This window comes from Lucilia sericata, unplaced genomic scaffold (assembly GCF_015586225.1).
Source record: "Lucilia sericata isolate MDLA Ls3-8-SP2 unplaced genomic scaffold, ASM1558622v1 Contig000002F_arrow, whole genome shotgun sequence".
In the NCBI taxonomy this organism is placed as follows: Eukaryota; Metazoa; Arthropoda; class Insecta; order Diptera; family Calliphoridae; genus Lucilia; species Lucilia sericata.
In genome coordinates, this window is record NW_023994043.1 from 1,849,609 (window position 1) to 1,988,521 (window position 138,913).

Here is a 138,913-nt window from a genome sequence, read left to right on the forward strand (position 1 = left end):
ATTTAATATGTATAATTATTTATTACTAAATATGTAGTATAATGGTTGAATTATACTTTATCCACAATGTATAATAATCATTATAATAATTATTTAAATTTTTATTTGAATTTATTGTAAATCATATCTATTTATAGGTATGTAGGTATATATTTATAATATATATAAATAATTACTTTTATCAACATAATAAAAATCTAGTTTTCCTTTTTATTGTTTATTTTTTATCAACTATTACAAATATTTTATTATCTTAAAACGAACGAAATATTAATATTTTCATTCAAATAAATAGAAAAAGAAAAACAAAAGAAACAAAAAGCTTTAAGCTTGAGAGTATGAAAAACAAAAATAATTAATAAATAAAAAATAAATTGCAAAGTTTAAAAAAAAAAATAATTTTAAATAGGAATAAGCACAGATAAAAACAACAAAAAATTAGGATATGTTAAACAAAATATCGTCGTTGTACCAGAAAACGAGAAAGTAAAATGCATCAAAAAACTTGGAAAAAGCTTAACACCATAAAGATAATATAATTCTATAAATGACTAATAGATCAAAAACTAAAAATAATTATTTTTGAAAAATAATTGTATAAATTATTATGAAGTATTAATAATTTTTGGAAATTAAAGAAATTTGTTTAAATGATTATTTTTAATTTGTTAAAAAAATAAGCAGCCAATGTTTAAATTTTGGAATACTTAAGTTTTTGAAATAAAAAAATATTTAACAAATTTAAATATTTGTAAATATAAAACGAATATACTTCATAACAATTTGTAAACAAAAACACTACAAAATTGTGAAAATAATTGGGACGCTGAATTTCTTTATTTAAAAAAAAACACAGAATCGTTCATTACAACTATTGTAATGAGGCTTTTGAGTTGCATATTTAGAACTTACATATATTAATAATAAAAATAAAATTTAGAATTCTTTTACTACCTGACAATGCAAAAAAACGAACAAACACATATACTTTTACATTCGTTAGTTTTAGATAAAGTATACTGCACATACGGATTTCAGTTTCAGTTAATGGTTTCAATTATTTTTTAAATATGTATTTTAATAACACATGCGTGCATGTTTTATTTAATTCAAACATGTTTTATTTATATACTTTTTAATTATTAAAAATTCCTATCACGTTTTAATGTTTCGTTTTTATATTTATAAAATATTATTAAGAGATAATACCTAAATATAAATATGAGTGTGTTTAATTTTATTAACCAAAACAAAAACGAATTGCACAAACACATTCTTTTCATTTTTTTTTCCATTTCCACTTCATTCATATTAATAAATTACGATTAAATTAAAGACAAAACACACTTATGTATGAAGTTTTTTTGTTAATGTAAACAAAAACATTTTGAAAATCAATACCAAAAATGACTAAAGCAATTGGTATCGTTTCGTTAACTTATTTTAGATAAAATTTTGTGGTTTATGTTTTCATTTTCATTTTTTTCACGGGACTTTAAATCGTGTCCACTTTTATATTGTATATAAATCATTATAACATCAAAATTATACATTATTTTGTATCTTTTTTCTTTTAAGATTTTCCCTTTTTTTTAATTTCTACATATACTAAATATAGTTTTTATTATTATTAGCATTTATTTAATTTCAACTTATTTTCCATTTACTAAACTACTATTTAACCTGAGACCGTATGTGTTGCAAAAATTCATAATATGATAAACTAGATTCGCTGCGATCATCAACTAATTTCTCAATTAGTTGAGGTTTGGCTGTACTTGTATCCCTGCAAGAAATAATAAAAGAGATGTTATTCTATCAAGTCGTAAAACATTTATCATTTTAATGTAAATTATTACCTTATTATCTGTACAATGGGTGGATAAGGTTTTTCATCATTTAATTTCATTATAAATCGTTTCAGTGTATCATTTTCCGAACTATTAACATTTGGTAAACCGTAGTAATAGTCTGGCAATTCAGCAGTTGATTTAATGCCTGTTTTTAAAAATAATTTAATTTAATAATTGTATATAACATTTTTTATATATTTTGCTACAATCTTGCAATTTAAACAAATGTAACGTTATTGATATCTTTAATATAAACATACCGAAGACATTTTCTAGAATATTAACTGGTACATTGAGTCCAACGTATACCATAATTAACGTGCCGCAATCCATCAAGAATATTGAACGAGAATCCAAGCTAAAAAGTACAAAATAATTTAATATCAATATGAAACCTACTAAAAAGTATATTTAGAGAGAACCACATTTTTGGTTGACTCTCGTTCTATGAAATAGTTCTTTAAAACTTATTAACAAAGTTATATAAATATATGTATATTCAAACTTACTATTCAGCTGATAATTGCAAACGTTGAACAACTGGTAATTCGTCCTCATCATCAGCATCATCATTTGTAGGATTGGCATTTGAATTCTGATTATTGTTATAAAACAATACATCAATATTGTAAAACTCAGGATAGATAAACTTCATCAATTGATCTAAAGGTAGAGTTTTCATACAATCCATAGCAAACACTCGATCGTCGAGGCGTGTACTGGTGCCCACACGGAAAGCAGGCTAAAATATAACAAATTAATTTTAATTTAAATAATAATTTGTATTTTTCATAAGAAACAACGTAAGTTCAATCCATTTACTTACATGTTTCAACAAAGCCAAAATGTATAGTGGCATAAGAGACAAACTACGTGGTGCAATAAGTTGTCCAGTCTGGCCTGATGGTAAGTTTTGTGCAATTTTAAATGCATTCATTATATCGACTGTAGCATTAATGAACGCCTCACGGGCATCAACTATATTTGATGTTATTGACCGATCAACAGCCATCTTGGTAAGTAAACCGATTATAGCTTCCGTATCGGCTGAATGCATTACTTCAGGCAAAGATGCAGTCACTGGCAAACATACTGTATGTACACGTATGCGACGTTCGCCTTCACTGTTGGTATAAAGCAAGGCTGCTTGGAAGCATATTGTTTTTACATCCCTTAATGATTCCTCATAGGAAATCTAAGATTGTTAAAGTTGAAATAAAATTTTGTAAAATTTATTAATAAAAAAAATATTAATATCAAACTCACCTGCATGCCATAACCGGCATCTGGATTGACATTCGGTAAAGATAATAAATCTGTCGAACGAACAAAGAAATTGCCATGGAATGTATGTACTTGAAGGCCACGTGTACAACGTATACGCATTACTGCTTCAAAACCAATCTTACGCACCAAATATCGTTTAAAGCAATGTTTCAACGAATCCACCAATTGAGGTTTAGTCTTCTGATACAAGGGGAAATGGTGGACACAACCTCCGCTGTGCTTGCTAATGCCAGCTAATGATAAAAATAGTAATTTAATAAGAATTGAGAGTTTTCTTCTCGGTTATCAAGAAAAACTTACATATTGTTGCCAAATCGCTATATTGCTGATTTAATAGGAAAAGATCGACAGCTATTTGATAACCAGAGCATTCAAGAGCATAACGTTTATAAAAGTCTGTTGCTGGATTTAGATGAGCAACATCTTTGGCAGATCGATTGTTAGGATCTTCTCGAGGCTCTAAACCACCAGGACCCTTATTGGGAAGGCACGTTTGGAATACGGTAATACGACCACCAGACGCTTGCTGATATAGAAATAGTTAAATAATATAATTAATAGTTGCAACAATGTAATGGGTTCAATGAACATTACCATTAATTTAAAGGCTACTTGTAGGGCAGCACCTAAAGCTGAACCTGGATCATGGGTTTCAGCAAAACGTTTTGGCAATTGATTTAGTAAATCTTTTACTAATTCTTTGCATTCCTTAAGATTTACCAACAAATTATCGGGTCTTGGTAAAAATGGATCTAAAATTTGAAAAACGCAGGTGTTATTAAGGTGTTATTAAGAAAACTTATGCATGTAAAAACTATTTACCATCTATGTCCAATAAAGTCATCTCATGAGGTTGATTATAACCCTCAGCCATACTGTAGAAATGTACGTTGCTATTGAAAGCAATAAAACCAACTTGAGTGCGAGCATCGCCCGGCATATCATCCAAATGTTTCGAAAGCATCGAACAGACATTCTCCAAGTAACCACATTGTTGGGCAATTATTGAAACATCAAATAGGAATAAATATATTGCTGGCTGCGGTGGACGCAACTGTAATAAGAAATGAAAATATTAAAGTTATAAATCTACAAAATAATATTGTTGTTGCCGTTATTTACCATATATTCAGATGGTGCTATGAATTCAATTGTACTAGAACGTACTTCAGGACGACGAGTAACATCACCATATGTTTTAGTAGCTGGATCAAATTGAAAATCATCCGGCACTGAAAGAGTGTATTAAATAAATGACAGAAATAATTTTTGATTATAGAGTAAATATATCCCGGGAATAACATTAAAATTAATAAAATATTAAAATATAGGGTAAAAATTTCAACTTACATTCATTGACCCGATAGCATAAATTACACTTCCACATTTTACTATCGACAAAGTACACAAAAGGATTAATGTATGTACGACATAAACGACAGCGAACTATATTCGGACATTGAATAACTGGGAGGCTCTAAAAACACATTTTTAATAAATAATAAAAATACAAAAGTTTATGGTAAAAAAGAAGTTGATAAAAATAAAATCATACTTACATTAATATCACGGAATGGATGGATAAGAATACCCAAAGGGAGACGAGACTTTTGCAATAGTGCATTACTCTCGGGTATTTTAGCTAATGTACAACGCATTATACTAAGATAAGAATATAAAATATATATCAAAGTTATTTATATTTATTGCAAAATTCAAAATGTTCAACAATTTGTTTTACTTACTTGGGATTACAGTTAATAGATTCGTGAAATTGATTGTGTAAAACAATCTTAGGTGGTGCTACAGTAGCTGGTGAGAGTATATGACGATTCTGCATAAGATCTATAGTATCTTGACCCCATAGACGATTGAAACCCTGTTGAAGAACACTGCCACCTTGAGGAAATTGACCAGGCTGCTGCTGTTGCTGTTGATAGGGTTGATTTTGATATTGCAAAGGACCAGTATTTGGTTGTCCATTAAACATGCCTGGTTGTTGAGAAGTGCCAACAGGTTGTTGCTGTTTCTGTTGTGGATAATTATAAGCTGCAGAATATGGCTGTTGAAGAGGCGGCGGAGGTTGATGCTGCGGCTGTTGTTGCATCATTGGAGGCAGTTGTTGATTAGTTGGATACATTGGTTTACGTTGTTGGCCCATTTGAGTTTGGTTGTTGTTTAATTGATTTTGTTGCATTGTATTGTTGCTTGCTGTCGACGTTGGTGGAAGTGGTCCAGATGTATTTGTTGTTGTTGCTGGAAAATTGGCATTTTGTGATGGACTTTGTGGATACGACATAAGAGGAGATGTAGACGTACCATATGTTCCACTGGTAGGGGGTCGTAGGGTATTAGGCTGTGCTACTGACTGCAAGGGCCGACTGCCTGGTGGTGCTCCCGCAACATTGGGAGGAAAATTAGGTGCAGCAGTGGATGTTGGTGGTGGTGGTTGTACATTCAAAGCTGATGTTTTAAAATTATTCTGAAACGTGAAAATAAACATAAAATGAAGATAAAAATCGAACTTTTTTAACATTTTTAAGAAAGTTTTTCCATTTCAAGTCGCAAATTAATTGAGAAAATGATTAAATATAAATTTCTTTAATGCTCACCTGAAAATTGTTCACCTGTTGCTGTTGTTGTTGTTGCGAAGGCATTGGTACACTTTTTGGTGGCATTTGCATAGACTGGGACGATGGCAAAGATGTGGGTGGAATAGTCGGACCATTCATTCGATTAATATTTAAGTTTTGCATGCTGCCCGTTAGATTATTAACATTTGATGGTGCCGTAGTGTTGGTTAATGATGATGATGATGTTGGTGGTTGGTTGCCAATGCCAGAAGGTATAACCGGTTTAAATTGTTGCTGTTGGAGCTGAGCTGTGGGATGATATTGTTGCTGCTGTTGATTTAATTGAATAGAAGGCGAAGCAGTTCTTGAAGAATTTGCACTCGCTGTGGCATTAGTGCTTGCACCATTCGACATTAGATTATTTCCGGATCCAGGACCATTAGCAATGGGAGGCCTCATATGAGGTGGTAGATTACTAGTTACAGGACCTTGTGTTTGCTGCTGACTTGTTGGCGGCATTGGTTGTGGTCCATTCACATTCTGTGGAGCAGTATAATTTCCAATTGCTGCTGTTGGATTTGTTACAGACGTTGAGGTCATTGATGGTGGCATGTATTTGCTCATGTTGGCATTTATTGTAGGAGGCATTGCTGACATACCAGTATATTGTTGCTTTTGTTGCATTTGTTGTTGCTGCTGTTGGTGTTGTTGTTGTTGTTGTAGTGGTGGCAATTGCTGCTGCTGCATTTGTGGTACAGGTGGCATACCATTTACCATATTCATTTGTCCCATTGCTGGTGGTGGACCATAATTTGTATTAGCATATGACGACATTGTTTTGACCCTTTATTTTATTCTTTATTAACGAAACATAGAAATTGTGAAAGCGGCAAAAAGTCTTTAAAAAAGATGTTATTTTAATTAAAAGTTTGATGAAAATATTTCCTAAATTCTTATCTTAGTTTTGATTAAATAAAATAACATCGACCTTGTTATTTTTACACCTATTATAACAAAAATTCTATACGAATTTTATACTAAAATGCTCATACACTTTGAAATGAAAATCATTTTAGAAACATACATATATTAGTAAATTTTACGAAAATCGTTCATAATCTTATCTTTTTTGTTAAAGAAAATGTTAAAAAACATGTTCCCATAATTTATGAAGGTTATCAATGAAACCAATTATGTATAACTCTTATAAAATGTCAATGACTGACATTGTCTATTATAATATGATGTACAAACAAAGGACACTTTACACATTTTTTATATAGTTAAAAGAAAATTAAATTTATCTTATTAAAATATATTTGAATATAGATAATGTTATCTTGAATGTTACACTGGACCAAATTAGTTTTTAGCCAAAAATATATATTTGTATATTAAAAATACAATGTGAAACATCTAAATTTTAAGGACATTATGCATTCTCAAAATATTTTCCAGTTTACTGAAATCTTTAATAATATTAAAAGTTATTTTGTTTCACTGTAACACAATCCTTTAATTTTTTTACTATCTGAGCCTGGTCCGCTTATTGTCTCAATGACTACATATTTTTTTAGAACTCCACATAAGGCATATTGATCCTACACCCACCGTTAAAGTATAAAAGTTCATCGGTTTAAGTTTAAGTTTAATTGTCGGACACATTTAAAACTTTAGAGAAACACTTCATACTTCTTGTATTTAAAATATTTTAAGTTCAATACCATAAGGTGCAGTCGTGGAATGTATCTTTAAAATGTGTATGGTAAAACGATGTTTCACCATGAGCCTAAAGAATTCTTTGCTTTTCTAAACAAAACTATTATTATTTAATAAAGCAAAACTAATAAAAACGTATATTTCTTCGCCCTAAAATAGGTACGAAATAAACGGAAAAAAGAAAACCTACAATATCGAAAAACGTGCTTTAATTTGTTTGCCAAATTCCTTTATACGAAACTTATTTTGCGTAGTAATTATTTGTACGTTTCAGAAATAACGAAAATACTTGCATATTTGACCATTAATTGATTAAGGAAGAAAAAACTATAAAAAAAATATTTTTATAAAAATTTAAACGAATTTAAAGGAAAGTAAATAGTATTCATGAAATCCGTAAAGTGTGTAGGTACATATGTGGAACGCAAATGAAATGGCAATCAAATTTACACATTTAATGGCAATGATTTAATTTAAAAAGTCTGAGCAAGATCATTCAACTTTGTATATAACAAAGATATACAAAATATAAAATTAAATTTAAATACGAAATGATAAAAAACGGAAGTATGTCAGTATTGATATTGACCTAGATATTCTATCCACGACACTACTATTTAACACTCTCAATACTCACATTAACGCAGTCACACAAAGGTTGTTGAATAGTAAGAGAATAATTTTTTAATACTTTGAAATCGAGTCGATAGAGTATCAAAAATAAACATACGGGTCTATAGGAAAGAAAATAAAAAGCAAATTTATAATTGCAGAAACAATAAGAAAAAATTCATTCATTCACACTTAATAAAGAACACAAAAAATAAACAACTAGAAAAAATTAAATGATAACAAATGAACACTATAACGATGGTGTCCATATAAATAGAATGTCGTAACTACACTTATAGATTGGATGGCCCTACGTTTTTTCATGATCTTTTTTTAATTTGTACCTACATGTTAATGAAAGGGGGAGATTGGGTACATCTATTCCACTGTACCGGCTAGACATACCCGTGACGTAGAACAACATAAGATGACGTCGTCAGTTGATTTTATTTTCTTTCTTTCTTTTTTGACATTTGCCTTTGACACACAATTTGTATGAAGTGGGAAAAACAAGAAAACGCAAATTCACGGGGTGGGCAAAACGTACATATACGAACGAACATACACTCACTCACTAAATCATACAACACAATGAACTAAACTGAGAAAAAACGATAATTGGAATGTGCATCCATCACGGGCACACGATATTTAGTCTGCCTAATACGAACGAGCAGAAATATATACTTTGTATGTATATTTGTTCAGTGATTTTATTTTCAATAAGAATATTTTTAACAAAATATTATTCAACACAAAATATTCATCGCAATTACCTCGAATAATTTTTCTTTCTTTACAGTTTATCTGTATTTTTTATTGAAAAAGATCCTTGTAATTTAACAAATTAGGGGTTTCAAAGTTCGAGAATAAACACTGCTATTGCTTTATTAGTATCTCCTCCCTTTTGCTTGAGAAAATATTATTTTATTTAAATTCAACACAAATTCTGTTTAAACTATTGCAAGTTTTATATTTTAATTATTATTTTTGCACTTTTTCAACTCTTTATTAAATATTTTCTGCAGTTTTCTTGAAAAATTATAATTTTTCGTTTGGCAAAAAAACAGACAACTCAGCTCTCAGTTGACAGCTCAGCACACACCAGATCCCTGCGCTGACAATCATTAACGGCGGCGGCCGCTGACACATAAAAAATCGTCTTTAGCCGGCAAAGTTTATAAAAACGGAATCCGAGTAATTAAAAAGTGGGATTTTAGAAGCAAATATTTTAAAAATCGGGATTTTTAGATTTTTTCATATATGTAAATTCAGGACTTAATACAACACAATATAAAAAATCAATATTTTCTGCGTCGAATGGAATAAATTTTTTTATTCAATAAAATAATTTTTTATATTTTTTGATCTATTTTTAGATAAATCTTAAACACTTACATAGTTCTCCGAAATCTTTCTTTTGCAGAACGCGCAGTCTGAAATATATTCTCTTGTTGTTAAATAAGCAGTTCAGATAGATTTAATCGATATTTGGTAGATATTTGGAACTTTCGAACAAGAAGAGTTGTAAAGTATTTCGAATTACATATTTATAAAAATATAAAAAGATGCGAAAAGACTTTCAAAATTTTTTTTCAAAAAATAATATTGAAAACCTTAATATAAATTAAAGAATAAAAATTTTAAAAGACATTTTTGACATCTTTTTATCCTGACAGTATAAAATAAAAATAATACAAAATATTTCACAAATCTTCTTGTTCGCATGATATAAAATTTGGCATTGTTTGATCAGCAGAAAGAAGTATTTTAAAATATTTTTTGCAAAATGAAAAATAACTGAAAAAGGGACACAGGATCACGAAATTAAAAACAAAAAATGCAGTTTTTCTTCATTAAATTTATAACTTAGTCTCTTTTTGTCGGACGGTGTTATAATTAAATCAAATTTTTAATTACTTCGTCAATAATTCCACAAATATTTGTTTACTTTCAGAGATACTACACGTTTTTCAATTAAAAATTTTAAATTTTTATTATGAATTTTAAAAATATTACTTTAAATTGAGATTTTCTATTTGAATTTTTTTCTTCAAATTCCGAAAAGCCCAATAGGAAATTAAATTTTTCGTTTGAATTTCAGAAAATTCATTATATTCAGATCTGTATTTGTAAAAAACTGATGTTTATAACAATTAACTTTTAGGCCGTTAATTAATTTCATTAAGTTATCTAAAATTTTCAGGGCTAAATATATTTCAATTAAAGAAATCATGTTATATTTCTTAATATGTTATCAATTTGAATTTAACGTTTTAAGCCGGATTCACAATGCTGCTCATCATCTAAGATATGTATCCAGTTAAATGGTAAAAAAAATTTCCTCCCGATTTCGTTTCGATATCTATTACCAATATACGTTTGATATTTTGAAGAGATCCATGTGAAAAAAATAATACTGCATTATTAGAGTCATTCTTTAAAAGTTGGTTGGATGAATTTTTCGTTCTTCCTAGTAAGGAAAATTCGGACGTCAAAAAAAGTTCGGACGACTTTCCAAAAATATTGGTGCAATACCTATGTACCTTAAAGTATTCCAATCGGCCCATAATCTCTAATATGTCAGTTTGTTCGTCCGTCTGTTTATCCATATAAACCTTGTGCGCACGCTACAGATCGCAATTTTCAAAATAATTTGATGAAATTTGGAACAAACATACTCTTCTATTGACCCAAGGACAAAATCGGTTCATTATTTCACCCAGCATTCATATAACCGTTCCCCTCCGAATAAAGCTTTTGAGCTTATAATCATGTTAAACATTATAATATGTATCTCTACAAAAATCACTTTTTTTGTGTTTGCAGTGAAAATACGCAGGCCTTGTGTCAGTTAGTTTTCTATGAAAAGTGAGCTGGAACCACGCTTAGCAGACTGGAAATATATCAGTTCTGCGGTGTTCCACTACTTGCAATAAAGAAACAGATTAGTGAAAATTGCTACTCTATTGCTCGTGACCGATGGTCGCGTGAGCAAACTTGCTCGATAGCTAGTGCGCTGTGACCCCATATGGATCCATGCAGGTATAAATATCTCCTTGGTCTTCATAGACTACAACTAGGTAAGCTGTAGTCTATGAAAGTAAAAACTCGGGCTGAACACAAACTGTTGATGTTTCTTCAGAAAAAGTAAAATTAAAATTTTCGGAATGAAACTACTTTCAGTATAATTGAAATTTTTTTTGTAATTAGTACCTATTAGTTTTACAAAATAATTTAATTATGTGTTATAATAACCCAGCAAAAAAATTCTAAAATTAAATTAAAACCATTTCATTTTTGTGTAATTTTAAACTTTTATTAATTTAATAAATAGCATTTCTCATTAAATTTATTTGTGCCTCTTAACTACATTTCTGTTTAATATTTATGGGTACAATATTTTTTCTTCTTTAAATAAAAAATGAACCACTTTGCTTGTCCAGAAATACTTATAAGAAGACATTTTGAATATTTTTGCAAATGACTGTGATTTTACATACCAAAATATTTTCTTAGACGATTTTTGGATTAACAAAGTAATTGCGTTAAAAAATTACAACCCAAATTATATACTTGTACATATTAAAATGTATATATAGAGAAAATAAAGTTGTATGTTCAAATTTTATTTGAATTATTAAAGTAGTAGATTGGTGTGTATAAATTTTATTTGAAAATTTTCAATTTACTTACATGTAATTATGTATATATTTATTTATTTATTTGTTTTCTTTTATGTATGTGTGTTATTTTGTATGCATATAAATATGTATGTATATATAAATAATTATTTATTATTTTTTATTGTATAAATGCAAAACTATTCATATTTATAATAATATTAAAAAAAAATCTGCACAATTTTAAAATAAATTTTAATATATTTTCTTTTTTTTTGGTTATTGATTGTTATTTTTATTTTTTATTTATTTATTTTTAAACTTTATCATGCAAGTTTGCTAACAATAATAATTAATAATTTTCTTTTTTTAATATTGTGCTGGAATTTGTGCTTAATTAATATAATAAAAAGGAAAATGTTATATATAATTTATAATTTAATTGAAATTAAATTATATGTAAATGTATATTTATAATACTTTAATTAAAAATCTTACTTTGCATTGTTAAATTGCCTTTTGAAATATATATTTGTATTGTGTGTATGTAATTTCTTTTTAGTAGGATTCAAATGTTGGTTTTTTTATCTTAATCATCATTTTTAGTTTAAAGGCCATTATATTGAAATTGTCAATGTACCATTATGTGTTTTTTTAATAATCTATTTTGCATGATATTACAATTAATAAATTATATTTAAAATTATCCAACCTTTAGAGATATCTTTTAGATTTAAATAAATAAGCAGAATTTTTATAATTTTCCAAAGTTTTGATCATTTACGAGAGTTAGATATTCCATTTGACATTGGCACGAAATTTAGGGAGTTTATTTAGCGTTCTTTCTATAGGTTTTTCATATGAATTTGCTTCACAATCAGAAATCAATTTTATTACAATATTTACTTATTGACGGAAACTGTTCGATTTCCTCTAACAGAAATCTTAGAATATTTTAATCACGGTAAGTATTAGGTTCTTTCGTTCCTAATGTAGGACATTTTATTCTCATCTGAAGTGAAAGGATTAACTTGAAATATATGCATGCCTCTTAAGTAATTTGAGTTTTGAAAACTTTAGAAAATATTAAGTGCTCTTTTTCTTGGTAACTGATAATTTAAATACATTTTGAAATTGTTTATCATATTTGTTATGATTCGAGGGATATCGTGTTTTTGTGTAATTTTTTCATTATTTAATGTATCTCTATATATTTATGCTTAAAAACTACAAGTCTAATGTTTGAATCGTTGTCCTAAGATTGTTACTACCACTGTTTCTTTATTTTATTTTTGCAAAAAATTTTCAAATAAGTTGTTCACATACTTAAACATATAAATGGGGGTTTTAATTTCTATAACTCATAAATAACATTCAGATAAAGAATAAAGTTTTTTAAATGGAAGTACTTTAAGTAAATTTTCAGTTTAATGGAAAAATGTCAATTCTATACATTAATTACAATAAAATAAAAAAAATTCTACAATTAACTTTAACCAAAGGTCTTAATTATCAAAGCTGTATGTGTGTTCAATATTAAAAGGCGCTTTTCAGGAAAAGTTGTGTTAATTTTACATAAAATTGTTTTTTTATTGCAAACACAATAAGTTTTTGTGTTTGCATACACTACAAAATGTTTCCAAACTTTTTAATATTTAGTCAATCCTATATATTATAATTTTATGAAAATAAACTATTTTGCTTTCATCATTAAGACCATGAGTTAACGTCAGTGAAAGAAAATTAAAAACATTTACATAAATTTTGTCATATGAAGTATATATTATATTAAACAACATTAAATGCAGTTAAAGAATATTATCAACAACATAATTCCATTTAAAAAAATATATATTTTGGAAGATCAAAATATAGTAAGTAAATTTTGTAAAAAAGTATTTGTATAAAAAGTAGAAGAGTAAGGAAAATAATAATCAGCGATTAAATCTCATAAACGTAAAAATTAGTGTATATTAAATTTGCATCCATTCTAATCACTTTCTAATCCACCACTGCTGTCTCAACAAAAAGAAAAAATATCTAATAATTTAAGTATAAAAATTAACAAATCTTCATAGAAATGAAATTGCAATTTTAGTGTCAACTCTCATATATGTTTCTCTAATATTAATTGATTTCACTCAAAATTCAGCAACACTCGATCGATTGTTTGATTATCTTGTAGTGGTTTTTGCATAATTTATATTGTACAATATTCTGTTAGTATTGGTATCGACTTGAGTAGTTCGCTTATATTATGCTGTTCCAAGTGTGCAACTAGTTTGTCAGAGGTACGCAGCAGATTTGTAAAGTTCTCGAGATTTTCGACAATTTCTTTTGTCATTGTGTCTGATGATTTATTTATCAGTTCTGCTAATTTCTTACCTACTTCATATTTGATGAAGGCATCTTGCAGCAGCTGGGCATGTTCATCTGATGGCGGGGACGTGGACGAACTTAGATAGACAACACATAGTATACACAAGGCAATGAGCGCTTCGTTTTGCATCACCAAATGCTGAGATGTTAACATATTGACCATAGCTTCAATGGTGGAATCATTGCTGATGAACTCATTTAAACTGGTGCGATCGTATTCCATGGGTGGTATTTTATCGGCCAGCTGTTCTGCAGGAGCATCTCCTTTGCGTGGCAACGCATAGGCTATTTTACTAAGATAGGCGTGTTTAATAAGCCAGGCCATTAGGCGTAATGACTCTCCCGTCACACCAGCATAATCAGAAGACTTGCTCCAATGCACCAATTGTTCAATTAAATTTTTATTTTTCAATAGTTCCAAAGCAAGTTTTTCTATAAAATATGTAGATTTTATGTAAATTAAGTCTAGAAATTTTTATAAAATCTAATTACTTACCCTGACCATCTACTGTCATTCGGAGTGTACCTAGTAGCTTGAAAACGACAGGTGGTTGATGAATTTCCAACATTGGCAGTATAGTCTCCACAAGACCGGCTTGTATGACAGCACCTTTATTTGGTTTCGGTATCACAAGATTGCGTAAAGTACTCAGCAGTGCATGCTGTAGACGCACATCGTCCTTGACGCCATTGTTTTTCGCCAAGACTTCCAGCAGCTTATTCATGGTTTTATTTTCCACCATATGAATACAATGACTATCTGTGCGTGCAAAATTTCCCAAAGCCAAAACGCCAGTAGTTAAGAGATCAACATCATCTGAATCCAGCCAATCTTCCATATTCTTAAGCAATGATGTGGAATACAAATAGTGCATAGATTCATCTGTTAGAGAAATCATATAAATATTAGAAATGCTCTTAAAAAATTCGCAGGAATGTCTTACCACCAGTGAGAATTAAGACAATTAGCTCACAGGCCAATTTCATTAAGGCTCTGGCTTCACTTGTACTCGCCAAAGTTTTATATTTTTCCAGCAACTGATAAATGGTTTCGCAAAGGCCATCTTTTGCTAGCAATAATTTAACATCATCATTCTCTGCCTGATAATGTAAAAGTTCAAGGCACATTTCCGCTAAATCGGGATTTGTTGATGCAGCCAGTATACGTGATAGTTGTATGTTTAGACTGGCATCAAAATTCAAATCGGGCACATTTTCCGTGAGTATGCTCATTAGGGGCAGAGTATTCAACAACAAATCCTCATTTTCTTCAACATTCTCTACACCAATGGCAATAATGTTTTGAATTTTCTGCATGATTTCTAATTCCATGGCACGTTTTGCTAAACCCTCGCCACCAAGTAAATAATTAGACAAAAGGCCACCACGTACTTTGATAAACTGCAAAGCATTCGTTTTATCCTTAACATCTGTGATGTCCAACAGTTTGATAAGAACGACATCACCCTTTAGATCGAGTATTATATCTCGTGCTTCATCGTTCAAATAGCAAATATTACCTAGAGCTCTACAGATTTGTATGGGCAATTCCATTGTTTCTGTTTCGTTATTCACATTACGCAGACAATCGATGAAGACTTTAATAATTTCAAGTTTTGTAAATTTCTTACGTTGTACTTCGGATTTGGTTATTTCCGCTATACACTTGGCTGCTTCTTTGCGTACATTCACATTGTTCGATTGTGTCAAATTCAAAAAGAATTCAGCCAAATCATGTTTATCAAATAGTTTTGGATCTTTTGTGGCTGATATTTCGGTTAGAATTGTTGTTGTGTTGTCTGAAGTGTTGGTGGGGCTAACATTTGTAGCTCTTAGCTTTTCAATTAGTTCATCCATTTCGCCTAAAAATAAATTTAAGTTAAGTTATTCCATTGTTAATGTTCAATTCTTATTCTTAGACCTTACATATTAAACCAAAAAATATAAAAATAACTAATTAAAAACCAATCTATATCCAATGGCATACGAGGTTAATATGTTATTATCAAGGAGCTCAAAACTTACAAATGGTGAATTTATTTACATAATTTATTTTGTATTTAAGTGCAAAATGTTGTAAATATTTAATTTAAAACTTTTTTAAAGTTTTCAGTATGTACAAATTTTAGAAGTTTGTACTTATTTCTTCATGATCTAATTTCATTACATTATGTTGCATGACTTAAATGTTGAACTGGTACGGAATGGTAAACTAATAACTAGAAAAAGACATTATTATATGTAATATTCTTTGTTGCTTTCAACCTAAAATAAGTACATTAACCGGAAATAGCACAAAACTAAGGATATAAATATATATATGAACTACAGTGGGGGTCAAAAGAACGTTTACATAAGTTTTACTTCTCTTAAATCCTTTTTTGCAGTACAGTTATTGATTATATTTAAAATTTTTTAATGACCGAATGTAGTAACTATACGTTTTTTTGCACTTTTTCTATTTTTTGTACTTATGCACTAACCGCTGATATTACGATCAAGCAACTTGGCCTAGACTCGGCAGTTAGAGTCTGGAGATCTAACGAGTCTGGCGTCTGGTAATGCGACCTACATTTACGGCAACATTAACTTCTGCTCTCCCAACCTCCTTCCTGACATGAGCTTTACAGTGTCGATAAAGTCTGACTCATTTCATTCAGTAAATTGATCGATTGATATCTACACTGATGGATCCAAGTCTTCGAAGAGAGTGAGAGGTGGATTCTATATCGCATTGCTTAATAAAAGGGCGAGTTTCAAGTTGCACGACCTAAACAGCCTAAAATCTTATCAATTTATACACTTTCTTTTGACGCTCACAATATGTTGTTGTATACATATACAATTGCACACATATACATTCATTCCCATAAAAGTACGAATATCTTCTATGATTATATCAAAAAGAACTAAATATTTAGTATAGTTGTACATAAAAGTTTTTATTTATTTTTTCTCTTTTAAAATTGTGTTAATGTAAACAAACTCACTGACAAAAAAGCATTTCATCCATTCAAATACATAGACATGCATACGTATTTAGTAAAAGAAATGCTAAAGCAAATGTCCTTAACAGGGTTTGATGATATAGAAATATATGTACATAAAGCTTATTTACTTTAAAACTGTCATAAATCAAAAAATATTCATTTCGAAAATAAGGTTTACAATATTTTAAAGCATTTTACTATTTTTAAATTATGTACTTACATATATTTTAAAAAATAAATAATAACAGTTTCAATAGCTTAATTATTCCTAATACTCGCAATAATTCACAATCTCCAATGACCTGCTAAATTTAAAATCATGCATATTTCACATAAATAAATTTTAAAAGTTATAAAAAAATCTATGTAGAAAGTTATGACAGTCTTGAAATAAATGTACATTCATATAATATATGTGCAGTATGAATAGTTTTACTATTTACATGATTGTGACATATGATTCAGTTAACTAATGGGTTCCTTCTAGGCATAATAGTAATTTGTAAATTTTTTTAATTCAACATTTGAGTAATCATTCAAGTCTATAATGATAAATTCACCTATAAAATTAATATTAAATTATAACACAACATTAACAAAAACATTTTATAAAAAAAAGTTTGCCTGGATAATCTACACAATTTCTTTTTCCAGTTATAGCTAGATTTTGTAACTTTTAGCCGATTAATTAAATTTATAAAAAAAAAAATAAAAACAATTTTAATAAATAATTTTTGCAATAATTGGGTTATTTTGAAAGGAGTGTCTGAGAACTCTTCTGAGATTGTAAACAAAAAGAGATGGTTCACATCCATAGAATTTCGAACCGGAAAAGAAATCGTCAACTTTTAACTGATTGTAGATAGGAACTGTTTTAATCGTCATACTTTTCATCACTACATGACAAATAATTAGCTACATATATACTATATACCTAATCAACATCAAGCCCATATCAAGTAATCTGTGAATAGCTCCACAACTGTGGAAACATTAGAAATAAAATCCCAACAAATCATAATTGTATTCATAGTAATTTTTATTTATTAATTCATTTCTAAAACATAATACTGTAACATGATACTGTAACATGTATCAAGTAGTTAGTTCTTTTTTGAGATATTTTAATAATTTTATAAGATTTATTTATTTAAATAAACATTTAAAATATAAGAATATTGCGTCGATTTAAATCGCTTATATGGTTTAATATGTATACATAACATATTGAATAGATAATTACTACATTGTATTTTAATACAAAGAATAACGTGTAATGCCAATTTTCGATAGATTATCACAGGATGGCATTTTTAAACCTTGAGCCTGAGCAAACTGTGCGCGACTACCAAAACTGCGAGCACGTGCCATCATTGCTTCACCTGTAATTGAAAAAGAAATGTGTTATATATTAAATAACATGACAAGTGTTTATTCAAAATTAATTTACTATAGAGTTATATAACTTACGATAACTGCGTTCACGAAAACAATGTTGTTTCATAGTGTAGACATAATCCTCTTCAACTGAATTTTCCAATCGCGCCAATGAACCTTGATAATCACTATCAAAATTCTCTTTCACATAATAAGGAACAGATAAATGTTGTGTTTGACGACGCACATTATATTTGCTAAAAAATAAGATAAAAAGTGATTTATATTATGGGAAGAAAAGAACCTGCAATTTTATGCATTAGATATATTCATGTACGTACGCAGTTTAGAAACTATCTCTATACATTATTAAGTACTGAAATATTGTATATCGAATCAATAAACATGAAAATATCTAGCATATAAACGATTTATGAGTATATTTTTCGTGAGATCTTACCTAGAATGTGATAAACTATATAATGGATCCGTTGAGAATAGAGACATAAACATTGACATCAGTATCATTACAAGTAGTAAACCGAATGCCAAACTTGGCTGTTGACCCTGCTCTTGGGGTTGTCGTTGATTAGCCGACTGATATGGCCGACGACGATAGTGGGTCTGAGATGAAGGATAGTTGCCGAAAAACATATGAAACAACTCCTCTGCTGTAAACTCTTCACCGCCACTAAACGAACCTTCCGAAGAGCTGTGATGATGATGATGTTGATGACTGTGACTGTAATACTGTTGATAAGATGAAGTGCTCTTATAGAAATTTGATGAGTTGCCATTTGGTGTTATGTAATCGCCACCAGATAAATCATATTCTTTGCGTTTTTTGGCATCTGTCAATACAGCCATAGCATTACCCAGGGTTTTGAAAGCTTCAACGGCACCGGGAGCATGATTTTTATCGGGATGTAGGTGTAATGCCAACTTCTTGTAAGCTTTTTTAATTTCGCTATCTGTAGCCTCACGAGATACCGACAAAACTTGATAATAATTTTTGCACTGATTTATTTTCTTTACCAAATTTAATTGTTCACTGGTAAAGTCCGATTGTGATTTGTATTCTTCTGATGGATTTTTTGCATCTGTATTAGAATGTTTACGTTGACGTACCGATGATGTTGGTTTTGTGCTGTTTGTTGCCTTTGTTTCGCTACCTTGGAATGCATTTGTTTGCAATTTTATTATTAATTCCTGTAACTCCTCTGCTCTCGAACTAGCGTACAGCTGTTTAGCCTTATCCAGAAGTGAGATGGCTTTATCATAATTACCATTATTCATTTCTATCAACGCCATATCAATAATCTGTTGTTCTTCCTTTTCATCGTCATCGTGGTTGTATGCTTTTTGGTTGTGATTTGTATCATTCTCTCCTGTATGCATTCCGTTAAAAGCAGCTTGTTTCATTGAAGAATAACACAAATATTTTTGTTTTATCTATTTTTCTATTTTGCAAAAATGTTTTATATACAAGATGATTATGAACGAATACTAATTTTTAATATTTTCAATAATCACAACAAACACAAAGCTAAAATTAACAATTATCTGTGATAATAAATCGTTTTGGCGTACAAGTAAACACAATTTAACTGCTTTTATTTTAATTTTTTGATTTCTTATAAATTTTGTTAATATTTTTTTGATATTGATTTATTTTATACGCACATATGTCAATTACTAATAAAAAATAAAGCAAAATTGTATCTAAAAAATTTTAAATAAATGATACACGTTGCTACAAAAAAATTGTTCTCTAATTTAATACTAAATTTAAATTAGTGTGAATTTTAATCACCTCTTTACTATAAGCATAATACGACATAATAAGCCTTATATCCAACACTCGTGTTGACACTAGTATGATTTATAATGAAACTAAGAAGTTATCTTTTTAAAGCAATTGCTTCATTATTTCTTTATTTAGTTAATAGCCAATCAAATAAATATGCCTAATTTGTAAAAATGTTTTTATTTATTTTTTTAAAGCTCTACTTCTTGTTTTCGGTTTTAAATACACGAATTTTTATTTCTAATTCTTGGGGAAAGCTATTTATTGTATTCACAGCTAATTCAACACTAAAATTGCAAACGTTTTAAAAAGGAAATTCACAAATTTTTTTTATTGGGAATTAGTAGTTTTTAATTAGTAGTTTAATGAAAATTATTTTTTGGAACTGTTTATAGATATATTTTTGTTGTATATATTACTGCTTTTAGTTAACATATTTATGTTAAAACTTTGTATAAAAAAACATTTGTCTATTTCTTTATTTGTAGTTTTTATTTGTGTAAATATAAAATTAAACTATATGAATAGTAATGGTCAAATGAGAACTGCTTAAATTCAAAGATAAAATTCAGTTTGCTGCAACCGTATGATACCCTACAACTGCTATAAAAGTGTGATAAATTATAGACTGATTTTCAACGTAATTAATAACTATTTTAAACTGTTCAAGACATTTTTAAGTTTCCTAACGCCTACATTATGGATTATCGTAGATGCTTATAGAAATCAAGAGAATTGGTGTCGCTACAGTCGCTTATGACGACGATGTAGTGTTAAATGTGAAGGGAAAATTTCCAAATATGTATACGGGCTGAGATAATGGAACGTGTTCTTAAGTTTCTAAATCAATGGATAAATAGGATACCTAATATAAATGAAATGTACTCTTGCTAGAAGCTTATCTGGAAGGCATGGAGGCTTTGACAACGTCTCATTAACTGGATATACAAAACCATAGTCAGACCAACTCTAGCCAACTCAAACAGAGTGCACAACTAAGAATCAACGATATGGGACATTATTTACTTATAAAAGAAAAGTAACTCACATCTGCAAGGACTTACACTGAAAAGTAAGGTTAAAATGCTTACTTACACAATATCATTTTAACACGGTGAGTAAGTACTTAATACTCTCGCTTACTAAAATCCCATGCAAATAGGAAGTTAAGTAAGAAAACAGCATGCGAGGTAGTCTATCCTGGTCTTGAATTCATATACAGGAAGATAAGAGAAGCGCTTATAATAGAATCCGATACACCCTGGGACAATTCATTACGATGTAAGCAGACTAAGGCTCTATGGAATTGTAGAATGTATGTACATTGGTATCATCCCTGCACATAATAATCTTAAGTATTTCGTTAAGAAAATAAGGTTATGTAATAACTATATTGTAGGCAATAGCACCGGACATTGTATTTCTCTGAGGATTTACTCTGGATCAGCTGTTGGTATTGTGTTTACACACATTTACTTGCGTAGTCATATTTTTAATCTAAACCTTCATGAGTGATTAATAAATTAGCATAAAACGTTCACCACCAAAACAAAATGGGGATTCTCATTCGATTTTAAGACGATCTAGCCATATCCAACCCAAACTACATGATACTCTTTTGAAAGCCACATATTTTTTATTATTCAGTTCAAAAACCCCGAATTTTATAGTAAATGAGAAGAAACCAATATAAAAATGAAAATATTGTATATTAAAAATATGTTTCAAACAAATGACAATATAACTAACAGTCATTGTGAATTGATATTTTTACTAGACGTAAAAATGCAATTCTTAGCTTGGCGATAGGTACTTCTGAAATAGTTTTCTAAACACCCTTTCCATAGAAAATTTTTGTTACTTTATTGATCATTTACGAATACGGGTGTTAATATTTAAATTTATAATAAACTATAAAAATTTTGTAAAATTGTTATCTATTATTAAATGCTACCTGTTTATCACTAGCATAATTTGTTTAACAATAGTTTTACGTCAACAAAAATTGTATACACAGATTTATTCTATCAAAATCCTGTTGATAATTGAACTTGAGATATCAACATATTTCATAAACGAATGCAATTGTTGACATCTGCTACATGTTCCAACACAGAATAAAAATGTAGTCATTCACTCAAAGAAACATAAAAATTATCAAGTGTATGTTACCAAGTGACATTATTTTATTCCAAGTTGTTACAATATCCATATTCCTATTTTCTTTCTCCGTTTATTATTTTGCCTGCTGCTATTTTATATACATACGGCTACTGTCGTAGTTCTAGACATTATTATACACTTTTGCTACTTTAACGTTTCAACAACTCATGGCGTTGTTGTCATAAGTTCTTCTTTTTTTTACCACCACCACCTTCCTCATCATCACCGGCATAAAGCAATACCATCATTGAATATACAATACACTTGCCAACTTCCACTTTTGTGTGTTGTTTATGTTTATGAGTAAATAAAACGCAATGGAAAATGTGGTCGGATGAATGGTTGAATGGATAGATGGATGAGGGGAGAATAAGAAATAATTTAGAACAGAAAAATTCCAACAAACGTTTTCAGAAATAAAAAGCAAGAACTTATAAATGGATATTCCCTACAATAGAGATTTATGAAAGGTCTAGTATTAAAAGTAGGGTTCAATAATATATCTTTACAGAATTTGATATATAATGAAATAAAATTTATATCAAATTTTGGGGTCTAGAGTCAAAAATTCGGCCATTAATCCTCATAATATTTGGTGAAGGGCAGATTGGATATTTTTATGGGTTAGAAACATCAGCATAAACACACTATACTTAGTTATGTAGTGTAATGAAAACACGTAGTAGTAAAAATTACCGGCATGGGCAATTTCCCATTTTGAAATACTCATAGCAAAATAGTGACTTAAACTGATGTTATTGTAATCTTCCCCTTCCAACAACCATTTTTTTACAGCATATAAATGAAAAAAAAAAATAGAATGAATAAGGGTATATGGATATAAGGACATAACATCAGACAAACAGAGATTGTGATTCAATGTTTTACTGTATCACGATGGTGTAAGTATGTAGAATGTTTGCCACATTTAGAATATCTTGTCATAATACATACGCGTGTTTGACGCATTTCAAGGGTCGTAATGTTTCGTTCTTTTCCTATTTCGTGTTCACTGTGCTTTTTTCCTATAAGTATATATTTTTCCTGTGTTGTTATCTAACCAAATGACTGAGACTGTTATTGCTGTTGTTTGTTGTTGTTGTTTTTATGAGATGTAATATCTTCAACACCTTACCATAGCTCCACAGCACAACACAACACTACCATCACACCATACCACCCCTTTATCGAAATCGCCGCCATCTCCACCCTCCTATTGAAACAATTTTATGTTTGTTGCTTTACTTTAATTGGTCCTTTGTGTATGATTCCTTTACAGTTTGTGTATGTCTGGGTGTCGAGGGTGGCGGTATAATAAGAGCTACACATGCCTTTATAGCCACTATGTGCTGTTGGCAACAATTTCTATTAAAGCTTTTAAGTATTTTTCCTTCTCGATTAAACGGTGGTCGTAAATATTGGCTGAGAAAAAATATAATTTCAAATTGGCGCCATTATATAACAGAATTCAAAACTTATAGGCTTTAATTCTCAGGCCTTAATAGGGTCATTGAAACTTTCGGGCTTTTGGGATTAGTTATAGTGGAAAGGCACAATACTTGGTGTAGGCACATATATAAGACAAAATAAAAAAACTTTTGGAAAGAACGGTATAACTCTGTAAATGGATGTGTTGGCTCTCTGACGTTGAGTTCACAGTCGGACTGATGAGCCTACAGAAATCATGATTTTCCACCTGCAGGTTCAGTGTCCATAGCTTTGATTTATTTAATGAATAAAAAAGATTTCTCTATAATTCACTTTCACCATATTTAATCTCACCTCCATTCCTTGCCAAAGAAAATAACATGATCTATTACTTGTAGGTATTAAAAGCCAGATTGTTACTTCTCTTCACAAAATAAATTCAGCGGCTACATCCACCTGTTGATCAGAAGAGAAGATGGAGGGTTGTTGCTCCAATGTTCAGAGCTTTCAATTGTTCAGAAGAAGTGATAAAAAGGGCATTACTTAAAAAAGGGCGACAAGTCCGTGGCATTAGGGGTTTTAATAAAGAATGGTAACTTTATATGCGGATCTCTTATTATTTCTAACAAAGACACATATTAGGTAATAAACTCTCTATAGCGGTGACGCCAAAAACTTAGGATAGGTAAATAAATCGATGAGCCCGGAAAGTCATCATTAAGCAGATGAAATGTATGGTAATGATTTAGAATGAAAGATCAGTACCTATTTATATCAGTTCATTGAGGGTAAGTATATCAATGAAATTGCAGTTGCCAGTGGCAACTCGTTGGATGAATCCGTCAATGTTTGTGTTCATATTACGTTCATGCACATGAATCATCGCAATAAGAATCTCAAAATTCTCTATCTCTCGTTTCGAGATATCATAAAATGAAGTTAGAAAACAGAATTTTTGTCATACTCTAGCATAGCTATTGGCTTTAAAATAAAGGTTTAACCTCTATCATGCCTTGTTTCTTCTTTAAAATTTAAAATATCAGATTTTTGTCTATAATCGTGTTCATATTTACGAGAGTTGTAATCCTCTTGTTAAACAAATAAACGTTCAATCTACATACATATGTACATTTTAATAATTAAATGATTCATACATATATGCTTTTATTTAAAATATTATTTATAATCTCTCTACTTGTGGTTAAATAATAAATATTTAAAATGATTTTCCATTAAAAATAAAAGACGGATTAGTGTTTTCTTAAATCTAAGGAACATACAATTTCATTTACCTAATATTTATTTTTCTTTTATACCGATAAGATTTGTCGTACACATTAAAAATATACAACCACCCATTGTATTATAAAAAAAATTTTATGAGCTTCCCTTGTTTTTTTGTGTAAAAAGGCAAAGATTTTTTACACATTCAGTGTGTGTGTCTACTTTTTTATTTAACTTTTGTAAATTTGGTTTCTATTCATTTCACGCAGATTACAAAGAATAAGCTTATATTTACATTGAATAAATTTATGACCCACATGCAATTGAGCCACATTTGTTGTACTATGATCTTTGGATATTAAAGTTTGTCCTTTTTAAAAGATGTCCAATTTAAACGTTAATTTATATATAAAATCACTTGTTTAAATTTAACAATAACGGTTTTCATTTACGAGGGTGGTTTAACAACTTTGTGATTTTTGGCATAATCGATATTTTTCAGACAACAAAGAAATGGTAAGTAGAAAGTAGTTCAAAGGAGCAATACTTTAATCATACTACTATAGAAATTTATCTAAAGACATAGAGGTTTATTTCTAACTTTAATTTAATTTATAATTTTATAAATTTATAACTTTATAAATGTTTATAAAATTAACCAAATGGGCCAAAATTTCTTATAGATACATTAAGTGGTTTTAATTAACATATTTGTATATACGTATCTATGCATTCCATGTCTATTAAGTTCAATCCTTATTTAAGAATCGAAATTTGCAATGCATTTGTTAAATGATTCATAAAATAAAAACTTATCCAACACGAGTAACATAACCAAAAAAGTAGAGAAAAGTTGGTAAAACTGATTATAGCAAATGGTTTTGGAAAGAGTAAGAGCTTGAAAAAGGTATGTATTATAAAAAGAGTTCTTTATTTTTGTTTGTGTATTTCATTGCGGTAATGTTTTGTATAGTTGTGTGCAAAAAAGTAGCAATCGCATACTTTTTATACCCTCCACCACCATCAGTGGTGATAGAGGGTATATATAAGTTTGTCATTCCGTGTGTAATACCAAGAAATATTCATCTGAGACCCAACAAACTATATATATTCTGGGACCTTATGAAATTCTTAGTGGATTTAGCTATGTCCGTCTCTCCGTCCGTCTGTGTAAAACACAAAAAAAAATATTCATTATTATCTGGTACAGTTTGGTATTGAAAATGAGTAAAATCGGTTCACATCGGGAAAAGTTATGAATCAAAATGTAAAACAACTCGGAAAAAAATAAGAATCTGATGTAATTTTCTCGAAAATTATGCAAGATAATTTCATGAAAGTCATCATACATTCGTTTCTACACAAGATCTTGGTTCCTGCTGAAACTTGCCAGAATCGGTCCATAATTTCATATACCTCCCATACAAAAGTTCATATTCCCGGAAAATGAGTTTTTTGTTAATAACTTCCGTCAGAATGTTGATAGAATTCATTGACAGAAAAAATTTTCTGGATCGGTTCATAATTGGACATAGCTCACATACAAAGTGTCCTCCCGAAAATCACTTAAACGCACTTAACTCCTTACATGTATTGCTCACATATACAGAAATATTACTATGAAATTTTTTTCCGATCGGTCCATAATTGGTCATAGCTCCCATACAAGGTCCCTTCCGAAAATCACTTAAACGCACATAACTCATTAATAATTTAGGATATCCATATAAAATTTGGTACAAGTATTGCTCACATATACAGAAATATTACTATGAAAGTTTTTTCGGAACGGTTTATAATTGGTCATACCTCCCATACAAGGTCCCCTCCCGAAAATCACTTAAACGCACTTAACTCATTACTAAATTAAGATATCCATATAAAATTTGGTACAAGTATTGCTCACATATACAGAAATATTACTATGAAAATTTTTTCGGAACGGTCCATAATTGGTCATACCTCCCATACAAGGTCCGCTCCCGAAAATCACTTAAACGCGCATAACTCATTGCTAAATTAAAATATCCTTATAAAGTTTGACACAAGTATTGCTTATGTACACAGAAGTATTACTGTGAAATTGTTTTCCTATCTGTCCATAATTGCATGGTCTCTTTCAGAAAAACACTTAAAGGCACATAACTCATTACCAAATAGTGATACCCATAAAAAATTTGGCATACATACTATTTTTGTACACAGAAATGTTATTTCAAAATTTTTTCACGATCGGTTCATCTTTGGTCATAGCTCCCATACAAGGTTCCCTTCCGAAAATCACTTAAACGCACATAACTCATTACAAAATATTGATATCCATACATTTAGCAAAAATATTGCTTTTATATACATAAATTACACTATAAAATTGTTTTACGATCGGTCCATATTTGGTCATAGCTCTCATACTAGGTCCCCTCCAGAAAATCACTTAAATGCACAATATTCATTACCAAATAATGTCATATACACTCAAACCTCGTTTTATGCGAATTTGAAATAGTGCGGTTTCAAAATTCTAAAATTTTTCTTTGCAAAAATAATTTTGAGGAAAATTTTGGTCCACATCCAAAAAAAGCGATCAACAAACTACAACTACTGATACCAATTCCGGTTCGGATATATAAAGTATTGCTCAAATCCTTTGTACATGAAGAGATATTAAGTTTTATTTTTAAGAAATGTTGTATATTTTCTCCATTATTTGAAATTGATATTATTTTGTTGTTTGTTTCCCTTATTTTTTATGGTTTCAGTAAAGAATTAAATTTTTGTTGATTTTTTATATGCGATTTTGTTTGACTTCTAAGGGAATAATTTGAAAATGTGCGCTTTTTAATTTAAAACCCAACTAGTGGATTTTGTATGGAGCTAGTGTATCGTTTTGTGCGAATTTGAATTACGCGCTTTTTTGCGAAACGAATTAATCGCATAAATCGAGGTTTGAGTGTATACAGAATTTTGAAATTTTGTCTTTGGTCATAGCTTCCATACAAGGTCCTTTTACGAAAATCTCTTAAACGCACATTACTCATTACCAAATAAAGCTTTTGATACATAATTTGCCACAAATAATAGTCTGGTATATAAAAATACCATTTCAAGATTTTTTCACGATCGGTCCACAACATGGGTCGAAACACATATGAACATATTGTCGAAATCAGATTGAGCGATCGTGAGTTATATTATGATATATATGGTAGGATTAATCTAAATAAGGAATTTCATTTTACCCTCTTTGAACAATTAGGATCTAACTGCACTTTCAAAAAAAGTTTATTGAAATGTACTGGAGTGCAATTAATGGCAAGAAAACGTCGCATCTTATATATTTATTATTTGTTATATTTAGCACTTAAGCTTTGGATGAATTTGAATTAATTTCTATGGAAATCCGTTTTAAATGATTGTATTTTGTTCCAATTAAAAAAGGCCACTATTTTAGAGAAACCAAGTTTGCATGAAGCTAACGAAGTGCTTACTTCGGTAATATTTCTTATAAAAAATTTCATTTAACGAACAGAAATATATCGATAACATGTAGAAAATGTTTTGTCAAACCCAATACATATTGATAATATGTAATTGAATTCGATGACAACCATATATTTTATTTTTAATTTAACGACCAAAATATAATAAACAACTAAAGAGAAATCAAAATATTAAAAACGTCTCGAATATAAGGTTTTAGTCAAAATCACCTATATATATACATATGTATCAATATAGCCGACATTTCAAAAATAGTTCAGCCAATTTCAAATATTTTCAAGGTACATATCCCAATTTTGAATATACGGGAAATTCTTTTTTGTTTTCGATTTTAAGAAATCAACTTTATGCATTAAATATTTGTTTCGTTTAATATTTTGAAAATTAAGTGATGACGAATTTTTATTCACAAGACATGAAAGAATACGTCCATAAAATTTTGTGATCGAGAGTAGTTCCATGTTGGAGAAATAAACACTCAAAGTTAAAATTTCTCAAAAATGTGATTGAAACCAAATAGTTTTTTTTTACAACTTTTTGATATTATGATATTACAACTTAGAAAGTTAATTTTGCTAATGTAAGCTGTATACAATTGTTGAATACTATAGTCCATATTTAATCGTTGTGCCATTTATAAGTAAAGAATTACGTGGCCGCAATGTTTTGAAACCAAATTTATACAATTTTACAAAATTTGCAGTTTTTTGGATAGAATATTTTCTGCTCTTCGGTTATGCAAAATGTATAAATGAGAAAAAGCAGACATTGTAATTACGCATCGTTTGATGTATATCTCCAAAATGTGCTCTAAAAGGTATCACTGCGGTAGAAGCTTAAATATTGGAAAAACAAACGTGAAAGTTTCGAAAAAAAGGCTTTTTCGAGAAGCACACTAACAGCGTAACTTCAATATACCCAAAATATCGCGAGATCGAAATACTTTTAAATTTTACGTGTTAAAATCATAAAGCCGCGATAAAATATTAGCTTGCAAAGATGTTAGAGGGAATACAAAAAAATTAGCGAATTTTTCATTTCTTACTTTAGTGAATTTTCGCATTATAAAAAAATTTTAAATTCTGAATTTTATCAGTAATCAATCTTTATATAGAAAGAATTGGTTTGCATCAAAAATTTTTTTCAAGGCCTTTCATGGACTGAATACGCGGTGTTTCTTTCACAACATAAATCAATAATTTAAATTGGGGACATTATACATCAACCGGTAGCTGACAATGATGCTTATACGAAAATCGATAAGCCGTTTAAAAAAATGACGTTTTTGCATTAAAAAAGTTCATTCATGTAAATAAATTTAAATCAACCGGACTGGTTTTCATTTTATCGGTTTTTTGGATTAATAATTCATTTAAATTTAGAAATGAAAAAAGCAGTTAATTGTAGATAATAAGGGATATGCTAACTACAGTAGAAATTTCATCAAAATTTCTCTTTAGCCGAAAACGCGGACGAAGCACACCTAAAACGCTAATTAAAATTTGTAATACTTAACATTAATCGGTAGCTGACAATGATGCTTATACCAAAATCGATAAGCCGTTAGAAAAAAGTACGATTTTGTATTAAATGCATCGAAAAAATTTAGGTCATGTGTTTGAAATTTATTTCCAAACTTTATATAGATTTTCATTTTAACGGTTTTTATATTATTTACTCCTTTAAATTTAGAAATAGAAGCAGAAGATAATTTAAACAAGCAGTAATTGGCTAACCACAAAAATATTTGCATCAAAGTTTTCTTTTAAGAAAAACTTGTGAAGCACACCTTTCCGCTAATTATAATTAATAAGATTATATTTTTTTAGGTTGCTATTAATGAGGTCTATAGCAAAATCTATAAGCCGTTTGAAAAAATACAACCATTTTCGATTTAATGCAATTTTAATTTAAAAATGCTTTTGAATATATGCATAAATAAGTTAAAACCTTATAATTTTTAATCTACCACACATAATATCTACCACACATAAAAGCATAATTTTTTTTGTTATTGATTGTAAATTAACCTATTAATTCATCATGTCAAATAGTCTATAAAAAACTGTGACTTAGTTTTATAAAAAAAAAATATTTCTTACAGATGTTTAAAAAACTCTTAAAAAAGCGAATTTATCCACGAATATTTAAAATATTTGGGTTAAATTAATTTGTATTTAAAAATTGTTAAAATAGTTAAAATCGAAATAATTGTCCTAGCCGGTGTCCGACAGTGAGTAAAGTTCATAAATGCCTGAAACCTATAGGTATATAAGTTTTCGATTCGATAGATATTTCTATTTAACTAAACACGACTGTATGTAAACAAGAAAATGTTTTATGAATGTAAATTATACAATATAATATAAATAAAATAAAACAAGAGAGAATCCTGTAAATCGTTGGATAAACATGGGATCATTATAAAATGAAACGAGTTTTGAGGAGGGGTTAGACGATGAGCGGCGTTGATGCGAGAAAAGGTTTAGAAAGACATTGGGTGGGGGATATATACACACATACATACATACGAACTATGTAAATACATTTGTATAAATGTTGGAGATTTTAGGAAGGAGGTATGGTGTTTTTGTATTTGTTTATTTGTTGCCAGATGATGACAGAGTTGGACGTCTGGTTGACTTACAACGATGATGGAGAATGAAGCAAGAACAATATAATAAATATTGATTTTTCCACTGTAATATTAAGTCTACTTGTATTCAAGTCACTTTTAAACAATTTCTATGAATAGGGAATGTAATGTTAATGAATAAACAATCCAATTGGAAAATTTACTTTCTATCATATAAAAATATCGGACAATATTAATTCCAATAATGAGACCAAAAAATTTTATTAACAGAAAATGCGCAGATAAAAGCATCCAAACAAACCAATAGAATTTGAAACTAATTTTTAACTACAATAAATTCGTTCTTAAATCTTTTTGTAGTTGTTGTTTATATTAAGTAAAATAAACACAAAGTTAAATGTGTAAATTACAATTAAACAAAAACTAAATAAAAGAGATGAAAAACTATAAAAATGTAGCGAGTGTGTGCATCGGTGTGTATGTTTATCATTCATCACCTTTTTGGAGTTAATTGAAAAAAATAACAAATAGTAAAAATAAAATTAAATATGTATGTAATAAAATATAAATAAAGAATAACTTTTCTTTTTGAGTTTTATTTTTATTTTAGTGAAATAAGAATGTCTGGAATTGTACTTACTCGCCATTGTTCAGGTTCTTTGGTTCACTTGCTGGCTGGTCGAGTTCTTTTCTTTTTTTTATTATTTTTGTATTAATTTGGTATGTTGCCTGTCTGGTCTTTATTCCTCTTTTTGTTGGATGATGGTGAAGTGAAAACTGTATGTATTTGCTGCTGCTGCACTAAAGTGAAGAAACGCTTCGTTGCACTCGTGCTTGCTGCTGTTGGCTGTTAGTATGTATTATATTTATGTTTATTTGTTTGTTTTAGCCCTATTTTTTATTTTTGAAATTTCTGTATTTCGTTTTTTTGCGTTATCTTTTTTCAACTACTTATATGTTTATTTAGGCATTACATTATTTTTCCGGTATAATATAAAAATATCTTTTTATCCGAACACTTTTGTCACTTGAAAAAGAAATAAAAAAACACAACACACCCCTTTTTGCACACTAGAAGAATTATTAATGAATTTGTTTTTTTGTAATTATTTTAGCAAAGTTTAATAATCGATAGTAAATAAATTTCCATTCAAATAGTTATGCACAACTACACAAAAGATTTTGAAAAGATGAAGAAAAAACAAATCCGACGATTTCAAGCGAGCAAAAACCTCTTACAGGATCGAGAACAAAAAACGTAATGTCAATTTTTCCCAATTCTGTTTTGTTATCTACCTTACTCTTCCTCTTCGCTTTCTCAGGGTTGCATGATTTTGTATCAAATCGGCAGTGTTGGAAAGTTTTTGGCCACTGACTGTTAGGGGTATGTTCAGTGATATATTGGTCCAACTCGACTATATAATTCGAATTTATATTGGATTATAGAATAATTAGAAAAAATCTAATAATAATTTCTGCATTTGTATATAAAATTTATTTGTTTTGAATTTTATGTTAATATTTACTAATTTTTAATAGGTTTATTAAAGTAAAAATAATTTTCGTATGCGGGACTTATGTGGAAAATATGATATCCAGAACGTAGAACGATTTAATTCTTTTCAGAATTCACCTTATTTTTAGTTCGGATTTATGTGTTTCAATATGTTTAAGTACAAATCGATTATTTGAGATATTATTATCTAAGTATAAGTCCCAGTGTATTAATTATTTTGTAAGGCGCAATTTACATGAAGACTTTTCAGACGTCTGTTTTTTCCAATTCTCTTTTGAGAATCTTCCAAAAAATCATGAACATTTATACGGTGATTTTTTACATGCAACTATGCATGTCTTTTTTTGATGTTTAATTGTATAATCCTTTTTAATTACTTATTCGTAATAAAAACAAAATGAAATTTTTAACATAAAAACCATTTAATTTGATTTAAAAAAATGTAATAACACGCTATAGTATTTTTTAATGCAAATTTTAATGTTTTCATCTAAAAAAAGACATAATTATTTTTTTACATGAGCATAATATCAACAGTACGAATGAGTTTAAAGAGGAATGTCAAAAACAATCATGAAAATCCCAAATCATGTTTGTTTTCTTACCCCCCATTCTTCTCTACCCCGCTCACCACCAATCATCGACAAACATGAAAACAGACGTCTGGGCAAACATGAAAAAAAATCATCGTGTAAATTGGGTGTAAGTAAATTTGCTAAATATCTTACACTGAAAATAATAGACATACATATTTGAAATTTGATAATTCTAAAATATAGAATCTATATGAAAGACTTTAGTATGATGCATGTTTTGTAGCCCTCAGTTTAAAAAACCGAATTTTGTATTATGCTCTAATCGACTTATACATTCGTATGGGAAGGCGGGACCTTGAACAATTCTGCTAATTGAGTTCTTTTGGTACTCTTACAATACAATATCGGAAATATTAATTAATAATGTCGACAGTAGAGCATAAATACACATATACATAAATAATAATAAATACTTGGGTTAAAAAACAAATAGTGTTCTTTAATTAAAATAAGTATTTTAATTTCGTCACCAGTTAAACATAACCTCAATTCAATATAAACGCATGCATGAATAGTTGAAAGAAGTAACGCATCGCACCAGTGCGAGAGAAACGCAAAACCGTAGAAAGTTAGTAACAACAGTCGGATTTATCGTCTACCAAGACACGAATTGCGAATGGAAAAATTATTTGTGAGCCAGAAAACATATATGTATAAACATTGAAAAATAGCTCAATGTCGAAAAAAAGTCTAAATGACGAATTCCAAAACTACAAAATTTATCCCTGTTTTTAATTCCTAAAAGTGGATTATTTTTTTCGATTTTTAATTCCCAAAGTAGACGCCATTGAGAAAGCATTAAAAACAGGCTTTTGTGAGCCGCCATCAAAATTTATTGTTTCTGCCGCCGCCGCTGGTATTGTTTATCGGCGTAGGTCTCTGGGAACAGCTGCTGCGTTTACAGAAATTTTACAATTTTTGCAAGTTATTTAAAAAAGTAGATTTATTTTATATTTATTTTGTTCAATTTGGTTGAAAAAATCGTCAAAATTACGGAAAAAAAGTTTAACTCCAAAATGCCGCCCGCTTCGGGGTCAAATAGCACCACGAATGCGGCGGTACAAGCTGCTGCGAAAGCGGAGCGCGAAGAGAAACTTCGTGGAGCCCTCAAGTCATTTATACACAAGGAACGGCAAAGGAAAAAGGAGGGTAATCTATAGACTACAAATCAAACAAAAATGTACCTATAAATCAAAATATTTTATAATTCTAGAATTTGAAGCTAAATTAGAAGAAGACCGCTTGCGCAAAGAACGTGAGGCTCGAGAACGTCAAAATGATATGACATTGGAGGAGACTCGTGGCCAGATTTCAAAGTTGGAGAAAAAATTGAATGACTTGCACAAGCAGAAGCAACAATTATTCCTACAATTGAAAAAAGTGCTAAATGAAGATGAGAATCGCAAGAAACAACAAAAGGACAATGAAATGTATGCCATACAGGCCTTACAAGCTCAACAGGCAAGTGCACCACAACCACAGGTATTTCTACCACCAGTTAGAGTGCAACATCATCAAATGCCCATACTGACAAAGGTAAATTGATCAATAAAGTTCTGCTAACTGTTACAAAAAATGAATATTTTCAGCCCCCAAGTAATGCTCCTGTAAAAAGAGGTCGTAGTCCTTCGCCCACACAACAGGGATATTACAAAACTACAAATTATTCCCAGCCAAGTAAGTCACAAAAACAATTTGCAGTTAGACTAAATAAATATCTTTGTAAATTTGTTATACTTTTTTAAGAGCATGAAGAAGTCCGTCGTGGTGCTGATTCTGCTAGAGTCTTATGGAATAGTGAGTTTATCTCCTCTTATTACTATATATTTTTTAAACCATTATGCCTATTTTTTATTACTTTCAGAACCCCATACACAATATCAAACTCCGGGAACATTATTTTATCAAACGACAAGTAATGCGCCTCCTCCACAACCACCGTCAGACGCGAGAGGGCCAACCATTATTTATGGCCATTATAACTTACCATTACGTCAAGGTTATCATTTGGAGTTACCGCCCACATCTGTACCAGTTTCTAAATCAGATGTACCAGGTCAAAAGCCTACGCAAGTATATCATATAAATTTGGATCTACCACCGATTGCTCAGCCTGGTGGTAGCGGAGTAGGTGGAGTGTCAAGTGTACAATCGCAGAAACCACAAATTACAATGGAGAAAATATCGGATCGCTATCACGTTGAGGTCAAACACGACGGACCTCCAACACATGGTGGACCACCACCGCATCAACTGCCCGAGGGTGTTGTCTACACTCCTCTAATACCCAATATGCCTTTACATCCCAATGTTATGCAAATAAGTGGTGGCCCCCAACAGGTATATGTAACGTGATTCCCATTTTTAATTTTCGAATGTATTTTAATTCAGTATTATTTTTTATTAGAATACCAAGCCCGGAACGAGCATTACACAGGGTTATGTCCCAGGTCGAAGTTCGACGGGTCATGATCCCCAACAGCTTTCACGACAACAAAATACCGTCATGTCGGGACAACCTGGACAACAGCCTCAGCAACCATTACATTATCCTCGTCGTATGTTTTAAATGAACCTGAAAATGTCACCTTACCTTGTAGGACGTAGAGAATTAAGTTAATATTTAAGTTGACAATGCATTGTAATGTTATTAAAAATTATTTTATTTAAATATTTTTCATTAAAACAAAAACATTCAAATAAAATAGTTATTTAAAAGTAATGGTAGTAATTGGTAAAACTACTGTATCATTTTAATATTTTCTAATTAGTTGTTGTAGAGAAAAAATAGTTTCATAAAAATTATTAAAATCCAGTTCATAGATCATATCGCTCATTTGCTACAAGACTAGTATAATCCGAAAAAAAAAAATTATTTCGAGAAAAATGTCTGAATATTTAATGGATTTTTACTATTTTTTAAATAATTTTTAAACAAATAAAGTGTTTTCAAAAATTAAATCAGATTTAAATATGTAGTATAATATATTTCTCATCTAAATTGAAATTTAATTTTTATATGTTTATTTAATAAACGTGAAAACATGAGTTTATACCTTTACAACAAAAAATGGATCACAGACCGATCGATAGTCTTGTCTTGGCCACCAAGACTAGTAGTACAAGACTGACTTTTGTCAGTTTATACAATGTGAAAATTTGGTTCAGGTCTATCGATACGTTCAAAAGTTATAAGACAAAATGTACATAGCATATAGGTAAGTAGTTATGAAAATATTTTAAACTTTGAGTGCTTAAAACTCTAAACTCACTTTTTCAACTTTGAATGTTTTAGTTTGGAGGCGTCGATATGATAAAGTATTTCATATGGAGTATTTGAAAAACTCATTTAAAAAAACACCAAATATGTAATGAGTTATGTCAGTCTTTTAGTAAATGAGCGATAGTAATCAGCAGGGAAACCAAAATATGAAAATGTTTTTTATGGTGCATCTTATGAATTCGTGGAGACGTGGAGTGTTTATTTCAGCACATAATCAATTCTTTTTGAGCTTTTCAATGTAAAAAGTTAATAAAACTTTTTTAAAAGTATAGTTTTAGTTTTTTATTGCATATTTAATGTGCATAAAACACATTTTTAGATCATATTTTTGCGGTTCCTGGTAATGAGTCATAATCGGTATTGAAGTCTAAGTTTTAATTTATTTTAAGCAAAATTTTGTAATCGATTATGGCTAGTAGGCTACGTTTAATATTGAAATAAATCAAATTAAAATTATTTCAGATACTAAATCTGTTCAGATTATTCTTTGTTATCTCAATATATCATATGAAATAAGAGTCAAATACCTTTTATTTGAGGTACTAATCATATAATTCTAACGGGTAGTTTTTGAGAAAATTTAGTTTTTATCCCAAAATAAAGTCGTTTCTATTATTTTTCCACCTCTGTATATCAACAAAGTGCGTATCATGGTATAAAAAATATTAGAAACACTAAATAGTTTGCCGTTCCTGTTGTTAGTACAAAAAATTTGTTATTATTAATAAACTACGCATTTTTGTTTAAAAACTCCTCAAATCATTTTCTATGTAGATGTGGCAAAGCTCCCTTTGAATATTTACAAATAAAACAAATCAAACAAATAAAATTTAAACAACCTTTTTTAAATCATGGTGCGTATTCTTAATTTGAAATCTAAATAATTCGAAATTACTCATACGCCATGTAATCGAAGGATTTGTTTTTACACCCTATACCACTTTAGTGGGGAGGGTATATTGGGTTTGTGCTGATGTTTGTAACATACAAAAATATTAAAGCTTAGAATCGTTTTCTGAGTCGATTAAGCTATGTCCGTCTGTCCGTCCGTCTGGCTCGCTGGCTGTCCATGTAAATCTTGTGCGCAAGGTACAGGTCGCAATTTTCAAGATAATTGGATGAAATTTGGCACACACATTTTTTTTGGCTCAAGGACGAAGCCTATTGAAAATGGTTAAAATCGTTCCATTATTTCACCTAGCCCCCATACAACAGAACCTCCCGAAAAGGGCTTCTGAGCTCATAATTATATTAAAAATACCTGTATATTGATAAAAATCGGCACAACTAAGTTTTATACGAGCCTTGATGACCTTGCCAAATTTCATAGAGATCGGGACTCATTTGACCCTAGCTCCCATACAAAGTCCCCTTCAGAAAATTACTTGAATGTCCAAAATTAACTTATAAATACAAATATCGCGATGAAATTCAGCACAATAAAATATTATGTAAATTTAAATATATTCACAAATTTGCTAGGGGCAAATTAGGTCCATATTTGCCCCTAGCTCCCATATAAAGCCTGTTTCAGAAAATTAGTTTTTCATCCAAAAATTGCTTAAATGTATCGGAACAATTACTTGAATGTCCAAAATTAACTTATAAACACAAATATCGCGATGAAATTCAGCACAATAAAATATTATGTACATATAAATATATTCACAAAATTTTATCAGGCTTGGTCCATATTTGCCCCTAGCCCCCATATAAATAAAGCCTTTTTAGAAAATTAGTTTTTCATCCATAAATTGCTTAAATGTATCGGAACAAGATAATAGAAGATAAATGCTTTATTATGAAAAATAAATCACATTTAATATTCATAACTGGTGTAGGGTATCATATGGTCGGTCACGCCCGACTATACTTTCTTACTTGTTTTATTTGTGCTTTAATGTGTCGTCATGATTTGTGTGGGAATAAAATTGCATACAAGTACATACATATGTATGTAGGAATGTATACCCTGCAGTTCGGTCGAACAGTCCCGAACTACCTAATTAACCTACCACTACACCGATTGTCCAAGTGACTAGCTATTTTAACATGTGCTTGCCCTACGAGGAAGTCAATCGTCACCACATAGATGACGAAGAGACAGACAAAAGGCTTACAGTTAATCACAAAAATAAGTATACAGAAATACTGATAATTGGTTTTATTTAAAAAAGGATATAATTTTTTCAAAAAACAAAAAAGTAACACATTTATTTATTAAAAACAATTATGATAATTATTATTCACTACTTTTTTCTGCATATTTTTGTTATTTGTGTTCTCATTTAAGGTGCAAAATTTACGTCACAAAAGTAAGTATACAGATTATTTCAATATATATTTGGTTTCGTAATATTAACAAAATGTATGAAAATTTTACCTGTTTGAATATAATTACTTTATAATAAATATTTTTTACACAATAACTTGGAAAAAATCCTCTTATAGTTCCGAAAAATTGAAATTTTTGGTAATTAACCTGAATATTATTTATATTTAAGGCCATCTTGCTATTTAAACCCCCGGAATTTTGGATCGGGTATTCAATAATATCCCTAGTTTGTTCATTATGATGCATTAGAAGACGATATTTTAACTCTTAAAGTAATTATTTCTTTACAATAATTGCAATCCATTTCGGTCTATTGCCGTTTTTAACAAGATATAGCGTTAATATTCGATATTGAATGGGGAATTACTAAAATTTATTTCTTAAAATGCGAAATTATTAATAATTGTACTAGTTTCCATTAATTAAAACAAGTTTTTTGATTCCAATCATCCATTACACACTTCTAAATACTACCAATAATCTACATATCGGTTCCGAAATTGGTCATTGTCCAAAATAATAAGATTTTTATATTAAATCAGGCTCAGTTAGTGGTATGAATACGAATTAAACAATTTTGAACAAGGATACGTCTTAATTTGTTGCTAGAACAAATAAAATGCCCGATCCATAAAACATGGTTATTGTCTCGGGTATATCAAGGTATGATTAGTAGCATTTTTGTATACTTTGGAAATCGGAAGATTTGAAAAACCTGTTTAAATTAAAGGAAATATATGGAATTATCAAAATTTTCAAGTATATGTTGTAAGTATTAAGAAATCTGAGTTAAATTTCGGATTATAAGAACATACTTTGTTCAAAATGGCCAAATCCAAGTATATCGCATTAATTTAAAAATAAAAACTATTTTTCAAATGTTAAAAATTCAACTTCTAATGCATCATTTGGAAGGTTCAATGACCGCCAGATCTGAATCCCGGGTCTAAAGTGGGAAAATATTTCGTAGAAATGAGAAAAACTGTTCTACTAATTATTTCCGGAGCCAATTGGCCCAAATTTCAAAATTTCGGATCTAAAAGTGGATTTTTTCCAAGTTATTGTGTACAAAATATTTTATTATAAAGTAATTTTATTCAAGCAGGTAAAATTTTCATAAATTTTGTCAATATGTATGATAAATTTTGTCAATAAAATGATCTTACTTTTGTGACGTAAATTTTGCACCTATTTAACTTCATCTTAAATGAGAACTCAAATAACAAAAATACCCAGAAAAAAGTAGTGAATAATTATTATAATTGTTTTTAATAAATAAATGTGTTTTTTTTTTTTGAAAAAATAATATCCTCTTTTAAATAAAACCAATTGTCAGTATTTCTGTATACTTATTTTTGTGATTAACTGTATATTTGTTTTCACTCTCGCTTACAAAGGGGACACTAGTGACGATTATCTTCACCCTCAATTGCAAAGAGTACATCCGCGACGAAGACGAATTAGAGTCTACCAGGTGGTTAGACGTTAGTGGAAATCACTATCTTTTTCGGATGCATTAACTCTTTGTCGAACTGCAGGGTATATGTATGTATATAAGTATGTGTATTTGAATTAATTTTTCTAAAATTAAACTCATGCAAATATATTGTGTTGTTTAAAAATTACGCCATGTAAATGAAAGACTGATCAACAAACAATTGCTACAACAAAAATTTAAGAAACGTGCTAAATTTTTAAATTAAATTAATAAGTCTGTCCAACTGTTTGTTTTATCTAACAGAAAATAAAGATATTTCTAACTACATATTTTATAAACTTTACTTTGAATTTTAACAAAAATTTAGAAAACTATCGACGTCCCAATAAATATAGTACAATTGGAAAGTAAACAGACCTAATATGTACATTAGAGGTGTCCAAAAAGTATATATTTAGTGGTTTTTGCAACATATTTCTGAAAAAAAGCATATATCGATCGATATATATATTTTATACCTTGTTGGAAAGATAATTTTCTCTAGAAGATAAGATTTGGTCGCAATTTTAAGAAACTATAATTTTAATGGCACAATTTTTGAAGAATTTAAAAAATGTCCTATTGTTTACCCAATTTTACTCTTTTCAATCGATTTCCGGCACGGGTTCCCGTTATCTGAATTTTACACCAGTTAGTTTTAGACACAATAAGACCCATCTGAGCAAAATCGATATTTTTTGGACTTCCTAATGTACATACTTATGCGGATAAACACATGTCTCTTTGTACAGTCTAACATTTTATATGTCTGTATATTCCAATTATATTCTAAATTTAGCAACGAATTTAATAAAAAAAATATTTAATAAAATAATAAAATATGTACATATCAAAAGAAAAAATCAAATAAATAAGAAAATAAGTGTATAAATGATGTCATAAATTAGTAATGATATTATTATTACTTACGTACATACATACATATACATACATATGTACATACCGGAGATGGTTAATTGTGTATATACATTTTTAAAATAACAGTTTTGAATTTCGTTAACGTAAAGCATTTACCCTCTAATATACATACATATGGGCAATTCCATACGATTGTATGTAACGTTCGTACGCCTTCAGAGTAGTATAGATTTGGTAAAAATGGGAGTACTTGGAAAACAATATTAACATTCTGCTCCATTCTGAGAATACTATATTTGCAAAAGGAATCATCCCATTCGGAATCCTGTTTTCCAAAATATGGATTAAAATATGGCGATATCATACGTGACGAAAAACGGAAGTGTTTTTGAAGAACATGTAAATATTTACGAAAATCTGCGAATTCTGTAGGTGTATCTTTTTTGTTTTAATTTCTTACTCTATGTGACATATTTTTCATTCGTAATCCATAATTTTTAAATAAAAAAAAAATTATATAATTTTATAATGAAAATTTTTAAATATCGTACGTGACACATCGTATGTGACAGATTTTTCTCCTGAATTTTTTTAGGTTATAAAATATATATTTTGGAAATATATGCACACACACAATCCTCAACAAATAAAAAGGAGTAGGAAAGTGCAGTCGGACATGGCCGACCTATATACATGTTTAAGCAATTTATAGATAAAATTAAAAAAACAGAAGTTATATGGCGACTAGGGTCAAATATGGACCGATCCTCATAAAATTTTGTAGTGGGAATTTTATTCATATAAAACTTATTTGTGCCAAATTTTATTATAATACTAGAGCTTATAAGTGAGTTACGGACGTTTAAGTGTTTTTCTGAAATTAAACTTTGAATGGCACTAGGGTCAAATGAGGTCCAATCGTTATGAAAATAGTCATAATGGTTTAGGCTTCTATACATTATTGGTTGGCTGGTTGGTTGGTAGTTCAGGCAATAGATGCACACGTGGGTCTTTTTGGTCCCTTTGTGATACCTGTAAATATATTAAAAGAAAAGAGGAAGAGGACATAGAAAGTTATGGTAAGAGAGATAGTGAAGAGACATTAATAGTAGTAGAAGATACTGAAAGATGGAGATAAGACAGACAGAGAGAGAGAGATTAAAGTACATAAGCGGAAAAGAATCTCGGACTCGAAAAAGCTATTAATCAGTGCTATTTGAGTTTGTCTCTTCAAAGCAACCGCAATGCCTGATAAAGGCGTTCAGGTTATCTATTTTAGTCCCTGATAATTCTGAGGTGTCCTCCAGAAATCGATGTCCCAGATACCGAAGTCGGATGTCCTCCAGTGCCGGACAGTGGCAAAGAAGATGTTCTATTGATTCCTCTTCTTCCTCATCTTCACAGCTTCTGCAGTAGTCGTTATAAGGTAATCCAAGTCGCATTGCGTGGTTACCAAATTTACAGTGTCCAGTGATGACAGCTATAGTTTTGCTGAGTTGGGTTCGGCTGTGTCTTAGAAGATGGTCCGTGCGCTCTTTACCAAGCTTTGGGCATATCTTCTTTGTTTGAGTACAAGTTGGCTCATTTCCCATCTTGCCTGTGAGAGTTCATTAAACATGTTATCCATAAGTCTTTTGCATACTCCTATCGGAGTACCGCAGAAATGGTCTATGTCCGAGTCGGGCAACTGCGTACCCGCCTTCGCGAGCTCGTCAGCGATACAATTGCCTGTAGAGTCCCCGTGTCCTCGTACCCATACGAGTACGATGTTTGAATGTCTCGCCATCCTATTTAAGGATGTCCGGCATTCCTGGACTAGTCGTGATGTAGAGTATACACCTGTCAGGGACTTAATTGCAGCTTGACTGTCGGTAAAGATTAGGATATCTCTGTTCGATATCTCATGATACCAGAGCCAGTTTGCCGTTCTTTTTATGGCCGATATTTCGGCCTGGATTGGATTACAATCATTACCGATTCGAAAAGTAATCCTGATTCCAAATTCTGGAATGGAAATACCGCTCCCTACTCGTTCTCCAGTCCCGTATTTTCCGAGATGATGAAACTGAAGCTTCTCTTGATGAAGGGCTTGGGGACGCAGTAATCAATATTTACCGGTAGATTTCCTATCCTTTCGGTAATACTAGCATGTCCATATGGTTTGTACGACCATGCGTTTATTGCATTCAGTCTGAATGCCGTCGTGAGTGCTATTTTACTAGCCAACAAGTCCGTCGGGATCCAATTAAGTAGCACGACATTATAGATCTGCCGATTTTGGAAGGAATAATATTATAATAAACAGAATTATGAACTGAAAAGAGATATTTGCGGGTCCGTTTGTATGGGAGCGAGGTGTAAAAATAGACCGATTTCAAAAATCGGTCATACCAATTTTTGTTGAATTATCTTCAAAAATGCAAAAGTTATAGGGGTTTTATTTTTTTAGTCGTGGTTTACCTTTTCATGGAATTGCTCATATGTACTTAAAAAAATTTTGACTTTCCAAATTTTTACATAGAATTAATTAATTAAATTAAATAACTGAAATTATAACTTATGAAATCTCATATAAATTCACCGAAATGCTTTTTTCTGCTTTTAAAATTTTTTATTTTTTTAATTTTTAGAAAACCATTTCTCCCGGATCTTGTGTTAGTTATTTAATCAATATACATATACATATATATGTACATTAGGGTGGCCCCGTTTGTATGGAGGAAAAATAAGGTGTTGGGAACATCCCAAAAAAGTCTAATTGATTATAAGATAGCGTTTCTGAAAATTTTTGTCCTGGGGTCAATATTTGGCGAGCTGAATCAAAGTATAAAAAGGTCCTTTTCATATTTTTTCCAAAGGAAAGTTATAAAATTTTGGTATAATAAGAAAGGTCCTTGAGAGATGCTTTCAATGGCATATCAGAAATGTTTGTATAACAGTAAAAGTAATCGAAATTTTCTAATTTTTCAGATGAATAGATGAATTTAATATAATTCGTTGAAATTAATACACAATAATCCTCAATAAAATCTACCGAAACAGTTTTTTCCGTTTTTCAAAATTCAATCTAGATCAAATTTTATTTAAATTTATAGAAGCTTATGTACGCTACTAAAACATCGCTAAATAATGTAAACAACAATATAGAAACCGTTATTTACAAAGCAAGCATAACAAATAAGTAGATGTTTGGGATAAATTGTGTTAATATTTTAGTTAAACTGAGAAATTTGATTGATAATAGAATGAAACCATAAAGTTTTATATACCATTGTAAATTATGCGTATGCCGGTGTACATATTAAGTACGTTGGATAAATATAGCTAGCAGAAAATCTGAACAAAATAGAGTTTAAAATATTAAAATAAAATACAAAATATAAAGAATTTCGAAAAACAGAAAAAACATTTCGGTGAAATTGTAGGATGTTTATAATGTAATAATTTCAATTAATTACATTATATAATTATATGTAAAAATTTGAAAAACTTAAAAATTTACCGAAAAAATCGTAAAATTTTCAATATCACATTATATTTAATTAGAAAACCCTAAAAAGGACCTTTTTATCCTTTGACCCAACTCAGTCAACCTATAGGGACCTATCTGGACCCAAGTGAGCTTTGCCTCGGGCGGCTGCCAAATTAACCTAATACAAAACTGGAATTTTTCGATATAAACTAATGTCATTGTTTGCATCACAACAATTGCACGGAGAAAAAGCAAGGATAGGGGCTGCGGTTTATCCCTCTTTCAAATTTAGTACCCAAAAATGAGAAGGTTTTTGCACCAAAATGACACGAGAAAAACGTTTTCGTTTTTAGAACCCTAGTGGCTACCACGAAGTGATAGAGCCTAATTTTGGTTGAACCCTAAAGTACATATCTGTGGCAAAAATGAAAATGTACATATCTCAAGTTATGTTTTGTTTTGTGTAATTTTTTATAAGAATCGGTTGGACATTATTATTGGAATTTAAAACTTTAAAACATTCCTTTTATATATCCACGATTTAAAGTTTTTCAACGGATTTAGAAAGACGAAACTGAAGACTTTGCTATTGATTAATTCACATTTGCCATCCTTGAGGTATATTTATAATGATATTCAAATTTAAATCAGCATTACATTTATTAGCAATATTTAGTAAATAAAAACAATGAAAATAATAAGAAAACATCGTATGTATTTTCTTACAGTCGAACACGGTTATATCCAAAGTTTCGAATCATTGAAAACGTAACGCTATTAAGGTAATAATGTCTTTAAAAAACATAGTGGGCAAAAGAAAAATGTTGAATATTTATATGGAGGGCTTATTACGGGAACACTGTATGCCTCAAAATTTTAATATTGAAAAAAATATTAATATTTTGAAAAAATCTAAAATTATATGAAATTTGTACTATATTTTTTGATATATAAAATACTTTTATTAATTTTTTTTTTTTTTGCTTATATGAGCTCTGCCATTCAATTGGAAAATCAAAAAAAGCAAAAATCATTTTTAAATAACGGAAATGTTATTTTAACGGTTATAACGAATTAAGCCCATCAATCCAATTTTTTTACACGAATTATAAGTTTTATAAGTAAAAAGTTTCAAGGACTCTCACACTTAAAATGTATACTTAGGACCATAATCTTAACTTTCGGTTGTCGTGTAACCGGTTGATATTCTGCTAGTTAAAATATTTTTTTGTATGAAAACTGTCGAATTATCGTTACTATAAAATATGACAGGAATATTTTGAAATATTTTTTTCACAATTTGTCATTACCTTTGTAAAACATCGAAATAGTGGTCTAAGATCCGCAAAGGTATACTTATTTTGGAAATCTATTAGACACTTAAGACGATCTATCTAGTCATGTCTCTCTACCAAATTTCACATATAACATCGTCTTTTGAAAATGACTTTAACGCGCATAACTGGCTTTAAAAACGGTATAGTGACAAATATAAACACAAACAAGTTATATAGAAACCAAAGTTATGTAGGAACTATATATTTATCCGTCAGTGCCTTAAAAGTTGTGTTTAACTGTATGTATTTCGAATTTAATAATTGGAGTTAAAATGCATATTATATTTTCACATTGCACAGTGAAAATATTTCACCACTGCTGTGGCCTGATTTTTTACTTTTTTCCAATACATTTAAAATTGAATGAAAAATTATCATTGGACGAAGAACACAAAAAAGCATATCAGTCTAGGAATTAAGGGTTTTGCTGTGGTAATTTAGATAGCTAAATGAAAATTGTCACAGGTAGCTTCTATTTAATATTATTAATAAGGTATTAAACGTCACCATATCACGTGATATTGGCTGTCAAAGGTCACAAAAAGTCAGTTTTTACTTTCATTCAATTTGTAATAAATGAAATTGAAAAAATAAGAATAATCGTTTTTAGAAGAAGTAAAGGCCCAAATAGACTACACAAGCGGCTTGACAAACATACCAATATTTTACGTTTGTGCAAGCCTGTTGTGTAGTGTATGAGGGTGTTTCGTGTTTGTACAATTGCTTGCTGTTTGTTTGTACAAAAATTAAAAAATTTTGATTTTTACACAAACATATTGAATTTTTGTCAAACCATTTGTATGGTTTATATTCATTAATTAAAAATTGTTCAAAAAATTTACATTTCTAAGAAAAATTGAGATTTGTATCTTTGAAAGTCCACAAAAACGTGAAAAAATCGTTGTTTGTACGAGCAATGTTTGTGTAGAGTGTGTGCGAATGAAAAACGTATGTTTGATAAGCCGCTTGTATAGTCTATTTGGGCCTTAAGTTTATAAAGAACTAAAAATTGAGTTAATTTAGTTCTAATAATTCAAAATATTAATATTTATGCAATTCAATATTGTTGAATTCAATTCAACATTATTTCAAAAATACTCTATTAAATTGGGCGTTGTTTCGTAGTAGCATCTAAAAATACTGAAACAAAAATTCTGTAATTAAATTTTTTACTCTTAATTTTATTGATTTAAATCGACGGATGTTTACGAATTGAAATTTACATACATACGACAGATATATGTATCTTCTAGATTCTTTATGTAAAATAAATTTAAGAAATTCAATTCATTTTAAAATTCTATATTTGAATGCTTGGAATGTTCAATGATCTGAGTCATTAGAATTACAATTAGACAAACATAGAATGCACGTACATACATACATAAATACATATATTAAATACATACTTACATACATACATACGTACATAAAAACAAGTTTGAGTGCAATATTAAGTTATGCCGAATTTTAATAATACTTCACCTACATAGAAGACTTTATGCTCGATAATGTACACATTCAGTTTTAACTGAAAAATTTTTGTAATAAATTTTTTTTTTCAAATTTAAACTTAACGATTCTTCAATGTCGGTTTCCAGATACATATGTACATCGTGTTTATCTACACTTGTATTTCCGGGGACATCAAATTATAAGTTTCTGGCGGAAAAACAAAGAGAATAAAAAGATATATACATACATACATAGCTCCCAAATATTTGCAAAGTTTCACTTATCGCGAACGTTTTTTAAAAAAGATGCTGTTATAAAGTTGCAATGTTAAAATATGGGCTGTTGCGCAAATCGGTCAAATGCAATACATAATAGGTAGTTTCGCAAATCGAGCCCGCACCGAATTTTTCATTGCATTAAATAGAGTAGGGTTTGACAATTATAGATTAAAAATTATATTGGGCCCGATTGTCCACCACGAAACGCATGCAAATCTCAAATCTTTGATCAAAATTTTGTGTTTATTCCGTTATTTAAAATACGGTATCTAAATCTTTAACATACCTACATATATAATGGATTTATATTACATAACAAGTTTAGGCCGGTCACTAACACTTCAATTTCGTGAATGTATGCAATTGGATTTTAGTAGATTTGCAATAAATTCATTATTTCGGTGGTTTGTATAGACCTGTCGAAGTCACATTAGGGCCGTTATTTCGATGAACAATACTCAATGTTACAAACATAATGATAAACTTATATAGACCCTCTATTGTCACCGATGTGGTAGTGAAGGGTAAAAAACATAAATACGTTAGTATTAGATCAAACAAAAGCCAACACAATCATAATGACAACATAGTCAATGTAAACGTAATATATAATTGCGTTTAATTAGATTTGTCTGACTCTCATTTGAATGAATGAATGAATGATTATTATTAGAGATGAATCGGTTGAAATAACGAAATTTGTACGTATGAAATGTTTTATGGGAGGTTTTGGCGAGAGAAGTCACCAAAATACAAGATCTCATAAAAAATAATAAACAATAACAAAAATAAAAACAAAATATGTACGACATTCAAACATACATATCTATATAAGTAAATGTTTTCAAATTAAATTCAACTGGTGGTTTTTCCATCACAACCGCCAATAATGACAATCAGTTTGTAACGAACACGACGCTGGTTAAGACGTTAAGCTCCGAATAAGAGAATTAAATTAACTTGGTTAATTTATACAACAACAATAAAAAATAAAACGTGAAACAACAAAAGTGATATTTTTTTGTTGTTATTTTGCTTAGAAAACTACTAAACACAAATCTAATTTACATACATATAAATTATTATTCAAAAAGGTACAAACAACAAAAACATCAACAAGATCAGTTTTTGACACAAATATTTTGAAAAATAACCACATTAAAAAAAATTCAAAATAAAAGCTTAAAAGCTTTTAGTTCTCGTTTTTTGTTAAATAAGCACAGAGAGGAAATAAAAGTAGTTTTTTTTTTTATTTCTCACTCACACCTATTGTTTTTGTAGGTGTAACTATGTTTGTGCGATAGTGTGATGTTTTGAGGCGACCTTCAATCTAAAAAAAGCGAATGTTGAAATGAAAATAAAACATAATAAATATTTTTAAGAAATAAAATATAAAAATAAAAACCAGAAAACAACAAAGAAAATGTCAAACTGCTGTCTGCAATACGGCAAATTGTCAAGTTAAATAATAATAAAAAACAAACTGACAAACAAAACAACACTGACAATTGTGTAGAAGATTCTTCTTTGGTCGACTTTAGACATTAAAATAAAAGAACGAAAGATTGCTGCCGAAAAAAGACACAAAAGAGACAAATAAAAATATTATACATATTGAATTGAATAACAAAACGATATTTAAAAATATTTTCAAATTAGTTAATACATGGAGCGGGGCATTTAATAATGTGCGTCTAGAGAATTGTGCAAGTAGAAAAGATCGATCATCATTCATATAAAAATAACAAAAAAAAAAAAAAAAAGTAAATGATGTCATCAGTTTTATAAAAATAAGAAAACAATTCAATTATTCAACAAGTTTAACTAATCGGCATCTTAAATTTTTGTAGGTTAAAAAACATTGCAAAACGTACTTAAATTTCAAACTCAGAATAGTATCGATACTAAAAACTTAACCACAAACTTCAACAACAATAGTAAATACAACATTTGCATTCGCATCTCAAGAAGACTGATTTCAATTATTTTCTACACAAAATGGAAGCAACCAAGTCATTTATTGCCGAAAAATATCAAAACTTATGCAACATTATGGAACGCGAAACACTGGGTACAGAGGTACTAATTTATGGCACTTCGGGTTTAATGTTGCTGGTGGCGTATGCTAAACGTAAACCCGCCTATTTGGTGCGTCCCTTTAAGAAGCCCTCCCACATACCAGATCGCCTAATCAATGAGCGTGTCATGCACACTGGTCTCATCAAGGATGTACAGCAAAAGGGTCCAGATACTTTACTGCTCATCAGTCACCGCCCATTAATACCTCTATTCATGAGCAATAAACGTTTGTTGCCCATTAAGTTGCCGGGCGTAAAGGTTAATGGCAATGGTATTTCCTGGTTGCAAAATTGTCTGGTCGGACGTGAGGCCACTTTTATACCACTAAACAACCGCGCCTCCGATAAATATGTTGTCTCGCAACTTTGTTTGGTACATCCTCCCAAGGGCAATCGTTTATTGGACATTTCCGAAACTTTGCTAAAATTACGTTTCGCCCGTTTTGCTGAAGATGCCAATGGTAGCGTTAAAAGAAACGCCAAGTACTATAAACATTTGGCAAATGTTGAAGCATCCACACAATCAAGAGAATCTATGCTGGCCAAAGTTTCTCATTATCCTTGGATCTGGAAAGCTTTTTACGATTTCAAGGCCTCCATATTACCCAAAGAAAAACTATTACCCGAATTAGTTCGTTAAATTTAGAAATTGACGTAACTTTTAAAAACAAATGTAAATTTTAATAATGTTCTGCATTTCGACTTGCCGTTATTAGTGTATAGTTTGATCCCTATTAGCTCAAATGTTTGGTTTCCGTAATATGTATCTACTTTACAGTGGAAAACTTTAAACTGACCAAAAGGGAAAACTGGTTTCGCTAAACTAAAAAAAAACAGTTAAAACAATTAATTACTCATTTGAAATATTTGTGGCAGAAAATTAAAGTGGATTTTATAAATACAAAGATATTTATTTTATAGAAATAAAAATTTAGGCACTTTGAGACTGATTTTTTTACTTTTTTTTGCTATTTATTTAACATATTCAATCTGAATCATGGTAAAAATATCATATTTTTATCATGATCATGAATTACTTTATGGCCTTTTTAAAGAAATGTTTTGTATGGCTAGCTCTTTTGGTCAATGATACTACTGCGACCTTTCCAAATCGGATAAATAGAGACAATTATTAACCCTTCCATAGACTTTCCAATCAAATAGGTAATTAATTCCGTATTTTGCTACAGATTAAGTAAAACGTCAAACAGAAATATGAATAAACTCAATTTCAAAGACCTAAAATAAACTCATTCGGAATAATAACTAAGGAACTGAAATAAATAATTTTGATCGAAAGGCCTATTTATAGCATTTTATGTGTATTAATTCAAATTTTTTTCAACATATAGATAAATTATTTGGTTTTATTCAATTGTTTTAAATCACATCGAAATGCAGAATATTTATATTTTTTTCGTTAAAAATGACTCCACAAACATATATATTTTAAGAAAAGTTGCATGTAATTTACAAGATTATTTGTAGAATAAATAATTAAGGAAAAAATGGATTGTTTTTTTCATTTAACGAGAACTAAAATGCTTTTAATATTTTATTTTGTTTGTATCGAAACCTGTTTTATAAGGCGTATTTATAACATAGTTATAATAAATGTAAACAAATCATTTCAGTTCATCTAATAAAAAATAAAACAAAATGAGTTGTGGCATGGGAATGGTGAAATATATACTATTTTTATTCAATCTATTATGTTCGGTAAGTTTATTTTTATTTTTAATTTTAATATTAATATCGTATTTTATTATGTACTTTATGTAAACTCTTTTTTGATAGAAAATATTGTTTATTGGCGAAATCATAAATAAATTTATATTTCATATAAATTAAAAAAATTTAGTTTGAAATCAATTACAAACCAAATTTAAACCTTTCTATTTAATTTAAATAAATCTAAAGAACGCACAGTGAGACATTTGGTACTTTTAGAACGACAAAAATAAAAAATTAAACGCTTTCCAATTGTCTTGCTTGTTATTATAGTTAACAGTAAGCATTCCATATACTATAGAAAAATAACTAAAAATATTGCAGAGTTCCTTTAACCCGAAATATAGGTGCTTAAAGTTGCTACTTTTAAAAATAAAATAAATTTCTTGTAATATTCCTGAAGCGGCATATTAATTTTGAATGCGTATATCTTGGTAAATATTTCAGATATTTATATAGTTTCTTCACTGTATTATAATTTAGTACTTCAAGATTATTCTGCAATGATTTTTTAGACAAAAGCTCAATTTTAAAGGTTTTATTTTTAACTCTAAGGAAAAATAATATTAATAATAAAAAGATATTTAAAAATTATATTTTTAATGGAATAGATCTAATGACTGCAGCCAATTGCAGTTATCTAATTATAACCCTTGCATAGAAAATTTTCTATAGAAACATATATATGAAAATTGGCTGCGATCTTTTGCGATCTTCAGATATATTCAAAAGAAAATAGAGTGTCCTATAGAATTTAATATGTTTTTTTTTTTTAATTAAGTGTAAACTCACGTTAGGGGTATACATAAATTTTGGCCTCGGCACCATATATTAGCCCACAATTAGTGCTTTTAAAAAACAATTACTTAAGCCAATCAGGTGTCATAGCTTTATTTAAAAAGTAAAATTTTCTGTTTATTTCCAGATTTAAATTCATAGATTATAAATTTATTTTGTTCTTTGTAAAAACCGCGGAATTTAAATTTTATTTTAAATTTTAATTAGAGTATAAATTGTTTTTTAATGTTGCATTCACTTATTTGCAAATATTTGTACAATTTGATAAAAATTTCTAAGAGTGACTACCCTAATATTCATTAGGGTGGTTATATAAAGCATGTTTTTAAAAAGTATAGAAGAGCATGCACTAAAACTGCAATGCAGAGCGTTTGAGACAAATCGGATAATACTAACCCGTTTAAAACATTACCTAAACGTTGAAAACTTGTTTAAATAGGAAAATGGGTTTTATTAACTTTTTCCAGAGACTGTGCTACAAATATTTATATTTTGCATTTTCTTATAAATAAATAGCAATCTGTATAAAATTGGCTTTCTAAAAATATATAAAAATTCAAAATCGATTGCAAAAGTTTTGAGATATATGCGACCTAAAATTTAATTTTTATTCAATATATACTTGTAAAAAATGGGCGTGGCAGCAGTCTTATCGTGCTGATTATTATGTGGAGCGTTTGGCCAATTGTTTGCTAACTGTAACTAAAATTAGAACTCAATATCACTATGATTTGATTAATGTCGTTCTAAAAGTGCCAAATGTCTCACTGTGGAACGTTTAGTTTAATATTTAAAAAAAAACATTTTATATTTTCCAAATCGAATTTAGTAGTTTTTCTTTCTTTCATTCAGTTTGTAATAGAAGTAATTTAAAAATAAGAAAAAATGTTAGAATGTTAAGCCAAAATGGTTAAGCATTTTAGTACTTTTTTAGAGAATAATTTAAATAAAAGATCTTTGAAATCGAAACAAAACACAAAATTGGTAACGTTTTTTTAAATCCCCTCAAAACTCTAATTTAGCATCATTGTTTAAACATTTAGAAGTAACATAATTATTTGTTATTTCTTTTTGCGTTTTCTGTGTATTTGTGGAAAGAAATACATACTAATGTTGTTGTAATAAAGAGCTTTTTTCTAAGCAGAAGCACATACATAGATACAGATATATGTATGTACAGTAAATATTAACATAAAATTGTACATTTTAACATTAATAAAACATAAATTCAAAATCTACCATTCGTAACCAGTTTTTTAAATAAAATTTCTCGTCAAGATGCATACAAAATCAAAAATAAAATTCGAGGTTAACCAGTTTTAATGCTTTTGTTTTACAACTAGTTTTTGAGTTAAAAAAAATATTTTGTTCAAATAAACAAAAGTTACAAAATTTGGTTTACAATTTCTATAACTAAAAACAAAAATATTTATACATATGTACATTAGGCTTCACGCAATATTTTTAAAATTGTCATATCATACCTTTTATGAAAGTTTTTGTAACAGCGCTAATATTTCCGTAATTATTTTGTTAAAATTTCAACTCCTTCATCTGCATATCTGCGGCCAAAATACCGATTTTGGGTGTCATTTTTTTATAGACCGAAAACTGCTGAACATATTTCATATCCGACTTTAGTATACTATTCTACAGGAAAATTTAAGATATATAATCTTAATATGACAGAATTTAGATGCACTATAAATGCATAAGAGCAAAAGAAAAAATGCAATTTAAAAAAAAAATCAAAACCTGATTTTATCATTCGTAAATATAATATTCAATGCCCCTAAAAAAATAGTGTTAAAATTTTTAATATATTGTAATCCGTTTAGGAGTTATGATGGTTATAATGTTGGCTTGTGGTTTAATAATTTTCCATCAAACGATGGTGTTTTTCATCATCATCATCTCCGAATTTAATAAAACTCTATCCAATTAATTTTTCATATATAACTTGTATAATGACAAATTTTGGGCCTTATAACTTTCGTGGTTTTCGAAATATAGCGTTGTAAAGTTTAAAATCTGAAAATTTAAAGTCTCCTCACATCTAAAGGGTTAATGATAAAATTTTTGTTTTTGCACAATTTGTCTCAGCAAAAATCATACTTTGATTATGCACAAAGAAAAAAATTTTTTGAAATATTTTTTGAAAAAAGTACATCTTTGGATAATACTAAATGCACTTTTGAAGCATTATAAAAGTGTGAAATTAAGCTCCTTCTTATTGATTTTTCCTATAAAATCAATTATTAGAGCATGATTTCCTATAAATTCTGCAGTTTCGGCTCTGTAAAAAATGTCGCTCAAAATCAGTGGTTTCCGCCTCAGATATGCAGAAGAAGGAGTTGGAATTTTGAAAAAATTATTACGGCATAGTAATCACTGATATAAAAACCTTCTAAAAAGTTGTCATATCACAAAAACGGGAAACATTTTATTTTTTGAAAGGAAGCCTAATGTACATACATACACATATGTATATCGTCACCAAAAACGCAAACGGCCCTATCTAACATTTTTTAAATTTTACAGGAGAAGCAAAAAACTATTTATATTGAAAAGTTTGTTTCTATCAACGCGATTTATTTGTAGTAAATAAACAAATTGTTTAATAGTGAAACCTATCATTTGTTATGATAGTTGACAATGGCGTATAAAAAAATGGATAAATTGGACTTTTTACCTTTAATATTTAAATGTTTTTGCAGATAGGGCCTTTTGTTTTCTGTCAATAAAATCGATAATTATGGTCGGAGGAGTCCAATTTTGTGGACTTTTGTTTTGATGCAATACATTAGAATCACCAATAAAATCGATTTTGAATTTTTGGTTAGTTAGAGCCGTTTGCATTCCAGGTGACGATATGTATATCACATGTGTACCGTGTAAAACTTTTTTGTAGGCAAACCTCTCAAACGATGCGATACGTATTTTTGAAAACTTTCTCAGTTCCCTACCAGGGATTGAAAATCTTGATCTCAGTGCAATTTGCAATTGTTTTTCAATTATAAATTCATAAATTCTCTAATATTTTAATAAAATATCTAAATATTTACAAAATTATTTAGCATTTCATAAACTTTTTTAGTTTATATGACACTCATAATACACTAAAAGTCATTCAGAGGACTTAAAGTACTTCAAAAAATTATGAATATTTTCCCAACAATGTGCTCAAAATTAGGAAATTTTTAAGACAACTTATTTGTGTTATTTGTATAAACAGTGAAACACTGTATAGCAAAGCTCTAAAAGAATTCATTCCCTAATTCTTTTTCTGAAATTAAGTTAAATTTTTAAGAATTAACAATTCTTCAAACACATTCCCTCCGATTTAATTCCTATAATTAATTCTTAAAGCTTTCCTTCTGAATGAATTAATTTTGTTTGTATTCAATCTGTTACAAATTGAGTTAAAATAAATTTCAACAATTCCTATTGATTTTTATTCCCTTTGAATTGTAAAAAAATTTCAACTATTCAATTTTAAATAGATTGAATAAAAGTTTTGTTTTATAATTTAAAAGCATTCTGTATATTAAAAATTGTATTAGAAATGTATTTAATTTGTAATAGAAGGTATTAAACAAATAAGAATGATCATTCAATGAATCATGAATTCATAAAGAATGGATTCTCTTAGGAATTAATTCAACTTAATGTAAAATTAAAATTCAAAGAATGATTTAAAAAATTAAAGCCGAATTAAAAATATAAGGAAGTTAAATACAAATATAGTTCATTCTTTCCAAGATTTACTGTACAGTAATACGGATCGATTAAGAAGTATTCTTACAAGAAATTCTCAGAAATGCTGTTCCTAGGGATACTCTAATGTACATGGAAGTACTACATATTGTTATAGTTTTTTTTTTTAATATTTCTATTATATTAAATAAGTGCTATTTTTAAGACTTTAAAAAATTTTCATTAATTACATAAATTCATGTTTCTAACAAAATTTTGTGGAAAATTGTTTTAAATTTTAAAAAATGTCTCATACAATGAAGGGCACTATTAATAATAACCATATGACTGTTTACTTTATGCGATGAGTTTAGAATAAATTAAATAATTAAAATATCGTTCGTATATATGACAATTTCTTGTCATTATTAATTGTATGTATGTCTCCGATACATTTTTGGGGTCAATACGAAAGATCAAATGTTTTAATTAAAGTGAAAGAGAAAAAGTTGCAACAACAAATAACACATCATCTCGTGCAATATGTAGTAAAACAATTCAAATTTGATTACTATTTCGGAAGTATGGACATTGAGTTAAATACAAAAAATACAAACTGACACTAGAATGACCCTTGACATTAAAACAAAATTAAAAAATTGTTTATCTTTTATTTTTCATTTCAAAGAACGGAAAAGTGTAATGGATAGTGGCGAATTGAATCATATTAATATGTATTTCAAAAACTTTTTCGGTTTCCATCTTTATGTCTTTTTTTTACACATTTACACGTAGTAATAATACAAATTTTATGTTGTTTTACATCGTCATTAGTTAATATTTTGTTTTTGAATAAATTCTATTCACTATACATACTATATTATTTGTACAACTTTAGGAATGCGAAAAATATTACGTCATTTATAATAAATATGAAGAAATCATGTGCGTTATTGTTGTTGTTTATAGTTTTAATATTCAAAATTAAATTTAATTCAATATTTTAACATTTTGTCACGTCTTTATACTCTTATTTCAGTTTTTGTTGTTGTTATAAATTCAAAAGTAAATGAATAAATTACACTTGATTTACATGGGTATAATAAATAGTAAAATTGCACTTTAATAAATGTTTTTGTAAAAATTATAAAATGAATCCATTGTACCCAATAAACTAAACGATATCTGAGATAATGCTTGTGTAAATCGATTTGCATAAACATTTTAAGTTCATTAATACACTATTTTTCGAGACACTGTATATAATTACATTAACTAAATTTAGGTAAAATGACTTTTTATGATATTAAAATTGTGTATCAATTTCCTGAGAAAGTTATTGTTGACAAGTTCGATTTTGGCGCAAGTTTGTGCCTAACAGATTAGTTGTTTTTCATAAATCTCAAGGTTTAATTAAGTTTGTGATAAATTGTTGATAACAATCTAATTAATATATTACTCTGTTATAATTGTAATCAAATTTTCTGACTGACTTTTCAAATTTCCTATGTATAGTTTAGGAATGAATGTTCCTGCATTTGATAATTGCTGTGAAAATGATAAACAATGTATAAATATAATAAATAATATTAAATGTGTTAATACTTTGTAAGTATTGTAATTTATATAATCATATCTGTTAGATAAATTACGTTTATTACTAATGTAATCAAATATTAACATGTCACATTGTACTTACGTTCATTTGAAATAAAGCTTTGAAAGAATTGATTCCTCATTTCTCTAATTGAACTATATTTTAAAGAGTAATTAATTTTTTAAACGCGTTCCCTAAGATTTAAATCCGTAACACAGTTCTTAAAGCTTTCGATATAGTTTAATACTTTGTTAAGTTCGTTCTTCTATTACAAATCTAGAATATTTATATAATTATATTATCTTATTCTGTCGATACATAATTGATTCCAGCTCCTTAGAAGTCCTTCTTCTGAAAATATCTCCGATATCGATTTTCAACATAAATATGCTCCATAACCAGGCTTATTTTAGGACCTGGGAGCCATTAAAGATTACCTTATTTTAAACTTAAATTTTAGAATAAAAAATCGTTCATATTTATAAATGTTGATGAACAATGTAAATAGGACCGCTTTCTAGATATTACTCCTCATTGCAAGTTGTATATAAATGTCTAACTTCTACCGATTTAAAGAGAGTTTCGAAAAACTAATGTTGTTCTCAATCTTGAAAGGCTATAAAAGCAAACCCTATATCCAAGAGAAAAAGTAAAGCTCAATAAATTAGTTTAATATACTGAAGCTCGACTTTGAATATTACTCTTTATATAAACTTTTTTTCGGTCTCATTTCAGATATGTGGCATATTATTGATCGTATTTGGTGCTTTGTTGTTCAGCAACATCCATTCGGTGGAAGATTTTGCGGATGCACTTAAATCCCAACAGGTGCCCCTAACAATGATTGTTTTGGGTGTCGTTATATTATTGATTTCATTCTTTGGATGTTGTGGTGCCATCAGAGAAAGTTATTGCATGTCAATGACCGTAAGTTCGACTTTCAAATATGTAGGGAAATACTTAATTATCTTTTAATTAATATCAATTTCAGTACTCCATTATGTTGTTTGTACTTATGATTGGCCAATTGGTTTTGGTAACATACATGTGGTTGCAAAAGGACAAATACTTAATCATTATGGGTGATGTTGTCGAGAAGGCCTGGCAGAAGAGAACTACCTCGGCCGATTATATGGATGCCATACAAATAAGTGTATGCTTGTTGTTATTTTTCTGATATTTCAAATGTTTTTTTAACAATAATTTTGTTTTACTTGCCCATATAGATGGAATGTTGCGGTCGTACCAGTTACTTGGATTATAGTTTCAAGGGTTATTTCCCTACTTCATGCTGTAAGAATCCACAAGACTGTCGTTATGAAACCGTATTTAAGACTGGCTGCAAAGAAGCTTTTGTTGGATTCTGGGATAAAAATGCCGATATTATTAAATATGCTGGTTTAGTTATTGCTGCTATAGAGGTAAGCTTGGCATGGGTTATTTAATCCAAATTAAATCCATAACGTATACGTTTTATATTTTATGGGACCCTTAAGTTGGGCATGACGGTTTTTTTGTGAAAAATTTGCAATGTTTACGACTGAATAATTGTGGAACCAGTAATTCGATTTAGCCTATTAATTTTTGTCGCTTTTTTTAACTCACCTATCCGCCTATTCTCTTAAATGTTTCATCGGTTTGAGATCTGGCCATTGTGTTCGATGTGGAAGATATAATAATATGAGACGAATGCCTTAGAAAGGAAACGAGACTGGTAAATCTTTGAGAAAATTTAAATTCCACTTTTTACCATAATATCGTAATTCCTTAAGATTGATTATGTCAATCTTTCACCACAATGTTAAAAAAGGTTTCGGTTTCCTTTTCTACATCATTTGGCGCCATTCAGACCGTAAGATATTAAATTTTTGTTTATTTGGCATCTTATAAATGCTTTTTTTCACTTATATAAATTTAGAACGATTTTATACATTACTAGCTATACCCAGTGTGGTTTGCTACACTAAAAGCAAAAAAAAACCCACTTACACATGGGAAATGCCACTCAAATTATTGCAAGTTCGCCGATTTTTCCGAACGCTAATAAGGATTTTAATGTAAGCTATGAAAAATGTAAATAATATTGTATTTAATTCATATGGGAGTGGTCAATCCCCTCATTCAAAGTCCGCCCATTTTTCACTAAATGTTCACATGAATGTTCATGTAAAATTTGAAGATTCTAGCTTCTACAGTATCTCAAATTTTTCTATATAAACATATGGGGTTTCCAAGCCACCTCCTCATGAAAGTCCGCTTTTATTCCCCCAAAAGGTTCAGATGAATATGAAAGTCCTTTTTGCAAAATTTAAGGAATCTAGTTCTATTAGTTTCTTAGATAAAATATTTTGTTGTATTTAATTCATATGGGAGGTGCCGCTCCCCCCATTGGTAGTCCGCCAATTTATTACCCAAAATATTTACATGGATGCTAAAGTTCTTGAAGTTTTTAACTCTAATAGTTTCCAAGATAAACGAATTTGTGTATTTAATTAATATGGGAGGTGCCACGCTAACTAATTATATTGAGACTTATGTGGCTCCGACCAAATTTGCGGGATCTAACTGTTACATTTTCCGAGATATACTGATTTAATATTTTCTCAATATGGAAGGTGCCACGCCCACTATAGTCATTCCGCCCATTTTGTCTAAAAATATACTTATGGATGTCAAAGTTGTCCGTGCAAAATTTGAGGACTCTAATTGTAGCAGTTTCCAAGATATATGACTTTTAATAGTTATTTAATAAGTAGGCGTGGCACCTCGCCTACTTGAAATTTTGAAATAAAAAGTAGCCTATAGTTCCTTCCAGATATACAGGAAGGTACTGTTGAAATTTCAAGAAAATCTGTCCAGCCGTTTAGCCGTCTATAGACTTCAAACAAACAAACCCACAATGACTTGAACATCGTTTCCAAACTATTCTTTAATCTCTGCAGCAATCTGTATTATATGTAAATATATGCGGAGTCATTTTCACTATCTGACTACCTTGCAGCCAGCGTTGCCACTCACAATTTATTTTTCCTACCAAAGTTCCGACAAAAAACTACCAAAACGTTCCAAAAACTACCAAATTTTTCCTTAGGGACAATTGCTTCTGTCAAGAGTTTCATTATTTTTAAAACTAATATGTAATATCATACAATGATTTGTTCCGAAGAATCAATGGTTTACTTTTACGTAATTAGACAAAATTTCCAAACACTTTGGTACTATATAGTTATGAAATACATAATTGCTGTTTCCGACAAAATTTGTACCAAAATCATTCCCGAGTAGTCCCACCAAATTATATATTCATTCATGAATCTGGCTTCTTAGAAAAAAATGCATTAGTGTGGCCTCCAGTAGGTTAGTGGTTTATGTTATAGTCAGACCTGACGTTGTGCGTTCAATTCCCACCTGAGGCATTGGTTAGGAAGTTCACAACGGGACCGATGCAAGCCTAGAAGTATTCCTTCCGATTTTATGTAACATCCTCATTTTAAACTAACTAACTTACTAACATTCATGAATCAGAAATGTTGAAATACATAGAAACTTAATATTTTCTTAGAACAAACAATATAAACTTAACAAGGATAAACTTAAGATTGACGTATTTATTAAAATTCTTATTACTTTGCCATAACAAGGTCAGAAATGTTTATAAATTAATATGCATGAGATCAAAATTATCTAATCCTACCAAATTTGGACCAAAATTTAAACCTACCGACCAAACTACCAAAAATCATTTCAGAGATTTGAAACTACCAATTTTGGTCCAATTGGACCAAAGTGGCAACGCTGCTTTCAGCTTAAATACCTAGAATGATCTGTAGCTTTACATTTTTAAATGTTAAGGCAACTTTCAAACGCAGCATGACTCTCCGAATGATAATGCGAGTTCTAACTACTATCATCTCTTCAATTTCTATTTTTTGGCAGTCCATATAAAAATTATTATAACATGAGATTCTGAGGACTCTTTTTCGCACACTCAAGTAAACGTCATTTTGGGAAGTAAAAACTGTTTTATTATTGGAATATTTTTCATCCATCTTTCTGTTGAAAACATGGCCGACATGGCTAGATCGTCTGAGAATCTAATGAGAACCCGAAATATGTATATTACTTTTGTGAGTATACGAACATTATTTTGATGTTTTAGAAACGGAATCAACATCAAATGATATCTTTTAAAATAAATTAAATATTTTGTTCGGCGTAACATAATCACTTTTTCTTGAAATTAATTTTTATACCCTACACCACTTTAGTGGGGAGGGTATATTGGGTTTGTGCTGATGTTTGTAACATACAAAAATATTCGTCCTATACCCACCTTAAAGTATACCAATCGGCTTAGAATCGTTTTCTGAGTCGATTTAGCAATTTTCAAGATAATTGGATGAAATTTGGCACAATTTTTTGATCCAAGGACGAAGCCTATTGAAAATGGTTAAAATCGGTCCATTATTTCACCTAGCCCCCTTACAACAAAACCCCCCGAAAAGGGCTTCTGAGCTCATAATTATGTTAAATATACCTGTATATCGATAAAAAGCGGCACAACTAAGTTTTATACAAGCCTTGATGACCTTGCCAAATTTCATAAAGATCGGGCCTCATTTGATCCTAGCTCCCATACAAAGTCCCCTTCAGAAAATTACTTGAATGTCCAAAATTAACTTCAGCACAATAAATATTATATAAATATATTCACAAAACTTTATCGGGCTTGGTCCATATTTGCCCCTAGCCCCCAAATAAAGCCTCTTTCAGAAAATTAGTTTTACATCCATAAGTTGCTTAAATGTATCGGAACAATGAATTATTATGAAAAATAAATCACATTTAATATTCATAATTGTCAACATTTAATATCATATGGTCGGTCACGCCCGACTATAATTTCTTACTTGTTTATATTCATTTTAATAAAGGAAGAGGGACATTGATTTAGCCATTCCATAAAAGTATGTCCTTTGGTACATTTCTCAAAACCAAAGACCTATAAATAACTCTTATATTTATATAATTTAATAATTCCCCGTTATAAATTTTTAATATTTTATAATTTTTTCTTTTATTTTCAGTTTGCTGGCTTTATTTTCGCTTGCTGTTTGGCAAATAATATTCGTAACTACAAACGTCGTTCGGCCTATTAATTTCTTTCAAAAAAATATGTATTAAATTAGTTTTGAAACGAATAAATCGAGGCATCTAAAATAATTTTTAAGTTTTTTTTTCTTAAAATAATATCTTTTTTTATAATATTTTTAAAATGTTTACTTATGCTCATACATAAATAATTAATTTCATAAATGTACTTGAAATTTTGTAATCTCTTTAAATACTATTTTCTTTTCTTAATTAATGATAATATGAATTATGAATATTTTATAAATACATGTACTAATTTTAAAGTGTACAAATTAATAGTAATAATATGTTTTTGAATAAATAATATAAAATAATTTTAACTACAGGTTTTTGTAGTTTTGTACGCATAGTATTGTATAGCTCACCAAAGGATAATATTATATCTCTACCATTCGGATTCCTATTTAACAAATATTGTTGCAGTTTTTTATTTTGGTTTTTGGGAAATTGTTTTGTTTGGATATATGTAATTGTTATTAAAATTGGTCGACAAGGAGTCAAATTAATGTCGAAGTGCTTTACGTGAACACCTGCCGTGTTGGCCTATTTCACGGTGGTCTTTTTGGTGGTCGAGTCCCGCATACCTTTACATTCATCCCGTATCATATGCAATTAACACTAACTCATTTCCAACGCTTAGTCCCATAGTCAATCCTTTCTGGGGTATTTGTTGTCTTCGGCAATAGCACCGAACTTATGCCGAAATATTGACTTTACCTTACATCAGTCTTTTAACCGTCACTTACTCTTCCCGCGAATTTGGGTTTAAACCACAGCCACTACTTGGATCCCGAAGGAACCTCAACCAACTGACCAGCCAAGACATAGTCCTGCGGGCAACTGGCCACCCGTAGTACCAGATTATGTGGTTCTCTGCTTAGACCCCAAGTCAAATCATACCAAGGACTTGCCGAGGAGTGAAGTAACATTACCCGTTTATAGTCGCGGCAGACTAGAGGTACTGGTAGCACCTCTTTACCCCCGGATTGCAATACACCAAGATGGGATATATCATCAAGGAGTCAGTGTTGCCAATATTTTTCCATCATTTCGTTAAACCACGTCACAAAATCCAATAGGTCAGATTTATATTTTTGCAAAGCCGCTAGAAAACGTCAAATTTAATGTGTAATTTACCAATTGACTAATTGTAATAAATTCTATAAAAATTGTAGACTATATACTATATTAAAGACTAGACTATAAACAAGACTATACTATTGACCAGACTATAGAATAGACTATAATACTAGACTATAGACCAGACTATTGACTAAACTATAGACTAGGCTATAGAATAGACTGTATACTAGACTATAGGCCAGACTATTGACTAGACTATAGACCAGACAATTAACTAGGCTATAGACTAGACTATAGACAAGACTATAGATCAGAATATGGACTAGACTATATACTAGTCTATATAATAGACTTTACATTATGTATTAACATCCTCCAAAGATAAGTTCATTTTAAAATAACTACTAGTCTCCTAGCTAATTCTGTGGTTAGTAGTAACCCGAGATGGTAGATTAAATTACTAGTTCCGGACGGCCTCCCTATTATTATTACATATCTACAATATTTTATTGACAATCCAGGCCAAAAGTGGCTTAACCAAGAGATCAAAGAATTCTTTTCTAAATGATTAAACAGCGCTTAATCCGAATCTGATTAAAATTTGTCTATCACATCGATTTCGCAGATATCGTGCCATGCAGTTTGAAAATCCAGTTTTTGTCCATATTTAAGACGCTATAAAAGCACAAAGACACCTTTATAATATAATATTTTGGCGCTGTTACGGCGTCTCAAGTGTAAGATGTTTTCAAACATCCATCCATCACCTGTCGTGATAGACAAATCTTTAGAAATGTATACTTTGATCTGGTCTGGTCTCGAATTTTTACAAATTTTGTTGGCCTGTGTTATAGGTGTTGATCTACAACTTTAAATATTCAATGAATACAATCTAAATTATTAAATTAATGTGAATCCCTATCCCTATCGAATTCCCCATAATTAAAATTAATTATTTAGGTTTATACTTATGTATATTTCGAGTTTGCACTAGAAAATTGATTGATTTTTTAATAAATGTTTCCGTGAAATTAGATTAGGTCTATAAGATAAGATTTGGTTGTGTTCATAAATTCAGGCTATATAAAATCGTAATAAATACAAATTCTTAAGTATGGACAATATTCAGCAGTTATCTATAAGTGTACTTTGATGAAATTTTGACAATTAAATTACTTCAATGTTATGAGTAATGCAATATACTATTTTGTACCTGTTGTCACAACTAACGTTCATATTGAACTTAGGTAAAAATTCTATTATCAGCAAATGTTTAAATGACTGAAATTATTTACATATCTAGGAGCTAAAGAAAAATAAATCTTTAAACTTTCCTGTTCTAAATTGTATTAGATTTAAGCGAAATTTCGAGAGACTGTGTAAAATCATAGACTAGGTGAAAATGGACAAGTGACTTTCCGGAAAAAGTATGTAGTAGTTATTGTATTTTAGTGGTCGGTTATTACAAATCGAGCTAGTACTGTATTTAAATTTAGAATTTTTATTTTGATAATTAATCCCATTAAACTTCAATAAGTCGTTTAAAAACGATAACTTTTTAAAATGCCATCAAATTTGTTTTTAGGACCCTTAAGTTGCAAGTGAGCGATATAATTTTATCCATCATTTAAATTATTCTTATTGTCGAGTTACTAACCTATTTGTCTATGACGTAAGGTGTGGGCCATAAATAACATTAGAAAAAGAACAACTTTTTGAAAATGTTGACTGTTATGATTCATCTAAGTTTATTTCAAAATATTTTACCATTTCAAATTTCTTCTATTAGTAGCTTTTTATTATTTTTGTTTGCAAAATAATATAGAAATATTACTAAATATCATAATTATCATGTTTTCATTATTGTTTACACATGATAACATTGTTTTATTTTTGCACTTATCTAGCATTTTGAAATACAAGTACGAAAAGTCGTAGGGGGCTTAACACCATATGGGTGTCTCTAAATAGATTCAAAATATATATTTATACATATCGAAATTTTTAAGCCAATGGAAAAGAATTCGCATTGGTTCAATGATTCAAAATACACTTATGTTAAAATCATACATGTTTCACCTAAAGCGAACCCCTTCATCACTTTAACCAAGATTAAGAAAAGTCATTAAAATTGCTCGTAAAAGACCTTAAGAATGTTAACGATCGTATAATAAACATAAGGTTAGGTTGATGCATTTCTTCGGATTTGATGTAGTATATATCCTCTATACTACATCAAATCCGAAGAAATACACCTAGTCCACTACGGTGCCTGTTGTGCCCTCCTTTTCATGAAAATAATCACCGAATGTATTATTTTTCAATGTATAGAAACTCAGTTTCCTGGACGTAATTCCTAAGAATTTTCCAATCAGTGGTAGTCAGGAATGTTATTTCCGGAATAATATCACTTCCAAGATACTTAAATCTTACTTCGACGAATGCCAGACAAGGGCAAAGAAAGTGCTCCAGAGTTTCACAGTCCTCTCCATATACTCAACTTTCGTCTGAATTCACACGTCCAATTTGTATAGATGTGCTCGTAATCCTGCCTCTGCAGAGTTCCGCTTGACCAAGAAATTCTTTCTGGGATCAGCATTTCAAAGTTTCCAACATATTCTGTGTCTGGTATGTGATCAGGCACGTCCGATGATTGTTTATAACCTTCCAATGTGTCCAGTATACATTAATGACGAGTCCTATAAGCGCTTTTGGCCAGTTCGCCTAAAGTAAAGAGCCGTTCGGCTATAAGCGCCTCTTCATATCTTAAATATGTTTCAATGGGTGGAATAGTAGTACACATATCACCACTTATACCCAAGCAGCATGTACGCTGTAGTTGTTTGATATTACACTTTTTGCCCAAAGCAGTCTACCAGATTATTGAAGCATAAGATAGAATTAGTCTAATTACAATTACATAGTAGGACTAAGACCCCATTTCATGCCTATAGTTCTCTTACATATCCCCCAGCACTGATGTGTCTCCATTTTAATTTCCGGTCAAAGATTACACCGAAACGTAAAGAAATTTAAAAAAATTCTAAAAAGGACTCTTTTTGGTATAAATTACAACCTCTAGTTAAAATCTCTTCCTGGTTTCTTAACAATATTACCAAGAATTTTATTATTCTTCCTTTGAAGTTTGATCGAAATTTTACCGAAATTGGTATTCCTTTTAATTTTTGTGAGAAGTAACACTTTAGATTATTCTTTTTATCTTACAAGTTAAACTTGTAACAAATAGTACATTTCTGTACTTTTAAGCATAGAATTGTATAAAAAAACATTTAGAAACCCTGCTATAAATTATGACCCTGACACCCATATAAGGCCTACATCAGTAAATAACTGTAATGTTTATAACTGCCCTAAAAATGCTATTACAACGATGAAATTCGACTCAAACACGGTTTATAAAAAACCAAAAATCTCTTAATAAAATTTGATAAAGATCGGTTCGTAATTGATCCTACCTTCTTCCTCTTAAAAAAATTCAATAAGTTGTTTAAATATTCAGATATTAAAGTAAAATTCGATAAAAAAATAATTTGCTATATTAAACACTTTCTCAAATTCTGTAATGATTCACCCAAATGAACTGATATAATAACTATGATAATGCAATTCAGCGGTAATCTAATGAATCGGTAAATCGTGGTAGTTTCTGAAAGAAAAAATCGATCTTCCGAAATTCTGATAAATTAACGACCCATTAGAATTTCATTTCCTACTTTAGAATATAATGTCAGGTTTCTGTTATAATCTACCATAGCGAATGATCTGGGGCAACAATCGATATGTTGTGTTTCACGCGTTTTCAGATTATAAACTACCGATTAGAGTCCGAATCTGCTTTATTTTTAGGTACTTATAAGGTATGTATGTTTAAATGCCATCTTGAAGAGTTATGAATGAATTAATAATTAATAAAATCTAAGAGGGAAAAACCATGTGTTTTATATGTGGTGACTCATGTACCCGAGAGATTCATGTATATATTTTTAAGTTTGTTGTAGTTCCCAACTTAATTTTTCCAGATAAATATTTAAAATTATACTTATTTTTATTTCAAGTACTTTTATTTGCAATGTAGAATATTTTGATTTTTTAAGTCTATAAACAGACTTTTTACACATATGTACATAGGTTTTTATTCATTCCACTTCTAGCTGAAAACAACACGTTGAAATCAAAAAACAATATATATATATATTTTTATCAAAATAACCACAAAATGATAAATATAGATAAGATATAGCAATAGCAGTACTTATTCATCTAACGCCCAACCAACCGACCAACTTTAAGTACATTCCCATTAAAAAGGCTTTGTTGGCAAAATCATTTCAATTATTCGAAAATCAACGATCGACGCGAAACGTCTTATTTTACGCGATTCGAAATCAAGAAAGTTTTAACTGAAGAATTTTTATTTTTTGTAAATAATTAAATATAAAACACAATCAAAATGAATTGTCTAGCACATATTGTTAAATATATTTTATATATTTTTAATTTAATATTTGTGGTAAGTGAAAGAATAGATCAAATAAAATTTAAAAAATTTTGAAATGAATATAATGAACCGAGTTCAAATATGTATATGGATTTTAAAAACGAAAGAATAAAACTTTTCGAAGTGATTCATAGTGAATAAATAAAAAATAAATAATTTTGTATCAATACAATTGGAAAATACATAATGAGAATATATAGTATATATTAAATCTAAATGATGTTATAGATTGATATTAAAATTTATTGAATTTTGAATGAATATTTGATGAATCATGGTGCGATTTGAATAAAAATGCTTGAAATTCAAAATTTACAAAACCAGATAAACAGAAACAAATTGGAGATTATACATATCATATGTTGCATTTCAAAACAACAATTTCCGAATAAAACCTATTATGGGGTCTGGATTCTATGATGGACCTATCTTCACACAATTTAGCAAATTATTTTATATTGCTATGAAGCTTATTTTCATCGACATAATGAAAACATTATTAGCGTCAGACATATTTTCGGAATAGTACCATCCATTGGGACTTAAATCAATCATTGACCGATCTCTAAAGAATTTGAGTGATTAATTTCTTAACAAATCATTTATAACAAATTGTATCTAAATATTGTAATATTTTTATGTTTACATTTAGTTTTATGTACAACGAACTGATTTTTTGAAAGGGTTAGACTTGGGACCGATATCCATAAAATTTGGAAATTAAATTTTGCTTCACTTCTTTATGACGAATTTCATCGCTATATTACTAATAAGTCAAATATAAATGTTAGTCATTTTCCAAAGCAGACCTTATATGACATCTAGTATCAATTGTGGCCCGATTTTCGCCATACTTTGCAGTATGACTATATGTTTGCTTAAAAATAACTTATGCTCAATTTTATTAAGATTGCTTTAATTAATTGTGGATGCATAGTCAAATCGAGGACCGCTATAGCCTATTTTGGTATATAAATAGAACACGAACAAAATAACGATAAAAAGTTTTTAATCAAAATATGAACATCGTTATGGATAATTTTTAAACAAATATTGTTATTTAACGCATATTGCTCTAAAATATTTTTCATTTATAATACTTTCAGATATGCGGCATATTATTGATAGTCTTGGGCTCTCTTATGATTAAAAATATCGGAGATTTTTCTGATTTCCCTGAAGCCAACACCGAAACAATACCCATTCTAATTATTATTTTGGGTTGTATAGTCTTTGTAGTGGCGTTCTTCGGTTGCTGTGGTTCCATACGAGAGAGTATTTGCTGTACAACAACAGTAAGTTGACCACTTTATATTCCTAAACTTATTCCCAATTCCAAAACTCAAAATTTATATTATTTCTCATTTTTAGTATGCTGTGTTTATGTTTATACTCTTTGCTTTACAAGTGGCTTTGGTGGTTTGGATTTTTGTTAAACGTCAACAATTCCTTAATACCATGGGTGAAGCCGTTGATAAGGCCTGGGAAAAGAACGATTCTGCCAATGGTTATCCCATGAATGCCTTACAAATTGCTGTAAGTATTTAATATTGTTGCAAATATATTCTTTGTTAATATTTAATTAATTTAATATTTTTTTGTTATAAATAGTTGAATTGTTGTGGCAAAACTAGTTACCAGAACTATGGCGATAATGTACCAAGCTCATGTTGCGGTACAATGACAGGCGAATGTCCCCAAAGCGTGTATATGACTAAACCTGGCTGCCGTGCCACATTTGTAGACTTCTGGGCCACTAATACGAATATTATACGTTATGCTGGTATTGGTGTGGCGCTAGTGGAACTTGTTGCCTTCACATTTGCCTGCTGTTTAGCTAGTAGCATACGCAAATCGAGTCACAGGATGTAAATTTTAAAATAGATTTTAGGACATTCATTTTTATTTCATTAAATTAATGTATTTTTTTACACAAATTCATCTCATTATTTCATCTATATAATAAATAGTTTAATAGAAAAATTACGAAAATATTTTATTTATATCGAGCCCTTTTCTTAAAAAAGACGTAACCGACAAAAACAAAATTTTAAAGGAGAGTTTTTTTTTTAATTATCTTCGAAGTAGGACATATCATTATTGCAAAGCTTCTTTAATAAATATTTTAATATCTGAAATATAGGATACAGTTTTTGTTTTCGTTGTTTGGTATCAAAAATGGACAACATTGGTTCATGATTTCACCTATCCCCCATGTAAGTGTCCCCAGGAACACATCACTAAATATGTTGTTTATGAACCAATCGTAATAACAGTTTGTAAAGGTCAGTTTTATATACTTATATAAATTATGTTGTCAGACAATATTTGACCCTTGCCTCCATATATGGATCCTTTAAAAATAATTTTACGACGATAGCTGACTTTTGAGTAAAAAAAAGGACAGGTCTCCCACCAAATAGATCCACTAAGACGGGATTTTTGGGAATTCGAATATTTAGGGGGTAAAAAAGGGTAAAAACGGGTAAATTCGGTAACCTCATATCTCCTAAACTAGAAAAGATACAAAAATAGTTTAAAGCTTATCGTCATTCATTTAAAAAATAAGCGGACAGGTGTCTGGTACTTTTTTCAAATTCGGTCCCTTTAGGGAATAAACGGGTAAAAACTGTATTTTGGTACTTTTTTTGCACCCCATGTATCTTTTAAACCAGTGAACATTCAAACAATATTTTTGACTCCTTTATAACTTGACGAAAAAATAAAATTATAAATTTAGTACTTTTTGGTTATTCGGATGTTTAAGGGGTGAAAATTGTACCTATTTTTGGTACTTTTTTCATAAAACATTGATTTTGGTTTATTAACTTATACATATAAATACATAATAACGGGCTCCCACTACGATGTTGCAACATTTTGGAATAGAATTTTGATTTCGTTAATGGGTAGAAAAAAAGTACCAAAAGGGGTAAAAACGGGAAATTTGATTTTATTCAAACACAATGATCCAATTTAGATACAAATTTTAGATTTAGAACACTAAATATGCTAATGAGGTGTTATTTGGAACCCCGGTACCAAGTGATATTTTTTGGTACTTTTTCATTCTCCATCTGGTACTTTTTGAGTTTTCTTTGATATTGAAATCGAAACATGAAATTAATAATAAAGGGACTTTTCGGTACTTTTTCGTTCTACACAGGAATTTTTTGAGTTTTCTTTAAAATTAAACCTAGAAGCATGAAATTAAGCATGTAGAGCCCGGAGTAAATGAGAATCTATAAAAGGGGACTTTTGGTACTTTTTCGTACTTCGACTGGTACTTTTTGAGTTTTCTATAAAATTTAACCTAGAAACATGAAATTAAGCATGAGGAGCCCGGAGTAAATGAGAATCTATAAAAGGGGACTTTTTGGTACTTTTTCGTTCATCAAAAGGCACTTTTTGAATTTTCTATAATATTGAACCTAGAAACATGAAATTAAGTATGTAGAGCCTGGATTAAGTGAGAACATATAAAAGGGGACTTTTTAGTACTTTTTCGTTCTTCAAAAGGTACTTTTTGGATTTTTGTATAATATTTAACCTAGAAACGTGAAATTAAGCATGTAGAGCCCGGATTAAGTGAGGACCTATAAAAGGGTTTGGTACTTTTTCGTTCTTTAAAAGGTACATTTTGAATTTTCTATAATATTGAACCTAGAAACATGAAATTAAGCATTTAGAGCCTGGATTAAGTGAGAACCTATAAAAGGGCACTTTTTGGTACTTTTTCGTTCTTCAAAAGGTACTTTTTGTGTTTTTTATAATATTGATCCTAGAAACATGAAATTAAGCATGTGGAGCCCGGAGTTAATTAGAATCTATAAAAGTGGGCCCTTTGGTAGACATAAAACTAAGCAATCAGGGACTTGAGTGAATGAAAATTTAAACTGGAATATTTTCTGGTACTTTTTCGTTCTTTAATTGGTACTTTTTGAATTTTCTATAATATTGAACTTAGGAACATGAAATTAAATAAAATAGGTCTTTTGGTACTTTTTCGTACTTCACTGGTACTGGTACTTTTAGAGCTTTCTAAAATATTGAATATATAAACATAAAATTAAACACGCAGTATCCCAATTGAACGAAAATTGAAAAAGGATACTCTGGTACTTTTTTGTTCTTTTACTAATACTTTTCGAATTTTCTATAATATTGAACCTAAAAACATAAAATTGGACATGCAGCTTCCTGATTGTATAAAAAACTGTATGCGATTTTTTTGGTTTCTGGTTGAAAATTAAACATGCGTCATCCTGATTTAATGAAAATATATAAAAAGGCACTGTCTGGTACTTTTTCGTTCTTCAACTGTTTTTTTTAATTTTCTGTAATATTGAGACTAGAATCATAAAATCAAACTTAAAGAGTTCTCTAAAAGGGGAATTTTTGATATTGCAGATATATATATACATTTACAATACTGATATTTATTTTATTTCATTACGATGAGGGTAGCGAAGCACACTGGGTATAGCTAGTAGTCAATAAAACTTTCAAAAATTAAGAAAGTATGATCATTTCATTTTGTTTTCCATATTAATTACTTGTTTTAATTCTATAGACCTCGGACCAAAATTGACTCAATCCCTCGTTAGAAACCTTTTTCTGAGAATCATCCAGATGTCCATATTAGTATCAACACATCGTGATACAATTCTGCACAAATCTAATTAATGAGTAAATTCTGGCAGTATCAATTCATAAGGAGTCCAGATACTGAGCCGCCTTCCGAAATTCACAAATTTACAACCAAATATTAAGAGTTAGTTAATTGGTTGTTAAATGAATGCAATGTAATTAGTTATTAGATTCATAAAATTGAATTCATAAAAATTTTACTCAGACTTTTCATTCAAAAGCAAATTTAAAATGAAAATTTGTTCAAAATTTTCTCGGGATTTGGCATTTGGTTCGGTCCATTTTAGAATTTTTTAGTTAATTAGTTATTAGATTCATAAAATTGAATTCATAAAAATTTTACTCAGACTTTTCATTCAAAAGCAAATTTAAAATGAAAATTTGTTCAAAATTTTCTCGGGATTTGGCATTTGGTTCGGTCCATTTTAGAATTTTTTAGATTATTTATTATTTAATTTTAAATAACCAGAACTCTGACAACGATGGTGGTCCTAATAAATATTTTTTATACCCTTCACCTTCGTGAGGAGAACCTAGAAACATGAAATTAAGTATGTAGAGCCCGGATTAGGCCAGAACACATAAAAGGGGACTTTTTGTTACTTTTTCGTTCTACAAAAGGTACTTTTTGAATTTTCTATAATATTGAACCTAGAAACATGAAATTTTGCATGTAGGGCCTTGACTAGGTAAGAACCTATAAAAAGGGACTTTTTGGTTCTTTTTCCTTCTACAAAAGGTACTTTTTGAATTTTCTATAATATTGAACCTAGAAACATGAAATTAAGTATGTAGAGCCCGGATTAGGTCAGAACACATTAAAGAATACTTTTTGGTACTTTTTCGTTCTACAAAAGGTACTTTTTGAATTTTCTATAATATTGAACCTAGAAACATGAAATTAAGTATGTAGAGCCCGGATTAGGCCAGAACACATAAAAGGGACTTTTTGTTACTTTTTCGTTCTACAAAAGGTACTTTTTGAATTTTCTATAATATTGAACCTAGAAACATGAAATTAAGTATGTAGAGCCCGGATTAGGTCAGAACACATTAAAGAATACTTTTTGTTACTTTTTCGTTCTACAAAAGGTACTTTTTGAATTTTCTGTAATATTGAACCTAGAAACATGAAATTTAGCATGCAGGGCTCTTGACTAGGTAAGAACCTATAAAAGGGGACTTTTTGGTACTTTTTCCTTCTACAAAAGGTGCTTTTTGAATTTTCTATAATATTAAACCTAGAAATATTAAATTATGCATGTGGAGCCCGGATTAAGTGAGAACCCATAAAAGGGGACTTTTTGGTACCTTACCGTTTTACAATTGGTATTTTTGGATTTTTTGTAATAAAATTCGTACTGGCTGTTTTTTAACACATCATGGTGAAGTGTATATAAGATTCGGCACAGCCGAATATAGAACTCTTACTTGTTATATGTTAATATCTTTACTCTATAATATTTCTTAATAGATGAGATTAATAGCAGAACCAATTTTGGAAATAGGTGTTACTTATAGCTTCTAATTAGCCCTATAATTGGCGCTAGGTTTGATTTTGGGGAACTTTTTATGCAAAAAACCAAGATGTTCGAACGCTACAAAAATGGAAGTTTCTAGGCAACAATTCAAACGACGATTTCAACGATTTTCAACCTGAGGTCTTATTTCAATAGGACTAATTTCTAGTAAACCAGATAAATACTGGTACTATCGATTTAAAAGAATCTATGTATGTCCATATATATGTATAACAACATTACTTGTGATATTATAGGTCAAATACAGTGATATTATAGGTTATACTTTTTATAAGATTATTGGAACAATTTCATGAAGGCAGCAGTATGTGATATGTTTTAACAAGTAATAGTGCTAAATTCGTCTATGCCGAATCTTATATACCTTCATCATAGTTTATTTGAATAATTTTTGGACATATCTAAACGTATCAATCTTTCCTTAGACATAATGTACATCAAATGTAAGAAGGTCTTTAGAGTATATTTATTTTGCTAATCATATTGTCTTTGTACATAGGATCCGAAGTATATTCAGACTTCTGGAGAATTTATGGGTTAAATCGTAATTTTACTCAAATCTCTATTATTATTCAACAGAATTTGCAAATTTCTTTAAAACATGTCTGATAGATTTATTGTTGATTCCGATCCCGAAGATAATGGGGACCATAGATAATTGTTGACATTGCTAAAATTTACTTCACTATCTACATGGAATTATGAAATTACAAACGAAGTGATAAACTTAATATACCCCTTCGCATGAAGGTGAATGGTATAATAAGTTAATCAATATTAATGTTGATAACATAGTTTTTGGAAAAGAAAGTGCAAAAATGGTGGTTTACATTATTGTATTAGAATCTGATTATTTTAATAAACAACTACAAGTATTAAGAACGAATAAATATGTACAAATATCGTCAATTCCAAAAAATTTTTATATCAATGAAATATTTACACTTTTCAAGAATCAATGCAAACATATTGTGCAGAATGAAATAAAAAATGCCTTGGCTCGCGAATTGGATGTATTAAAAGTATTTAGCTTTAAAAGCTATGACCAGTCAAAATCGTTTTTTTTTTCTAAATTTTTCCGTGACGAACTAAAAATTCGTTTTTCTTTGAGGTACTGTGGCCGCATACTTCCATATTATGATAAAGTTTAGATTTCTGAGAGAATTATATAGTTATTATCAACTACTGAACGGTAATACTTATAGTGGTTAAGTCGTTTTTACCAGATCATCTACATACCTTGGTATAATTTAAAATCTGGCACACCTATTGAAAACTGAATTACTTCAGTTTTGAGGTATGCCACGTTGATGTGACTAAAATGTGATAGATATTTTTTCATTTCAATCGATGTCACAACTTTTAAATCTCATTCGCAAAAAAATCGAAAATGTTTAAGGCACACGCAAAACGATATAGCCCAGGAAAATTTGTCGAAAAAATAGTAAACTGAGGAATTTTAGATAGCTTAATTAAAGTGTCTTGGGGTCGTTTGTGTTCCGGTCTCAAAAAAAATACATACATAATGCTATCAATTATCTCTTATAGCTTAGGAGATATTTGCATTTGAAAATTAAATTTTTAACATTTTTACCCACCCTACTCCAGTTTTTTGATAAGAACGACTTTCTTCATTTGTCTTTTATTGGACTCACATTAAAAATGTATGTTTCAAATAACTAAAGAATGGCAGCAGTTTTAACTTGGAATAGTCCCTATATAAAATTTATTTTATATATATATTTTTTTTTTGGAAATTTGGACTTTGAATTACATTAACTCCTAAACTATTAAAAATGTTCACCTTTTATACCCCAAATATTAAATTTTTTTGGGAATGGCCGATAGAAACAATTATTTGTTAATATATACAATGGTATAAACAAATTGTGATTAGATATAGTTGGCACTTTTCACAGTTTTAACCATGTATAATGGGTATGTCTACCTCATTGAAAAACTTTTTCGGCAATCTAGTTATTAAGAATGTGTCTAGTTAGTATAACAAAAACCAATCAAGAGAGAGATTAATTAAATAAATATTTAATTTAAAATTTTAATTTGTTTACTGTTACATTAGTTTTAGAATCACAATGGAACGTTTTATAAAATCTCCAATTATTAATTACATTTTGTACATTTGTAATGCGGTATTTGCGGTAAGAATTTTCTTTCTATATTAAAATTTAAATCATTGTTCTTCTACGAATTATTTTCCCTTTACGTATTTTTTAACCTCTTAACAATGAGCCATTGTGGGAATGCTAATGCATTTCCGCGGCTGGATGATAAGCACTAGAACCACTCTATTTTAAGCACATTTCTTAAATGTTACTTTTGTATTTTTCCAGGTATTTGGATTTGTGCTAATAGTTGTTGGCATTGTAATGATCAAAAAAATTGGCGATTTTACGAAATTCCAAAATGCTGCCGATATTAAAACGTTACCAACATTAGTCATTATATTAGGATTCTTTATTGTAGCAGTTGCCATCCTAGGAAGTTTTGGTGTATATATAGAAAATACAATATTCTTAACTATTGTAAGAAATTATTTTTTGCAAAATTTTCCCTGAAAATTTACATTAATTAATATTATTTTCAGTATGGTGGTACAACATTTATAATATTTATACTTCAACTTACAATGATTACATGGATTTTTGTTAACATTAGCAAACATCCTAATGCAATGAGGGATTTAGTTTTACAGGCTTGGACCCAGAATTATCCTCAGTATTATTATCCCATGGATGTTATGCAAATACAAGTAAGATGGACGAAATAAACAAATCTAGTTTAGTCTTCTTAAATAAAAATATTTTTTTTATTTTCAGTTTAACTGTTGCGGTCGTTATGGTCCGAGCGATTATGGCACTAACAAGGTTCCCAATTCGTGTTGTGGTGAATGGATTTTAGTCGACTGTCCGGATAAAGTTTACTTGACAAAGCCTGGTTGTGCAAATGAATTTTATGACTTTTGGGCAGGCAACAACGATATTATTCGATTTGTTGGAATTGTTTTAGCAGTTGCTCAACTTGTTGCCATGTTCTTTACGTTTTATTTTGTACGAGGATTGCGTCAATCTAACTATTCCTATTAAGTATAAATAAACTAGTATTTATTAATCCTAAGAAGGTGAATATGGTAAAAAAATGTTTTCGGTTTCATTGAATTTTAAATGTTGTGTACGCTAAGTGACATATTGGCGGTCAAAGGTCACAAAATAAACGAATATCCCGCTTATTATGCGTATTGTTTGAGGATAGTGTTCTTTGGATAGTGAAAATGCTATCTGTTATAGTAGTCAGTATAGTTTTGAAGGATAGTACTCGGGGAATTGAGAATCCTACGTAATATAGTAGGCAATGTCGATTTGAGTTCGGTACATAGAGGAGTGAGAAGCCGTGCAAATTTAGGGGCGTGCACTCTTGGAAATTATGAGCTGTTTTAGGGTTTGCTTGAGGAGGATAAGGATTTTATACTTATACCCCTAAGGGTCTTCGGTCCTTTTCGGTGGCGTTTGAGGGGCTTCCATGCTCATTCGAGTCTGGTGACGTTAAGGACTATCAGGGTGATCTCCAGATTAATGTTAAAGTTATCAGCGTTACTAGACTGCGTAATGACAAGTGGATGTTGAAGATGTCTAGGGACTCTGATGTTAGGCAATTTCATGATATTCTATATATTCTGCGTTGTAGAGTATTTATTAGGAAAAAAGAGAGAGTTAGTTTTATCACACAATTTTTTAACTGTCAGCGTTAGGCCATGTATCGTCGAACTGTCATATGCCTTATAGGTGTGTGAAATGTCCTGGGTCTCAAGGCCCGGGCAAATATTCTGTACCTGGTTAAGGGGTAGACTTTGACTAGTGAATCTGTAAATGAACAGGTCACTAGGGCTGTTGGTTTGCCGGTCAGGTGCGTCAATTGTGGGGTGGAAAGGCACGTGGCCAGTTCTAATGGCTGTCTACATAGGGCGAAGCTTATCCGCAAATTGCGTGAGAGGAGGTCTACTGGGGCTATTTCACGTATGCCTATGACTGGTTCAGTATGACTTTATCCACACGGACTGCTCACTATTCATCGCGAGTGGTTTCCTGCAATGTTTGGGGAAGATTGGTCCGCTTTGCGAAGGAGTACCGAAGAAGACAGTTCGCGTGCCTTGCTTGGCATGTTTATGGTTTTGGGACAGGATGACTGGGGTAATAGGGTATTTTTTGTGATCTGGTGACCTTTCAGATATCTTTGTATCAGTCACTTATGGGCTTGTTGACCCTGGCTTGGGTCATGTGGTGCATATTACCGCATGAAAAATTTCTCTTATCTTTTGTGAATATATTGTCTTGTCTGGGTCAATTATGAACTAATCCTCATAAATAATTTTATGAAATGAACCAATTCCATTATTGAATTAAAAACAATTAAACCACTTACACCCATTAAAAGTTTTCTTTTCAAATAAGTTATTAACTAAACGGGTGTTTGAATAATTGTTGCCAGATTGAAAATTTTTACTCTGCTGTGTTCAGTTATTTCCTCTCAAAGTTCTCTTATTGTTTTGGATTGTAGGACAGATAAGAATGTACAACGAAAAAGCACTCAGTTCTATATAGTTCGAAAATGATTTTAGTTGTATTTTAACCTTTCTAAGTAATAACACGTAATAAGTAGAAAACAGTTAAAAAGTGAAAATTAATCAAATAAAATGGATTGTGGAGGTGTTTTTGTGAAATATGTGCTTTTTATATTCAACATACTCTTTGTGGTGAGAAAATAATTAATTAATGAAAAAGAAAAAAAACAATAAATTTTAATTTCATTTTTACAGTAAAATTTGTTAACTATAGAAAAATGCAAGCAATTAACAAATAATTTATAATAAATAATAACGATGATAAGAAGAAAAAAATTACAAAGTTAAATGAAATTTTGTTTGCTATTTTTATTACTATTCGTAAAAAAAATTAGAGCAACTCTAATTTGGGGTTGGATGACAGAGTCCTCTCTAATTATAAAAACTAGTGTAATTATCTTATCAATGATAAAAACACTACAAATCTTTTCATTTCAATGGTATTTACTAAACTCACTCCAAATATTATTGTATTTTATTTAATTTTTTTTATCTTATCTCTGTTCTAAAATAAACATTAACTTAAATTAAAATGAAAATAATACGACTAATGAATTTTGTCATTCTACTCAAATTTATCGTTTTATAATTTTCAATTTTTACTTATAAAAATATTCTAGATTGAGAGTATTTTAATATCAATGCAAACATTCGCACATACATATAAATAAATATATTTGTAATAATTAATTTTTCATGTCCGATGACTAATTATTTACGTGCAAAAGGGTTATATATTTGTTGTTAGGAAAATAAGTCATAAGTTGCTTTATTTTTCATAATAATTAATCGGAAATAATTTCTTATTACACTAGTTTTGGGGGGCGAACAATTCCCTCTGCAATTGAAAGTATCGCATTAGTGTAATCAAATTCCAAAAGCATTTTCACTGTTTGTTATACTTTTATGAGAGTTGATAAATGATTTTCACGATCGTGAAATAAACTGTGCTTTGTGTATTAATTAAATATGGACTAAACCCCTGATTTATTTGAAAACTTCAAACTTTAATCTTTTTTAATTTGTTTTGCTATAAAATCAACAATTTAATTATCGAATTATTTACAAAAAACTGTTGTATTTATAAACCCTATTAAAGTTTTCTTTTTAAATGAATTAATAACTAAACTGGGGTTAGAAAAATTGTTACCAGATTGAATTTTTATATCCATCATCAAAAAAGATCGAAATATTGATCAAAGACCCACAAAAGTATATATATATATATATATATATTCTGGGTCCTTATTAAATTCTAAGATGTTCTAGCCATGTCTGTCAAATATTTCTTATAGGTAAGGTAAAATAAATAAAAATGCCCCCCTGAAAAACAGCTTTAACAGTCATAACTGTTTTAAAGATGCAATTATAGCGATGAAATTCGACATAAATAAGTTTTATATGAGCCAAATTCTCTCTACCAAATTTTATGAGGATCGGTCCATAAATGACCCTATCCCTCATATATGGTTCCTTAAAAAAAAAGACTTTAACTCCCATTATGGGCTTAAAAATACGAGTCTAGCGCTGAATTTCTCATGATCAAAAATCTATCTACCGAATTTTATGAGGACCGGTCCATAATTTACCCTACCCCCCATATAGGTCCCTTTAGAAAATTAATTTAACGCTCATTACTGCTTTAATAATAAGAGCGATTAAATTCAACATAAACAAGTTTCTTATGAGTTAAAATCTCTCTACCAAATTCTGTGAGGATCGGTCCGCAATTCACTCTACACCCCATATAAGGTCCCCCTCAGAAAATGACTTCAATGCTTACTATTGGCTTAAAAATACGAATATAGCGCTGAAATTAGACATAAGTATGTTCCTTACGAGCACAAATCTCTCTACCGAATGCCAGTATAGCTATAAAATTCGATATTCAGAAGTAAGTTTCTTACAAGCCAAGATCTCTCTACCGAATTTTATAATTGACCCCGATTGACCGCCCATATATGTATGTTCATGGTTTAAAAGTTGGACAAAAATATATTGTTTTTAAAAATCAATATTTTGTTAATCCAAAAGGGATGTGTCCATAATTGACTTTAGATCTTTTTCAAATATCAACCTAATGTTTATAGGGGAGCATTCCATAGACGAATATAACACTCTTACTTGTTTACTCTGTTATGTTCAGTTATTTAAAATCGGTCCATAAATAACGATGATACATATACATACTAGAACTGTAAATGAATCATTAATTTTTGAATTGATTCGGGAATTATTCATGCAATTAATTAGCTAATTTTGAATTAATTATTTTGACACAAAAAATGAATTAAATAAAATTTGAGTAAATTCAAATGAATTTGGTAAAAATTAATTGAAATTCATTTCTAATTCAAATGAATTTGTATTTTGAATTGAATTACTTCAAATGAATTAGCATAGGGTGCTTATGGATCAGTCACGGATATACGACAAGGCATTTCAAATTTTGTACTGAATATTTCGTAGGAGAAAGGTCAAGATATGAGCGTCGCTAAATTCGAATCTGGCCTCAGAATTCCTTTATCACATCAGGTTTTTAAGATGTCGTGTTCTAAAAGCTGGAAAATACAGTTTTTGGCAATTTTTGAGAACTCTGTTACATCTGCACCCTTCTTCAAGATAACTTAACTTAATGCTTATATACATATATAAATCCCAACAAAAATTTACATTTACATACATATTTTCAGAAAATAATCATTATTTATGTGTTTTATTTTTTGCTTAAAAAATGAAAGTTATTTTTAAGTTTTATTGTTTTTTTGTGAGAATACATAATTTTTTTCGCAAACATTTTTATCATTCATATTTTTGGTCTGAAATCTCGCAAAAAGTGATATAATTTTTTGTTTTGTTTTATTATTTTAATGATTTTTTAAATAAATTTAAAAATAACTTTTTTTTTTTCTGGGCGATAAATAAAACTCAAAAAATAATAATAAACGGCCCTAACTAACCAAAAATTCAAAATCGATTTTATTGTTGATTATAATGTATTGCATCAAAACTAATGTCCATACAAAAAATGCAAAATTTGCGATTTAATTGACAAAAAACAAAAAGCCCTATCTACAAAAACATTTAAATATTAAAGTTAAAAAGTCCAATTTATCCATTTTTATACACGCCACTGTCAACTATTATAAAAACTGATAGGTTTCACTGTTAAAATTTTTTTATTTACTACAAATAAATCGCTTTAATAGAAACAAACTTTTCAATTAAAATAGTTTTTTGCTTCTCCTGTAAAATTTTAAAAATATATATTATAATCGTTTCAGTCCCTAGAATAAAGGTGAAATGGAGGTAATAATTTGATTTTGTAATTTAATGGTTGTTCCAAGCTTAAGATATTTCGAAGATGCATGTAGGCACGAAGAAGGTTAAACCTATACTTTCTGTTAAAAATTTGTTGGCCTGTGTTATGGATCAATTTCTTAGAAAGATTTTTTTATTATTTTTATTATCGATACGAATTCGATCATGTATGTATGTGGTAATTCGGTAATTCGGCATGCTGTGGATATATATTTATATGAAATAGACATTGATGACAGAAAAGACACCTGACGATATACTTTATATTAATAAATTACTGTGCTAATGTGGTAGATATGTCGGCTACAATCTTAGTCCTGATAAGTAATCGAAACAACCAGAGTAACATTCATATATATTTTTTAAAAACTGTACTTGGTAAAAACTGACTCATTGCATTAATAATTTTGAAGTTCAAGTACGAAATGACTCTAATTACAAACATACTTTTGTTAAAAAATTTACACTAATATGAAGTGCAAAAACAATGAAATCTTTTGATAAAATATTTTGGGGTGAACTTGAAAAAAAAAAACGTTATTTTTCACATGTTTTTTTTAAGTAAATAACTACATTAAAATAATGACGATCTCTAGAAGATTTCTAATAGGGTGTACATATTTTTTATGTTTTTCGTTTTATATCGAGAGTGTTAATTACACAGGCCAACGATGAAAAAGCTTTTTAAATAATTCTCTCTAATCCTAGTATTATTTGGTGTGCTGATTCCGAAAATGACAATAAAAAAGTTGTATCACCTATCAATTTCCGCATTTTGACACTATAGTCCTCTTGTGATTCATGGAAAGTATTTGAGGGAATAAAATAGTAAAAAGTTGGGAAAAAATCTTGAACCGAGCTATTTAATAGTAATATTTTCCAAAACTTTACAGAATAAAATTAAAGATAGTAGGAAACAAATATTTGAAGTTTTAGTAAATTAATTAATGTTAACCCATAAACTGTGAAGGTCAGAGTCAAGTTATACAATGCATATTAGGAAAATTTCATGAAACCGTAGTGAAAAATTATTTTGTTTCAAAACCGATATCAGATTCGTTTTCAACACCCGACACCTGCACGGTCTTTCAGGCAGATTTATGCTGTCGATATAGCCGCGAGAAGAATACGGGAACTGAATCTAGAAAATTCGACTATACATATCTACTTGAAAAGCTTTGCATCAATCAAGGCTCTTAACTCCAACCTAATCAAATCACTGGAACAACTAACACAACTTACGTTGAGTTGATATTGATACCAGGGCATGAGGGCATCCGGGGAAATGAAATATCTGATGAATGCGCAACTAAAGTGTCGCCCTTAGAGTTAACTCTTGTGCAATTCACATCCCCTTGATACCTTATTGGGCTACCCACGTTATAGCTATTGTAGAAGTTGGAATCGGTACAAAACCTTCTATGTGACAGCCTAGTAGAGCTCTTTTCCATGATTTGGACTGTCTCAGAGATGTATCACTAGTAACAGTGATCAGATTTATTAGAAATACAGGCAGATTCTTACGGGGACCACAGGAAACACATAGTCAACTGATTTAGGGAGGGAAACCATTTTCCGTTATGTATGAACTCTCAACATAAAAGAGTAATTTTTAAGGGTACCACAATGGTCCACAAGGGCTCCGAGTAAACTAGATAACTTGCGAGCAACCCACGTAACCTAACCTTCATTTCATGTCATGTTGACTAAACAGTTCCTTCTGGTATGTCATCGGAGGAGTCATCCCAACTTAAACATCACACAGTTGTATGCTACCCCGAGTCATGTCAGGAAGTATCTCCGTATATACGAGGAAAACATGTGCAGGATCCATTGGATTAGTCCTCGTATACGGCAGCTTTGAACGACATTCATAGAGACGCCATAGATTCCGCGGTCTCAGGATACGGCATGATCGGGATGGAGCAACAGGCTCAATGCCTACTGGTCATGTGTAGACCGCGCCGCCCCCAACGAATGTCCTGCATGTGGTCAGGGTCCTCATGACACCCACCAAATATTCAACTGCCCAGCCAACCCTACTTCACTGCGTCCAATGGATTTATGGACGCATACAGTTGAGGTAGCCAATTTTTAGGCCTGGACATTGACATTTTAATTAATTCTAATAACCACTTCTAACTCCATCTTATGGATTTTGATTAGTTATTATATACTTCTACATTTGTACCGAATTTTGAATAGAAAACGATATGTTTTTAGATATTTTATTAGGACCAATTGATTCATATACATATGTACATCTGTGTATTTGATTTTTTTATTAGAATTCTGTTTTTATGAAAAGTATTCCATTGAATTATTGGAAATTTCACCTTAGAAAGGGATTACATACATTATTGACCAGGATATTAAATTTTTTAAAATATCAATGACCTTTTTGTTGTATTATTATTATTTGGCTTTTAGATACATATGTATACCCAACACACAGTGAAAATGCAGCTTCATTGAAAAAGATGCTAATGTTTTGAACAATACTGTAATAAAAAAAAATATTTTGTATATTATAGGTATGTGGCATACTACTCATTGTTTTTGGATCACTAATGGTTTCCAATATTGGTAGTATATCGAATATACCACAAAGTATGGAAGCCAATAGTGTACCAATTGCTATCTTGGTCTTGGGATGTGTAATTTTCGTTATTGCATTTTTGGGTTGTTGTGGTGCCATAAGAGAAAATTCCTGCTGCACCATGACCGTAAGTATTGTAGTTTTTTTTTTCGTTAATTAGAATGAGATTTTAATTTTGTATTAATTTTTTTTAGTATTCAGTCATAATGTTGATTTTGTTCATGTGTCAATTGGCATTAGTTATTTTTGTTTGGGTGCAACGTGAACAATTCTTAAAATCGATGGACAATGTAGTGACTACGATATGGAATCAACGTAAGGTCGACCAAAAAGTCTTAGACACTTTGCAATTAACCGTGAGTATTTTTTATTAGTTTAATAAAACAAACTTGCATATTATTTGCATTTCTTTTTTTAATCTTGAAATTTTCTAAATTTTATTTTTTCAGTTTAATTGCTGCGGTAAAAATTCTTTCACCGACTACTCTTTAGCTGGTGATGATATTCCACTATCTTGCTGTGGAATTGATGCCACAAGTTGCAATGTTGTTAATGCCATGACCCGCCCCGGCTGTTCTCGTACTTTTGCCAAATTCTGGGAAAAGAATATCGATATTATCCGCTATGCTGGTTTAGGTGTTGCTGGTGTTGAGGTAAGTTGTTTCTAATATTGATTTAATTAAAATCTAGAATTAATTTTTCATATTTTTATTATATTTCCTGCAGTTGATCGCATTTATATTCGGTTGCTGCCTGGCCAATCAAGTACGTAACAGTCGTCGCAGAGCCAATTATTAATAATAATTAATAGTTTTTCATTTAAGTAATTTTAAATTGGTTTTAACACTTTGAAACGAATTGTAAATCGAGTGTATACTTTTCGAACAATTATGTTTGTATTTTAATATAAAAATCGAAATAATAAAATCATTATTTATGTAAAAGAAACGAAATATTTCGCCACTTTTTAAATCCTTTGAATTTTCGAAGCAAACCAAATAATCGATTATAGCGTCAAAATCAAATCGAGGTAAATTCCTGGATTTTTTTTTTTAAATTTGGCAGTGGTAATATCTAAAACGAACATCTAACTTGAAGATACAAATAAATTTAAGGTAGTAATAGTTCCAAATGAAAGTCATTATGATGAAGCTAGGGAAACGAATGTGCAAGAAAGTTCTGAACAATTTTAAAGCCTCCATAATACTGGATGATGAAATCTATACTTTTGGGGAAGACGTGTATCGCAATTTATAAAATGAATTATAGTCCAATGTTTAGAAGCTCAGTTTCTTGGTATTCAAACTGCATTGAATTTTCAAATTATAATATCTGGAATATCCCAAGATATTTAGATTTAATTTTAAAGAAATCCTGAAGCCTAAGTAGGCTTCACGTCCGATTATCCTATAGGATTTTAGAGATCCTTCCCTACCGTTCTATTATTCCAAGTGGCCATATGGAATTTTCATACCCCTGTTTTTATAACAAGAAAATTCACTCTTTCATTGCTGCTTATCTCCGAGTGGCTTGGTATTCATAAAAATGGAATCCCATTTGGAGCTTACGGTTCTCCTACGGTTCTATCTTCAAAAAAGCTTTGTTTTATGATGATTCCCGTTCATGAGCTGGACCGATTTCAAAAAAATATATATTTTTAGTTATTTTTTAAAAAAAATGAATCGAATCGAAATTTTCTCCTTTTGGAAACTTTGGTATTCAGTATTTCGATTGGAAGCTCCGTCATTAAAATAATCGCCCCTATTCTGCAATTCAATTCGCATCGAAATTTTCTCCGTTTGACAACTTTGGTATTCTGCATTTCGATTAGACACTCCGCCACATAAACAACAACTTACAAAAACGTACGTACGATCGTAACGCAGAATACACGATTCCGTTTTCTGTTGAAGTATCATTTTCGATCGTAGCGTAACTGATTGCGGAAACGTAATCGAAATGGTATTCTGCATTTCGATTGGAATCTCCGTCACTAAAATAACAACTTTCAAAAACGTAGTTACGATCGTAATGCAGAATACATACAATCGTAAAGCATTGAAATAAAATGGAATTGCCTCTTCTTTTTTTCTTACGATTCCGTTTTTTGTTGAAATACCAATTTTCGATCGTAGCGTAGCTGAATACGGAAACATAATCGAAATGCAGAATATGGGTGCATTTAACGGTTAACACGTTTACAAAATGAGTTACATCGCAAACAACTAGATTGTACAACATAATACTTCGATCCTTTGTATTTACCTAAATCAGTTTTTCCATGTAATCCCATAAATTAAAATGAGGACTCATTCATCTATAATGCCAAAACTTCTTTGGCTTGTAGGCTTATCCCATATAAAGCTGTAGCATTAAGTATCAAAGTGTTGTTTTATTTCGAAGATTAAGAGCTTAAGAGAAAAATAGAGCGTTTTGAAATCGGTTCAGCTAACAAACGGCCACTGCTAGACTTGAAATATTTTGAGATTCATTATCATAGTAAAGCAATTTTTGAGTGGGGTAACAAATACACTATTTAGCTTTCCCCACAGAGTGAGTCGGCCAAAAGTACATATAAACAAACATATATATTCTATAAGTACAATATATTTTAAGTGAACAATTGATATGAAATTATTTAATACAAATAAATACAATATATGAATATATGGAAAAGTTACACATTAGTGCAGTTGATAATAGTGAGATGAAAAGCTTCTATAAAGCTCTCAACAAAAATCGTATAAAAATAAATCTTATTTATACTATTAGTTGGTTTAACACCAGAGTGCAGTTCAAACGTATCCCGACGGACAACGGCAGTGTAAAAGCAAAATGACTAAAATAACTTTGTACGGTTTAGATGCAAGTCCACCAGTTCGTGCTTGCTTACTGACCTTGAAAGCGTTGAATTTACCTTTTGAATACAAACGCGTGAATTTATTGGAAGGGGAACACTTAAGCCAGGAATACTTGAAGAAGAATCCTCAACACACTGTACCCACTTTAGAAGACGATGGACATTTCCTTTGGGATTCACACGCCATCATTGCCTACTTGGTAAGCAAATATGGCAAAAATGATTCACTATATCCCAAAGATCTTTTGAAACGCGCACAAGTTGATCAACGTTTGCATTTCGAGAGTGGTGTAATGTTCCAAGGTGGTTTGCGCAACATTACGGCTCCATTGTTCTTTAGAAATGAGACAAAAGTACCTCAACATAAAATTGATGCAATTATTGAAATTTACGACTTCTTGGAGGTTTTCCTCAAAAATAGTCCATACATGGCTGGTGATCATTTGACAATTGCCGACTTAAGCATTGTGACTTCAGTGACTTCGTTGGTGGCTTTTGTTGACATCGATAGTTCAAAGTATCCAAAATTGACTGCCTGGATTAAACGTTTAGAAAGTCTACCCTATTATCATGAAGCTAACGGTGTCGGTGCTAAGATGTTGGTAGAAATGATTAAATCGAAGAATATCACCATTGTAGCTTAATTAAACTTTGATGGTTGGAATTAAATGTTGTAAATTACTCTTGATTACCGTTTTCAAGTGAAATAAAATATTTTTGAAAATGTAGAACTAAAAAGTGTTTAAATTTAATCTTTGTATATTAAAGAAGAGATATGTAAGAATACATAAATACATATTAGATTGTGTCGCATCCGAAGTGTTCAAAGAACTGAATAACAAACTTATAACTACTCTGCTTACAAAGGTGAAAGGTATAAAAATAGGCCCATCGGTCCATCCATTCATTTAAAGCTTGTAATCAAACTAAATGACTTGTAAACATAAAACCCTCCAATGAATTTGGTCACACCTATTTTTAACCCTTCCGAATTTGATATAAATATGTAATTTTTAACCAAATATAAACATTAGGCTTATAGTTTTCAAACCGATTTACCGAAAAACCGGTTATTAATACTTCTTTCGATGAAATTAATGAAATATAATCAGCAGTACTGCAGGAGATCAAAAGGAATTTTGATGTTTTTGATGTAGATTAATAATACGAACGATATACAGTCAGCAATACTACACGAAATCAAGGAGAATAGGGAGTTCTTGAATTCGACTAATTACAAAATCCAAATCATCTATAGATTGTGATTGAGATACCCTATAGGGTATCTCAATCACTGCAGTTACATCTACAAGTTCAGACAGTTGTGTGGCCAAATTGATTAGATCAGTTAGTTACATTTCCGACAACCTCGATATCGAAAAAGTCTTTGGAAAGTTTATGCTTTTGTGGAGAGGGGCAGTTACACAGATTTGCAAATAGAAAAAAAAATTACTTATTAAATAAATAAATTTAATTAACACAACAAAAGTTAAAATAATCTACAGTTGTAAGTTACATACATACATATATACATATATATTTAACAAAATATATATTTTGTACTTTATTTGCTAAATAAACACAAAATAATACAATTACATAAAAAGCTTATTCTATAGCATACAAAGTATCTATTGTACAAAAAAGCTCTTTATCAAGTGTAGCTATTTTTTTAAGAGCTATTAGTTTCAGTACACACGATATTGGAAATCAACGTTTTGTTTTCAGAAGCAAGCAGGTTGTCTAACAATATGGGTAAAATAATTTTGTATGGTTCTGACCCCAGTCCCCCGGTACGTGCCTGTATTTTAGCATTAAAAGCTCTACATTTGCCATTTGAATTAAAGGCCATAGATTTCAATGCTAAAGAACACTTATCAGAAGAATATTTAAAAAAGAATCCGCAGCACACTGTTCCCACTTTAGAGGATGATGGTAATTTTATTTGGGATTCACATGCCATCATTGCCTACTTGGTGACCAAATATGGCAAAGATGATTCACTCTATCCCAAAGATTTTCTAAAACGTGCTATTGTTAACCAGCGTTTATTCTTCGAGAGCGGTGTCATGTTTCAAGGTGGACTACGCAATATTACAAGTCCCTTGTGGTACAAAAATGAGACAAAGATTCCTCGGGAAAAAATTGATGCTCTTCATGAAATCTACGACTTTTTAGAAGTTTTTCTTAAGGATAATCTATACATGGCCGGTGATGAATTGACAATAGCTGACTTTAGCATTGTAGCTACAGTAACGTCTTTGGAAGCTTTTGTTGATATTGACAGTTTGAAGTATCCCAAGTTGAGTGCCTGGATAAAACGCATGAAATCTCTGCCCTATTATGAGGAAGCCAATGGTGCTGGAGTGAAGAAATTTATTAAAATTTTTAAATCGTTTAATATTACAATTGTATCCTAAGTGATTTTTTAAATTATTATATTGGATAAGCTTTCACAAAAATTTTTAAAAATAACAGTTGCAGCTTTTGTAAATTGTAATAAAATATATGTACATATATTCATGAATAAAACAAATATCAGAAAATATATATTCACCAAAAATTTTTGATTTAAATTTTTGTCCTCCACGATTCCGTTAATACTCGTAGCAAAATTTGGCCCATAGTGAGGTCTAACTGAAACTAATCGACGTTATTAAACATCAATATAAAACAAATAGAGGGATTCAAAGTTTTTCATTCGATAATATCGCTAACGGGCTAAAAATGCCCGAATTCAAAGGGACATTCCAAAATTTTTCGAACACGTTTCGTACCTTAGAGTACTAATACAATATTGAGGCTGCGGAGACGGTTACTTTTTATATTGAGTTTTGACAACATAAATCGTAGAAAAAATCCGCACCACATTAAAATTTATTTTAATTTGTTCGCGAATTTTCCTCTTTTAGAGTTATCATGCCATTCATACATTCTATGAATAAAAATCTTATGTTTAATATTTTTCTGTGAATGCTAAGGAAGATGAAGGCAAAATGAACCATAAAATACAAAAACAAATAATAATAAAATGGCTACAAATCCGCAACCGCAGAAACCAGAAAACGCATCCGCCTCCGCAAGTTTGTAATTCTACTCTTACCCTCTCCAATTTTAATGAAACTCGGTAAACAAATTCTTTGTATAAATACGAAGTTTAAAGTTCTCTAAAAGTTTCAAATTTATTATGGTTTATATTTTTTTGAGGTTCAAAGTTCATATTATATAAGATTTTTCAGCAAGCATTAAATTTGATATCATATGTTTTCTAAGCTATTTATCCGATTTTGATTAAAATTAACGCCAATGTATTGCAGTTTAACAACATTTTATTTAACATATTATAAGTTTATTATAAGGATAATGATATCAAAAAAAGTCCTTTAGTCAAGGATATCTCAGAAAAGAAGAAAACATATGTACTTGCATATGCTGGTTTACCTGATGACCCAATAAGTATTATTAATATTTATGTAAATTGCTATTTAATTTCCTAAAATTAAGAAATATTCTTTAATATAATATTTTATAATAATAATCCCTTATTATATATGCTCAGCATGCAATTTCAATTTTAAAATCCAGTTTTTATGTGATTGTGACAAATAGATTCTTAACAACGGAATTTTTTCACAAACAAATCTTTGATAATAATTATATTGATGTATGTATGTTTATCAAGTAGTTATTAGCATTATCAAGAGTAGCATTTAATTATTTTTGTTTTAATAAAATGAAACTAAAAATTATTTGATTTATATAAAAAAAATAATAATAATAAGGTTTGTTTACAAATATGTTTATTCTAATCTATATCTTCTTCTTCTATCTATCTATATATATGTATATAAAAATGAATGTGTGTTTGTTTATATGTTTGTATGTTTGAACGTTATAGACTACTAAACGGCTGAACCGATTTTATTAAAATTTTCACAGCGTATTCCTGTATGTCTGAAATAGATAATAGGCTAACTTTTATTCCGAAATTCCAAGTGGGCGAGGAGCCACACCCATATTAAGAAAATATTAAATCCGTATATTTGAGATCATATAACAGTTAGAGTCCTCAAATTTTGTTGGAGCAACTTTAGTGTCAATATGATTATTTAGGACAAAAAGTAGGCGGAATAGCATTAGAGGGCGTGGCACCTCCCATATAAATTAAATACAAAAATTCGTTTATCTTGGAAACTATTACAGTTAGAATCTTCAAATTTTGCACGAATAACTTTAACATCCATTTAAACATTTTGGGTAATAAATTGGCGGACTACCCATGAGGAGAGCAGCACCTCTCATATTAATTAAATACAAAAATACGTTTATCTGGGAAACTAATGAAACTAAATTCTTAAAATTTTGCACGAAGAACTTAAATATTCATCTGAACATTTTGGAGGAAAAAAACGGACTTTCATCTGGGGGGGCTTAAAGCCCCCATATGAATTAAATAGAAAAATTCGTATATCAGAGAAATTATTAGAACTAGAATCTTTAACTTTTACTTGAAGAATCTTAACATTCATCTGAACATTTAGAGTATAACGGGTGGACTTTCAATGGGGAACTTGGCACCTCCCATATGAATTAAATATAAAATTTCGTTTATCTGGGAAACTAATAGAACTTGATTCTTAAAATTTTGCACAAATTACTTTAATATTCATCTGAACATTTTGAAGGAAAAAGTGCGGACTTTCATCTGGGGAGCTTGAAGCCCCCACATGAATCAAATAGAAAAATTCTTATATCGTATATCTTCAAATTTTACATGAAGAACTTTGACATTCATGTGAACATTTAGAGCTAACGGGCGGACTTTCAATGGGTAGCTTGGCACAACATACATATATGAGTTAAATACAAAATTTCGTTTATCTTGGAAACTCTTATAATATTAAAATTTTTCATAGATATATAGAAATTGGTGATAGATAGAAACTGGCGAACTTGCAATAATTTGTTTGACATCTCTCATATGTAACATATTATAAATCTGGAAAACTATTTTAGTTAGAATCTTCAAAATCAAGTGGGTTTTTAATTTATACATATTGCTTTTAGGGTAGCAAAGCACACTGGGTATAGCTAGTAAAGTATAAATATATTATTTGTACAGGTTGCTGCTAGATACTCTAATTATTTCTATATTTAAATGATTTTATTTACAATTAAGATTATTTTATACACATCGCAAATATTAATTAAAAAGGGAAACCGTTATTTCAGCAAAAAAAAATTATTAGTCTTTTACTTAAGCAGATGTTTTGTAGTAAAAAGGGTCATTAGAGGAATTAAAACAAATACAATATGTCTATAACTTTCATACATATAATTCGATTTAATATAAACATTTAAATAATTTAAGTTTTTACTAAGGTTATAACTTTTATTAATTTTTAAAAATTTCAAATCGGCGCTATATGGTGTAAAAAAGTATATCAAGTTTCCTCGGCAAATGCTTTAAAGTTTTCGTCATTTACTCTAAACAAAATTTTAAATTTTTTAATACAAAATCTTAAATTTTTGATATAAACAAATGTAACTGTTTGATTTTTTGATCCATTAAGGTGGAAGTACATAACACGCGTCGAGTCGGCAACGCGTTTTACGCTTTTCATACTTTTCGCGCTTTACAATCTTCAAGTTACGCACCACGCGTCATTTTGATATTTTCTTTAATGCTTTTTAAGACTATTCAAGAGTTTAAGTTTTTGTTTATTTTTTAATATTTTTCTTTCAATGTTGGTGAAATTTATTTCATTTTAGTTTATACTTATTCTACACAAAACGAAATATAACCCTGTTCATCTGCCTACGCGTCAAAAGTTAAAAGTTGCTGAAGTTTTCGCGGCAAACGCATTACAAACTACAGTGTGTAACTTGTTAAATGAGAATACACTATTTCAGCTTTTTTTGACTGAGGCCTATTACGCGTTGCCGCGTACAACGCGTGTTGTGTGCTTCCACCTTTACATTTACTCAGAGAAAAAGCAAAGATATGGGCTGCGGTTTATCCCTTATCCAAATTTAGTACCTAAACATAAAGATTATGCTATTAAAAAGAAATCAGTTTTGCCGCGGAAGGTTTTTGTACCAAAATAACCCGAGAAAAAGGGTTTCGTTATTAGAACACTACAGGCTACCACATAGTAATAGGGCGTAATTTTGGTATAACCGTAATGTACATTCATATGTATATATGTATGTCAATTAAATCTTAACCAGAAACATACGTATGTATGTTGGCATGAATAATAATTGTTTTTCCAAATTATTGCAAAAACTATTTGTTTAACAATGTTATGAAATAAAAAACAATTTTTCTAAAAAAGTTTATGTCTTCAACTTGTAGTGGAAGGGGGTGCGTAATCGTGATTAAGCAATTTTTAAAGCTATTTTTAAAGTTACAGTAAGTTCCAATATATTATTTCAATAGATGATTATTAATTGTATAAAAATCTCGGTTCAAATGTGATCAACATTTTGTTTCTATGTTCACTGCTGGTACTTACTCCTTAAAAGTACAGGGTTTCTCAAAAAGTAAAAAAGTAAAGCTTAAACTTTCTTTTCGAACTCAGTGTACAAATTTAATTAATAAAATTGCTGGTCATCATCTGGAAGATAGTGTCTCTAAATACTAAATTATTCGATATGTACATACATATGTATACATACATACTCATTTTAAAATCTATGCGAGCACACATGTATTTATAAATAAATATTAATTATTTGAAAACAAAACAAACGAATACACACTCGTATATTTAATTATTTAATCGTATGTTTGAGATACAAAAAGTATAGTTTGATTAGTTAAGAATCGGAAAGCTTATAATAAATACATACATACATATGTTGTTGTCTGTCTGTTCTTATCGAGCGTGTGTCTGCTTGGTAGTAGGTAAAACAAAAACTCATCGCAAAGCTCACAAACAAACTTAAATAAACAATTTCAGAACGGAAAGATTAGTTTCTTGAGATCCGGCAACAGACACAGTCGTTAGATTCGTAACATTAAAATAAAATGCCTAAATTAACTTTGTATGGTTTGGATCTTAGTCCACCTTTCCGTGCCTGTGTTTTAACTTTGAAGGCATTGGATTTACCTTACGAATACAAATTCATTAATTTGTTGGAAAAGGAACACTTGACTGAAGATTACCTAAAGAAGAATCCCCAACACACAGTTCCTCTTTTGGAAGATGACGGTCATTTCATTTGGGATTCTCATGCCATCATCACCTACTTGGTGAGCAAATACGGCAAAGATGATTCTCTCTACCCCAAGGATTTGCTTAAGCGTGCCCTCGTCGATCAACGTTTGCACTTCGAAAGTGGTGTAGTATTCCAAGGCAGTTTGCGTAACATTACAACTCCTTTGATCATGAAGAATGTGACTAGAATTCCAAAAGAAAAAATTGATGCCATTGTTGAAACCTACGGATTTCTGGAAGTTTTCCTCAAGGATTCACCATATTTGGCTGGTGATCATGTAACTGTGGCCGATTTCAGTAACATCTCGACAGTTAGTTCGTTGGTGGCCTTTGTTGAAATCGACAGTGTTAAATATCCAAAATTGACTGCTTGGATTAAGCGTTTGGAAGCTCTTCCTTATTATCATGAAGCCAATGCTGTTGGTGCCAAAATATTGATTGATATTATTAAATCTAAGAACTTCACAATTGTAGAATAAGTCGGTAATAGTTAAATGTTAATTTGTTAATAAACTTAAATATAATTATATTTTAAAGTAATTAATATTTTTAATTTGTTTAATTACTTAAACTGTCTATAGCTTTAGTTTTCACAAATGTTTATTGCACCACAAAAGTTATCTGTATGTATGTAGATATTCACTTTTTTAAGGACTTTATTACACGTTTTCAGCTATAATACCGACAATGGATTTGAAACAAAAATGGTTACATTTTGTACTCTTAGGATAAAAAGATGTAAAAAAATGTCTTTCAAAATTTTTTTGAAAAAATAATATTGAAAACTTAAATACATATTAAAGGATAACAATTTCAAAACACATTTTTGATACCTTTTTATCCTGACGGTATAAAACAAAAATAATACAAAATATTTCCCAACTCTTCTTGTTCGCTTGACATCAAATTTGACATTGTTTAATATTTTTTCGAAAAATGTACTTTATAAAACTTTGAAGTCCATTAAAAAGGACATAGGATCACAAAATGAAAAACTAAAAACGCAGTTTTTCTCCATTAAATATATAGTTTCAGACGTATATATATCATCCGGTTCAGTAACAAAAGTAGTTTTAATTTTATTTAGTTTTTTGTCTCTTCTGTAAAATTTTCTATTTGATTTTTGGAAGTGGACATTATATGAAAGCTATGACTAGTTTATTGCCGATCAGGGATATGTACAAAAACATATTCCTGTTATATTTTGAACCGATATGATTATTTTTTTACGAATTATGTTTGTTTAATTGATTTTACGAAGTGGACCTTATATGGAAACTATGGTCATACCAACACAGCTTTCAGTTTAGGCTAGGTTGATAGGAGAATGTATACTAAAATTGAGGAAATACACCTAGGCCACTATCGGGACTGTTGTGCGCTCCTTTTCGTGGAAAATGTTGGTAAAAAACAAAAACCTTATATGGTATGGTATTCATTATATATTATCGTCCGATGTTCAGGAACGTAATTTCTAAAAATGTTCCAATCAGCGTTCGTGAAGGATGTTATATCCCGGATATTATCACATCCAAGATATTTGGATCTAACTTCGACGAAAACCTGACTTTTGAAAGAAAGTGCTCCATAGTTTCACTCTCCTCTCTACATGCTCTATCCGCATGTAAAATTTGGCATAGCTGTGCCCGTAATCCTGTTTGTCCACTCAGAATACATACCATCATACTAACCTCCGATTCGCCCATTTTGAGGAGGCTGCTTGTACTGCTCTCTTAAGGGTCATCCTATGGGGCAGTACAGGATGAAAACTTACCTCTGGAGTATTCGGTGAAAGATTTATTTATAATCAAATACGGTCTTAGATTTAACTTTATCAACTGATATCTCACTAATGGTCTACTTGCTGTCGGTAAATTTATGTTGGCGCCATATTTATTTTAAACCAATTTTCGTTATTGCTGAGACTTCTGCCTGGAAGCTAGTGTTGTTTCTTGGTCTTTAATACAGTGTCCAATATACTTAGACATTTTTGTATTTTTTGTGAAAAGGCAGATTTTCGTCTTCGTCGGGTTAACATTGAGCTCAAGGCCGCATTCAGGGCCTCTTCAGCCTCTTCAGCCCTTCTACACAAGCAATTTAGTTCCATTCCCCTTAGGGACCAAATATCACCTTGTGGAGTACTGCGAAATACCCTTTAAAGGTTAGTTATATCCATCTTTTTCTTAGCATGTAACTAGTTGATCAATTTACCCGCTCAACCTTAAACTTGTCTAAGGATTGGAGAACAATATCAGTGTGCATGTTATTGAAGGCACCTTCGATATCAATATATACCGTCATTGTATACAGTTTGCGATCGAAGGATTCACCTATATAGTGGAACACCTCACTCAATGGGGTTTTTAACAAACGTCCATTTACATAAACTGCTTATATTTGAAGTTTTTGTTTGATATACTGCGTTTAACCACGCTCTCGGCCATATATTTAAAGGTTTTAAGTATGAAGGACGCGAGGCAAATCGCTCGATTAGACTTTGGTGAATATTGGTAACTTTTTACTTTTATTTCATGCCTATGGTTCTCCTATATAGCACCCAGCACCGATGAGTCTTTTTAATCCAATCCACAAGCAATTTGGGTCCTTCCCCCTTAGAAGCATTACAATATCGTCTGCATATCACACAGGTCTAAGTCCTTTCTCGGTTAGGGTCCTTAAGAGGGTTTTAATCGAAGTTACCCAGAGTAAAGGGACCAAATGTTACCTTGTGGAGTATTGCGAAATACCCTTTAACGGTTAGTTATATCCATCTGCTTCTTAGCATGTAGTTAATCATGTTACCCGGTCAGCCTTAAACGGGTCTAAGGATTGGAGAAGAATATCAGTGTGCACGTTAATGAAGGCGCCTTCGATGTCATTGCATACCGTCATTGTATACAGTTTGCGATCGAAGGACTCACATATATAGTGGAAAACCTCATTCAATGGGGTTTTCAACAATCATCCATTTACATAAGCATGCTGCTTATATTTGAAGTTTTTGTCTGATATACTGCAATTAACCACGCTATCGGCTATATATTTAAAGGTTTTAAGTAGGAAGGACGCGAGGCTAATCGGTCGATTAGACTTTGGTGTCGCATAGCAAGGTTTTCCTGGTTTGGGTATAAATAAAGCATGCAGTGAAAATGTTTGACAGATAAACTGAAACAGCTTCCCTTCACTTAATATCCTTCTCATGAAGGTGAAGGGTATTATTATCAAAATATTCATAGTATTAATATACCGTAGCGTGTCTAGCGATCTAACATTATATTTTTCAAAAACACAGTAAAAGCTTTCGATATTAAATTCTCAACAAACTTATACTAGTCTTTCTCATACAAATTTCATTTTTTAAACGTTTTACAAAAACAGGCATTCGTTATTATTACGTTTTCTTAATTTACACTTGCATGAGATTTTTTTCAAAAATATGCATGTCATCATTAATGAGATAAAGAGAAATAGTAAACAACTCTCAAAATTACTTATATACATATTTTACAATAAGTTCAATTAATAATAAACAATATAAAAAGCTAAAAATTCTATATTTTATTCAGTTACACTAGACGCTCTCTCAGCAATCAACGTTTCGTCAGTGAAAATAAAAAAATGACTAAATTAACATTGTACGGCTTTGAACCAAGTCCTCCAGTACGTGCGTGTCTTTTAACATTAAAAGCTCTACAATTGCCATTTAAATATGTTCATATTAATTTAATGTCCGGTGACCATATGGCTTCGGATTATCTCCAAAAGAATCCCCAACACACTGTGCCCACACTAGAGGATGATGGTAATTTTATCAGTGATTCCCATGCCATCATCGCCTACTTGGTTAGCAAATATGCTAAAGATGATTCTCTTTACCCCAAGGATTTACTCAAGCGTGCCTTGGTCGATCAGCGTTTACACTTTGAGGGTGGTGTTGCCTACTATGCATTACGCAACATTTCTATGCCACTGTGGCTAAGAAATGATAATCAAGTGCCCCAAGAGAAAATTGATGCAATTGTGGAAACCTATAATTTCTTGGAAGTTTTTCTCAAAGATTTACCATTTATTGCTGGCAATCATTTAACAATCGCTGATTATAGTATTGTATCGATAGTGACTTCCTTGCAGCCCGTATTGGACATCGATACATCAAAATATCCAAAATTAACAGCATGGCTAAAGCGAATGGAAACTTTACCCTATTATCAAGAAGCAAATGGAAATGGTGCTCAGCAGTACAGTGAAATGATAAAATCAAAAAATATTACAATTGTATGAGTGTTAGTTATTTGTAAATATAGTTACCATAATATTCTATATATAAAATTCTAACGTTACTGACTGACTGACTGACTGACTGACTGATTCATCATCGCACAGCCTAAACGGTTGATGCTAAAGAGCTGAAATTTGGACAGGAGGTTGGTCTCCCGCCAAATAGATCCACTAAGACTGGATTTTTGGAAATTCGAATGTTTAGGGGGTAAAAAAGGGTAAAAACGGGTAAATTCGGTATCCTTATATCTCCTAAACTAGAAAAGATACAAAAACAGTTTAAAGCTTATCGCCGTTCATTTAAAAAATAAACGGACAGGTGTCTGGTACTTTTTTAAAATTCGGCCCCTATAGGGAATAAACGGGTAAAAACTGTATTTTGGTACTTTTTTCGCACCCCATGTATCTTTTAAACCAGTGCACATTCAAAAAATATTTTTGACTCCTTCATAACTTAACGAAAAAATAAAAATATGAATTTAGTAGTTTTTGGATATTCGGACGTTTAAGGGGTTAAAATTGTACCTATTTTTGGTACTTTTTTCATAAAACATTGTTTTTGGTTTATTAACTTATACATATGAATACATAATAACGGGCTCCCACTACGATGTTGCAACTTTTTGGAATAGAATTTTTATTTCGTTAATGGGGAGGAAAAAAGTACCAAAAGGGGTAAAAACGGGAAATTTGATTTTATTCAACCACAATGATCCAATTTAGATAAAATTTTTAAATTTAGAAACACTAAATATCATAATGGGGTGTTATTTGGAACCCCGGTATCAAGTGATATTTTTTGGTACTTTTCATTCTCCAACTGGTCCTTTTTGAGTTTTCTATGATATTGAAATAGAAACATGAAATTAATAATAAAGGGACTTTTCGCTACTTTTTCGTTCTACACAAGTACTTTTTTGAGTTTTCTTTAAAATTAAACCTAGAAACATGAAATTAAGCATGTAGAGCTCGGAGTAAATGAGAATCTATAAAATGGGACTTTTTGGTACTTTTTCGTTCTTCAAAAGGTACTTTTTGAATTTTCTATAATATTGAACCTAGAAACATGAAATTAAACATGTAGAGACCGGAGTAAATGAGAATCTATAAAAGGGGACTTTTTGGTACTTTTTCGTCCTTCGACTGGTACTTTTTGAGTTTTCTATAAAATTTAACCTAGAAACATGAAATTAAGCATGTAGAGCCCGGAGTAAATGAGAATCTATAAAAGGGGACTTTTTGGTACTTTTTCGTCTTTCGACTGATACTTTTTGAGTTTTCTATAAAATTTAACCTAGAAACATGAAATTAAGCATGTAGAGCCCGGAGTAAATGAGAATCTATAAAAGGGGACTATTTGGTACTTTTTCGTCTTTCGACTGGTACTTTTTGAGTTTTCTATAAAATTTAACCTAGAAACATGAAATTAAGCATGTAGAGCCCTTAGTAAATGAGAATCTATAAAAGGGGACTTTTTGGTACTTTTTCGTCTTTCGACTGATACTTTTTGAGTTTTCTATAAAATTTAACCTAGAAACATGAAATTAAGCATGCGGAGGCCTTAGTTAATGAGAATCTATAAAAGGGGACTTTTTGGTACTTTTTCGTCCTTCGACTGGTACTTTTTGAGTTTTCTATAAAATTTAACCTAGAAACATAAAATTAAGCATGTAGAGCCCTTATTAAATGAGAATCTATAAAAGGGGACTATTTGGTACTTTGTCGTCTTTCGACTGGTACTTTTTGAGTTTTCTATAAAATTTAACCTAGAAACATGAAATTAAGCATGTAGAGCCCTTAGTAAATGAGAATCTATAAAAGGGGACTTTTTGGTACTTTTTTGTCTTTCGACTGGTACTTTTTGAATTTTCTATAATATTGATCCTAGAAGCATGAAATTAAGCATGTAGAGCCTGGAGTAAATGAGAATCTATAAAAGGGGACTTTTTGGTACTTTTTCGTTCTTCAAAAGGTACTTTTTGAATTTTCTATAATATTGATCCTAGAAGCATGAAATTAAGCATATAGAGCCTGGAGTAAATGAGAATCTATAAGAGGGGACTTTTTGGTACTTTTTCGTTCTTCAAAAGGTACTTTTTGAATTTTCTATAATTTTGAACCTAGAAACATGAAATTAAGCAAGTACAGCCAAGATTAAGTGATAACCTACAAAAGGGGACTTTTCGGCACTTTTTCGTCCTTCGACTGGTACTTTTTGAATTTTCTGTAATATTGAACCTAGAAACATGAAATTAAGTACGTAGAGCCCGGAGTAAGTGAGAACATATAAAAGAGGACTTTTTGGTAATTTTTCGTTCTTCAAAAGGTACTTTTTGTGTTTTTTATAACATGAAATTAACCATGTGGAGCCCGGAGTTAATGAGAATCTATAAAAGGGGACCCTTTGGTAATTTTTCGTTCTTCAACTGGTACTTTTTTAATTTTCTATAATATTGAACTTAGGAACATGAAATTAAATAAAAGAAGTGTTTTGTTACTTTTTCGTACTTCATTGGTACTTTTTGAGTTTTCTAAAATATTGAATATATAAACATAAATTTAAATAGGGGACTTTTTGATATTGCAGATATATATACATTTACAATAATATTTATTTTATTCCATTACGATGAGGGTAGCGAAGCACACTGGGTATAGCTAGTATTCTATATTTTTATTAATTTATATAGTTCTAAAAATAGGGAACTACTATAATGTTTTATATTTTTTAAGGCCATAAATTTAATTGATATTGAAATTCAAAATTGTGCAATTGAAGGGCTTATTGCAGTAACTCGATAAGCCACCAACCATCACAATTGGATTTTATGTGCTTTTTGAAACTTAATATGTCAAATTTCGCTATACTCGTATTTTTAAGACAGTAATTAGCGTTAAAGTTATTTTCTGAAGGGGATCTTATATGGGGAGTAGGTCAATTATTGACCGATCCACATAAAATTTGGTAGAGAGATTTTGACTGATATATATTCGTGTATATATTGTATATATATATATATATATATATACATATATATATATATATATATATATATATATATATATATATATATATATATATATATATATATATATATATATATATATATATATATATATATATATATATATATATATATATATATATATATATATATATATATATATATATATATATATATATATTCGTATTTTTAAGACAGTAATGAGCGTTAAAGTCATTTTTTGAAGGAGACCTTCTCATGGGGGTACGGTCAATTATGGACCGATCCAAATAAAATTTGGTAGAAATGTTTTGGCTCACCAGGGACTTACTTATGTCAAATTTCATTGCCATACTCGTATTTTTAAGCCAGTAACGAGCGTTAAAGTCATTTTCTGAAGGGGACCCTATATGGGGGGTAGGGTCAATTATTGACCGATCCATATAAAATTTTGTAGAGAGATTTTCACTCGCAAGAAACTTATGTGTCATTTTTTGGCTCGCATGTTAGTTATGCGTGTCGAATTTCATCGCTATACTCGTATTTTTAAGCCAGTAATGAGCGTTAAAGTAATTTTTTGAAGAGGGCCTTATATGGGGGTAAGGGGCAATTATAGACCGATCCATATAAAATTTGGTAGAAAGGTGTTGGCTCATCAGGGACTTACTTATGTCAAATTACATTGCCATACTCGTATTTTTAAGCCAGTATTGAGCGTTATAGTGATTTGCTAAAGGGGACCTTATATGGGGGGTAGGGTCAATTATGGACCAATCCTCATAAAATTTGGCAAGGAGACTTTTGCTCATATGAAACTTATTTACGTCGAATTTCATCGCTATACTCGTACTTTTAAAACAGATATGCCCGTTAAAGCTGTTTTTCGGGGGTCCACTTGTATGGGGGCTGTCCGAAAACGTAGACCGATATTGGCCATTTTCAATACCAACCAAACCTTATCTATATAGAATATTTGTGGAAAATTTCAACCCTCTAGCTCATTCCGTTCGGACTCTATCGTGCTTTCAACAGACAGACAGACGGACGGACATGGCTAGATCGTCTTAGAATTTAATAAGGACCCAGAATATATATACTTTGGTGGGTCTATGACCAATATTTCAATGTGTTACAAACGGAATGACAAAAGCAATATACCACCCATCTTTTTTGATGGTGGGTACAATTATATTTTAAACTTCATAAATTTCATATTGAAAAGAACATAATAAGCCACTTTTAAAATGTACTAGAACTTGTTTTTTGAAAATAAAAAATTTTCAATTATTGTTAGGCAATAACTTGATAAGCCACAATTTTTTGCTAAAATAGTGGTTTCCACTTTATTTATGATATCCATCTATTGGCATAAGATAATTAATTATCGACCTTATATGATTATTTAGTGTGTTTAAAGTGCAAATTTAAATAAACCATTTTTTTGAGAATTTTTTTAAACTTTAATGTCGATTTACTCAAAATTTTATTTATTTTTTATTTTTGTGGCATATCGAGTTACTGCAATAAGCCCTTCAATTATTTACATATTAAATCATTTTCGGAATTAAAAACAACAGGAAACTTACATACATTGGTTTAATTGAACTCAATGTCCGGTTTTCGCTCGACTTTTAAAATCAATACCGATAATGATTGTATTTATTGACAGCCACGTTTGTTTTAAACCCTATTTTTTTCAATTTTTATATTTGCAATTTTTCCCATATGTCGTCTCTTGAAAAAATAAAAACTCAGGTCGTCTTAAAGTTAGTAATGAAAATTTATTTCCACTAACATTATAAAGGTTGAAAAGATAAGCAGAAGGAGAAGGAGAATTTATTCTCTATAAAATAACAAATTGATACAGATTAATAATATAAATCAAAGTATTGTAATAAAATAATTACTTGTTGTTGGACGACTACACTTGTTGACGACAAAACTATAATGGCTCCTTTTTATTTTAATTGAACATGGCGAACGTTACTTTTTGACAGATAATTTAATAGTGTTGGTAAATACGGCAAAAATCAAAGAAGGGATTTATTATGGACAAAATGAAATTCACTGGGGGACCGTTTTATCTGCATCATCAACATCCCCGCCCCCGTGAATGGACCCCATAATGTCCAATTCACCAACATTCTCCACATCTAATACGGCCAGTTTTGAAACGGGACGACGCAACAGGCCGTTGCCAGTATTTACTTCGGCAAGTCTTGCTACTCCGTCTTTACCGACAAATAATTTGTGAATACGTCCTCTTCTCCATTTTGACCTAGCTTGATCGGTTTCACAAATAAGGACTAAAGATCCAGTCGCCAAGGGCTTTGTAGGTCGACACCACTTTGTTCTACGTGTTAATTCGGGGAGATACTCCAACACCCAACGTTTCCACAAACAATTTTTTAAATTTTGCAAAATTCTCCACTGTTTCCTTAAGGTGCAACATTTTGAATTAAAGGGTCCCGGAGTCTGCGTTGAATTGGAACATCCCAATAAAAAGTGATTCGGAGTCAACGGTTCTGGTTCATCTGGTGTGACTGGCAAATGAGTGAGTGGTCTGGAGTTCAATATGTTTTCACATTCAACTAATAGGCTGTATAACGTTTCTGGACGTACTGTTTGTTCTTTTAAAGTGGCATATAGGGCCTTTTTTACAGACTGCACAAGTCTTTCCCAACAACCACCAGCACTAGGGTCAGAGGGGGTGTTGAACTTCCATTTAATGCCAAGGGGTTTTAAATCAGCATCTATTTTTTCAGGATCGATGAAATTTTCTTCAAAACCTAGCTCCTTCGTGATACCCACGAAATTAGTGCCATTGTCACTTCTAATTAAAACTGGTACTCCCCGTCGATTTATAAAATTCCTGATACAAAGTAGGCACGAATCACTCGACAGGTTCATTGCCAACTCTAAGTGGATGGCACGGGTTGTTAAACACGTGAATAACGCAACCCACCGCTTTTCTTGACTACGGCGGACAGCAACTAACACTGGACCAAAGTAATCCAATCCCGTGTAAGAAAATGGACGAACAAAGGCACTTAAACGATCTTTAGGGAGGGGACCCATAATTGGTTGGTACGGTTTGCATTTACGTATTTTACAGGCACAGCAAGCAGACTTCACTTTATTTAAAATAACACGTATAGACGGTATCCAATATTTTAACCGTATTTCACATATCACTATAGAATCGTTGATGTGTTTCTGACGTTCGTGATACCACTGGACTAAAAGGTATGTTACTCGATTGTCTTTTGGAAGAATATACGGCCTTTTCGTAATATATGATATAAATGGAGCGTTGTCTATTCTTCCACCACATCGAAGAATGTCAAATTCGTCGATATAAGGATTGAGCGTTATTATAGAGCTTCTTGGAGATATAGGTTCATTTCTTGATAGAGAAGAATACTCGTTGGCAAATTCTGTCTTTTGTATTGACCGAATTATATAACGTTCAGCTTGCTCTTGTTCCTCGACTGTTAAGTCACCCCTCATTAGAGTTTGTTTTTTATATTTTAACTTTAAATTGTTTACATAACGAAAAATCCATCCAATGTGTCTTACGAACTTTTGGTATTGTGAGAAACGTTTCACATCGAATATAATATTTATGACACGTGTGGAAAATACATAATGGCCGCTACGAAGTTCTTCCTCATCATTAGTAGCATCTAACGGCTTACAATTGGACGGCCACAATTCAGATGGTCGGCATAAAAATTCAGGTCCATTTTTCCATCGGTTATTAGGGTCATACTGTAAACTCGGACGAGTGCCTTCATCAGCTGGATTCATCTCACCAGGCACCCAACGCCACTGCTTTTCTTCTGATGATTCCAAGATTTCGGCTACTCTATTAGCAACAAACTGTTTGTAGCGACGATGTTCAGACGTTAGCCATTTTATGACCGTACTTGAGTCTGTCCAAAAATAAAATTCGACAGGTTTAATATTATGGTGTTCTACGATGGCATTTTTTAACCTAATAGCCATTACAGCCGCTTGCAGCTCCAACCTCGGGATTGAAATAGACTTAGTTGGTGCACAGTTGGTTTTACCTGATACAAATGAAATTTTGGGTCCATCAGGAGTATAGTATCTCCAATACGCCACCGCAGCCATTGCTTTTTCACTTGCGTCACAAAATAAATGTAAAGTTATGTTTTGGTCACACAAATTATGAAAATAACATCTCGGAATACTAAAGTCCCTTACCTTTTTCAACCCTGTGGTCCAAGATTTCCAACGATCACGTAAAGCCTCTGGTATTTCCTCGTCCCATTCCAAACCACATCTCCATAGCGACTGCATGAATATTTTTCCCGTAATAGTAAAATTACTTAAAAATCCAAATGGATGGAAAACGGACATAATTAGTCGTAGAACTTCTCTTTTAGTAGGTGTGCGTTTATTTTCAATAATATCGGCTGAAACTCGTTTGAATTTAATATCAAAAACAAATTTGTCTTTAACAGCTGACCACTGCATTCCCAAAATATTTTCAATGTTACCAGATGTCATATTAATATTATCCATGGTATGGTTACCAAAGTACGAGTTTATTTCTTTTGAATTGGATATAATTTTATGCATTTCAAAACCTGCTGCGTTATGTATTTTTATAACGTCTTTAACCACTTTTAGAGCTTCATTAACTGAGGAAAAGCAATCTGCATAGTCGTCTACGTAGTGGCATTTAATTATGGCTTCTACGGCCCTAGGGTTGTAGTCTAAAAATTTTTCAGCATTTAAATTTTTCACATATTGTGCAATTGTTGGTGAACAACTCGCCCCAAAAATAGCTCTTGTCATGACGTACTGCCTAACAGGTTGGTTGGTGCTCTCTCTGTATAAAAAACGTTGGGATTCTTGATCTTCTTTTTTAATTGCCACCTGTAAGAACATTTCCTTTATGTCGCCACAAACTGCAATAGGGTGTTCACGAAATTTAAACAGAACACTAGTTAGCGGTTGGTTCAGGTCTGGTCCTGGTAGCAGAAAATCATTTAAAGAAACACCGTCCACCTTCGCCGCTGCATCAAAAACTAAACGTAGACTATCCTTAACGGGATTAAAAACTGCAAAGTGTGGTAAAAAGAACGTTTTGGGTAAAATTGTTTTTTCTTCTTCGGGACTAAGTCGTCGTGCATACCCTTTTTCTAAAAGATGCTTCATTTTTGCTCTATATTTAATTTCAAATTGTGGGTCTATACGAAATTTTTTCTCAATCATATAAAGTCGTCTTAAAGATTGAGCATAACTATCAGGCAGTGACTGAGTCTCATTTTTCCATAAAAGCCCACACTCATAACGGCCATCACAAAATTTGTGGTCGACTTCAAAATATCTAATGCTCTTATCTCACTTTCTGGCTTAACGGGTTTGACATCAAGTTTTACCATACACGATTCAACCTCAAAATATTGACGCATCATCTCCTTCATTTCTATATCTTGTCGTCTTGAATGAAATACACTTTTTAACACGCAATGCCTTTCCATGCCATTTGGACCGTAAACTACCCATCCAAGTCTTGTCTTCACCGCAATAGGTCCATTGTTATCAGGGCATATGGGTATGTTTACTGGTACCGTCAAAAATGCATGTGTCAAACTAATAATCATTTTTGGTTTAATTTTGCTATAGGAGGTGATTGGGAGGTCGTTTAGATGGCTTTGGTAATTAATGTCGTTTAAATTAAATGATTGTGTAGGCAACTCTAGATTTTTAACCAAATACACTTCCGAAATTTGGTACTTTATATTTTCTTCTGGTAGACCACTAATAGACAGATCTACAATTTCTGTTTGTTCACTACTGCAATGTCCATTTAACCATTGCAATTTTAATTTTTCCTGTTTACCATTTAAACCAATTTCTTTACCAATATCCCATTCTAGCATGGTGGCATCAGCGCCGTCGTCTATAAATGCGTAGATTGAGATACATCCTTTAGGTCCATATAAATTCACTGGTATTATCTGAAATAAGATTTCACTCTTTTGAGTACCTGCATGTAAATTGACAACTGTTCTGGGATTCTCATTTTCAACAACAGTGGCAACACCATTCGTTTGTTTATTGTTTTGATCACTAGTTGAATGTAATAGTGGATGGTGCTGTTTTTCACAATTGTTTGTACCACAACGCTGCTTTTTAAAACATTTATTTACCTGGTGTCTTCCTTTCAAACATGAGAAACACAAACGAAGTGCACGGGCTTTATTCCAACGTTCATCCACAGAAGCCTCCTTAAACAATTGGCAGTCCGTAAGGGGATGACAATCTCCAGAACAAATTGCACATTTTTGTACAATATTTGTAGTTAACGCAAATTTATTTTTAGGTAGCGGCTTTTTATTTCTAACTACGGATGACACTGATGGCAATGCATCGGAAACCATGTTGGCAATTTTCCTTGCTCCCTCGAGCCATTGACAGAAATCTACCAAATCAGCAGCCCTGTTAAGTTCAATACATTTTTCAGCCCATTGCATCTGTTTTGTTGGTGGCAGCTTCGAAACTAATTCGCTAAGCAAGGTTGGGTTACTGAGGTGATGTTTGCCATTGGCTGTTTGCAAAAAGCGCACCATATTACTGACTTTTGTAGAAAATTGTATTAATAAATCCAGTTTTCCTTCAGGAACATAATTGAGTGTGTTTACTTTGTCAATTTGGCTTCTTATTAATTGTTCGGGACGACCATATGTTTCACTTAATATATTTAATATAATGTTAACATTTTGTGAACTAGACAAGAGAGATTCTACAGTTTCCTTGACCGGACCATGTAAAGCTTCACGAATGCGGATTATGTTTTGTAGAGGGCTATATTCGAACTCGGTGGTTGTTTGATTAAAATCTTCAATGAATGTTGGCCATTCTTCTGGCAAACCGCTAAACGATGGGAGGGGATACAACTTTTTGGCTTTTACGGTCACGGAACCTTGGCTGTGGGAAGAAACATTAGTAAAGGACTCACCGTTATTTTCTGTGTGGACCACACCAGTTGGCCGTACTTCTCTGTCGACGTTTGCGGAAAATGTTTGACAATTGCTAGCTACTCGTTCTGATATCAGTTTAATTTCTTGTTGGAGTGAAGCTATACTGGCACTAGTTTGGTCTTTTTGTACGGTGATCAAATTATTTAAATTATTGTTTACCGAATTTATCTGTCTCATCATCTCTTTTTGCATGTCAGCTAGAACACGCAGCACGTCAGGCTGTGGGGTTCGTTGTTGAGATGATTTATTTCCAGTTGTAACAACAGGATTCGTTGGCTGTTGTTGACTGGATGTCGATGCAGACCCTGTAGATACATTTTGTCCTCCAGGAGGATCCATATCATAACGTTTTGGTGGCACGCCTTTATTAACCCTTTCGCTAGTTCTTGGAGAATTCTCCGCCATAAATTTGTATCACAGGCAACACAACAGAAGTTTGACACCAAATCAAACAATGACACAAACACTGAAGACTCCAAAATGGCGGCGACACGAGGTTAAAACATTAAACCACACAAACAAATACGCCAACAAAGAATAAAGATGTCGTCTCTTGAAAAAATAAAAACTCAGGTCGTCTTAAAGTTAGTAATGAAAATTTATTTCCACTAACATTATAAAGGTTGAAAAGATAAGCAGAAGGAGAAGGAGAATTTATTCTCTATAAAATAACAAATTGATACAGATTAATAATATAAATCAAAGTATTGTAATAAAATAATTACTTGTTGTTGGACGACTACACTTGTTGACGACAAAACTATAATGGCTCCTTTTTATTTTAATTGAACATGGCGAACGTTACTTTTTGACAGATAATTTAATAGTGTTGGTAAATACGGCAAAAATCAAAGAAGGGATTTATTATGGACAAAATGAAATTCACTGGGGGACCGTTTTATCTGCATCATCAACACCATATAAACTCGTTTTTAAACTTTGACGACGTTGCGCAGGCTCTTATCTTTAAATAATTTAATAAGTTTTTTATCTGACGTTAAAAATTACCAAGGGGGTGTGATGTATTTTGGGGGCTAGGTTCAAATAAAGCCCGATGTCCACCATTCTTTACTATATAATTTTTGAATCCAAAAAAAAAAAAAAAAATAACTTGGTCCAAATTTGATTACGATTACTAGCTACTAATCATAATTATTTCAATTTAATCTCTTTTCCGAGTAGCCACTTGTATGGGGACTATGAGAAATCGTGAAATCGTTCGAAAGACACAGCAAAACATTTGTGTCATTATATAAAATTATCTTCAAAATAGAACCTTTACGTAAGGAAAAAGTTATAAGACAATGTGCTAAGTCCAACAAACCTAAGTCCTACATAAACCGCCATGAGAACATGAAATAGTAAGTATTTTTTTAATTTTTAATAAACTAATTTATAATTTTAACAATTTTTACTTTTTAAAAAGACAGCTTTGATTACATTGTGATTGCAAAAATTATGAATCGTATGTAAAATAACAATTTTGACATACATTCGGAATTACATATGGATAAAAAAGTTACAGTACAAATGTAAAATACATGTCGTCTAATATCACCTTAAGCTAACGATAACACTTCGTGTGATAACACCTTAAACTCGTTAAATTGAGATGTTTTTCAACATGACAAATGTATGCGAAAACGAGTCGAATTTGAAGTGTTTTTCGAAAAAACATGATGCGTTTCAAAAAACACGAACGTAGTATTATACTAAGTTCATTATATATGCACTATAAAATGGGTGAAATATGCACTAAAAATGTAAAAATTATGCACCAAAAAATAGTTTCTAGTGAAATTTAAATAAAATTGCAGATGTTGTAAAATTTCATTTTAGAAATTGCTTTCGGTGCGGGAAATTTTTTAACCGAATTGACCTAAAAATTGCTTTTTTTTTTTATTATCAAAACAGTGTTGGAAATAAGGTAGTGCTGTGGTATTTTACCGCCCAAAAATAGTTATACTCTAATGTACATATTTATGTAGGTATGTATATCTAAACAACGAACATGTGCGAATAAAAATACATTACGAGTAAAGTTAATAAATGATTTAATTCCGTTATATTTAAACAATTTTTTGATGAAAAACTTATTTTCTGAAAGTGGGTTTATATGAGAGAGATGTCAAATTATCTGTTTATATGGACACACAGATGAACAGACTCAGAAAGTGATTCTGAGCCGATACTTTAAGATGGGTATAGCACCAATATTTTTGGATCACTAAGTAATATTTAGTTTCTTAGTTTCAGAGATGGAACCTAGTATTTTGTTAAGTATAATTTTTTTGATATTTAAAATTCTAAATAAAAAAATTAAATTAAATTATGTAACGCAAATTATTAAAAAAATTTAAAATATGCAATAAAAATGTTAGAAGTGTGAAAAATATTTGCAATTTAAAGCAAAATATGTATGTAAAACTAAATATGCAACAACAAATCGATGCGATGAAGTAAATTATATTGTCGTCCATATAATCGTTGGCGATATTGTCGCCTATATATTCGTTAACGACAAAGCTGAGGACACTGTCAACCATGTAATCGTTGACAATAAAGTGGTGGAATTAATCCACTATAATGCCGTCAGTGAATAAAAAGACGAAGTTTTCACTGTTACTGCGTGAACGAAAAACTAAGCGACACTGTCTCTCGTTAAGTAGTCTACGATTTTCACGTCTGTCCTACATTTGTCTTCCAGGACTTTATATTGTCGTGTACCATTCATTCAAATATGTATTTCCTTTCGGAAAAAAGCGGAAAAATGTCTTTTCATAAAACACAAAGTCGGAATTTCACAAATCGCAAAGTCGATTTTTTTCAACCATAGAAGACTAAAAATAACCAAATTTGGCTAAAGTGGCAACACTGTTCAACTGTTATTGATTGCTTGTCCGGCAACATGTAAATTATATTATTAAATTTATCAAAGACAACAACCGTGATTCACAATAATGTTGTAAATATTACAATCAGTGATGAAAGTGTAGCGATAAAAGTATAAATTAAATAGAACTTCATATGATCGACTTTTTGTCGAAAAAATAAAAACTTAAAAAATAAAAAAATGTTTTCAATTTTCTAATATCGACTTTTTTCCGACTTATTTTGATTTGTATATACAAAAACGATTGTGCGACTTATTTCTTACAACAAATAGCATGACCGATATATCAAAGATTAACATCCTAATGACATCTGTGTACCATGGTATAAATAGACAGTCTTACGGACGGGCATGGTTTAATCGACACCGAAAATGAGTAGATTTAAAGTAGGCTATAATAGCTCATTCAGACCGAGTCGAAATTAAGTTATGTATTTGGGCTCGAAAATATAAATGAAATATTACCTGTTCAGACCGGTGTTTTTGATACTATCAAGCAAAAAACATTCTTTTGCGAAAAATTTTAAAGTTTTAAATAATCACTTTTATTATTTTTTTAACAATTTCATTTAAACGGTATTGTTTTTGTATTATTTTTTGTTTTGTGCATAGTTGTATATATATGTACACTGGACAGGGACGTGATTTTAAGTTAATGTCAATGAAATTAAGAAAATGTAATGGAATTATTTCTATTAAATGTCTACTTCCTTGCTATTTTATTACAAAATTTCTTAATAACAAATAATTTGTATCTTTCCTTACCGAAATCTGATTTGAATGTTATAAAACCCGATATGATTATAAATAAACTAAGGATGATTGAGCCGTTCTAAAGTAACAAAAAGATGAATACTCTATTAAAAAGCGGGATTAAAATGCCGGTTGAAAGGACGTGTGGTCACATTATTAATAATATTTCATAAAACATGAAAATCATTTTTCAATATAATTTGACAATCAACAACGAAGCAATAAGGCAATGGAGCTCTGATCATATTACAATGTATTGTAGTGTAAATCCTCTTTATATACATATTTTTGAGTCTTTTACCTTAAGTTTGTATTAAATTCGAAATTTTACTCAGAATTAAAATTGTTACATACATATATGTATATTTTGTTAAGTATGTGAAAAATGTTGTTGTACGCTGTTATTAAATTTGCGCTTGCTATATTACATTATTCACAAAATATAATAACGGTATTCATAGCGTTATTTACAATACAAAATTTAACCGGCTAACATACGTGTTTAAGCCGCCGTTGAATTCTTTAATATCAGTTGCCGGCGTTGTTAGATTTAGTTGGCACAGGTCTCTGTTGCAGTAATTTTTTCAGAGGCAACAATTTTTTGCTGTGCGTTTTCAATTCAGTCACAAAGAAAACGGCAAAAGAAACGTACGCGTTAAATACCACAAAAAGAAAAGTTAAAGTTAAAATCGTTTGTAACGGTTTTATTATACTCGAGTGTTTTAAGGTAAAAATAAAGAAGTAATGAACAATAATTGAAAACCAAGTATTAATTGCGAATTTATCAATTGAAATACAAGTGAAGTATGAAGGACAAAAAAACAGTAAATAAAAGTACAGACAAAGAAATAAGTGTTTTCTTCATAAATACATACATACATCTCCCCGATGTGCAAAAACTACACAAGGTTTTCATGAGTTTGTGTTATGTATGTAGTGCGTCTTAAAGTTTTTACTTATTTGTTGTTGTTTTTATACGCAAAGGATGTGAAGCCAGCACAAAAGTTGAAAAAAGTTTCATGATTCTTCTTACTTAAATGTGAGAGAATCAATTTTCTTAGAAAAGAAGAAAAAAAAACGTACAACGAAAAATCTCTGAAATCATGTCAATGAACGCATGATTTCTTTTGCTTCCATTGTTTTATCTTTTTTGTTGTTTTTTTTTTTTTTTTTGCTTAAGGGGGGAAAATTACATGAACTTTTCTCATGAAAAAAAACAGTTGAACAAACTTACACTGAAGCATTTTTGTTGTTTTTACTGTTGATCTAAATACGAAAAAACAAGCAAAGTAATTAGATAAATTTATTTTTAATTAATTGCCCTCCTCAACTACTTAGATCACTAATGTATCTAAAATTATTTCGAATAAAAAACTGTAGTAAAAGAAAACAAAACACAACCACCACTCACCACTAGTTGAATACAAAAGCAAACAAAAGAAAAATGCCGCCATGTAAAGAACAATTAATGTTTGCTTTTTGTTGTAGTTGTGAGTGAATTTTCTTAGAAAAAAAACAACCACCATAATAATTTTTCATCTCGCTAACTCAAAGTTTAATTCATAAATGCGAATTAAAAAAAAATATAGGCATATTTATCTTGCAGAAGGCCACCATTCCAGGCATTTAAAAGAATACAAAGTATAGAGAATATAGTCGTTCGATTTAAGTAGGGAATAAATACCTATAAGGACTCTTTTACACACCTTGATAGCTAATGTCGCAAACAGTGCTCAATTAAGAAATTTGAAACTTTTAAGTCAATTTCATGCATAAGTTTAACGATCATTCATAGGCCGTAATACAAAATATTACACAACCTAAAATTCATTGAAGTTAAAATATTGGTTAAGATCTTAAATCTTAGTTTTAAATTTACTTCATTTAGGGCCAATCTTTAGGTGAAAGATTAGCGATTAAATTAAAATTAATCCTCGAAAGATGTTTTTGAGTACTCAATTAGTTAATTTTGTTTGCAAGTTCAAGAGTCCAATGGAGGTGGTTTAATCTTAAGCACGAAATGCAAAAATGTAAACAGCTGATGCAAAAAAATTAATAAAACTTTTATAAATATAAATATTAAAATGTTCTATTTATTGATTAGTATAAATTATGGACACTTCAAAATAGTTTTTTTTGTTTTTAATTTAAGTTTTCATTAATTTTCATATTAAATTTACAATTGTCTTCTTCTTTTTTATAAAATATGCATTGTTTTGATAACAAACAGTGACATTTTCTGTTGTTTTGTATGGCAACACTGCGAAGTTTAATCTTGTACTCAAAAACATCAAATGGTATTAACATTGGATTAAATTTATTTTTAGATTAACTAATCTAATTATTAATTGCCATTTGATTGTCAACTCAAAAACCCGGTCTTAGTTTTTAAACTAAGCTGTTATTCTTTAGCAGATCTGTTTCAGTCGTTTCAAATAAAAAACCGGATTATTGTTTGTAAAATCATACAGCTGCACTAAATGTAAACTATTGAAAGAGTAAAGAAATGAATGGAATGACATGATCATATACCATGACGAAACTAGTTTTATAATTAAATCAAATCGTTGGTATACGTATGTGTATAAACTTAAGTACATAGAGTTTTTTCAGTCTCATACAATAATTTACTTGATAATTCAACTTAATTGAACAACAAACAAATAAAAACACATTCAACAAAGCCAGACACACAGAGGTTCTAACATGAAAATCAAATGAAATAATTTCTAATAATCTTATTTACAAACAACAGATTCCAAAATAATTACGAACGTTTATTGTGTTAATAAAACCTAAAGTGTGTTCAAATGTAAAAGCCACGCATTTGTATCATAATTGAAGTGTAAATCATTTTTATTAAATGAAATCTATTCAAAATAGGTACCTACCTACAGTTTTTGAAAGGGCCTAGGCTGATTTATATGTATGTTGTTATTACTCAACTTAGACTTAACACATAAGTGCCACTTGTATCTTAAAAGATACTATTATAAAAACCGATTTTATTGTTTTAAAAGTTATGATAAATATGTAAAATACATATATTGGAAATTAATTAAATAATTTTATTATTTTTTTATGAGTAATGATAATTATACTTAAAAATTAAATTTTTTCTCAAAATTTCGTATTTCCTGGACATTAAAAGTTTAATTTACTTGTTATGTGATGCTAAAGATAAACCGCAATAGAAACTAATAAAACGACTTAAATAGTAGATGTGTATACAAAGATATTAGAATATTTTCTATATGAAATACATATTTTCATACATAATATTCATCATTTAAGTTAAACTGACAAACAAAACAATAACGAGATTGCACTCACTTTACAATTACATTCTCAAAAAATATGTGAGAATATTTTTAATAGAAATATTTAATAACGTACATATCGTTCAATTACTTAAACAATTTCATATTCTAAACTTAGTTTGAAGAAAAATGACTTTGAATGTTTTACGTCAACGGATTTGTTAAAAACCATACAGTACGGTATACTATTTTCACTTAGTAAAGCCAGATATTTTGTAGTATTTAGTTAACAAATTTGAGTTATGACAGTTTACAAGTAAATGAACGATATGTACTTGAAAAAATAAATTTCACATTGTTATTTGCACATTTACATAGTATGTATTTATTAGTAACTACAGCAATAATTTACTTGATGTGAAATCTAAAAAATCTCATTTTACTCTTGACTTTGTGTGCGATATAAAGATAAACAGATATTTATTGCCACAATAAAAAAACGACAAACTATTGAAAAATAATTTAGAATACAGATGTTAAAAAATTAAGTATAATAATTATCCAATTATTATAAAATATAACTTCCAACTACAAATTTACAAGTTCAATAGGGAAATACATAGAAAGGTCGATAATTTGAAACAAAAACTAATAAATAATTCGTTTCTTAAAAAAAGTAATGACACTGAACAAGATATGTACACAACTTTTGATGTATAGATTCTAATAAGAAAATAATTATAGTTTTTGGTTACAAACTAATTTTTTTAATATTATTTCTTCTTTTTTTTTCAGTTAAAAAACATTCATTAATATGGATTGTGGAACAACATTAGTGAAATACATTCTCTTCATTTTCAATACCTTGGTGTCGGTAAGTTTTAAAAGCTTTTGAAATATACATATATTAATAATTCGAAACTCATAAATTATTTATAAACTCTTAATATAACAAAAAGCTAAAATTTGTTACATCATTGTTTATTTTGTTTAAAAAAAAATAAACATAAAAACTGTTTAAAGCCGGTTAAAAATGTGGTGCTTTTTATAAAAAAATTATAAAATGTGTTATTTTTTTTTCTCATTTATGAATGCATTCATTCATTGTTCGAATGTGGAAGTCTGTAACTTGTTTATGACTAAAACTTACAAAAAAAAAAAAAAAAAAAAAACGTTATGAGAACCTTGTTTTTTATGTAAATTGAAGGTAATTAAAATGAGCTAAATGCGTTAAATGTTGTCGAAAGAAATTAAGCGATAGAATTTAATGTCTGAACTATACCCTCAAGAAAAAAATAGAATGAATGGAAACAAGTTATTTTAACTTTTTTGTCGACCTATTTCTTAAAATCATAACATATATGTAAAAACAATTTTTAAATACGATACAAATTTCAAAATGTTCGATAATTTGCAATAATCAACACTTCCATATGTCTGTGTCGGTGTGTATGTAGGTTTTGTTTCCCTCAAACACATAACATAAAAATAGATGATTTCAAAACAATTTTTTTCAACTTGTTTTTAACATTTGTTTAAACAAAAAACCGGGTTTTTTTGTATGATTGAGTAAACAACAGACTAATTTCGTTGTTACAATTTTGTTTTTAGTTTTAACTTTATTTTTTGTTCCCTTTTATTTAATATCCGAAAATAAAACATAAAAGGAAATTATAAAAAAAAAACTAAATTCGTGTTGTTAGCCATTATAAACTTTAAAACTCATTTGAGAATGCCGGGTTAAAACTCAGTTTCAATGTAGTTTTTTAAGGTGGGGTCATTATTTCAGTGTCAAGTTAACAATTTAATTGTAAAGGCTAAAATATCAGTTAATTCTTTATATCTTTGTCCATGGTGATGTTTCTTATCATATTTTTTTGACTTTTTTGAACTTAACTTCAAAAATTGAGAGAACAAACGAATTTTTGTATTAATAATTCACAATATTTTATTTGCAAATTTCAAGCCATATCAGATAAATCCATACAAAACTGAATATATAATTTAAAAACAATTTGAGAGATTCTTCGAATGAATAATAATCTCATTTAGTTATTTAGAAAGTTTTATATTTTCTAATGTTTGCTAAATCCTTATCATCCATTAGAGAAAGAAAGTTTCACGTACTAAATCATTTTTATTCAATCTGACTAGTGAGTAGACACTGTAATTATAAAATAAATATATATTTTTTAAAATTTCAAGTTCATATTCCTATAACGTATTAGTACATTACTTTACGAATTGTATGTATAAACATTATTATTTCCAACAGTGACCTGTACTTTTAAATTTAGTTTTTATTGTTAAGTTCTCACACTACTGTCAGCAATAAATAAAAAATCAAGTAAATAACTTTGAAGTTTTTTTTTCTAAATTTTATTTTTATTTAAAACGAGTTTTAAACTTGTTTATTATTTTATAAAGTAGAAAATGTTTAGAAGATTATATACAAAAATTGTTTTTGTTTAACCATTCTTTATCTACTTAAGCCTGCAAAGAAGTAATCGTCTTTGTATATAATCTAAACACAAAATATTTATTTGTGGTTTGGTTATATTTGTTTTTTTTTAACATTTTTATCTTTCTTTAATTTTTTTGTCCCTTTTTGCGCTATGCTTAACATTTTTGATGAAATCATCATTTAATAATTTAGCTTCTTTAGAAAATGTTTGTTGTGTAAACATTTTGAGAATATCTCGTTTGTAGAAATGAGTATTCGAGTAATTTCATTAATGTTTATTTTTTCAGTTTAACTTAGAATTTATACATATGCAACAAATCTGGTTTCATTTGAATTATCATTTGGGGATTTTAGTAATGACGAATACCTACGTAATAAGTATTGTCGAATATTTGATAAATATTTGAATTTAAAATTGTAATAATTTTTGCTTTATAACTGAGTTTTCTGGCGAAATTTTGTATGACTCAAGTTTGTATGCATTTTTTCACACAATTTTTTATTACTTTTTTAATCTATTAAACACAGAGAGAGAGATTATTCATCTTGAAATAAGAAAAGCGTTTATTGTTATGAGTTTAATCTTATTTAAACAAAAAAAATATTTACACAAAACTTGTTTTATTTTACTGTATTATATGTAAAGATTATGACGTAATTAAGAAGTTAAAGGCTTTTTTTTAGTGCAAACGTTATTTAATTTCCGGTTTTGTTTTTTTTTTGTTTCCTTTTAATTAGTGACTCGATCAAATATGTAATATAGTATATTTCAAAATTGAAGCTGTTTATTGTTTCATTCAAATGGTGATAGAACTTGTTAATAAGTTTAATTTGAAATTGTTAGAACTTGTTTTGTTGGCTAATTCTAATTGGAATTTTTTCCTAGGACGGAAAAAAATAATAAAATGGCAATAATAAATAAGATTGATTAAAAAACAAAAGCAATCTTTGTCTTTTGTTTATACATATGTATCATAACATAATAACAGACACATTTTATTAATATTAATATCTGAAAGTCCAATCTATCGACTTCATTATCTTAATTTTTCGAGATATTTTAACCTAAAACTTGAATTAAATAAAGAACCAATATTTTTACAAATTTAAAAATTCAGTTTCCGCTATGACCCTTAAAAACTCACTTTAGTTTTTCAAATACTTTTCTACTAAAGTTTAGAATATTAAAGCCGATTGATTGGCTTTAAATCTGATGAAATATAATTTCTAAATCGGGTCTTTTGAATATAACTTTTATTATCTTGTACATATTCTAATGGGTTTCTAAAAGAAACTGGAATTTATACATACGTAAAAAATATTGAAGCATTAGGGTTTAACTATTTTTGTTAACTAGTATTTGTTACATATTTACGGACGTGTATACATGCATAGCAAACGTACCGACTAACACCCATAAAAAATCATATTAAAAACGCAATTTAAGAGGAAAAAAAATTACTGCATCATTTTATGCCTTTTGTCTGCGATACAACAAAATCGGAATAAATTATTAAGTGATTGAGTGAGTGAATATAAAAGGAATTAGGTTGACTTTCCTAATATGAAAACAACAATAAATACAAATACATTTGTAGTTGCAAACATACAAAAGTATCCACATATGTATAAACTACTGTTTGTAAATTGAAGAAAATAATAATAATTGTTAACCCCCACACAAACTCGCTCATACTTTATTTATTTATTTATTGTATGTATTTTGTAAATAGACTTATCATTGTTATAATTTTTTTTTTCGTTTTTGCCACTCGAGTTACTTGCCACACTCACGCATTCATTATCATCATCCGTACACACTTGTTGTACATATTATTATTTGTTGATACTATTACTGCTGGTAGTGATGATTGTATTGTTTATATTAACACTCACTTTCTTCCCTTGGGTGTGGTCATTTGCAAAAATTTACTTTAATTAAAACTAAAAAAAACATACAAAAGTTGCTAAAACAACTGAAAACATTAAAAAAGTTAACACTATTTATGTAAAAAAAAGAAAATAACTAGTGCTAATTATATGAATTTTATAACCTCTTGACATGATAATTAAATTAACTTTTTTCAACAATTATTTTATTTGTTATTAGTATTTGGGGAATGAATTTGTTCCATTTTTAGTATTTTTACATACCAGACCAGTATGGAAGAGAAAAACTCAACTTGTTGACCTCACAGAAATATTATCTCTTACATGTTGTAATCGAATACATATAAACATTTGTTTCTGTGTAAAGTGGATGGGGACTGGGAACTTTAATCCCTTTAGGTATTTGACCATATTCTTATACATTAATGAGAACATACATGCATATGTATGTATGTATATGACAATTTGAATTTGTATTAAAATGTCCTTTGTTTTCAAGAGGACATCTAAATGTTCAATATTATGTTAGAATAATACGAAATATATTACTTTACTTAAAAGGTTTTCTAATTTTAGGGGAACATCTTACAACCACTTGTTTTTATTTACAAAGTACATATAAAGATTTTTCTTTTCTCATACTGATAGAAAATATTTAAATTTACTTTAGTTTTGGCGCCAGTAGCTGACATCACTTACATACGTATGTATATGATTATGTATTTAATATTAGGGAGGATTTTTTCAGATATAATGTACAAGTCTCTATATACTAGGGTGATCGATTATTCGACATTTTTCAAAAACCGTTTTTCGAATAGTTCGAATAGTTGACATTTAAAAAAACCGGTTGATATTTTTCAAATTCAGAAAAAAACGGTTAACCGGTTTTTCATTATAAATAAAAAAAATATATTTTAATTTGAAAAACTTAATGTTTATGTTTAAATTTGATTAATAAAACATGGCCCGAAATGATTTTTAACAGTTTAAAAGATTATAACTTTAGATCTAGTCGTCTGATTTACATTATTTCTTTAATATACAAAATTAGGAAAAAAGTGTGACACTTCTGTTTAACATAAGGGCTTATTTTAAAAGCCCTGTTTAGGAAATTTGCATAGGCATTCCAACACTTCCACAAAATTTCAGCCGTAAATTAATTATTGTAATTGGAATATAATCTTAAGATTGATAAAATTTTATCAAACAGTTATCCATTTTACAAAAAAGTTTAACCAAAGGAGCTGTAGAAAAATTTACGCTAGTTCCTCGACTCGAATATTTTTAAAATTTAGACGGGCTGTATTATTATTTACTAAAAATTTCATTTAAATAATCTTTGAATACAAAGCAAATAAAAGTGTTCGAAACCGGTTTTTAAAAAGTGAAAAAAACGGGTTATTCGATATTCGAAAAATTAACATTAAGAAAAAACCGACACTGGTAAAGCAGAAAAAACCGGTTTTAAAACCGGTTGAAAAATCGAGTCGATCACCCTACTATATACTTATGTTTATCGGAAGGACAACGGCATTTATAAATGATTTATAAAGTTATTAATGATTTAACAGGAACTTTGCATGAAAGAAATATTAAGCGTTTTTATAAATCATTGAACATTTCATGAATACGAGGGTAAGCAAACATAACTTAGAAAATATTTGAGTTTTTCCATGAGTCTCCAGTTACTTGAAAAATTATTTATAATAAGAAGAAGGATATACAGTCTTTTAGTAGGATTAAACTATAATACGTTTTTGGAATCAATTCATTATATTTTTATATAGAATTAAAACTAAAAGGAATTTATTAAATTCGACAAATAGAGAGTATAAATTTGCCTTGCGAACTCCTCTACTTTAATTTGTTTCCCACATTCCTCCTTATTACCTAAAAATTTGTCTTATTTAAATTGTTTTCCTTTATATACAGTTACTTTTTAACACCGTAAACCTTAAGCAGACATATTCGTTTGACAGATGTGACAGTAGCAATTAATCTCTTTTTGTTATCCTTATAATCCTTGCCAGATATATTTCCTTTTACCTGAATTCTTAAAGGATCAAAATATAAAAGATGTTTTCTTTAATCAAAAAGTATCTATGAATATGTTTATGTGCGCTCAAATTGAAAGTCTTACTACAAAACGTAATAATCCAGAAGGATTTGCAAATTGTATTGAAAAAATCTTAGGTAGATTTGAATACCCTACATCACAGTAGTTGTTGTTGTAGTACTATCTAATCTGGGGGTACTGCTAAAAATTGTTTTACTTCTACAGGATGTGTTCATAAATCCATTAGGAAAACTGAAGTAGGGTTATCATGGGTATCACGAGGATCCAGATATTCATTAGGGACGGAACGGTCTATGCGGGACCTGTAGGCATTAAGCCTGTAACTCCATCCCCACCTCAATTGTGGTATTCTTCTGTTTCTGCTATAAGCGATGGGTACAAGTTCAAAATTAATGCGATATCCAGCGACCGCGGATTTATTGGTGATCTAAGGGATCCTGTACACAACTGCGTATGTTTCGACATATGTACCTCGTGTAAGCCTCTAAATGTGTAATGTTAAAGTAGATATGACTCCCTTGGTGACATTTCTTCTACAGGATTCGTTCATTAATCTATTAGACAAATTGAAGTAGGGTTATCTGGACAGTTGAATATATTGATGGGTATGATGAGGATTCATACATTCATTAGAGACGGAACGGTCTATGCGGGACCAGTAGGCATAAAGCCTGTGACTCCATCCCGACCTCAATTATGCCAGAACTACTTTTGTTCTTTGTCAACATTATGCTGAATTCTCTGACTGGAAGGACCTTTTCATGCAGCCTGTCCTAAGGGCAGAATTTTGACAGCTTTCTATGTAGCTAATAGGGTTTCTTTATCCATACCCCATGGAATGTCTGCTAGCGATTTGAGGACCCATCCACTACATCACTGTAATTGTATTAAACATTTGATCTGCTATTATATGAATGAATTTACCAATCTGCTTAGAACAACTTCCTTGCTGTTTCCATTTGTCTATCCATGTACATTTTTTAATTAAACTACAGGTTGCCATATTGAAAAAAAATCCCTTTAAAACTTCTTTCTCTACTTTTAACACAGCAAAACTCTATTGATGTGATCCTTTTTCCTTGGCGAAAAAATCTCATACTTTTATATTACTTTTGCCATCCCTGAGGTACATAAATAAAGCTTTTATAATTTTATCTCATCTTGTTTGTCTACCATATCAACAAACAAAAACCTGACGTCATCCATAGGCCAGCCAATACAAAAAAGAACTCGTTTTGTGTTATGTATTTTTAATAATGATCTTCTTTATATATATTTCGTAGTATTTGGGGAGTTTTTTTTGTAAAAAAATATTTAAACGACTTCACTTTCCTTCAAATTCATTCCTCTATCAATACAAATTCAATATATTTAAAATTTTTAAAGTAAAATAAAACCAGTTTCTTTTACTGTGTGTTAAAAATATTTAAATAAACACATATTTTTACCGACTGTTTGTTTTTATATATAAGGGCTTTGAGTTTTTATACAAATACTTATGTATGCAAGTATATTTGTGCTTTTGTTTTTCTTTTTTGTAAATAACAACTTTTTTTACATTGTCCTAGATTTGGGATGATGTTGAATGGGAACACTTGTCATTACGCATAATCACGTACGTTTTCTTAGTTTCATTTTTCTCAAGAGTTTTATTTGTTTTTATTTACTACGTCATACTACCAACTTTATTTAAAAACAATGTCGCCACAAGTATTTTGCCATAAATACTACAAGAATTTAACTTTAGTAAAGGAGAATCTCACTTTCTACGCAGTTATTTTACTCCCCTTTTATTTTGCTTCCTTCGGTTAGCTTTCCTTGACTTTATTTATGTATTCCACCCTCTAATATAAATAAAAATGTTTATGAGTAACGTACTTGTTATGTCCCAATGATGGTAGCAGTTTACATATTTCGGTTTTTAAATCGCTTTCACTCACATTCTTCAAAATACAGTTTTTAAAGTATGTATTATCTTTTTGTGTTTTTATTGCGTCATAAAATCGAAATCTATTTTTTTCGCATATTTATGAACAAACATATTTGTTCGCACATCACATACTATAAACATGTTTTGAGTTCATCTCAATTGATTTTTACTGATTTTTCTCATTTTCTTGTGAATTTTTTATTTAACTTTTCTCTATGTCTACTTGAAATCGTCAAATGTTTTTTTTGTCTATGGATCCGTGACTCATTGTTTTGTCTATAGAATTTTATTGAAATTGTACAGCATCCACGACTTTATAGTACCTTACACAAGTGAATTTCAGCAGACAGCCAATCCTCATATGAGATTTATGAATATTTAAGATTGTTTTCAAAAGACCACGCTCAATAGGGGTTCAGGTCAGTTTCTGCTCGAAATCTATGTCATAGAAGAATTTCTTTTTTTGTAATGTAATTTATGTTAGATTTTCATTTGGATACATATGTAAATCAAAGCGATTCTAATATCCATAAAGTGCATAAAATAAATTTTCGGAACAATTATGTTCAAATTTAGATCAATATAAAACAAAAACATTTCGAGCCGACTTACGTCTAGTTCAAAAATACTTTAAAACTAAAGATTAGTCATTGGACTAGTCAATAAACAAGACGATTTAGTCAATAGACACTCTCTCTATGGGCTAGAGAATAAAGTTGTCTATAAACAAGACAATATACCAGTCCCTAGATTATACATTGTACTAGTCTATAGATTAGACATTAGATAAGTGCATTTTCTAGTCTATAGAATAGTCCACTGAAAGGTACTCCCTTTGGTAAATATTTTCTGGTTGTAATCTCTTCCAGGATTCTTTACAAGAGAATATACACAAGAATTGTATATGTCCTCATCTGAAGTATAGTAAAAAACTTGACCGAAGTCGGTAATCGTTTTTGGATAAGGCAGTAACACATAAAGCCATGAATTACTTTTTCGTTGCAAGTATTTACTGCGAATGTAAGTGAACAGACCTAAAATTTTGAAAATATGTTTTTCCCCCTTTTTTCTAAATGTAAATGTTAAATTTTGTTTGTTAATGGAGTAAAATCTTATAGAAATATATAAACAAAATCGCCTGATTGGAATTTAGCTCAAATCAAATTTATACAATTATTATTATTTAATAGCCAAAGGTGAAATTTGTTTTAAAACTTAATTTTTTTCAATTGCATAAGAGACTAAATAAAGGTTTCAAATAAAATATGGTAAAACGAAATCGTTTTTGGAATTTGTAATTAATTGCAAATTGTTTTTTATATAATAAAAACACTACAAAGTTTGATGATTAACCTTAGATAGTTAGAGTTATAGCAGCTGTTTATTTAAACACATGTGTATATACAGTATTTATATAGAAATATGAATTTGTAATGATCACATGAATTACAAATATACCTACCCAAATATTCATAAATAAGTTATAGAAGGTTTATTATAGGAATTTTGTATAGAAACACATTTTAATAAAGAAAAAGGCAATTGATAATTATGTTTCAGTTTAAGTAAATAAAAATCGCAACATACGCCGGATTTACAATTTTTATTAAAAAGTAAAAAAGTTTAACAAAAACCTCTAATTTTTATATAATTTTAGATTCTCGGCATTTTGGCTATTGTTTATGGCGTGATTGTTTTAAACAGCATTGGTCTCATCGAAGTTGACAATCAGGTCGGTTTCCCACCACAGGCAGCTGTACCTATATGTCTAATCACAATTGGTTCAATTGTGGTATTCATTTCATTCTTGGGCTGTTGTGGCGCCATTCGCGAAGATGTCTGCATGACCATGTGCTATGCTGTCTTTATGTTAATCTTGCTCATTCTTCAACTGGTATTGATTGTATTGCTCTGGACTAACAAAGATAAAATTACAAATCTTATGGGTGAAATTGTCGATAAGACATGGGAACGTGAAGCCAGAGAGGCGGGAGTTTTTGAAGCCATCCAAAAATCGGTTAGTAATCAATGCAATAATAATAGGATTTTGTTTATTTATTTTCATATTATAATTATAGTTCAAGTGTTGCGGCGCTAATGGACCTGCTGATTATGCCCTCATTCTTAAATTGCCAACTGACAGCTGTTGCCCAGCTGGTAGCACATGCACTCCTCTCAACTACTATGGCGGCTGCAAGGACAAGTTTGTTGAAAACATGTCTGGCAAAACCGATAATGCTAAATACTTTGGTCTTGGTTTAATTGCTATTGAGGTAAGTTATTTCAGTTGACGAAACTTTTATTCAAAAGAAAACGTATTGTCTATGATTGCAAAATTGTTATTAGTTATTTACACAAATACTAGATATTTTTTGTTCAAAGAAATAGTTTTATCTGTTTCTTAGTAGTAGTTTTTAGTATTAAACTAATGTGAACAAAGAACATTTGTTTCTAAAATTACTAGAGTACAAGCTAGGAACTGTTTACATAGAAATTACCAAACATTAAACAATCTTTGCCAGTTTCTAGTTTTTATATTTAGCAAGTCTGAACAAAGACTACATCTCAATAACAATACGTACTTTGTTTTCCTAAATGTATTGTAAAATTTAATAATTCTCCATTTCTTTTTTTATATCCTTTCAGCTTGTTGGTTTCATCTTTGCCTGTTGTCTGGCCAATAATGTGCGCAACTATAAGCGAAGAAATGCTTATTAATTAAATGTTTTGTAAGAACAAATAACAAAAATCTCAATCATTTAAACATTTAAATAAAATCCCCTCTGCATAGTTTTTTTCTTTTCAAAATATTTAAAAGCACACACATACACACAAATACATACAAATGTAATATTCCAAAATATAAAAAACGTACAATTTAAGAATGAAATACGAATCAAATGAATCAACAAATATAAATAAATACCTGCTGTTACATTTGTAAAAAACAAGAAAAACATAAAAGATTTTTAATTGTAGTTTTAAGAAAGAGAAAAAAAGAAGAAATCGAATGAATTATATAAAATATGTTACAGAATCCAATTTAATTTTAGTGTTTAAAACCAATGTTTTATTACTTTTTTATATATTATATAAATATTTAAATACATACTATAAACGTACAATATAAACTAAAACAGCTGAAGTTTTCCTTACTATTACTATGTATTATTTATAGGCTTTTTGGAAAATTAAAAAAAACTGCTATTTTTTCTTATGTTTTGTAAGAATATTAAAAATCTCACCTGTATTACTTTAATAAAATTTTGTATTATTATATATTTTTGAAATTATCTTTATACCTATTATTTGTTTTTGTTTTATATAATTTACAAAGAATTTTAACCGGAATGTTAATTGATTTGTAAAGAAAATAAAAATCTCTAATTGACATACACATACTTAGTTTGAACATGAATTATTCAATTATAATTTAAACAATGAATGTATTTACTATTGAATCATATTTAATATTCATAATACTGCAGTTTTGTAAAAACAATTCATGAACTTAAAAAAAAAACAAAATAATAAATGGAACTGAAGGTGATTTTTTGTTTATTGATTTTTATTTTCATTTATTTACTTTTTTTTAATAAATATTTACAATTTTTATTAACGTTAAAGTGTGAATAATATTGTGAATAATGTTGTTGTAACGTAACATAAAACATGTCACGTCTAGTATAATGTCTGATTGGCTTTGATGATTCATGTTGTTTTTCCTGTTAATTTTTCATTTGCTACAAATTTGTATTTCAAAATAAATATGTTTGTAGTTCAATTTATTTATTATTCTTATCTTGTGTCAACAATACAATTGCATTTAGTATTTCAGCTATGTAAAACATTTAGGTAAATAAAGGTCAGAAGTACTATAGAATTGTTTTACAAATACATACGCACAAATTATACGATGACAAACTTCCTTAATAGAATGATACAATTCAAAATTAATTCATGACTCGTACCTAATTGATTATGCAAAGTAATTGAATGTGGTTAGAAAAAAAGGTTGTGTTGATAACACATTTAATTTGTTATAAACTATTTGAACAGCTGTTGTTAATGTTAAAGTTTTTGCCAAAAAAATAATGGTATAGAATGTCTTTGTATTATTATTAAGTTTTGAGAGAGTTTATGTTTAAAAAAAAAAAAAACTTATGATGAACAGAAATACAGTAGTTTTCCGATTTAACGAACATTCGTTTCTACGAACATCGCATTTAGCGAACTATCAATATTTTTGCATTGAGTACCTTACATAACGAACAAAAATATTTTTTGTACTCAGTTTAACGAACAAATATAAATAAAATAATTTAAATTAGAGTTAAATTAACAAAAATAACTAAAAATCATGTCAGAAAAGCTTTGACGTTATTAGGAGGGGTATTTACTTTTTCATTGCTTTCGAATATGGATTTCGAGAGTTGATTTTTTCTAATTTAGTAAAATGAAGAATCTTGATAATCTGAGATTTTTTATTAAAGATTTATACAAAAATATGAGATAATCAAATCTACAATCCTTAATGTCGCAAAAACTAATGTTGATCGAATTAGAAAATCGGAACAAAAAATGTTTAGAGAGGCCAAAGTATACTTTTCTAGAAGCTCGTGCTCAACCCGAATTTGGCCTCAGAATTTGAAATCATAGAAATTGGTGTTCAAAATAAAGACTTTGCCAATCGTATACCTTAACATTTCGCTTTTATTTTTCGCCAAACTAACAAGTCCCCACTGTGACCATAATTTTTTCCAATAAAAATCAATTCTAAGAAATTGTAAGAAACGATATGTTATAGAATAAACAATATAAATAGTTTTTCTTTTGGAAAAAGGATATTTACAGGAATAGCTGTGAAATAAAGGAAAAAATATTTTATACAACTTTGGGTTCAGATATTTCAAAGAATGAAAACAATGAAACTGTGAAACAATGAAACGCTTTAATAACTTTACATTAATCTATTTCCTAATTGGGTTTAAACTTCTTTAAGAATTATGTCGTCCGAGTGCTTTTCCAGAACGTAGATTAGTTATACGAAATAAACTGAGTTTTTTCAAATTTCTTTATTGTTTTTACATTGTGATATAAATTGCTAGTTTTTCATAAAATTCTTATAAAATACATGGAACATATTTTTATAAATTAGATTTTATGTAATTTTAATTATTTATGTACCCCAAAGGTTACTTTCGAGTTAGAACTGCATATAACGAACTTTTCGATTTAACGAACAGGCCTGACAACATATAGGTTCGTTAAATCGAAAAACTACTGTATATCAAAATGGACCCTAATGCACACAGGTCCCTAAGTGTTAAATTCTATGTTCAATATTATAGAAAATTTTATATTTTGCGTTTGAATAACAAAAAAGTTCTAATGTGTCTATATTAAACTACAAAAAATATACCTATTAACCCTCTTCGCCCAGGATCAGACTTTTTCGAGGACAAAACTTTCAAACTACTCAGTTTCAATTTGTGTACTACATACCAAACTTAAATTATTCAAATCTATTTAATTGCTCATGAAATTAAAAAAAGAACCAAACTCTTTATCCAACTTTGGTTTTATATAAGCCCCTACCCGAATTACAAATATCAGACATATATTATATTACATATATCGTGTAATTAAATCTTTTAAATTATATTGAAAACGCTTCAATGAGTATAAATAAAACTAGAATTCCCGCTTTCTTCATTACTGATATTTTTTCGACCATTTTCTCAATGGTCCTTTACGCCCCTATTCTGGGCCCAAATTATGGCATACGATTTCGATCGAAATCTCCATTTAGATTCTATTGAGATTTCGATCGATATCGTATGCCGTAATTTGGGCCCTGTATTTCAATTCGAATCGAAATTTTTCCGTTTCGCAACTTTGGTATTTTGCATTTCGATTCGAATTTCCATCACTGAAACAACGACTTACAAAAACATAGTTACGATCGTAATGCAGAATACACGCAATCGTAAAGCATTGAAATAAAATGGTATTGCATCTTCTTTTCCTTACGATTCCGTGTTTTGTTGGAATACCTATTTTCGATCGTAAGCGTACATTGCAAGCGGCCGGGAAATATAGTATCAAATGGCGGTCACTGAAGCCATTAATGGCTACAGATTGAACAGAGTCCTAAATGAACACCCCCTGAGATCTCGGATTGTGAGAGACAATAACTCAGGCATTGTTTGGTGCAGTTTCCTCAACTGCTACCGTGAACGAATCGTTCCAGGCACTTTAAATCGTTGTCAACGACCTGATGACACGGTGCATTTATTCAATTGTCCCGCTAGGACTACAAATCTGCGCCCCATAGACCTATGGTTAAGACCGACTGAGGTGGCACAGTTTATCCAGCTCCCCCTTCCATTCATAGACACAAACTGAAATAATTAAGTTTTATTTTTCTAATTTCAGGAAAGAACTAACGGCCACAGTCGAACTGTTACAACAAAAACATTAGCTCGTCATTGGAGAGATGTTGTTCATTTTTGACAACTTTGAACTATATCTAATCTTATTCATAGAAGCAGTAATAATCCGATATGTGGACGTCGAAAATTAACCACATAAACATAGTGACATTTATAGATCCTTTCTATAATATAGAAACCAGAAACATGAAATTAAGCATATGTAGACCGGATTATATATCTATAAAAGGGTTCTTTTTGATACTTTTTTGTTGCACAAAAGGTGTTCTTTGAATATTTTATAATATTAAAACTAAAAACATACACCCCTATTGTGCATTTCAATACGAATAGAAATTTTCTCCGTCCCTATCGTGGACCTTTAATGTGTATTCTAAGGGGCATCTAAATAACTGTATAAGCTAAAAATTACGACAATTTTTGTCACCTATTTCAATAAAAAGCAAAAATAATATGTCTCTCCAATCCACTTCAAAACATTTTTTTTTACCAAAAATACTCTATAAACTGTTTAAGATTATTTTTGGAAATTTTGGAAACCCATTTAAAAAAATCAAAGATTCTTTTTATTTTCATAACCCACCCAGCAAAAAAAGTGTGGAAAAAGATGTAGAATTTTCATCACAACCCAGCAAAAAAAGTGTGGAAAAAGATGTAGAATTTTCATCACAACTAGTAACCCGAAGTGCTTCAAATTCGGGTGTAAAACCTATGAATTTTACATTAGCGTGTCATTGGAGGGATGTTGTTCATTTTTGGCAGCTTTGAACTACATCTGATCTTATTTTTAGAAGCAGTAAAAATCCGATATTTGGATGCCAAAAATAAAACACATTCTCTTAATGACACGCTTATGTAAATTTCACTACTCTTTCACCAAATCTTGATGTACTTCAAATATGTTATTTGTAATGACTTTTCCACATCTCTTTCCTCACTTTTAACTGGGGTTTCATTTGTAAGGAAATATTTGGTTTATAAAAGTGAAAAATATGTAATCGCATTTTAAGATGTGATTAAGATGTAGTTTGTAAAGTATGACATCAATTATTTTTTGCTGGGAACTAGTAACCCGAAGTGCTTCAAATTCGGGTGTAAAACCTATGAATTTTACATTAGCGTGTCATTGGAGGGATGTTGTTCATTTTTGGCAGCTTTGAACTACATCTGATCTTATTTTTAGAAGCAGTAAAAATCCGATATTTGGATGTCAAAAATAAAACACATTCTCTTAATGACACGCTTATGTAAATTTCACTACTCTTTCACCAAATCTTGATGTACTTCAAATATGTTATTTGTAATGACTTTTCCACATCTCTCTTTCACTTTTATAAACCAAATATTTCCTTACAAATGAAACCCCAGATAAAAGTGAGGAAAGAGATGTGGAAAAGTCATTACAAATAACATATTTGAAGTACATCAAGATTTGGTGAAAGAGTAGTGAAATTTACATAAGCGTGTCATTAAGAGAATGTGTTTTATTTTTGACATCCAAATATCGGATTTTTACTGCTTCTAAAAATAAGATCAGATGTAGTTCAAAGCTGCCAAAAATGAACAACATCCCTCCAATGACACGCTAATGTAAAATTCATAGGTTTTACACCCGAATTTGAAGCACTTCGGGTTACTAGTTGTGATGAAAATTCTACATCTTTTTCCACACTTTTTTTTGCTGGGATATATTGCCGTTGAACAAAATTTCTTGTTAAAAAAATTCTAAACTTCCTGCCTAAAGGACTAGTTGTAATTTTATTAATGCATTTAATAAAATCAAATTGATGTCAGATTGTTTTTTAATCGATAAAAAATGTTAGAAAAAAACTTGTAACCTCATTAAAATCTAGCACACTCTTGTTCTTTACATTCAAAACTATTTCACAACTTATTTAAATGCATTTTATTAGAAAGTTTGTAACAGGAAAATATAAAGGTCATGTTTTAAATAGTAGGGGGCTATTTTAATAGCCAGTTGACCTAGAGAAATATTGCATTGTACTCCTTTAGTCAATACCCACTAAATGGGTACAATGCAATATTAGTTATTAAATGTAAATACATATTATTTTACTAATGCTGACATGGTAACTATGATTTGTTTATACACATTTATTAGGGATTATCTACACATTTGATAGAAATAAACATGGAGTAACCTTAGAAACGAAAAACAATAAAATAAATTTCCTTGAAACACTTTTGACCATTTTCATACTTCAAGTAATGGAGTATCCATCATACATACTCTCGTATTTGTACACATAAATTTATAATCAGAATTGAGTCGGAAATACCACTAAAGTATTTGATTTTTTTGTGATTCCTGTTGAAGAGTTTAAAAATAGATGTGTATGTGCGTTTAAAAAATTTGTTTGAATTTAACTGCCGAATCATATGTTAGTAAATTAAAATAGTATAATCATTCACAATAGTTCAACTGGAAATGCCAAATTTATTTACTGGTTGGCAAATACAGAGTTGTAATAAAAAGCTCTCAATGGAATACATACTAATAAATACACTGAAAAAACTTTTGCTTTCGAAACAGTTGTGAAAATCTCACGATTTTGTAAATTGAAACTAGATTCTTGACTGAAATGTCAGATTATACTTTTCATTATTGTTTCATATTTAAAGAGTTAATAAAGAAAGGATTTCGTATTTTAAGCCAATGCACAGTGGGCGGTAATTTTTTTTTTTTTGGAAATAATCGTGATAAAATTTGACATGGATGTAGCCAATGAGTCCAGGGGCGGCGCAATGAGGGCTCAAAGCAAGGTATTTTCGACATGTAAAATTTTGAAACGCGGACCATTGTTTTGTTTACCATCCGATTTCAAAGATTTTTACGTTTTGGAAAGAATGCGTGTACTATTTATCTCCTATAATTTTCGACTTAGGGATTTGAAAATTTAAAAATTTAGTTATTTTGCTACCAATATTACCCTCTTCCCAGGGTTGGCAAATAGAATATTCAAATTGTACAACACAGCATTAACAATTGTACTTTTTTAATTCCATTTGTACCAAATCATTATACCCTACACCACTTTAGTGGGGAGGGTATATTGGATTTGTGCTGATGTTTGTAACATACAAAAATATTCGTCCTGGACCCACCTTAAAGTATACCTACCAATCGGCTTAGAATCGTTTTCTGAGTCGATGTAAACCTTGTGCGCAAGCTACAGGTCGCAATTTTCAAGATAATTGGATGAAATTTGGCACGCACGTTTTATTTGACCCAAGGACAAGCCTATTGAAAAAGGTTAAAATCGGTCCATTATTTCACCTAGCCCCCATAGAACAGAACCCCCCGAAAAGGGCTTCTGAGCTCATAATTATGTTAAATATACAGATATATCGATAAAATACGGCACAACTAAGTTTTATAGAAGTCTTGATGACCCTGCCAAATTTCATAAAGATCGGGCCACATTTGACCCTAGCTCCCTTCAGAAAATTACTTGAATGTCCCAAATTAACTTATAAACACAAATATCGCGATGAAATTCAGCACAATAAAATATTATGTAAATATAAATATATTCACAAAATGTTATCGGGCTTGGTCCACATTTGCCCCTAGCCCCCATATAAAGCCTCTTTCAGAAAATTAGTTTTTCATCCATAAATTGCTTAAATGTATCGGAACAAGGGAATATTGAAGATAAATGCTTTATTATGGAAAATAAATCACATTTAATATTCATAACTGGTGTAGGGTATCATATGGTCGGCCACGCCCGACTATACTTTCTTACTTGTTTTTTTTTTTTTAGAATTATATATCAATATGAAGTAATCTCAAAATTAACAGTTCATCTGTATCTATGGGCTAGATTAGTCATTACAATAGTAAATAAACAAGTCCATTTTGTCTCCATAGACTAATAGGGAGTCTATAGACTCCCTATGGTCTACACAATAGAGTGGTCTATAAACTAGACAATAGACTACTCTATAGACTAGACAATGTTCTAGTCAATAGATTATAATGTTATATATTAGTCCAAAGGCAAATACATAGAGATGTCTATAAACTCGATAATAGAATAGCCTATAGACTATAAACTTACAGTGGACGTCCAATAGTACGTATACTCTTTATTACGAATATCCAATAATACGAATGGCAAAGTTGTTGCATTGTCTACTCTATAGTACGAATAAAGTCACAATTTTTCTGTTCGATAGTACGAATAACGCATTTTTTATGGGAATTTTGGTTTTATTTACGTATGAATGAAGTTTTTATTATGTTTTTATTTTATTATTTCGGTATCATTCACCTTAAGCTCAGTAATTTTGAAGTTTTTTTGTATTTATTACAAGTGTTTTGTATTTTTAAATATCCTATACACACAATTTTCTGCATGTATATTTACAAATCAACAATTATTTAGAGTTATTAATTTATTTTATTGGAATTTTGATTACCCAAGAGAAGAAATTAAATTGGATGATAACGCCAATGAGGAAAGTATTTTATTAGTTCCCGACAATAACTCTGCTGTGAACAATATTGAAGCCTCAAAAGCGCTGTTATTGAAAAAGCCGTAAGAATCATTTTACAATGTAATAAACATCGATGTTAAATGATGGATTTTTTAATAAGTAAAATGATATTTATATACATATGTATGTATGAACTGTTAATTTTGAAAATAGTGTGACTCCACATTCCAAACAATGGGTTTAAGGATAACTATTCTAATTTTTAAGAGAAAATTATAAATTAGAGAATTGTGGTATATTCCATTCAAGATTCTAATAAAAGTTTTATGTAATCTGAACATTTTAGAACACATATATAAATTGCAAATTGTCTTTGGAACACATCTTTTTAAAAACATTAAAATTTAAAACCTTCTACATATATCTCATTTCAACCATTGGACTCACGATACTTTCAAAATTAACAATTCATATACGTAAATATGTCACTTTTATGCCTGTTTATATACTTTTATGCCGTTATGTAATTTTTCATGAAAAATAAATAAAATCCAATATTTTATGTGTATTATTTGAATTTAAACATACAAAATGTGTTGTTCAATAATACGAATTTTTCGGTATTACGAAAGGGCCTGACACTATATAATTCGTACTAGTGGACGTCCACTGTATTTAAAATCTGATAAAATAAGTCCTAAATAAATAATTGTGGAAAATTATTACTCTGCTTGTCTGGTTGTAATTTCTTTCAGGTTTCTAAACAATATGAGAGAATATAAACATGAATTATATTTTTCCTCTTCAGAATTTGTCGAAGGACTTCCTTTGAACTTTATGTCAGAAGTACAATTTTAGATTATTATTTCAGTAAGAAAATGAATTTCAAATTGTACAAAATGGGTCATTGGTGTACCATTGTACTTTTGAGGATTGAATTGTATCAAAAAAAGTACAATTTTACCAATTTTGCCAACCCTGGCTCTTCCGACGTTGACCTATATTTTTGTTTATCAAATTTTCGACTTTCAGAGTGAACTTTGGTTTTAATTTAAATTTCACTTTGTTTAGCCGTTAAAGTTTCGGACAGCAAAATAATAAAGTACCTATTTGATAGCTGAGTGTTTTCTCTAAGGAGGATTCCACAAATCGTCTTTAAAATAATCGAAGAATCAACTTTTTGTCTTAACAAAGTCGAAATATAAATCGAAAAAATCGAAAAGTCGGGAGAAATCGAAAATTGTCGAAAAGTCGGAAAAAGTCGAAAAGGGTCAGAAAAATCAAAAAAAAGTAGAAAAATCGAAAACTTTAGGCTTTTTCCAACAGTTTAAATTAAGTTAAATAATTTTTTACTTAATTAAAAAAATATTTAAAAACATTCCAAAATTCTTTATATTTTTGCTTCAAGTAAGAAGAAAAATACTTTTTGTGTTTTTTCTAATTTTCTACCTATATATATTTCGTGTTATATTTATATTTCGTGTTATATTATGTGTTACGATATACGTTTTGATTGTTTGTTTGTTTTTTGTCGATTGTTTTTCTCGGAAAAAATCGAAAACTCGGAAAAAGTCGAATACAGTGGACGTCCACTAGTACGAATTATATACAGTGGACGTCCACTAGTACGAATTATATAGTGTCAGGCCCTTTCGTAATACCGAAAAATTCGTATTATTGAACAACACATTTTGTATGTTTAAATTCAAATAATACACATAAAATATTGGATTTTAATTATTTTTGTTATATTTTTCATGAAAAATTACATAACGGAACAAAATATAATAAATGTGTATTATTTTAAATAAATTTCTTGTACATAAACAGGCATAAAAGGGACATATTTACGTATATGAATTGTTAATTTTGAAAGTATCGTGAGTCCAATGGTTGAAATGAGATTATGTAGAAGTTTTTAAATTTTAATGTTTTTAAAAAGATGTGTGCCAAAGATGTGTGCCAGATTACATAAAACTTTTATTAGAAACTTGAATGGAATTGAATGGAATTCTCTAATTTATAATTTTCTCTTAAAAATTAGAATAGTTATCCTTAAACCCATTGTTTGGAATGTGGAGTCACACTACTTTCAAAATTAACAGTTCATACATACATATGTATATATGTAGTTGGAATAAGTTCGAGAAGTCGACTTTTTATAACACACAAAATTTGAAAAGTCGAAAAGTTGACTTTCCATAAAAAGACTTTTATAAAACGAAAAAGGCGAAAAGTCGACTTTTCATAAAACGAAAAAAGTCGACAAGTCGACTTTTTTCAACTATAGAACCCTAACTTTGTATTTCTTTTGTCCTAAAGCTCCACAATACATTGTTGCATTTGCAAAAGTTTCCCACAATGTTTGATTTCCCATTCGTTTATTCCTGATGCGTACATTTATTTGCATATTGATATGCATACAACATTAGTTTATCCTTCAGAATGTAACATCTATGTATATAGGAAATAGGGGTTTATAAATCGAATTTCGAATAAAACCACCTTTTCTTGTCGAGAAGTCGAAGACAAAAATAAAGATTAATAAAAACTATTTTTTTTGTTGAAAATTGTATTTTGTTAAAAAAATTTTTTTAAAATATTAAATTAAAAATAGGATTTTTTAAAAGTGTTTGGAACTTAACAAAATTCCAAGAACATATTTAGAAAAATTTAAATATAAGTAGGTATATCTGCACATGTTTGTTTACATTCACGTTATTTCGTTATGGATTGCATTTTTAATGGTTTTAGATAAAATATCAAGAGGAGTATTTAATAAATAATATTTATTCCTTGAACCAGACAAAATTGAAGGTGTCATTACTATTTTTGTTTTAATGCAAAAAAGCTAATATTCTTAAAAAAGAAAATAATTAAAAAATACTTGTTAAATTGAAAGTAATTTGAATAACACGTTTCATATTTTGTTTAAAAAAGAAAGCTAAAAAAGAGTTCTTTATTGTTTAAAAACAAGTTTCAAAATAAATTGTACAGATTAAAAAAAATGTACTGTTTATAAAAAGTTGCTGAAATAATTCATATTTTGAGATATTCTGAGCTTGATTGATAGACAAAATATAATTCTAAACTTCTAAACTTTAATATCTAAAGCGATGACTTAGTAAAAACTATAGCATGTAAAGCTTTTACATTATACCACATATGGTCTAAACGAAATATGTAATAAAACCATC

The 138,913-nt window shown here is 29.9% G+C and overlaps 14 protein-coding genes across 25 annotated transcripts; 10 read left to right on the forward strand and 4 right to left on the reverse strand.

The window, feature by feature from the left end:
* Positions 1 to 1,615: 1,615 nt before the first annotated feature.
* On the reverse strand, positions 1,616 to 9,165 carry LOC119610351 (protein transport protein Sec24A). Of its 3 annotated transcripts, XM_037965704.1 has the most exons (16): positions 8,821 to 9,165; positions 5,753 to 6,611; positions 5,460 to 5,622; positions 4,886 to 5,396; positions 4,700 to 4,802; positions 4,491 to 4,617; positions 4,263 to 4,372; positions 3,963 to 4,194; positions 3,735 to 3,892; positions 3,441 to 3,666; positions 3,120 to 3,373; positions 2,680 to 3,048; positions 2,363 to 2,595; positions 2,114 to 2,211; positions 1,860 to 1,998; positions 1,616 to 1,786 (listed from the first exon to the last, which is right to left on the reverse strand). In XM_037965704.1, exons 2-16 carry the CDS (start codon positions 6,545 to 6,547, stop codon positions 1,675 to 1,677), a joined length of 3,630 nt encoding a protein of 1,209 aa, XP_037821632.1. In that variant the 5' UTR covers positions 6,548 to 6,611; positions 8,821 to 9,165; the 3' UTR covers positions 1,616 to 1,674. The 3 variants fall into 3 exon arrangements, with proteins under 3 accessions (XP_037821632.1, XP_037821552.1, XP_037821476.1); XM_037965624.1 differs by having other exon boundaries at positions 4,886 to 5,622; positions 5,753 to 6,569; XM_037965548.1 differs by having other exon boundaries at positions 4,886 to 5,622.
* Positions 9,166 to 13,503: 4,338 nt separating this feature from the next.
* On the reverse strand, positions 13,504 to 32,389 carry LOC119610532 (rap1 GTPase-GDP dissociation stimulator 1). Its single transcript, XM_037965821.1, has 4 exons — positions 31,773 to 32,389; positions 14,991 to 15,908; positions 14,543 to 14,929; positions 13,504 to 14,478 (listed from the first exon to the last, which is right to left on the reverse strand). The coding sequence occupies exons 1-4, from the start codon at positions 31,777 to 31,779 to the stop codon at positions 13,868 to 13,870; spliced, it is 1,923 nt and encodes a 640-aa protein (XP_037821749.1). The 5' UTR covers positions 31,780 to 32,389; the 3' UTR covers positions 13,504 to 13,867.
* On the reverse strand, positions 18,062 to 20,573 carry LOC119610605 (dnaJ homolog subfamily B member 12). Of its 2 annotated transcripts, XM_037966015.1 has the most exons (4): positions 20,227 to 20,573; positions 18,874 to 19,825; positions 18,507 to 18,670; positions 18,062 to 18,418 (listed from the first exon to the last, which is right to left on the reverse strand). In XM_037966015.1, exons 2-4 carry the CDS (start codon positions 19,809 to 19,811, stop codon positions 18,291 to 18,293), a joined length of 1,230 nt encoding a protein of 409 aa, XP_037821943.1. In that variant the 5' UTR covers positions 19,812 to 19,825; positions 20,227 to 20,573; the 3' UTR covers positions 18,062 to 18,290. The 2 variants fall into 2 exon arrangements, with proteins under 2 accessions (XP_037821943.1, XP_037821862.1); XM_037965934.1 differs by lacking the exon at positions 20,227 to 20,573 and having other exon boundaries at positions 18,066 to 18,418; positions 18,874 to 19,844.
* A 1,698-nt stretch (positions 32,390 to 34,087) lies between the features above and the next one.
* On the forward strand, positions 34,088 to 35,966 carry LOC119616011 (stress response protein nst1). 2 transcript variants are annotated; one of them, XM_037972129.1, is made up of 6 exons: positions 34,088 to 34,393; positions 34,458 to 34,780; positions 34,834 to 34,921; positions 34,991 to 35,041; positions 35,109 to 35,590; positions 35,652 to 35,966. In XM_037972129.1, exons 1-6 carry the CDS (start codon positions 34,261 to 34,263, stop codon positions 35,811 to 35,813), a joined length of 1,239 nt encoding a protein of 412 aa, XP_037828057.1. In that variant the 5' UTR covers positions 34,088 to 34,260; the 3' UTR covers positions 35,814 to 35,966. The 2 variants fall into 2 exon arrangements, with proteins under 2 accessions (XP_037828057.1, XP_037828066.1); XM_037972138.1 differs by having other exon boundaries at positions 35,109 to 35,584.
* Positions 35,967 to 48,657: 12,691 nt separating this feature from the next.
* LOC119614958 (CD63 antigen-like) lies at positions 48,658 to 70,393 on the forward strand. The gene is made up of 9 exons (XM_037971075.1): positions 48,658 to 48,854; positions 51,473 to 51,557; positions 58,396 to 58,587; positions 58,652 to 58,813; positions 58,887 to 59,081; positions 68,363 to 68,428; positions 69,523 to 69,711; positions 69,788 to 69,952; positions 70,028 to 70,393. Exons 2-9 carry the CDS (start codon positions 51,498 to 51,500, stop codon positions 70,286 to 70,288), a joined length of 1,290 nt encoding a protein of 429 aa, XP_037827003.1. The 5' UTR covers positions 48,658 to 48,854; positions 51,473 to 51,497; the 3' UTR covers positions 70,289 to 70,393.
* On the forward strand, positions 48,659 to 51,513 carry LOC119610916. 4 transcript variants are annotated; one of them, XM_037966589.1, is made up of 2 exons: positions 48,659 to 48,854; positions 49,611 to 51,347. In XM_037966589.1, the coding sequence occupies exon 2, from the start codon at positions 49,759 to 49,761 to the stop codon at positions 50,476 to 50,478; it is 720 nt and encodes a 239-aa protein (XP_037822517.1). In that variant the 5' UTR covers positions 48,659 to 48,854; positions 49,611 to 49,758; the 3' UTR covers positions 50,479 to 51,347. The 4 variants fall into 4 exon arrangements, with proteins under 4 accessions (XP_037822517.1, XP_037822295.1, XP_037822373.1 ...); XM_037966367.1 differs by lacking the exon at positions 48,659 to 48,854 and adding an exon at positions 49,045 to 49,448 and having other exon boundaries at positions 49,611 to 51,513; XM_037966445.1 differs by lacking the exon at positions 48,659 to 48,854 and adding an exon at positions 49,067 to 49,523.
* A 6,131-nt stretch (positions 70,394 to 76,524) lies between the features above and the next one.
* On the forward strand, positions 76,525 to 77,764 carry LOC119611165 (23 kDa integral membrane protein-like). The gene is made up of 5 exons (XM_037966695.1): positions 76,525 to 76,545; positions 76,688 to 76,766; positions 76,959 to 77,150; positions 77,213 to 77,377; positions 77,445 to 77,764. The coding sequence occupies exons 1-5, from the start codon at positions 76,535 to 76,537 to the stop codon at positions 77,709 to 77,711; spliced, it is 714 nt and encodes a 237-aa protein (XP_037822623.1). The 5' UTR covers positions 76,525 to 76,534; the 3' UTR covers positions 77,712 to 77,764.
* A 1,425-nt stretch (positions 77,765 to 79,189) lies between these two features.
* LOC119611249 (CD63 antigen-like) lies at positions 79,190 to 86,116 on the forward strand. Its single transcript, XM_037966807.1, has 5 exons — positions 79,190 to 79,375; positions 85,099 to 85,290; positions 85,358 to 85,519; positions 85,613 to 85,816; positions 85,890 to 86,116. The coding sequence occupies exons 1-5, from the start codon at positions 79,316 to 79,318 to the stop codon at positions 85,959 to 85,961; spliced, it is 690 nt and encodes a 229-aa protein (XP_037822735.1). The 5' UTR covers positions 79,190 to 79,315; the 3' UTR covers positions 85,962 to 86,116.
* A 1,788-nt stretch (positions 86,117 to 87,904) lies between these two features.
* LOC119611522 (glutathione S-transferase 1-like) lies at positions 87,905 to 88,754 on the forward strand. The gene has a single exon (XM_037967172.1). The coding sequence runs from the start codon at positions 87,999 to 88,001 to the stop codon at positions 88,665 to 88,667; it is 669 nt and encodes a 222-aa protein (XP_037823100.1). The 5' UTR covers positions 87,905 to 87,998; the 3' UTR covers positions 88,668 to 88,754.
* An 840-nt stretch (positions 88,755 to 89,594) lies between these two features.
* On the forward strand, positions 89,595 to 90,723 carry LOC119611688 (glutathione S-transferase 1-like). Its single transcript, XM_037967389.1, has one exon. The coding sequence runs from the start codon at positions 89,775 to 89,777 to the stop codon at positions 90,441 to 90,443; it is 669 nt and encodes a 222-aa protein (XP_037823317.1). The 5' UTR covers positions 89,595 to 89,774; the 3' UTR covers positions 90,444 to 90,723.
* Positions 90,724 to 94,971: 4,248 nt separating this feature from the next.
* Positions 94,972 to 95,790, forward strand: LOC119611600 (glutathione S-transferase 1-like). Its single transcript, XM_037967273.1, has one exon. It carries the CDS (start codon positions 95,057 to 95,059, stop codon positions 95,723 to 95,725), a length of 669 nt encoding a protein of 222 aa, XP_037823201.1. The 5' UTR covers positions 94,972 to 95,056; the 3' UTR covers positions 95,726 to 95,790.
* Positions 95,791 to 98,823: 3,033 nt separating this feature from the next.
* LOC119611773 (glutathione S-transferase 1-like) lies at positions 98,824 to 99,568 on the forward strand. The gene has a single exon (XM_037967501.1). It carries the CDS (start codon positions 98,865 to 98,867, stop codon positions 99,525 to 99,527), a length of 663 nt encoding a protein of 220 aa, XP_037823429.1. The 5' UTR covers positions 98,824 to 98,864; the 3' UTR covers positions 99,528 to 99,568.
* Positions 99,569 to 104,236: 4,668 nt separating this feature from the next.
* On the reverse strand, positions 104,237 to 107,802 carry LOC119610749. Of its 3 annotated transcripts, none has more exons than XR_005232011.1 (2): positions 104,416 to 107,776; positions 104,237 to 104,351 (listed from the first exon to the last, which is right to left on the reverse strand). XR_005232011.1 is itself a non-coding variant. In XM_037966172.1 (2 exons), the coding sequence occupies exon 2, from the start codon at positions 107,426 to 107,428 to the stop codon at positions 104,573 to 104,575; it is 2,856 nt and encodes a 951-aa protein (XP_037822100.1). In that variant the 5' UTR covers positions 107,429 to 107,601; positions 107,676 to 107,802; the 3' UTR covers positions 104,329 to 104,572. The 3 variants fall into 3 exon arrangements, 2 of the variants coding, with proteins under 2 accessions (XP_037822100.1, XP_037822183.1); XM_037966172.1 differs by having other exon boundaries at positions 104,329 to 107,601; positions 107,676 to 107,802; XM_037966255.1 differs by having other exon boundaries at positions 104,329 to 106,655; positions 106,739 to 106,877.
* A 5,945-nt stretch (positions 107,803 to 113,747) lies between these two features.
* On the forward strand, positions 113,748 to 127,706 carry LOC119611332 (23 kDa integral membrane protein). 3 transcript variants are annotated; one of them, XM_037966912.1, is made up of 5 exons: positions 113,748 to 113,900; positions 117,229 to 117,307; positions 126,455 to 126,814; positions 126,876 to 127,070; positions 127,444 to 127,706. In XM_037966912.1, the coding sequence occupies exons 2-5, from the start codon at positions 117,248 to 117,250 to the stop codon at positions 127,513 to 127,515; spliced, it is 687 nt and encodes a 228-aa protein (XP_037822840.1). In that variant the 5' UTR covers positions 113,748 to 113,900; positions 117,229 to 117,247; the 3' UTR covers positions 127,516 to 127,706. The 3 variants fall into 3 exon arrangements, with proteins under 3 accessions (XP_037822840.1, XP_037822916.1, XP_037822982.1); XM_037966988.1 differs by lacking the exon at positions 113,748 to 113,900 and adding an exon at positions 115,785 to 115,871; XM_037967054.1 differs by lacking the exon at positions 113,748 to 113,900 and adding an exon at positions 117,091 to 117,109.
* The last annotated feature ends 11,207 nt before the right edge of the window (positions 127,707 to 138,913 follow it).

Bases quoted from the DNA above. Each gene is read 5' to 3' on its own strand.
- LOC119610351 (XM_037965624.1), bottom strand. From the start codon at position 6,547: ATGTCGTCATATGCTAATACAAATTATGGTCCACCACCAGCAATGGGA. The intron at 4,195-4,262 runs GTAAATAACGGC...TTCTTATTACAG, and splicing joins TAGCACCATCTGAATATATG to TTGCGTCCACCGCAGCCAGC. The intron at 3,893-3,962 runs GTAAATAGTTTT...TTCAAATTTTAG, and splicing joins GACTTTATTGGACATAGATG to ATCCATTTTTACCAAGACCC.
- LOC119610605 (XM_037965934.1), bottom strand. From the start codon at position 19,835: ATGAAACAAGCTGCTTTTAACGGAATGCATACAGGAGAGAATGATACA. The intron at 18,671-18,873 runs GTAAGATCTCAC...CTTATTTTTTAG, and splicing joins TATAGTTTATCACATTCTAG to CAAATATAATGTGCGTCGTC. The intron at 18,419-18,506 runs GTAAGTTATATA...TTTCAATTACAG, and splicing joins TTTTCGTGAACGCAGTTATC to GTGAAGCAATGATGGCACGT.
- LOC119610532 (XM_037965821.1), bottom strand. The intron at 14,930-14,990 runs GTAAGACATTCC...TTTCTCTAACAG, and splicing joins TGTCTTAATTCTCACTGGTG to ATGAATCTATGCACTATTTG. The intron at 14,479-14,542 runs GTAAGTAATTAG...CATATTTTATAG, and splicing joins AATGACAGTAGATGGTCAGG to AAAAACTTGCTTTGGAACTA.
- LOC119616011 (XM_037972129.1), top strand. From the start codon at position 34,261: ATGCCGCCCGCTTCGGGGTCAAATAGCACCACGAATGCGGCGGTACAA. The intron at 34,781-34,833 runs GTAAATTGATCA...GAATATTTTCAG, and splicing joins AAATGCCCATACTGACAAAG to CCCCCAAGTAATGCTCCTGT. The intron at 34,922-34,990 runs GTAAGTCACAAA...TACTTTTTTAAG, and splicing joins TACAAATTATTCCCAGCCAA to AGCATGAAGAAGTCCGTCGT.
- LOC119610916 (XM_037966589.1), top strand. From the start codon at position 49,759: ATGGAAGCAACCAAGTCATTTATTGCCGAAAAATATCAAAACTTATGC.
- LOC119614958 (XM_037971075.1), top strand. From the start codon at position 51,498: ATGAGTTGTGGCATGGGAATGGTGAAATATATACTATTTTTATTCAAT. The intron at 59,082-68,362 runs GTAAGCTTGGCA...ATATAAAACACA, and splicing joins TAGTTATTGCTGCTATAGAG to ATCAAAATGAATTGTCTAGC. The intron at 69,953-70,027 runs GTAAGTATTTAA...TGTTATAAATAG, and splicing joins TGAATGCCTTACAAATTGCT to TTGAATTGTTGTGGCAAAAC.
- LOC119611165 (XM_037966695.1), top strand. The intron at 76,767-76,958 runs GTAAGAATTTTC...GTATTTTTCCAG, and splicing joins TTTGTAATGCGGTATTTGCG to GTATTTGGATTTGTGCTAAT. The intron at 77,151-77,212 runs GTAAGAAATTAT...TATTATTTTCAG, and splicing joins ATACAATATTCTTAACTATT to TATGGTGGTACAACATTTAT.
- LOC119611249 (XM_037966807.1), top strand. From the start codon at position 79,316: ATGGATTGTGGAGGTGTTTTTGTGAAATATGTGCTTTTTATATTCAAC. The intron at 79,376-85,098 runs GTGAGAAAATAA...TGTATATTATAG, and splicing joins TATTCAACATACTCTTTGTG to GTATGTGGCATACTACTCAT. The intron at 85,817-85,889 runs GTAAGTTGTTTC...TATTTCCTGCAG, and splicing joins TAGGTGTTGCTGGTGTTGAG to TTGATCGCATTTATATTCGG.
- LOC119611522 (XM_037967172.1), top strand. From the start codon at position 87,999: ATGACTAAAATAACTTTGTACGGTTTAGATGCAAGTCCACCAGTTCGT.
- LOC119611688 (XM_037967389.1), top strand. From the start codon at position 89,775: ATGGGTAAAATAATTTTGTATGGTTCTGACCCCAGTCCCCCGGTACGT.
- LOC119611600 (XM_037967273.1), top strand. From the start codon at position 95,057: ATGCCTAAATTAACTTTGTATGGTTTGGATCTTAGTCCACCTTTCCGT.
- LOC119611773 (XM_037967501.1), top strand. From the start codon at position 98,865: ATGACTAAATTAACATTGTACGGCTTTGAACCAAGTCCTCCAGTACGT.
- LOC119610749 (XM_037966172.1), bottom strand. From the start codon at position 107,428: ATGTTCTTACAGGTGGCAATTAAAAAAGAAGATCAAGAATCCCAACGT.
- LOC119611332 (XM_037966912.1), top strand. From the start codon at position 117,248: ATGGATTGTGGAACAACATTAGTGAAATACATTCTCTTCATTTTCAAT. The intron at 117,308-126,454 runs GTAAGTTTTAAA...ATATAATTTTAG, and splicing joins TTTTCAATACCTTGGTGTCG to ATTCTCGGCATTTTGGCTAT. The intron at 126,815-126,875 runs GTTAGTAATCAA...TTATAATTATAG, and splicing joins TTGAAGCCATCCAAAAATCG to TTCAAGTGTTGCGGCGCTAA.